The 136,115-nt window shown below is 41.8% G+C and overlaps 2 protein-coding genes across 5 annotated transcripts; both read left to right on the top strand.

The window, feature by feature from the left end:
• The first annotated feature begins 23,519 nt into the window (after positions 1–23,519).
• On the top strand, positions 23,520–81,587 carry LOC106113003 (deubiquitinase DESI2-like). 3 transcript variants are annotated; one of them, XM_027777336.2, is made up of 6 exons: positions 23,520–25,048; positions 39,903–40,002; positions 61,037–61,109; positions 62,409–62,502; positions 63,519–63,660; positions 80,668–81,587. In XM_027777336.2, exons 1-6 carry the CDS (start codon positions 25,041–25,043, stop codon positions 80,908–80,910), a joined length of 660 nt encoding a protein of 219 aa, XP_027633137.1. In that variant the 5' UTR covers positions 23,520–25,040; the 3' UTR covers positions 80,911–81,587. The 3 variants fall into 3 exon arrangements, with proteins under 3 accessions (XP_027633137.1, XP_027633139.1, XP_027633138.1); XM_027777337.1 differs by lacking the exon at positions 23,520–25,048 and adding an exon at positions 39,256–39,312; XM_027777338.2 differs by lacking the exon at positions 39,903–40,002.
• Positions 81,588–85,932: 4,345 nt separating this feature from the next.
• On the top strand, positions 85,933–135,277 carry LOC106113002 (cytochrome c oxidase assembly protein COX16 homolog, mitochondrial). Of its 2 annotated transcripts, XM_055793811.1 has the most exons (5): positions 85,933–86,036; positions 98,644–98,721; positions 120,635–120,697; positions 134,532–134,574; positions 134,895–135,277. In XM_055793811.1, the coding sequence occupies exons 1-5, from the start codon at positions 85,977–85,979 to the stop codon at positions 134,909–134,911; spliced, it is 261 nt and encodes an 86-aa protein (XP_055649786.1). In that variant the 5' UTR covers positions 85,933–85,976; the 3' UTR covers positions 134,912–135,277. The 2 variants fall into 2 exon arrangements, with proteins under 2 accessions (XP_055649786.1, XP_055649785.1); XM_055793810.1 differs by lacking the exon at positions 134,532–134,574.
• The last annotated feature ends 838 nt before the right edge of the window (positions 135,278–136,115 follow it).

Genomic DNA, 136,115 nt, shown 5'->3' with positions numbered 1-136,115 from the left:
TGCATAAACCAAGCTCCTTGGCCCCTTTGTCCAAGTCCCTGCAACAGTGTGGGGCTTCTGAGTCCCAGCTGAGCTGTCACTCGCCACGTGGCTGAGTTGCAGCAAGAGTGCCACAAAAAGCCAGTTTGTCAGGCAGCCCAGCACTTGCAGATTGTAGTTCTGCAAAGACATTTCAGTCCTGAGTCCTTTTCTTAAATTGCTTGAATTTTTTCCCTAGCAGTGGTATCAGCTTTGCCAGTTAACTATAAACCACAAAGGAAGTGTTGGGTGGACATTGTCAAGGAATCTGATCACACTGTTAACTTTCTTCTGTGGTAATTAAAAGGGAGTGTTTGAATCTGTACTGAAATTACACAGCACAGTGGTTAATGGGCTCCACTGCATTTTGCTCAGATGTTGAAACAGGACTTCAGATGTTCTTGTGTGAACATTTAGATGTGCTGGGATGGGGAGGGAAAAGCCTTCGCTCTGTATTCAAGTTCTCCCTGCTTGGCAAGTTTTAATTAATCTTTCCTTGAACTTCCAGTATGTTCCATTTTGGCTACTGAATTTGTTTATAGTGTTTAAATATTTAAAAAATCCTGAACGGAAGATGTAAGAGCACTGATCAGCTGAATGAGAACATGAGGTTCTGAAGCTGTGGTGTGAAGCTGTAAAATAAAATCAAACAATCCAGCACAAGCACATGGACCTCAGTGGCTGTGGTTAAAAAAAAAAAAAAGTGTAGTCAAAACGCTGCTTCAAGGAAACTATTTTACCCTGCTACTGCCATCTCTTAAGTGCTGTTTTGAATGCTGGCATCACAACATGGGTGGTGTTGTACAAAGCGAACACAGTAGTATGGAGATGTGTGCTGGGTGTGAAAGGCACTGATATAAAAGGTTGATTGGCTGGAGAGGGAGAAAGGTTTGGATAACCCCGAGGACTCAACAGTTGTTGCTAAAGGACGAGGTTTGGGCCGTCTTGTGGCACTGTTGGCATGTGTCTTGGTCAATGTCCCCTATCTGTGCAGATTCTTTGAGAAGCAGGACCTACTTTCCCAAAATGCAGATTTACTTTTTGCATAAAGCCAACATGCCCTTGATTTTGAAGTGGTTAAAGGGATTTGCTCTTAACGGCTTCAGCTGACTGAAATGGGTTCTGACAGTTGTGATATTTAACATTTTAGAGGTGAGATTGTAGGCTGCCCTTTAATAGGGGCAACGATTTCTGATTCAGGGCTTTAACAACAGGGGGTAGAGAGGATGAATGTCTTGCACTGAGGAAAGAAAAGCAATGTCAGGCTGATGTTCCTGCCACACTTCTCCTGGCAGCCAGGGCAGGTGGAAGGAGGAGGAGGATGGCAAGAGAGTTGTCTCTCATGCTTGTCAAATGCTGATCTATTTTAGGAGCACCAAACTGGAAATTGTTCTCTAGAACTTTGCTTCTAGTGGTTTTTTTCAATGCCTGAAATATATTGCTTATTTTCTGGGCTGCCAGAAAACATACGTGACCTTTCTCAGCCTAATTCTGGAAGTTTTCTACCTGTTACCAGCTCCTCCATGCACTGGAGGGACACAAGAACTTTTTCAAGCCTGAAATAGAAACCATGAAGTTGAAACTAAATACAGGCTGATGCATTTTCTCCGAGTTTAACTTTATTGTGTTGCTTGGACAACTTGAGAGAGAAAGTGTTTTTTTCCTGCAGAGAAGAGATCTGTTTGCCTTTACTAAAAGGCAGAGGGGTGATTATAACTTGTGGAGCAGGGATGGATTAGCAGGAGGGAAATCCTAGTGTACCCCAAAGCTGTCTTCTGGAGATTCTGATTCAGAGATAAATTCAAATTGTTTGATTTGCCTTTTAAAGGTATTCTATACATCTTCTGTATGAATTAAATCTAAAGTGTTGAAAATAGGATGCTTGTTTTGTGAAACCACTGGTAATGGCATGTTTCTTATCATTTAACAATTGTCCTGGTAAATTCTTTCTGATGCATAGTATTTGTGTGGTTTAACCCCTATATTTTTCATGAAGGCACCTGATATACTTTCTCTATCTGAACATATTTTTAAGTGTATAATAGAGTAGGGATTAAAAAAAAAAAAAAGTAATACTGTGTATACACAGAAATGACCCATCTGTACAATCACTGCCTGTTCAAGATACAATCACTGAGCATTAGTGATTCATTATCAATTCTCAGTTCATTGGTTCCCAAGGTGGCAGTATCAAATCAGTGCGGTGTTCTTCATTATGGTCGGTGTCTCATCTACATAGATGTGTTGATGGTTGTTGTTTTATGAGGAAGGGTCAGACAAATGTTCCTGCAAGTTGGGAAGTATGAATGCTAAGAAGAATGTGGAGCAAGGAAAATGAGGGATTAATGCAAATAACACGTTGTCACAGATGGTGAAAGAGATGTGTCAGACTTGGATGTGCTAATAGTTGTTATTGATGAATGAACTCTTTCTCAAACAGTTGTTAGTACAGTTTAAGCTTATCATTTGGAGGCCTGTGTGTTTATCCCCAGGCTTTAACAACACAGACTGTTCAAGAGCTGATGCTTATAGCCACTTGTTCACAGCTGCTTGCACACATGGCTGCATGGAGAGGGTCTCCAGCAAGATGATCTATGCCAGAATCAGTGACTAGCTATATTGTTTTCCCTTAGCTAAGAGGATATGTGTTGATTATTGAAATAACCTTAAAAGAGCAGGAAGAGGGCAGAAGAATGGAGAGCTTTAATATTTTACCCAGCACATCTTCAGCTTTGCAAACCAGGACACATGGCATGTTAGAATTCTCTAGTTATACGCACCAGGAGGAAAATCCGCCCATCAGTGGAGTTACCCATGTTGAAGAGAGGAAGCATTCTTGCTTTTCACTTCTTTCACTATCTAAACTGCAGTTCCCCCCTTTCAGAAGAGGCTGCATTGATTGTGCTTATTTCAGGATGATAATAATGAACTTTACCATAGGACAGACAACTCCAAACTAGGGAGCTGGGTCCAAATGTCATACAAATTCAAATACACATAGCTGGACCAAGTGTTTGTTCAGCGTGGAGCTTATCTAAGTGGACAGTGCCAAGCTCTCAAAGCAAAAGACACCAACTGTATTCTAGGACTCTGGTCTTTATCCAGATCCCTGCTGGTTTTTAATTTGCAGTGCTTCTATTGAAGTTCTGCCCTGTCTCTGAATGGAAGGGACATTCACACAGATAACTTTGCCTCTGCTCAGCTGTTGCAAAAGGTGCCTCAGATGTTTACAGAAACTCAGGGAAAGGCACAGCTGCCTTGCAGCATTGAAGATCTGCTTTCAAGGGCAAAGTGATTTGCCTGTGTCCCATAGCATGTGCATTTGGCCTCAAATCCTGCTACAATTGTACCCCTAGAAAACTGAATTAATGGAAGTGTCATCAATATGAAGTATATTCAGGTGCTCTTTTGTCTGTTGGTAGCACAAGCTATAAAAACACACCATGAAGATCTAGAGCTTTTGATGTCTGCTGAAGCTGAATTCTTGTCTACAAGACAAGACAAACTCTATCTTAGTACCACTTTCATGAAACTGCTTTTCTGACTGTAGAGGAGTAAATTTGTATTTTTTTAAATATTTATATACAACTTTAATAAAAAATGTAGTAGTGGAGGCATGTGGATAAAATCATCTTTTTGTAAGGTGATATTTAAAAAGCCTGTGTTAGAAGAAGTCAGTGATGGTATAAGTAGTGTGTATCATGAAAGTAATAGGGATAGAAGGACTGCTGCTCTGGAACAGTTCATAGATCTTTCCAGTTTGAGCCTGATTCTAGTTCCAGTCTCTGTTTAGGACCAGTGTTGGCTGTTTCAGTGGCATATGCAATGGACCACACAGGAGGCGTTGTGAGGGGATGGTTTTTTTTATAAATCTCTGTAATTAGTCATTACTTTATATTTGGAAACATCAAGGTCAAAGTCCCTCTGAAAATTATCCTCGTAACTACTGTTGCTGGTAGTACTGTTATAAACATCATCTACAGATGCAACTATGGCAAGTTTCATGAGGAGGTGTTATTGTTGTTATCCTTTTATTTGATCAGCTAGCAGAATTGGAAACAGACAGGCAGGTCAGAGGAGAGTTAGCATGTGCCTAGGTGCTTGCTGTTTTCTACCACCTGTATCCATTAGTCAAATAAAAGGTATCATCTCCCTGTATAAAATTTGCTTTTCTGTGTAATGGTATCACTTGAAATACTGTGATTGTATTGCTTGTCTTCTCTTCCAGTTCACTAGCATGTATTTTATACAAAATACATCCAAGTTGTTGAAAGTTGATGGATCCTGCTGTTGACCTTCTGTCATTGAGGAAAATTGTTCCCATTTTTCTGCCCTCAATCTTAGATCAGAATGATCAAATTGTATTTCTTGCGGCTCAATAATTATTCATCACTGCACCATGACAAGCTTTGCTAGGTGCCTTCCAAAAATAGCAGCTGGTCACTGCTTCTCTCCTGATGTTTTATTGATACAATCAAAGAATTACAATAGAGGGTGCTTCCCTCCCGCCCCTAATCCTGGGGGGGTATTTTTTAGGATTATGCTTTCTAGGAGCTATTCAGCTGATTTGTGAAGAAGGCAAGCAAGGTCTAACTTGCCCAGATTACTGTCTGAGCGTTTTAAAACAGGTAAACCAAACTTGTTTTCCAGTTGTCTGGAAGAGATGCTGGTCTTAATAAGGCTACATGCTTTTACTGTGTATCTAGTCACTTGAAAGTTGAACATCTAGGCCTCACCTTCTGCTGCTTAGAGTCCAAATCCCTTTGGGTTATTTATACTAAAGAAAATGATGGTAGAATTAGGAGTCTTTGATGTTACTTTCCAATTTACAAAAATATTCAAGGTTCTTTTCTCATTTACTACAGCAGGTAGTACCTGTGCCCTCTCCTTGTCTCTTGCAAGGAGATACCCAGATCTCACCCCAAAACTCTCTTTCTGACTTGTCCTCCAAGCCGTGTTCTGCTTGTCTGTCAGGTATTTTGCTTTCTTCTCCTACTCTATGCTGGTTCCTGTGGTGTTTCTCCTGACTTTTGTTTCGCTCTCCTACAAATGTGTAAGTGCAGCTCTCTATCAAAAGCAATGTACACTTTACCCCCTTTGTTTTATAGTCTCTGGACAGCCCCAGAAACGCCTTTGTTTTGAGCAGTGATGTATGCATTTTGGAGTGGAGGCTGCTAAACTCTTTCTGATAACATCCTAAATAGTAAGTCCTAGTTTTTCTACTAATTTCAGTATGTATTATCTTGATTATGATAGGTTCTTACCTTCATTATCAAGCTTCAAGTCAGCTAAACTTCCACATGGGGAGATATGCTTCAGGATGCTGATGTGGCTGGCAATGTGACATTGAATGCAAAGGTTGTTTCAAAGAGACAGCTCTGGTCCATCCTCTTGCAGGTGAGCTCTAGGTAGAGACTTCTCCATGAACTTCATTTTTTCCTCTTCTCTCGTTGCTCAAATCTACCAGGAGAAAAAGTAAGACTCTTTCTGCCTACAGTTCTCCAGATTCCTCCCAGTGCCTTTTGGAACATCAGACCATGTTTTCTGCACTCCTGTCCTCCAGAACAGAAGCTGATCTTAAAGAGATAGTGTGATTTTGGTTGAGATGCCAAAGGAAAGCTGCTCTGACTCTCTAATGTTTTTGCTGATGTTTGCAGGTCAGAAGAGTGCCAAGCTGAAAGACTGCCTCTGGAAAGCACTGTGTTTCTTTTTAAGGGCTTTTTTTGGGCGGATGTCAGTGCTCAGCTCACCAAAAAGTCACTGACAGGGTTTTTGTGACTCCCACAAGCTCTGAAATTTTATAGCAATCAAAGCCAACCGTTTATAGATGGCAGTACCCAGAAAGATTTGGGAAGGAGTGAACTAATAACACTGCAGTGAAGTAAGTGGAAGAGCTCCCAATAGTGCTTTGTCTTCTGGGACAATTTAATAAAACTGTAACGACCCTGTAGTGTTGGGGGAGTAATACATGCATCCCTTAGAGGTAGTTACCTTATTTCTGTGGACAACCAAGTAATTACTGGTGTTCTAACAGCTTCTTTCTATTTCCACTCTTCTATCTTGTTCAGAATTGGAGATCACTCAAGATTATTAGCAGATAAGGGTCTTCTATCTACAAAATGCCCTCTCCTTTCCTTGTCTTTATCTTTCCCTCTTTCAGACATCAACAGTTACGGCAACAGGAAGGTTGGAGGCAAATAAGCAGCTGGCAGTCTTCCTAACGGGCAGAAACACAGGCTGAGGTCTCTCCTGAATTCAGCAGCACAGTGGCAGAATCACAGTAGCACTGCTGACAGTGGCACAGAGTGCGTTTTGAGCTCGCAGGGTAGCTGGATTTAATGAGGTGAGATATTGCTCATGCTAAACCTTCTACCAGAGCTGAACAACGTGATGCATACAAATGCAGAAAATGTGATCTAAGGTTTTAAAATAGCTTTCCTTATTTATTAATTTATTTATTTTCCAGGGGAAAAAAAAAAGGTAAAATATCTGGATTGCAGAACTAGAACTGAAAGGTTGCTGATTCTGGATTACTTCAAGAAGAAAAAAAAAGAGGGACATTGTGGTTGCCTCTCTTATCTGGCTTTAATGCAATGTCCTTCTTTTAGCCTAGCAAGTTTTCCGCAAATGAGAGGAGAGGAAAAAACCTAGTTTTGACAGCTATGGAGTCAGATGCTAGTGTTCCAGGGTTTGATTTCCAATATACTTGTATCTAATCCCTCCTGCTCTTGGTGTCTTTTGTTGGACCCTCGCTCTGCAGACTGTTTTTCTGACATATCTATGTTATGCTTCAATCCATTATTTTTTTTTGTCTGCGGAGAGTTTCCTTAGCTCATACTGTTCCCAGTCATAGGATAAAAAAAGATATTTTACAATCGATTATGTCAATAAGGTGAAAATGTTTGGTAACTGTTACCTTTATTTGGCCCCAGATTTAAATTGTGCAGTATACCAGGTTTAATGGAACAGATTCATTCTTGATGTGATTGAAAGGCTGAATATGTCCTTAGTTGTGTGTGAATGGAGGTGAGTACTCCAGATTTCAGATCTCAGTCCTACTCTCCTGAACTTTAAAGAAGTTTTGATTGGAGTTTCAATCCAAACTCTGTTGCTTGCTTTTATCTGCCTACTGCTCTAAAATGAATCCAGAGCTGAAAAATGCTCTGTGCTTCAGGGTGGTGCAACTGTGAATTTCAAGGATAGGGACGATCAGGAGGGAGGGAGGAAGGAAGCCAGTGGGATTGCCTAATCACTAGTAATGTTTTAATTAAATAGAATAGAGCTACATGAGTTTGATAATCTGAGTTCGTCTTTAGAATATTGCTGTCTAGTAGGAGATACCTGCACTGGAGCTGGTTCCTTTTCATAGCACCACAGTTGTGTGAGAGCCATTTTATCCTGTCATTTTTAATGAAAATTAAAACAAGAATGATAAAATTTGAAGGCTGTCACTTCTGGCTGACAGCTACTTCATCTCCGTTTTCATGCACTCAGCTTTATGTTTATAAGTGTCCCCTACAAAGGTACAGCTTACAGTACAGGCATGCAGAAGTCCATATATTTATGTGGCCTGCCTACAAAATCCGTTCGAGAACTATTCAAAAGTCAATGTTTAGGTGTGCAAGATAGGAGAGTGTGTGCCCATGTCTGTGTTTGGTGGCAGACTTTGGATTTAATCCCAGTATTCCTCCCAGGATGCAGCTATAAACACAACTGTCGTAAGCAGTAGTGGGTAAGGTGAGCTCAGCTTGTGTCAAGTTATATAGTGGCATGTGTCAGTAAAACTGCTTTTCTACAGACACAACTATTTTTAGTGCTAGGCTTCCCAGAATGCTGCTGCTGCCTGCATTGAGATGCTAAAGGCTTTACTTTGCCCCTGTTAGCTTTTGCTCCTGGGATCTCTTACTCGTCCCCTGTGATGGAGTGGCCATGCAATGCCAGTCCTGCGGATGACACCTAGTGCCCCTGGGTTTTGGTACCCAGCCATCTAGAAGCAGAGCAGGAAGAATCAGAGCCTTTACAACACTCTGGGGTTGGAAGGGCAGAGGAGGTGGAGGCTGGGGCTGTCTGGACCTGCATGCCAGTGAAATTTTACTGAATGGAGTTTCTGCAGTGCTCAGAGCGAGCTGTCACTGCACTCCGGATTTTCAGGACATGAAAAAGAATTACGATCTTTATGAGCTCATCTAAAAAGTGTAGTGCTGCTGACTTAACGGCCTGTGAGTCAAAGCCTCATGGGAAACATGTTTGCACTTTGGGGATCAGTAGAGGCACTTACAGGGATCACCTCTATGTAGCAGTGTGTGCACGGTGATGCAGTATGCGTTGTACCCTGCTGCCCAGGGCCTATTCTGTCCTGCCAACCAGAATCATGGCCACATCCAGCCTTTGCTACTGTCTATAAACAGCATGGTGAGTTCAGCTAGGCTAAGTGGGCATCAGCCAGTGGGCACATGCTGAAAACTGCAAGAAAGCCCAGCAGCAGGGAGAACAGGGGCATTCTTTCTCCTTGTTTGGGGGTAATCATTTGCACATCCTTTTTAACAGCGTTACTTAGGCTTCAGTGACCGGAGGCTCTCAGCACCTTGCAGAATTAGACTGCTCCTCATCACCCATGTTAGACAGGCACATGGGCTCTTCCTTCTTTCCCTACATCTTGCATTGCTCTCCAAGTGTGGTAGGACGCTTCCTCTTTCCCCCATGCCATTGATTCTCAGACCTGTGAAATTGCTGCTGTTTCTTAGCACTAAAATCTGTTCTGCTCTCTGTGTCTTTTGGGTCTGCTTTTGATGCTGAATTCAGTGGGGCTTCTGTCCATAGTTTCAATATATTAGGAGAGGGAAATTGTTATAAAAAGCAAAGCAAACAACATGAATTCTGAGCAGGAAAGCACTTTTCAGGTGTAATTAATTTTGTGGGAAAGTGCTTTTGAGCTGTATATAAAATAAACAAAAATGCTGAAAAAATCTTTCAACTACTCAAAGCAAAACAAACTCGGCACATTAAATAACTTGTTAATAAGCCTCTATAAAACAGGTTATGGTTTCAATCTGATTTATTTTTCAGTGTTGTGGAGACAGCTGATGAATCATACATGATTATGGCACTTGTGAATTGTAAGTCTCCTCACGACTGAAGGTAAATGTCAAAGACACCATGTGTTAGAGCAAGGTATTTTGCTTGGCAGGTATGGCTTATTCAGGAAATAGGTTTCTGTTTTATACACACATACTCTGCACTGCTCAATTGAGTGTATCGGTTCCTTAAACACCCATCTGGTAGCTGTCTTGTGTGGCTGAATACCTCCTCCTCATTTAGGTAAATAGCATTGTCCTTGGTAGTGGAGAAGGAAGAGGGTATGGTCAGTGAATCCTTTCTCTTTGGCTGTCTTCTAGTAAGCAATAAGCAGAACACATCTGTCACCTGTGCGGTTTGGAGGCACAGCGTGAGCTGGGTTAGAACTGAGTTGTCAGAAGGCAAAACATTTGTGGCCATGTCCTCTGCTCTTGCTGACTTTGACTTCCTACCTGAGTGGGAGCAGGTTTCGCCTGTCAGTGCTCAGAGCTCTGGCCTGGCCTTTTTCCAGCAAATAGAAGAGGCTTCAGACATTCCAGCTGAGCAAAGGACATCTGATGCAAAGCTTTTATCTCCTGACCTTCCAGGGCTTCTTCGAGAGGGGTGAAAGCTTTCCTAGAGGACCTGGCTTTGAAGTGGTTCCCTGGAGAGTTTTCACATCTCCTGGTCTCTTTTAGCTTCTCACTGCTATCAATGCAGCTTATTCTGAGGATAAATCCAACAGCCCTGGTGCTGACTTCTAAGAGAGGAGAGAGAAGTGCCTGCCCCGCACCCTACCCCCAACTTTTGGGCGGTGACAGTTGCAGTCTGCAAGCTTTGCTCAAAGCTGAGCGCTGCTCTTTTTGGGCAGTGTCTGCGTGAATGCGAGCTGGTCGGAGGGGAAATGGGAAGACGATGGAAAACAGCATCATGCTTGCAGCACTATTAGTGGAGCTGTATCCACCAGAAACACAGCACAGAATGTTTCCTGCTAAGCCTATGCATTTTCTCCCTTCACCTGAGAAACTAGTGTAACTTAATGAGATTGGGAGACCCCAGGTACACGGACCATAGTACCTCTAAGACCTGCATATTGGTGGTGGTCTACTGACTGTATGAAAGAACAAAATATGCTTAGGGCCAGGCACAAGGGAAGGACAGGATTGGCATGAATGAGAGTGAAGGTACTGGTTTCTTCGTAGCTTGGCCTCAGCAAGTCAGACATTGGGTAGGGTATGACCCTTGTCAAGTCCATCTAAAGATGAGATTACCAAAGCATGCTGACTGTGTAACTGTTTCAGTAGAACACACATCAAGGAAAAGTGGAGCTTTAACATGTGGCAAGCATCTGTACAAAGATGTTTCCCTAGTAGTCCCAAGAGGATGGAGGTGCCATTGGGCACACATGAAACATGCCTCTGGTGGCTGCACTTTGATTCCTGTAAGCTCTGTATTATGTCTTTCTCCTAGGTCCTTGCCTCTTGTCTGTCTGCTCTCCTTAAAGCCATTGATGGCCACTGGTTTGCTACTGTGTACCATAAAAAGTTGTGCTCCTGAGCCTATTTCTCTAACCTTGGGTACTCTGCTGGATGGTGGTTTTGAGCTATCCTACTTCCTTCTTTCTGGATGCTGCCTCCCTCACAGATTCCTACAGCTGTGATAAGGCAACACAGGGCAGTTTGTAGGGAACTATTCAGATTATATTCTGCTGTGGATTCTTTAGTTCCTGTACAAATGGTTGATCCCCTCTTGCATTGTAGTCCCAGGGGAGGTAAGCTCATCTTTGGTCAGTGATGAGTAGTGGAGTAGTACAAAGGAGATGGGGATGTAGCCCTGATGAAGACCTTGTTGGAATAGAAGGCAGGGCTATTCCTGTGCTGTTACACACCCTGTGCATATCTAAAAAGACCTCATATGTGAAAGTCTTCTTACTGCTAGCAGTGAGAGTCAGAGATGGAAAATTCAGGTGTTCTGAGTCGTTACAAGCGTGGCAGAAACATAGCTGAACTGGTGCAAAGGATATTGTTGACTGTCCCTCAGCTGCTGGGGTCAGGATACATTTCCTGGTTGGATGTGTTTAACTAAGTGGCAGGGACAGGAGATGCCACTAAGCAGATTTTAAAAAAATTTCTTTAAGCCAACATTTTCTGGAATCTGGCATCTGAATCTCTCTTCTCATACCATGCAGAAGAGATGTGATTAGCAAAGGGATTTCAAAAGCAATGCAGTTCAGTATAATGAAAAACACCTGACCTGTATCTGATTCCATTTGGGATCTCAGTAACAGCTGCAAATGAGGCCAAGCTGAATTCCCTCAGCCTAGTGAGATCTCAAGAGCCCCTTTGGAGTATGCCCAGAATACAAAATACCACTAACCCCCTTGCCTTTATTAGCATGACAGTTCCTGAGTGAGAGAGGATGTGTATGTGTGTGACTTGGTAGCAAAAGGTGGAGTTGTACTGCTTAAATTTCTAAGGATGAATTCGTTGAGGCCTTGGTGCTTGATGAGGCTGGAATGCTTTTAAGCTGGGGAAGGAGAAAGGTTGAACGCCTGCTGGGATTCCATTTTGCAAGTGGTTGTTTTCTCTATAATGACAAGGATTGTTCTGCTGCAATGTGTTTTTAGTAAAAACTGGCCTTTTCGTCCAAAAGGCTAGGTTTTTTTATCAGGAAACATCGTTTTCCCACTCGGTCTCAGTGGGATTTACCAAAGGAAGCAAACTTCTTTCTTCTCCATTGTCCGTGGAGAGACTCTGGGGAGCAGGTAAAGGGATTTTAGCAAAGTGAGAATAATAATGCACTGAACTCTTGTCAGAAGTTGAGGGTTTTATATGTATGTGAATCTATGTGTACATGTGAATATACACCCATGTGCATATATAATGAAACCGTGAACGCCTTTGTGGAAAAAATCTCCATGCCAATATTTTCAGTTTCATCAGATCATCAGACTTTACTTTTCAATTCTAATAATCCAGGTTCCTTTGGGGCTGGTCAAAATCTGCACCTGTGACTTCACCCTTCAGTTGGCTTCAGTCTCTATGTTGGATCAAACCTGTTCATTGTATAGCCCCCCTCTCCCTTGTTCTCTGATGTGTTGGATCTATAGCCTCTGCATCCTCATGTGATAAGATTGGTACAGCCACTGGCATCCCAGAGGGGTCTCCAGAGCATTACACGTGGTCATTCCAGAGTGGGATGGGGAGGCCCGATGAATTCACATCATGCACCTCTTCTCTATTACCCTCCACCTACCCAGTTCAACACGACAGATCTTCCTGTTGTATCTTTTAAATTTTTTTCCTCTCTTCTATTTTTCTCTTTTCTCTCTTCTCTTTTCTGTCTGTTTAGGCTGTACCCTTGGCTTAGTCACTCCATAGTGCTCTCCATGTCAGGAGCATGCCCTTGTGTTACAGTGGAGCCTTGCATGGCTTAGCTCTGCTGCTTTGGCACTGAGGGAACTCTCTGCTTTTTCACCCAGATAGCAACATTTCACCTTGATACATTAATTGCGTCTTTGTTGGTTCCCACTTCAAGAGTTGCATCCCGGGCACTAGCAGGCTGGTGTGTCTGCAAGCCAGGGCTCTTTGATGGTAGTGCTAAGGTGGCATAGTTCTCATCTGATACTTTGGCACATCTTAGCCAACACAGGGTTTGTGCTGGGCTGTTACTGCCTGACAGCTGTTTTCATCTGTCTTATTTAGTGATGAGCAGGAAATTATATAGGACACACCATTTGGGTCTATGTATCCCCTAAGGCTTTATTTTCATGAAAAATGCAGGTGTTGCTGCTGTGCTTTAACTGAGCTTTTTAGCTGTTGAAATGTACCAGAAGCAGTTGCTATTTCTATGGCTACTTTGATATGTTTTGGTTTCTAGATCAGCAAGGACCACCCATTCAACTCAATTGATTTGCAACGCAATTGATTTATTTTCCCACCATTTTTTTATCACATCTAAAAATAAAAAGAAATTCTATCAGTAGCCAGATCCATTCCCTGCCCTTTATCAAACAATAGATAACAAGATCTAACTGGATTTCTTAGTGGAAGTCAAGAGAGAGGTTGGGAACAGAACAAGAGACAAAAGCTAAGCCTGGTGTCTCCTCACCTCTGAAAATCTGAGGCACAAGTGCGCCAAGGCTGCCATAGGGTGGGTTTAAAAAGGGTCAGTTTTCAGCTCCTGCCTCCTCCCTTTTCCCTTCCCTTCCCCTTTTCCCGTCAGCTTTTCTGTAAATCATCTCCCTTTTCAGGCTGTTCCAGGGTTATAGAAGCAGAGGGGCTGTTGAGATCTGTCCCATGTCAACATGAGCTCCCTGGCCAGGATTTCCGCTTGAGCTCAAAGACAACTTCTATGGCAAGAGGAAACTGGGAAGAAAGATACTGCCTTGGCCTCGTCCTGTTGGTGAGAAAGGGCAGTGGTGCTGGTTTCGGGGTAGAGGTGATACATAGAGGCTATTTCTTCTTGCACACTTCTTATCACAGACTCTGTTACAGACCCTGTGGGAGCCACACCAGCCTGTCTCCTGCTCAGCAAATCCTGCCCAGGGAGAGCGTTTTACTCCTCTCCTTTTCTCCTGCCACGACACTGTCACTTTTTTCTGTCATTCCCCACATCTGGTGAGTGAGAGTTAGAAAGGAAGACAGGTGCTGGTCTGGGGATTCACAGCCCCCTCGCAGGAGAAAGGGAGAGGGCTGAGTAGGGGTTAAGACCCTTCTGCTCCAGTAAATCCTCAGCCGTATGAAGTACACAAGTGCGTTCCAGGTATAACTGGTATCTTTGGAGCCTTATCACAGGGACAGCCACTTTGTCTCCTGAGTTAAGTGTAACAATGCTAAGGTTTTGCTATATATTCTGGAGTGCTCATGTCACTGCAGCAAAAGTGCATGTGAAATGAAGGTAGCAGGTGTGGCATGCTTTAAGGATCCTTTAAGGATAAGGATTATCCTATTGGAGCAGATGAAAGAGCAGATGATGTAATTGAAGCCCCCAGGTTCTTTAGACAAGATCTATTGGAGACTGCAAGGTACAATCCTCACATCGTTGTAAGGCATGTACTAATCTTAGATTTAGCATGTGACAATCAAAATCTAAGTCATAAAGCATGGAAGAAGAATTACACTATACGAGCAGGAGTGTCAAATCTGAGAAGCTGGAGGATTTTGCTGTCTCAGTCTATTGTTGTCCTGTGTGCTGTGTCTTGTGCTTACCCTGCCTCTGTTAGAATACTGCTAAGGGTGTATTTTGCTTTTCAGTAAGGAGTCATTGGCTAAGTAATAATCATGCAGGAACTTTTATTCTAGGCACACCTGTCCTTCAAACTAACATCTTCACCCTAATTCAGAGCTGGAGTTCCTTCCTTGCAGTTATTTTATCCATGAGAATTATTGTTGTTATAGAGGGTGACTGTGATTACTGCTGTGCAAAGATGCAAGAAGGGCAAGGCAGGAACTATGTGTTTTTTCAAGACACACAGAATGATAAATGAAATCTCTTAGTGGAATAAAATAAGCAGAGACAGGAAGAGTGATCAATAGGCACTAGACTGTAAGATGGGGTCTGAGCAAGGCTTAAAGCATGTGATCTGGGAATGTTTGAAAAGAGAACCAAAGATGCATGTGTGTGTGTATGTGGAGGGCTATGAGAGTGAAAATGAAGGTGTCAGGAATGATGCTGAAGGAGCAAGGCACAGAGTTCACTGGGAGGAGCAATCCTGCTATGGGGTTTTGCTTTGTTGGTGGAAATAGAACCTTGTGTATATTTTTGTGAGCCAGCAGGACTGTACCTGCATCACACCTTGACTAATATCATCATTTTTTCCTAATAGGAACATAGATAGGCCTCTGATACTGACATACTGCTTAGACAGAGTAGGCAACACAGGAAGAATTACACTATTTTATTTTGTTTCATTATTTTATTTTTAATTTTATTTCAGGGCTTTAACCAGAAGGAAGCAGATACCACTGTCTCTGTTAGGCTAGGTTATGGCTGTAGGTGGGAATGCGAGTACTTTAGTGTTCATGACACCTGCAGTGAGGAACTGGCAAAACAGGCAAACTGATGTATGTCTGAAGCAGTATTGACATTTTTTACATACTCACTCCATTACTTCAAACAAAGTTATGAGGATGAGCAGTACTTTAGGAAAAGTGGGTGCCTACTGGCTATTCATTCCAGTATTGATCTTGAAAAATCGCATACCTAGGCCTATTGCCTTCAGTTTTTCAGTGACTGAGGGTTGAAGAAGTCTATGTTAGCTGTGGATCTTAAGATCACTAAATTCACTTAATTCCTATAATAATAAGCTAGTCCATTAGCCTGCAGTGCCACCTAGCCTCCTCATCCTTTGGAAAGCAGGAAATAATGGCGTGAGTATTTAGAAGGATAAAAACTACTTGGAAAACATTAATGTAATGATCTTTTTCCCCCTTTCTTTAAAGATAAAATAATTCGATCTCATCAGAAGATTTTCATCAGCAGTTTGAAAATAGTTGCCCTGGTGTTAGCCAGTGGGGGGGAAAGTGGGAGAAATAGGGATTATTTCTCTTCAAAATGTTAGTTCCTTGTTCAATGCAAGTATTACTCATAATTTGTAAGGTCTGAGCTTGGTAAGGAAGCAGCCAAGCTGGTGCATGACTATTAAATATTTTAACAGTCTGATTCATATCAAAGTGATTCAGAGACTATTGATAGTAGTCCTCTCAATAGTTGCCATGTCTGTGGTGAAGTTGGAGGGGTTAGTGACATACCACTAGTACTTCGTGGCATTTCATAGCGTTCCTGAGTTAAAAGTGTGCAGAGAAATGAAGGCAGCAAATGGAGTTCTGCTGAGATGCTGATATTAGCATTTCGGCTACCTGAAGAAGTCATGCAGAATTGGCTTGCATTCATGGCTGGGTCCCCGGGCAGACTGCTGAGGGGGAAAAACAGCCCTGGGAAAGGGGAACCAAGGCTCTGCTGCCTACCCTGCCCATGCATGCCTTGGGGAGCCAGGCCTGCTGCTTTCCCATTCCTCTTTCTTCCCTGATTCTTTATTGGGTGAGAGGAATTTGACGTACTTGGGTTTGGAGAGTAGCTACCACAGAATAGCTGTTTGGCTGTGTTTCATGGGGAGCCGTGGTCCTGAAATTGGAGGAAGAGACTGAGGCATTAGCAAGGATGCAACAGCATCCCAAAATCAGGTTGGACGCAGGAGGTTAGTGAAGGGTAAGAAACACATCCTTATATCCATGAACTCCACCAACTGTCTCTCTACCCTACCTGCCAGTTGAACCTTCTCCATCACTGTTGCAAAACAGAATGTTTTTTCCTTACCCTTTGGGTGGCTGGGTTCACATTTTTTGCTTGCTCTTCAGGTGATGATCTGATTTCTGTGTTACAGGGTTGTTAGTAAGTGATGGGGAAAATAAATTCAAATAATCCATTTCTGACCAGTATATTTCCAAGACATCTGTGATAGCTTCTGCCTTCCTAATTAACAAAGGTATTTAATCTGAAGCTTTGGGTTTTGGTAGCTCTGTAGAAACAAACACACAGCTTTTTGCTTAGGCAGCGTTAACAGAATCTCCCTGCATTTAGACTTGACAAAGTTTAGCACATCAGTCCTTCGCAGAAGACTGCAAAGAGTGACAAAACCTGGAGCTGCTTTCATGGTGTCGACAAAAATAGGCAGACAATGGAACATGTGCACTGCCACAGGCTGCCTTTGTGCAGTGGGCTCTTTCAGTTAGTATGCCATTGCCAAGACCTCAAATTAAGCTCAACAAATGTGGATGGGATGGGACACCACTACTGGTTTCCTTTGGTATGGATTTCAGCTTATGTTATAGCTGTATTCATAAACATTGGTAGCCAGATTATGCCATGTGTACCCCAGCAGGCTTATGAAAATTTGGGGGTGGGAGGAACGAGGGGGGAAAAAATATCTATTGAATTCCATCTCCCATTCCTTCGAGATTTTCTTCTTTAACAGCAGGCATTCTTTCACTGTTTGATGATCTTTTTATATATGAAGAATGTTGTTTGAGAAGGCACTGCAGTGGGTTTTGGCTTGTCTAAATAAGGAATCATCTGAGTAGTATACACGTGTCTAACAGCCTGTTTGCTCTTACAGATTACATGTAAGGGCCTGTTAGAGCCCTCCGGGTATGTCTTATGGAATATATTAGGTTAAACAAAACCCATCACTAAGCCTTGTAAAGCTGTGAAATGCTATCCACATTCAGAGATCTAATGAATCGACTGAGCTGCCCACTCTACCTAACCAAGCAAGAGATGAGGTGCTCCTGGGGAGTTAGTAAGCTGCCATCTTTGCTTAGGCATAGATCAAAATCTCACTCTTTAAAATTAACAGAGGTTTATTAACAGAAGTTTTTAAGTGACAGGTATTAAAACTAGTAACAAAATGAACTAACTAAAGCTGGCATGGTGGTACCTGTGGTGCTGGTCTGTAGAGCATAGCAGTCTTGAACCTATCAGAAGGCACTTGTGGATGAACCTGCCATCAGATGTGGTATTTGATGTGTCACTCTAGAAGCTAAAAGGTTCCTTGTGTTGTCTGGATGCTATCATAGCTCCGGAGAATCACAGCATGCTATTGTATCTGCTGGCTAATCACCCAACATGAATGGCAAGTAAAACAAGAAAAAGGAGTTAAGCTTTAGTATTCTGAAACAAAAACAAACCAACAACCAACCACAGTGATTTGTGAAGAAATTAATACAATCCAAGTAAAGAGAGTGGAGCACTTGTAATTACTAACCACTGGTTAATAAGCTGTAAGACTAGCTTACAAGTTGCATTTTACCCTACTTTGCACATACAATTAAAAAAATCAATGGAAAAGTTAAAAATTAGGACCAGTTTTGAGACACCTTTCAATATTTTTGTGATTTCTTCATTTCCTTTATGTTCAGGTTCTATGAAAGCACTGCAAAGAGAAGCTTAGGTATAGAATAAAGAATACCTGAATTCTGTGAATACGTTGTGATGCACATAAGCATCTCTTTAATCAATGCCCTGTACCACTGGCTTTGGTAGCTTTTCTGCAATGGGTGGAATGCAGCTATGATGCATCTGCAGTATACGATACTCAGCTTGACTGAAAAAGAGACATAATACCTGGGCATCTAATGCCTGGACACGAATCAATAGGCAGCTTGAGGGTGCTGGCACAGTGTAGCTTAGTAGCTAGGGAACATGTCTAGGAGGAGGTGCCAGAGCTCCCATCTCCTTTTCTGCGGATTGTCTTCACTCAACGTTAAATGCATAAATTGCTTTGGGAATGGAGCCCAGGGCTCTTGCATGCTGTGCTGTGTGGTGAGCAAGAAGGATGTAAGGTGCCTACACCTACTCTGTAATCTGAAGGTTTGGGTGCTTTCCTTGATGGGGTGAGCTGTAAAACTGCAGGACTAAGAGAGCCCAGGTTTCCAGTTCCCTGTAATCTAACTAACAGGTGACTATGCAAAAAGCAGTCAGTGGTCTCAGCAGTGTGTTTTTTGAAGGAGATTGGCCTCTTCTTCAGGATTCTGTGTTCCACTGCCAACGTGTGATGGGGGGATCAGAGCACATCAGGCAGACCAAGTTATCTGGGGGTGTTACATACCACCATGCTGATTTTCTGGGTGTCTGTCAGACTGCAACAGCAGTAAGGAACCACAGTGCCTTCATTGGAGTAGTTCTGGTAATGCTCAGCAGGGTAACAAAGATTGTTCTGGTCCAAGAGGGAGACAGCTTAGACACACACAGAGTTAAGCAGCATCTGGCTTTTTGGATTACAGCTTATGTGAGTACCTATCTTCTTCTTTGCAAGTGTGGCATTGCACCTCGCTTCAGTTCTCTTTGATCCCGACTTGAGCAGATTTGCTGTTTGGCTGAAGGCTGGTCACGTTCCTTCCCCCATACCTCTGTGACACAGCATTGATGATGTACCTTCTTTCTTGCCGTTCACCTATACCATCGCTCTAAATTACCACCTTTCATTGAGTAGGTGCAGTTGCCTTGTGTGTGTTCATACAGTGCCCAATAAGAGGACCTGCTCCCCCCTCCAGCTTCTAAACATTATTATAACATAATGCAGCCTCTAAACATTATTGTAACATAATGCAAATAAATAATCTGAAGATGTTGTTGATGGAAGAACCCATTTCATGAAACCTGTTTAGCTCCTCAGATACACAACAAAAAATACTGTTACTTTGAACTGTCCCTTTTAACTGCATGCATTGGCTGCTCTTGAACCATTATTGTTTGTGCTGTGAATTTCTAATCATAATAACAACAACTACTTGCCTAATCCTCAGCATCAGAATGAACATGAATGCTCAGCATTTTCACCCCAGTTTCCAGGTTGAAAGTCTCTATGTACATTGCTTGGCTATCAGTTGACAGTGTTGCTTTAGTAAGCAGAGATGATAAGAGTCCTGTAGTCCTCTGGGGCCTGCCCATGGCCCAGGAGCACCATTTAAGCCCAGCCTGGGGCCATAAGTCTGTGCCCCAGCAGTGCCTGCCCCAGTGGCATAGGTAGGATGCTGGTCTCCAGCTCTGCCCTTCTTGGCCTGACCCAGGGGCTGATGTTTCAGCTTGACTTTAGACCTGCCTTCTCTTTATGAACTTGCCTGATGATCTGGGCTCTTGGCTGAATGTGGTGGCCATCTCCAGGCCTGCCCTGTGCACCTCACTCATGGGTTGTGGGATAGGGCCCTGGGTAGTGATGTCCCTGCCCTGCCAGTCCTGTTGCTGCACTCAGGTGCCTTTCCCTTTAGGAGCTGACAGCCTTCTTTCCCCCCTGACAAACAACTTAATATGAAGAAGCTGGGAAGTGTAGCTGCAATGAGAAGGGAGACAAAATGCAAACCCAGGAGTGACTCAATGAGGCACTGAATGAAAATAACTTTGTTTTCCCCAGCTACTAACATGCAACCAGCTTTCAGCTACAGATTTCCACAATCTTGGATAAAATCTTTTAAATGGTTGGAATCATCCAATTTAACTCTTGTTCTTTCCCTTTGTGGAGCCACCTGCAATTAAATATTTCATATATTTCCTTACATAGGGCAAAGCACAAGCCCTCTGCTATTGCTAGCATCATGTGCTGATTTTCTCTCCCCATTTTTTCCCATATCCCACACTCAAGTCAGACCAGAATCAGTCAGCTGCTTGGTATATGCAAATGTATTGGGTAGAAATGAGATAAACCTCTTTCAACCAAAATACCTCCTCTGACACTCCTGGAATAAGGCTACAAAGCTCCAGCACCTACCCAGGAGGTGATTTATTGTTGTAGGTGGAGGAAGGGCAACGTGACTCTCTTTACATTCTTGAATACCCTTCACAATTCTCAGCGACCTGAAAAAATACTCTCTCTAGTTTGTAAAAGGCCATTTTATACTTACTTCAAAAAGGATAGTCTTGGCTAATATGCTCAGAACGGGATAATAATGACAAGTTGATATGGGCAAAAGCACTATATACAATCCAAAATGACAAGTTGTCAAAAAGTATAACGGACAGCCAGGGGTGGTGTACCTGACGTGATGACAAGAACATTAAATTTCTTGAAGTTTCAACTGGGCAGCCCTGCTGTGAAACATGCTTGAAAGCCCCATTGTGTACTGGGTTGCTAAGGAGCCTTTGAAAGTGCATGAGGGGAAAATAAGGAAATAATTTAAATTAAAATTCCTGAATAGCAGTACAAGTAGACAAACCCTCAGATATGACCATCACCTCTAATACATCTGTTAGTTCTCTCTTGTGCTGCAGTTCTTTTGTTCTTGTCCCCAGTGGAATCTCACAGCAGGGTTTACAGTGGCAAGTCACTTTTGTGTCTGGGACCTGAGGGAGGTGGTGGAAGTTCTTAGTTGCTGCCTTGGTTAATGTACCTCGTAATTACTGAAGGTTGTACCTGGTTCTTTATTTTCTAATCCATGCTAGATGGTGGTATTTTCCTTTTAATCCTTCTCACCTCTTTCTTAATCTAAGAACACGTGTAAGACCACATTGTCTGCTTTAGACAGTGATCCTTGAAGATGCATACTTACTTATGTCATGAATAGTCTGTGAGGATGACCACAGTTAAACTCAAATACATGAATATCTTTGAAGGGAGCACTAGGGATGTGAAGAATTTGAGAAAATCAGGCCTTGCAACAGGCTGCTTAACTGTGAATGAAGGTGTTGTCTAGCTTTAGGCATATGTATGGGAAAAAATCTGTGTTTCTGCTCTGTCCTAAAAGTAGCATAAATGGTTAAAAGAAGAATTCAAAACAGATTCCAAAGCTCCAGTTATTCTAACCAGTAGTAAGAAGAATCTTCCTTTTCCTCTGTATTTGCAATTAATTTAAAATTTAATGTTTTTACAGGGCAAGACTTAGCCCTACTGCCAACAGGCACCAGAGTGTATCTGCAGAATTGTACTCTTGCACCTGAAACAGAACAGTTCAGTTTCTTGACTGGTATCAGCCTGAGCTGTTGATGAAACACTTCAACGCAGCCCAAAGCAAATCAAGCCTTGTGAAGAGTTTATGTGACTCTTAAGCAGCTTATATTAATGTTAGGACATTTGTATTCAGACTGATGCCTTCTATCTGGAGTTGGAATAAGTCACTTAGAATAGCATGGGGTAGAAAAGGGAACTTTCAAAGGGTATCTGAAACACTGATGAGGCTGTCATCATTCGGAACAACTTCTTTCTGTGAAGGGGAAGAAAAGGGAGCCTGGAGCAGCAACATTCTTAACGTAGCTCTGGCAGTTACATTTCGAGTTAGGGGAAGCAAACCCAGGTCTTAATGTGCAAGTGGCATTTACTGTCTCCCCTACAGCAAAAGTCCTTTAAATAACAAATACACATGTAGACTGTCTTTGATCTCTTAAAGCAAGAAAATGAGTTTAAAGACAAATGTTTGGTTTTAATTTTTTTTCCCCTCTTCTGTTTCTAAAATTTAGAAGTGAAATTCTGGTCTTAATTTATAACCCATCACCCTGTGATTATTTTAGAAATGTTTACAGGACAAAACATCTAAGCTTCTGCCTGCCTGTCACCTTTCCCAGATCCTAGTTATTTATAGATATCTGCCTCTGGAATGTGGATCTGGATTAAGTCTCTTAATTTATTTAGTGAACTCTTGTCGCAGCACTCTCCAAACTAGCCAGCTGCAACAAGGTCTCTTACCATCTCATACCAACACACTCTTCATGCCAGTCCCTCTGCTGCCTTCTCCTAGTCTCACCTCACCCAGGGCACACGCTTTCCCTCTTCTCTCTGCTTCTTCCTCCTCTCTCTTCCTTGGCTGCCCAGCCCCTTACCAGAACCAGCCACACCTGCACCTTATCTACATCAGCCAACCCGCCCCTGAAGCCAGCCCACAGTTGTGTATTATCAATGCTGATTAACCCAGCTTCATTCCTCTACAAACTCTGGGCACAGCAGACACTGGAATTAATTTAGCAAGTAAGCATGTGGACAAGTGTGGGAAGAGCTTGAGTGCTGCTTTTCTTTTCCAATTACATCAGTCAGTTTAACATCAGCTATTCCCTCTCCTTTTAAGTCTCCTTAAAACATCACCATCGCCAGAGCAGGACACATACTCAAAAGTGACAACCTCAGAGTATCTTTGACAGTTTAGCCAGAGCCCTGGGGGATTTGGTAGGAGATTTATTTTACAAGTTAGGGCATGCTGATGGTCCCCCTTGCAGAGGGAGGTTTTCGTTGCTTCGTAGTCTTTAAAATGATGATGGGGGTATAGTCTGTCCTCTGGGCAGTATCTGGACTCTGAGATGGTGGGGAGCACCTGTAGAAACTGCTCCTGCAGGTCCAGGCTGCTGAGCCAGATGGTTAATGGCATCTAACAGGGAAGTTGGAGTTGGTGGGTCAGAGGGCCAGGGGTGCTCTTGAGCCCCTGTGCCATGTGTGCGGAATTGCCTAGTCCACCCATGGAATGACTAGCCTGGTTGAAATTAATGTGCTGGAGTCTGTCCAGGCCTGAGGCATGGCTTTGCTCTCTCAAAATGCCAATGCATATCACTAGGGCAAAGCAGTTCTGGGTCTCCTTCGGCGGTGGCTGGAGGGAAAGTTTAACGTTTGACTCCGCTGGGCTGACACTTAGCTGTGCAGGATGTGGACTCACTTTTCTTCGTGCTGCCTGTCTTCACCACAGATCCTCCTGCACAATGTAACAAGTAATTTACAAGGCTGCAGCTCTACGATCTTTTCCTTCTGCTCCTGACAAAGGGAGGTGAGCCTTTTCCAGGACGGGATGATTCCCATCCAGCTGAAGACCGTATAGGGAAGGGCTGGGGCATGCTGGGCTTTGCTGATGTAACGGGCTGCCTGCAATTTTCATTCAGATCTGGTTGGCTGTGAGCTGGCAGAGAGCCTCAGATACGCCTCCATCTCAGATGAGGTCATCCCTGCTTCCCTGCTTTTTTTTTTTTTTTTTATGGGGGGTGCTGCTTCAGAAGAGTCTGCGGTGTCTGAACGTTTAAGGGTCAGCGTGTCAATTGCCTCACCGCTGCAAATCTCGGGGGGCGGGAGCCCCCTCCTCCCCCTCCAGCTGCACCCTTTCCCAGCACCATCGCAGACCCTGCGCTCCCTTTAAAGCAAAGCGAGAGGAGGAGCAAAAGGAAGAGGAATTTACCGCAGTGGATTTTGTAATTGACTCTCGCGTCCAGGTCAGGGGGCACTGTTTGCTGGCGAGGCATGGCAGAGCCGTCCGGGCCTAACACGAGTATAAAGTAGCTCCAGGACGACAGAAACTCCAGACCCCGCCGCTGCTAGAAGTGAAACTACTCGCCCTGCCCAGGCGCCCTGTCCCTTCCCCGCCCTCCCGCGGCGTGCCGTGCAGGGATGCATCCAGCCGGCAGGGGACGGGGTAGGGCCCCCCGGCTGTCAGGCAGTAGGGGCTGCCCGGCTCGGGCCGAGAGCACCCCGCAGTAAGGACTGAGCCCTGCGGACAGCAGAGCAGCATCGCCGGGGGTAGCCGGCCCCGCACCGCGCCTGCGAGGGACCATCGCCCGCTCGGCACCCTCCGAACTCCAGCCCCGGCGCCGGGTCATCCCGCGTTACCTCCCTCGGAGAGCTGCCCGCCAACTTCGGCGCCGACGCCAGCTCTGCCTGCACGGCTGTGGGCAAGATGGGGGTCGCGGCACCCCCCCTCCCCGTCGGGGGCAGCCAGCCCTTTCCTCTTCCTGCCGCCGCCGCCGAGCCCCGCGCCGGAGCCCCTCTGGCACAGCCCCTTCGCCATGTGCTGCCCGGGGCGGGGAGCCCGCCGCGGCGCGCCTGAGCCGGCCGATCAGCACCGCGGACAGCTGCCGGCCGCCCGGGGCAGCTCCCGCCGCGCCAGGGCGCGGGGCCGGCGGCTCTGCCCGCCGAGAGGGCGCCGGTGCGCGGCTCCGGGCCGGCTCCGGGCCTCCGTGCCCCGGCTGCTGGCAGCCCTCCGCCGGCACGCCGCTCCGCCGAGCAGGGCTCCAAGGGGTTCCACACGCCCCCCCAGCCGCCTCTCGCCCGGTGCCAGGAGAGGGCTCGGCTTTGGGCTCGCGGTCTGTCCGTCTTCCGTGGATCGGGGCTTACCAGCCAGGACGGTGCCGGGGTACAGCGCCGTGTGAGCCTGCGGACCCCGAGGTGCGCTACGGAGTTAGAAAGAAATCTCGGATCTGGCGCACTGTGGAGGGGTAACGTAAACCCGATACAACCAGCAAACCCAGCCCAAGCCTTCCTGCCTCCCTGCAACCAACTTTACACCCCCCACCGCCACCCCCACCCACCCCCACAACCACAAGAATTCCCTGCTTTCCTCCTCCCTCCACGCTCCTTCCTTCGGAGACTGTAGGATGAGGCATTTCCTTCTATCTGGCTCAGGGTAAAGGCATACCCTGGGGGCAGCGACACACATCTGGCAGGGACTGAAAGGTTTTAATCCAGCCTCTACTGCAATCAACAATGGCAAATGAACCGGTGATTCTGAACGTTTATGACATGGTGAGTATGAAACAGTACTGATTTGGGGGGGGGGGGGGGGGGCGGGGAGCGACAGTGGGGCTGGGTGGGAGTTTGTGCTTGGAGGCAGGCATTGCATGAAGAGAAGCCAAGCACAGATCCCCAGAGAGGCTGATCCCCACCTGCCCCCCCAAACTCCTCATCATGTTCTAGCTGGCAGAGATGATGCTGACCCTGGCTTTTTCCTTTGAAACGTTTGGCTTTTTGGTTACAGGTAAAACTGTGGCCGATTTTCTGCAGGATCTTTCAGGAGCAGCACTGGGTGAGGGGAGGACTTTTTAATTTCCAGTGTCCCAGTTAAGGAAGGAGATGTGATCACCTCTCTCTTTGTTAGAGATAATTGTCCTTTAATTTTGAGTGAGCAAGCACCGCCATGCTGTGGGGAAGGGGTCAGGATTTCATCCAGGGAGGAGGAACAACTGTAGAATTGCAGCAAGGACAGAGTTTCTAGGCTAATAATTTGGATCAGTCCCTCATATGCATAAGATTGTATGTATGTAACCTCTGAAGATTAATTGCAACAACAGGAGTAAGAAATTGTCTGAACTGGTGAAGTTTCAGCACACGGTGGAGCACAGGGATGTGCTTCTTGGCAATGTTTCCTGAAAGTTCAGTGTAGCAACTGGTTTCCTTGCCCTCCTCTTGCAAGGGGGGATGTGAGTGGGAATTACCTGTGCTAACAAATCAGAAGATCCAAGTCCTAGCCTTGGCACAAGCTCACAAAGAGTAGAAGGCTTGGCACAAACTGTTTGCTTTCTGGTCTGAAAAGAGCTTAGGAGAGGCATGATCAGACAAGGAATACTTTGATGATGATGTACTTCCCCTCTGGTTTTTGTTTATGAACTAATGTTAAAAAAAACCAAAACCAAAAACAACCCCCAAAAGTAGTTTTCCAATCTTCCAAGAATTTAGTGAACTTTTCTGGGGAAAATACAACTTTATGAGGCCCAGGCACTGACTGAGCTCTAAATATCTAGCTCCAGACTTTTAAGATTATGGCATAAATTTGTGTTTTGTCATCAGGGAGTGACAAATTTCAACTGGAAGCCTACAGAATAATGTTGGTTTCCCTGTTGGGGGAATCCAGAGAATAGACACCAAAGAGATTAGGAGTGGGTTGCTGTAAATGCCAAACCTCTTCTTATTACAAAGATTAAGTGATCTTCTTTTGACTTAAAAAGCTGGGTTGTTTTCTGAGAGAAGAGGGAGTGGTAAGGACTATTTTGGTAGGTATCTGTATTGAAGGACAGTCTGAAAAGCACAATTACAGTGGCTTGAAGCTGCCTCTTCCAGAGCTATTATTGGTAAAATTGAGTAAGTTGGTGTAAAATCCTTCCCCTAAACTTTGTTCTTGAGTGTTTAATGGTCAGTTGTGTTGCAGCCCAAACTGTGAACTCCCCCATGCTGTTCTTCTTCCAACAGGTCTTGTAACCCAAGGAAGTGGTAGCTAGTGCTTGGTAACAAGGGACTGGCATTGCAAATGCATACACAAGAGTTTCTTGTTAATACTTCGAGGAAGATAAAGGAACCCCTTTATGTTGCCCTTTTATTATGTCAGCTGTCTTCCTTGCAACTCTTTTAGTTTGTTTTGCAGCTTGCTGTGGTCTGAACTTTCCTCTCTGTCATTAGCCACTGTTGAGCTGTCCCAAATCAGTGAATATTTTGCTACTGAGCTGAAGAGATCCAAATACTGGATGGACATGGCCTTTGCCTTTTTTTCATGTGATTTGCACCAAAGATGAAGTCTAAAGGACTTACAGGAGAAGGGACTTGTTGTTCATAGTCACTGTGTTCTGAGATGGACACCCAGACACAGTGAACTGAATTGAGGTCATCCATGTAATTCAGACTGAGTAATTTTTGCTGCTTAGGAAGCCATGAAAACTTCCATGTGTGAGTACTAACTCCATGGGTTAACCACTCCGTGCATAGAAACCGTTCTATTTTCATATAGCATCTGTTCGACTACCACTGAGTCACCTCTAGTTCGGGTCCTACGTTGTGATTATTGAGGCTACATGCTTTTCCATTGCTGCTATGGTTTTAACACCATGGAGTTTGGAATGTAGCCATGCAAAATTTGCACTTTGTTACACTGTGGTGGGGAATTGCGGGGGAACTGGGAAATGAGCACATTTGCTTGAATGACTGTTGGAAAACTAGCCTCAATGAAAAAAAAAACAACAAACCAACAGCTGGGGATAACAATTAACTGAATGTAAAGTTCTGCTTTCCTGAGAAGGCACATGACCCCTGTATGGCATCTGGAAGCACTTACACTGCAGGAAAACTTACCCCTAGGGCCGAAGTCCAATTATGGGCTTTGTGCAGCTATGAAACACCCACTCTGTGTAGTCTTGTGTATTTAAAGATTATAGCTATTTATCCTTTTACCCATTAGATACGTACCAGGCTTCTTCTGGAAAAAAAGTGCTTCTATTTAATGAAGTGTTTTGCACAAACAGCTGAAGCAGGTATGTCTATTTGTAGACTTATTTTATTCAGCGTAAAAGAATTGAGCAAAAATCACTGGGTATTCAAGTGTTCAGAATATCATCATCAAAAGCAACTTCTCTCACCCTTGGCATGCAGGGTGATTATATCCTGGTTTATCTGTTACTAAAGAGCTTTTACACACTTGTAGACTTGCAAAACAGATAGGGCAGGAAAACTTTGCTGCTCAACCAGGATATTTTAAAGAATGAATATGCAGGATATTAAACTCTGATTTAAGTGTGAACACAGCATAACAATATGGATCAAGGGTTTGATCATGGATGAATCTCTTTCCCAATCTGAATCCAGCTATCGTGGACTTACTCTAAGCTGTTCAGAGACCTGCATGACATAACTGAGCCTATAAAATCTATGACAAGAATTTGCTCTGATCAGTCAGTTATCACTTTGCCTTTAGAGGGATAAATCAAATTCCCCTCCATAACCTGCAGCTCTCTTTCCTCCACTCCACCTTAATAAGCTGTTTATCATGGATCAGATCACAGGGTTACTTCAGCTGTGATATCATCCTTTTTCCTCATGGCTTTAAGTCTTTGTGGCTTGCTTTGGAATAGTTGACTTAATCACTGTACATTAATAAATGTTGCCTACTTAAATCAGACAGAAGAGTAACTGCAATTATTGCTTAGGTTTAAATCTTTAACAAGCAAGCTAAACACATTCCACTAAAAATACTTCACTTGGAGGAGATTCAAGTTGGGAGCTCTCATAGTATTTTCAGCTTATTGCATAGCACATTTATGCTATCAAATTAAAAGCAAAGATATTCATATCACTGATGTCCCTCTTTTATTACAGATATGGTTGTCCTGAGTTTCCACTGTCTTTGCAGCTGATAACATACAAAACTGTCATTTTAATCTACTGGTGGGTTTGCTTACTGTTTATGCTGGGGAAAATGAGCCCCTACGATATGCTGCAGACAAGAATGCAGAGCTCTGGTCAGCAGGGAGCCAAGGAGCAATGGTGTAGGGTCTGTTTGGATGAGAAGGGTGAGCCTCTTAGCCGTGTCCCACTGTTATTCCATTGATGCCAATGACATTACTTGTCACCCTCTCTGGAGTGAATGACAGGGAAATAAGATTCAGGTCACTGTAGACACACTAGCTCTGAGGTTTTTCCCTGTGACTTCCAACTTCAGAGAGGTAGCCCAAATGTTATTATTTATAATGGTTCTCCCATATTCTTTCAGTTTTTTCTATAATTTGCCACCTAAATGGCTGAAAGCAAAGGGTGGCCTGGCAGGTGACTGAGTGAGGTCTCTCTTGCTTCACTGATCGGTGGGTGATGGTGTCATTGGATTGGATGGATTTCTCCATCACATGGAATGGATCATCCAAGTGGCCCTGACAGAAAACCAAATACAATAACATTCTTGTCTCCATGGCAGTGATAAAAGCCCCTGTTTTGCCTTTGTGATATTACAGCAAGAAGCCTGTATTGAAGAAGGGGTGGCATTTTGGGCTGAGGGTGTAAAAGCTTATAGTCATGCATGCAGCTTCTAAGAGTTCCAGTAACATGAATCTCACTCCTGATTGTTATTGGTGTGGTGGAACAGAGCATCCTGTGAGGCTGCATCTGCACAGAGGGCAACATTTCTAGAGAGGGGGAGAAGGAGGAAGAAGGTGTTACAAACCATAAGGGCTTGTGATGAATTTATCTTCCTCCATGGGAGAGAAGCAGTTTCAGTTGTACCACCAAGAAACATTGACCATGGTCTGTGTGGCAAATCACCTTGTGGTCTCCCAGTGGAGGCTGATCAGAGGATGATTACAGCCAGTGAGTGGCTCAGGTGGGGAGAAGAACTCTGATGAAGAGTTTGTTTCCATCTGGCTCTATATGTGTCTGTCATCTTACAATTGCTTTTACATGGATTGGGGCTCAGGGACTGAGGGAATGGTGGGAGGCTGCTGGGTTAAGAAGGAGAACTTGCAAGAGGTAGTCTGGATTTTGTGTCAGTCCCAGGAGAGATGTAGGTGAGATTTTTGGACAAGCAGTTGTGGTGTGGGAACCTGTATGTGGGACTCTTGCATCAGAAACCTGGCATAGGGTGAAAGTTGGGTTTTCTTTATGTACTCTGAGAAAAGGATTGTGAGAGAGTCCCTGTATGAAAAGGACACACCAGCTATCTGTGAGAAAAGGCATAAAGCTAGAGGGTCTGTATGGCCACAGAATAATTACATAACATTTTAGTGCTTTAAGCCAAGTTCTCTGATGCAAAGTAGTATTATGGAGTATTTTTTTGTACTTTTCAGCTTTGTTATATTTAGTATTTTGTTTTAATGTCTTTTGCTCACATGTGATTTGGAGGAGATGACCTGTGTGTAACCATGGAAAACCAACACAGACCCTTCTAGCATCCCTTTTTGGCTTCCTGTGCAAGTGGAAAAGAGAGAGTGAGACTTGGCTACTATAATTAAATGCTTTGGGACTGAAGGAGTAGAGGTGCTTTGTACCTCTAACTTCAGCACATAAGGAGCCTTTGAGTCTATTTTAGTAGCAGCAACAGGATTGCAAGCAGAGCACTTCATTCTATGAAGTGATTATTTTAAGCACTGACTAAATCACAGAATGTTTTATTATCTCTCTGGAGGAAAGAATAAGTCTAGTTACTCAGAAAAATGTCAACATGTTGATGATTACTGTTAGTAGAGGTCTCAGATGCTCTCGGCAAACTTGGAAGAGTGAGAAATCCTATTGCAGGTTGTGGCCCCATCTCTGCACTACTCATTAGTTGGTTTTGTGTTGCTGTGTGTGGAGAAGTGCAGCATCACCTGACTCTTCGGTATTCCAGGAAGCCACAAGGAGAGCAAGGGGACTTTTTTTGTCAAGTAGGTTGATAGCTGTGGAGTTTCTTGCTGTGGTGAGCTGAAGAGATGCTCTAAGTCGATAGAGCAACTTATGGTCTTGAAAGGTTAAGCATATAGAGTCACTAGGATCTCTTATTTCTTTTTCCTCCTTCATATGTTAGCCAAACTGAATGTATTTAATAAATGGAGAACAAAATGCGAAATACTGCCTTTGGGAGATTTTAATTAAATTCTGGCAACTCCTTATATATATTTATATATATATATATATATATATATATATATATGTTGTTCTGAAACAAACCCATCACTTCTTAAAACTAATTAAATGAAATGTTTTGACTTTTCCTTAAAATATTTGCCAATCATCTCTGGCCAAAACTATTTGTCAAATCTGAACCATTTCAGTTCTCCAAAACATGCTATTCACTCAAATTTGCCATGTTGTTGGAAGGGCTTGATAGATGTATCATGTTCTTATTTATTCTGTGGCCACTCTCAGAGCTCATAAGGATTCCCTCTTCAATGAATAAGCCATGGCTAAGGAGGACCTTCTCTGTTTTATCTTCTTCACAGACTTGTTGTGGGGGTAAGGCCAAAGGTAAATCCTTAAATTCCTGAAGGAAAGGGGAAAAATTTGGCCTTAGAATTTTACTCTATCATTTATCCAGAAGTTTATTCATTCTGCTGTCTTCAAACCATATCAAGTACAGTGTACTGGATAACAAAACAGAATGGTGAGATAGCAGGTGCCTGGTGTCTAGTAAAGGGTTCCCCACAGCGCTATAACATGTCCTACATAAATGCTAAACTGTCGAAGTGTAGTTGAACATAGTGCTAGTCACAGGTGGTAGTGTGAGAGATCAGACGGAGCTCAGATGCTTGTTTTCTGTGCCTTCCCAGAGCTTTTAGTTGGCCTTCTGTACTGCTTTTGTTTTTGTTTTGTTTTGTGGGTTGTTTTTTTTTTTTTTTTGGAGGGGAGGGTGTTGGTAGACTGAATTTAGACTGTTAAAGTATGCTTGTGCTGCATAATAGGTCTGGGGTTCATAATCACTCAAGTAAAGTAATGGTCCTACTGCAAAATCTGCAACAGTAATGTCATAATATGATACAAGTTAAATGGGCCCAAAAAATTGCTGGGAAGACTCTTGGTTAGAGGCCAGAGAGACCACTGCTGTGATGAGAAAGGAGGCAGAGAAAGCTGCTTTTGCTGGATGTCAGCAAAATGTTGAGCCCAAGATATGAAAGGGCTATCTAGACTGCTTAACTTTTCTTGGATGTAACATTTTCCAGTGCAAATGCTCTGGACTCTGGAGGGGAAAAAAAAAAGTGTTGTGGCAAATTTGATGGGAGTACATTAGAGTTTTCAATTAAATCGGGCTGAGCAGCCTGGCAGCATGTGCAGGTAAGGAAAATTAGGCTTCGTTTCTGCTTCTCTTTTCCTCCTAGACTGCATCAATTTAATTTGAGTGACAACAGGCTGGCCTCAAGCAGGCCAGGCATAGAGTGGGATTGCTGCCTTGCCCTGCTTGAACTCGGGAGCAGAGGGAAAAGGAAAGCAGTCTGGTGATGCAGAGCACTGTGGTAGTCAGTTCCTGGTTCAAGCCTGTGAGAAAACGAGGAAATGCAAGAGACAAGTGATGTTTAGTTGCATCTTTAGAGAAAGGAAATCAATTGGAGGAAAAAAAGGCAAAAACCCTAATACACTAAGCTGCAGCTGAGTCTATTCCTTCAAGAAGAAGGAATCCAAATATGCCATCTGATCTAAGAAGCTGAAGAGTAAGTGACATGGCCTGGGTTAATAAGTCCAGTGATGAAGTGTGCCCATTTATGCATAATAAATAGATTTTTGTTGTCTTAGCAACAGCTTGGAGATATGTTATCCATCAGGGGAACAGTTTGTTTTGATGTTGTCAGGGTGACAAGCTGGCTACCTGTCCATGCTACTGCTGATCTTCTCTAGCACTGCAGTTCTTTAGCAGACTACTGTATGCTTATGCATGAGATGTTTTAGGAGCTATCTCTTGATGGTACATAGAGCACTGCTGTCTTCAGCTACAGTGTCCACCCCATCAGCAAGCTCATTGAACCGGTGGTCTGTTGCCCAGTGGACTGACTTGAACTGACTCATCCAGGGCAATGTGGGAGTTGTCACTTCTGCTGGTCCTGCATGGTCTAGGAAAGCTGCTCCACAACATGCACTCCTTTATATTGGCGAATATAAAAAACCTGTATGAGCGAGGAGAATCTAGAAAAGCTAGCACAGCATAAAAAAAAGTGTGAATTCTGCTTCTGGAGCAAAGCTTCACAAGTCCTGTCGTTAGCTCAGTTCCCATATCAGTGCTCTTGAGCTGGACCTGCAGGTGACAATCTGACTCTAGTGTCTCTAAAGTACTCATTTCAAGGCAGCCTGAACTCTTGCAGCGTTAGGAGTCTTATGGGCAGGATTTGAGGTGTAAACCCAGGGGTTTAAGGTAAGGTCTGCTGTAACCTAGAGATACAGAAAACTTTTGCTGCTACTGGAAGTTGTCCTTTAACCCCATACACAGGCAAAGCCACAATCCCCTGGCCTGTCTCTGAGCAAGTCTGAGAAATGATTGTTTCCTCTTGAAAGCATATGGAAGCTGGTTTCCAGTGAATTTTCTCTGTTGCTTTTTGGGATTTCCCCAAACAGCCTTTTAGAACATGACACTTCTGTCAGCAAGATTTATCCTCTGGCTCATTAGGTTGTCAAGGTTCCTAATGTCACTTGGCTGTTCTTTAAAACAAACAAACCAACCCCCAAACCAAACAAAATCCTTAGTGCTGATGAAAGCTGATGTGTTGACAATACTGGAGACTGTCGCTCACCTACCAAATAAATTTATATTGGCAGTAACAAAGCAGACCCTTCTGCCTTTTGTGCCTCATCCCTGCTTTATAGGTTGAGCTGCTCTGGTGTGGTGGCTCAGCTGGTCACCCACCTTCCTGCTGAGGCAGCCCACAGGGACCAGTTACATGTGCGGTTGGCGTGTCTGCTGGGGGGAGCTGAGCATTAGTGATAGGAACAGAGCTGCTAAGTTGGAACAGCTGTCAGATCCATTTCTAAGTGTGGTGATGGGCAGGTATATAGTTGTGCATTAGTGCAATGAACTGAATCTAAATGGGTGTCCTAGGGCCGAAAACTATGTTAATGACCTGGGTTGCCCTTATTCTAATTCTCTGTTCCAGTCTCTCTTGTTCCTGTCATTATGCCAAGGTGACGTAGCTGAAGCTGGGGAGGGAGGCAGAGACCAATCAATAAATAAAATCTATATTTCTGCTGGGCAGAAAAGAAGCAAAACTCACAAGTCTGATGATTCTTTCTCTAGCAAATGGACTTAAACTGTTAGTAAACAAAATATTTCATACTATTCCTGGTAAACATTGGATGTTCTTGAGTATGAAGGATCTACAGGAGTGAAAGTAGATACCTCCTTACATCAGAGCTTTATCTAATCGGCACATGAATCTGTGAGACCTCTTATCTTGGAGCAAAATACAAGGCTACGTCCTAAGAGTGAGGAATTGTTTTAATTGGTAACTTAGTTTTTCAGCAATGAATCTCGAGGTGTCCAGAAAAGCAATGATACAGGAAGAAGAAATGCTGTGGGTTACAAATGATCTCTGATAGTTAGGAATGCTTATCTACAGAAGCAAGTGTCAGATGCTAGAAATGCTGAAGGCATTTCAGCCTGTTCAGTAAGTACCTTCATCATGTGGGTCAACAAATGGGTTTAATGCTGTGAGACTACTGATGGATCCACATCTCTGGGAGGTGAAGAACCTGGCACAGCGTAAGCTCTGTTGATAACATGGTTTGCTGAACCTTCAACCATGGATCTATTACTGTGCTTCCCATGTAGTCTTAATTAAACCCACAAGGCACTGTCAACCCTCTTGCTGCTCTCTTCAGTATCTTCTGCCAGTGATTGATTTATACTGGATACTGATGCAAGAAAAAACTTTCCTGGATGCTGATTGCTGCCTTGGGGTTTAGAGTGCATGAAGAGCCTCATGTTGCCTTCTAGAGTGAATTATAGGCTTTGCCATAGGTTAGCTTCCCCTAAATACGTGATGTTCTTCCACACATCTGTTCTTGGATTATCTGTGTGTCTTGCTCTGTTTGGGACTACTTGGAGCAGGAGATTTTATAATTGCCCTGTATTTGTCATGTCCCCCAGTTCTGGATTCTCCTGGTGAATGTGAGAAGTGACAGAAAGAGAGGACCGAGATATTAAGCATGGGACTAATCTGATAAATCACTGCCTCTGTCATTAACCTGCACTCCTGGGGCAAGAGCCTCAGCAGGCTTCCACGAGTTGCATGAGAGGCAGCCCAGGTCGTGGGTATTTCCAGGCAGGGCTGAGGGGCTTTCTCAGCAAATCACTTATTTAGATAATGGAAGGCTTCATTCAGCTGCCTAAGCACAGACATGGGGGGCCATTTTAGGATATCTGTCTGACCTCTGGCTTCCTCTCGGGAAAGGTCCCAGGTCTCTTCCCTCATGGATCCTCTTTCATAGCTATCAACTTTGTAAAGATGTCTTGAATATTTTAGGGCATTTCAGATGGCATGACATGCCCAGAGGTTCTGACTTAAGTGCTACTTTTGTGCTGGGGGAGGATCAGTAGTAGTTTTGCATTTGACTTCCACTGTCTAGTGTGCTGATGCATCTGGAGTGACAGAGACCTGGTCAAAATCCCTGAGGGACTTGAACAGAACTGCCCCTTCATGCAGGTCTACCATAGAAGCAGACAGCAGGAAACTCTGGATTTGGTTGTTCTGGGTCTCTTGTGTCAAAACATTTAGGTTTTATTTGAAATACTAATCAGAAGAGTGGATGTTTCCAGTGGATCCTAGCTGTTCCAGGAGGGTGTTCAGGCTGGAGCCAGGCTATACCGTTACTCACACATGTTCAGTGGGCCAGAGGACATGTATGTTACATGAAAGGAATCTTTTCTTTACTTTATATGAAAGAAAACCGCTTCATCATGAAGGACTGAGATGGCCTGAGTGACCAGGCTGCTTCCCTGTGAGGCAGCTGGAGGGCTAAATCCTATCTGGAGGATGAGGTGGTTAGAAAGTTGGTCTGTACCCACCTGGACAAATGTCTGAACAGAAAGCACTTGCTCCTCCTGGTAAGCAGAGGCCAACCTTGCTCTTCACTCCTCTTGTTGCTTTGCTTCCGTTCATGGTATTTTTAGCCAGATGTCAGGCTTTGCTGCCCTGACAGGATCTCTTCTGCCCTTTCCTCATTAACTGGCTACCTAACCTGGACAGTCAATTACTTGTGCAGCCTTTTTTCTGTCCCAGCACTAAGCATACACAGGCTAGTACATCTATAGAGTACCACTGTGATGGAGGCATTGTGGTAAGGTGGGAAGGCAGTGCTGGAGGTTTCCAAATCTGTGGAGGCCAGAGCTAATGATGCATGTCCTGAGCTGAAATCCACCCATCATCTGTCTCCAGTTCTAACATTCACTGTTCCTGATTGCAGTGCCTTTTGCCATGCCCTTGTTCACTCTTAATTTTTATAGCTGCTCATTACCCAAGACAACTGACTATCTTCTCTTTGGCAGTTCCTTGGGATGTGGAACAGACATATTTTCTGCTGCTGGAGCACTGTGCCTTGTGTGCTTGCTGCTGCAAGGATATTGGGGGCCAGTGCATTGAGGAATAGGTTGTACTGAAATGAAACAGAACAGATTAATTCCAGCATAAGCCAATAAGAAACAGGGACAAGCTAAATGGGTTTGTTTCAAGCTCACGTATTCTTGGGACCAGAAGAAAGGAAGTATTACAAATCCCTTTTTTTCCCTTATGGGTCTCATAATACAAGCAAAAAAGCTGTGACTTCTGCAGAGCAGAAGCCTCCTGAAGGATAAACAAATGCAAACCACACGGATCCATGAAAATTTCAGTTGTTTTTATTGTCTAGATCAAATTCTATCTGCTCCCATGGGCAGAGTGCTGCTGGCAGGGGACATTGCAGCATGGTAGCCAGAGGCCTTGCCAAAGCCAGGCAAGCAGGCAGGACGCCCTGGGGGGTAAGGGAGGACAGAAAGGTGTTCATCCCAGCACCCCGTTAATTGGATTGGTCATACATCCCCCTGACTGCTGAGCTACTCTTCTGACCCTTGTATTCTGGCAGAGCTATTGGGAGGGAACACTTCATCTGAGAGCTGGATCAGGGGCAAGAGAAAAAGGGGGATGGGGAGGGAGAGACTCCTTGTACTTCTCTCACAGTCTTCAGCCCCACAGGATCAACCAGAACTTGAACTTCTTCAACACTCTTTAAAACACCCTCTACTTCTCAGAGAAAGGCAAGGAATTGGGCAGCACGCTGGAGTAAAAATGTCATTCTATCTTTCAAATCCACCTCTGCAGTAAAGTTATGCTAGGAGGCTCACACGTCCATCTGTGGCTTTTTAGGCACTGTTTGTAATATGGCATGTTATTGAAATGCTTCAAGGATTCCCTTTGTAATGTGTAATTACTCTGAGAGACACAGTTCAGCGCCTATTGCAGCTGCTGTTTTGGATAATTTTGATACAGTTAAAGCTGTTGCTGGATCAAATGAATTTATGCAGGTGGAGATTTTAAAGTTAGCATAAAGAACAATTTAATAGTCTAACATCAGGTGCTTAAAAATCCTGTACTTGGTACCTCTGAACTTGAATTCTACTTTGCATACCCACAGGACTTTGAAGCATTTTTCCAGCTGTCTGTTACCTCTCCTGAGGTCTCAGAGGTGTCTCATTAAAGCTGATGTTAAAGCCTATTGAATACATGAACATACCTTCTAATGATGCCTCTCATTTAGGTGAGTTGTCACCAGGAATTGGCAGGGATTGCTGCTGCTCTGGTCCCCTGGTGGTTAATATGGTGAAAGCCACCTGGAGAAGTGCAGGATGATACCTTCTGTGCTGGGAGACAAAAGGCAAACTGTCTTGAAAAGGCTGCTGTCTTCCAGGGGCACACCAACCTTGTCACCTTCTCGCCCTTACCAGCTCCCCTCCTTCTGTCCTGCAAAATGCAGCCTCAGCTCCCAGAGCTTGCAGATGGGAGGCATCTGTCCTTGGGCTCTCAGTGTTTCCAGCCAGTTAATTATTAATCATCACAATATCCCTTATGTCAAGCATCTGAACTGCCCGTGAAGCATGGAGAACTGCTCTATCACTAGAGTCAGAAAGCTTTTAGTGCCCTGCCACTCATTATTTGTAAAGTTGTTGTTCTGTCAAAGACCTTAAGCATCCAGAAGTGATAGTTACTTCATCTGAGCCCCACACCAGATGAGCTGGTGCTAGCAGGGGCAATAAGAATGTGGACTGGGAAACCAGAAGAGAAAGTTAAGCTTGTATCATGGATCCTGCAACAGAACTGGTGCTGTACCATTGGATATGTTTAGAAGCATAATGCTACTGCAATATAGGTATATTGCCCTAATGAACACCTACTAGGAAAAACACCTAAGTATTTAGCTCCCTTGAAAGCCACCTGGGGGGGCTCTTAAATCCCGGAGGGCATAATAAATTTTCTGTGACTGTTGGCTGGCTAGCTGTTTTGCCTCTTTGGGATGCTGCTGCTAACCATTACTCTAGAAACAGACATACACATGAGTCTCTGTGGGGCTCTAGGGCTTGCCTGCTCTCTGTATTCAACTTGTATGCTACTCCAAAAGAGCGAGACTGAGCAGAGACAGACCAGAGACTAGGAATGAAAGAAGAAAATCACTCGGCTTGTATCAAGGCACAACTTTCTTTTGGGAGTATTCAGGCATGAGAACCTGACCCCCGGCTCCTTCTAGCTGGGACTAGTCTAGTGGAAATGGAATGGCACTGACACTTTATTTCTGGCTTATTTTTGATAACGTACATTGAAGCAGATATGAAGCTAAACCAAAATCCTGGCTACTTTCCATTCAACTGTAGGGCAGTTTTCACAAGGAATAAATTTTTCTTCTATCTGCAGAAGAAGCATTTTAAATAATGTCATAATCTTAGGATCACCCAAATAAAAAGAGAGGTCCTGAAGTCTCTCTTAGTAATGTGGCACAAGATCCCCTCGCTGAACAATCTCACAAAGCCTACAGCTGGCACTTGTCACAGTGGTAGCTCTCACTAAACACTGCCAGCCTCTGTGCCCTTTGCAAAAGTTTTCTGGAGTACTCCAAAGGCTCTCTTCAGTGGGAGCATGTTGCTAATAAGTTGTTGAATCTGACAACTGGAGGCAGTATTACGCTTTCCTGCCGCTGTTTAAAATACTACTACTGGAAGCCTTAGGTGATGCAGGTAAGTGAACCCATTAAAACAGGATCATACACATGGCTTAAACTGTGTTCTCTAGGGTCCCTGTGACATAGTTAGGCCCTCAGGTACTTCTGTGTTCTCATCTACCCTTCCTCCTATCCCAGGATGCCTTCATGCATTCATGCAGAGTGAAAGAAATGCTGGTGGGTCTCACAGGATGCTTTTTTGTGTCAGCAAATTGATGATAGATTGTCACTAATTAGCACAGCTAGGGTCAAGCTCGCTCTTATTTCATTCTCTACTAAGATAGCATGATTGAGACAAACTCTTATTTACATGTAATAATAGACGGGAGATGGGGTTTTTTCTTCCTTTCAGCTCAAACATAACATCGTGTTCAATGATACCACAATGTTTTGTGAAAAGTACAAGTGCTTTGAACATGTGGGAATCAAAAAGCTCTAAACAGATTGTGTAATGCTGCCAACAAAGCATGTCCTTGGACCCCAGCCGAGAACAACCAAACCTTCATTTTGAGCAAAGCACTGGATGTTGAGAAAGACAAATACCAAAGCTTTAGTCCTAGTTGCCATCCCAAGTGCACTTCTAGCAATTCATGTAAATCTCTTTGCCTTGGGCTGTCCCCCCTGTAAGAAGGGAAAGAGTGTTCTTGTTGGGGTGGGAGGAGATGTTTGTGGGATGCTTGGGAGGTTAAAACCCTAACCGCTTTTTGGCATCTGAGGTGTAACTGCCTGGGTTGATGTGACTCCCATAGGCATTTGAGGCAGCAGCAGGGTTTCTGGGCGCTGGGCTGAGGGGTGTCCTGCTGGCAGCACCTGCCTGACCTGTGCCCGGGGTGAGCACATGTCCCATTGCAGCCTCACCCCTTCTGCCTCAGCTGTCCCTGGCTTTCCTGTCAGTCAGGAGGTGGTGGACCCCCTCCTTTCTCCACCAGAGCCTGCCTGGGGAGGGTGCGATGGTTCTGCAAACAGCCCCCACACCTGCTCCTGGCCTCGGCTTTTGCTGCCCTTTGACCGCATGTAGCAGATGAAGTATTTAAAGCAGCTGCTATTTCTGTCACTAGCACCCAGACTTCCTAGGAGAAAACTGCTGGCTTTGTGACAGCTGAAATCTGATTCAGAGGAAGCTTTTACTGCAGCATGTACAAAAGCAAGGGGAGAGTGAAGAAAGGGGGAGGGGAAAACAGCACTCAATTTGCTATTCATTTAATTCTGTCAGGAAGGCCCAAGCAACTCGAGATGACGGCGTGCAAATTGCAGACATGCATGTTGCAGCGTGGTGGATATTGTTCAAGGGATTGAGGATGCAGAAACAGTGGGTAAGAAAACAACGCGGCACGAGGGGGCTGTGTGCTGTGCTTCTTGCCAGGCTACGTTAGCTTCCACCGAGCAGTTCTGTGCTCTGGAGCCGGCTGATGGTACTTGCCAGTTTAATGCAGAGGTGACTATCTCAATGTTGTGCTGCCATGGCAGGTGCTGGAACAGGAGGGTGCCCAAAAGGTCTGCTTAGCCTTTTCCACTCCAGCGCATGATCCTTTCTCAGCCTTCACTAGGATTTCTCTGGAGAAGGAAAAGGCTGTTTGTTGTTCCCACTGTGCAGCTGAGGCTGCATGCTGGCATGCAGAGAGGCTGGCTCATCTGATTCTAGGACACAAGGAAATGTAATGAAGCTGTGTCAGGGGAAGTTCAGATTGGACATTAGGAAAAAGTTCTTCACTGAGAGGGTGGTTGGTCACTGGAACAGGCTCCCCAGGGAAGTGGTCATGGCCTGTCGGAGTTCGAGTGTCTGAACAATGCTCTTAGTCATTATGGTTTAATTTTAGGTAGTCCTGTGAGCAGCAGGCAGTTGGGCTTGATGATCCTTATAGGTCCCTCCCAAATACTGATATTGAGATATTCTATGACTAGGTGCCTTGTTGCTGTGCTGTCTCTTAGGTTTTGATGTGGAGTTATGTTTGTTATTCCTCTTCTCCAGCTGTGGCTGCTGAAAATGCTCTGATTTCTTTTTAAGGACTGTGGTATCTTTTTCAAAGCAAAGAGTTTTATTGAGGCTTCCCAATTTACCTGTGCTCCCCTTTGATGGAGTTCATATAGCTTCCAGCACTGGAGGGAACTGTGGGTCAGAAGAACTCTTTCAGTGCTCGGTCTTTTTAAAGTCCAGGTGCAGGCTTTCTGTTGCTATCACGATTTCCAATCTGAAAGAAAGCTCCTAGGATTTCTTGTCATATTGTGGCGCCAACAGGATCAGAGATGGTTCTTCCCAAACCAATTAATTTACAGAGCAGCTTTGGTAATATAGTTCAAAAGGCTTTCTGCAAAGATGTCACTTAGTAAACAGGGGTAGATGACCTAGAGCATGGAAGATTAATACCCCTCATGTTTCCCATGACCTAGTACGAGCCTTGGACTGAGGTGGGAAGAGGTAAGGAGAAACAGTCCTAGTTCTGCTCAGTGACTTGACGACAGGATTGCATGTATGTTAATCTACCAGAATTTATCCTCCGCTTTAGAAATTAAAATGATTGCTCTGGACTAGCCTGAAAGCTTTATTCTAGCTAGTTTACTTAGGTTCTGGTTTAATTTGATGGCCAGTAGATTTGAAAATCTTCTTGTGTTTTACTTGGGACTTGTCAAAATAAAGTGCTACCTAAGATTTTGGGGGGATAGGAACACCGTTACGTTACACACTAGGGTTACAGGAGGTGATGTGGTTAAACACAGCATGCACATATGTGCTCTGGGGACAGCTTGACAGACTGCAGGCTTTTGGAAAGAACCAGTCTAGCAAAGGAGGGGGGGAAGCATCTGTCAGTAAATAGATGGATAAAGATGCTCTGTGCTGCTTTTAAGAAGCACCAATCATCTTTATAACTTTGACAGGTGGTAGTAGGGCAGGAGGGGAGGAAGAGAATTGTGTGGGTGGTAAAGAAATTAATCCTAATGAATTGGAAGAGTAAATCCACAGCAGGCAGAAAGCTTCAGATTTCTGCCCTGCTGGATATGGATAAATGCAAGAGAATCCCTTTTGCACGCAAGAGCTAATTGGGTAATTACAATGGAATCTCAAAACCTTTGCTTAAACTGTATCCTGACTATCAAAGCGTGAAGCAGATTCTCTTCCAGTGGTTTGAAAGGCTTGCCCAGCATCTTTCAAGTGGGTGTTTGAAATAGCTTCCCTTTTTATTTTGCTGCCTTTTCTGGGAAATAAAACCTCTGTTACTTTATTATTACTTTTTTTTCAAATCACTGTGCTATAATGGGAGAACTAATTTCCAAGGCTTCCTTTCAATGTTTTCATTCGTCACACAGAAGAACACACAAACATAAGAATGGCCAAACTGGCTCAGACCAAGGGTCCAAGTCCAACAGTCCAATATCTCATCCCATATTATTATTCTTTTCTCAATGCCTGTTTGTGGCCACTATGGGAGATGGAGCACCATGAACATGTATGACACTTCCCTCTAACACTTCCACAGCTTCCAAACAGTTTCAGCTCTGGAGCTTCTCTGGGCTTGACCTCTCTTTGCTAATCCTCAATGTCCCATTCTTTTATTCAGTTCTAAACCAATGTAACCTTTTGTATCAACATCCCTTGCCAGGGAGTTTGCAGGTCTACTACCTAGTGGTGAAAAGCCAAGGGGTTTTTTTCCTCTCCTTTTTTTTATTTTTTTATAGGTTTTCTATCGGACAGAATAGAATCATAGAATCATTTAGGTTGGAAAAGACCTTTAAGATCATCAAGTCCAACCGTTTACCCAGGACTGCCAAGTGCACCACTAAACCATGTCCCTAAGCACCAATAGTCAATTCCTACCTACTCTTCTCATACCACCTGAAGAACCCCACCATATCTCTTTGTTTTGTGACTAGTTGCATCTTTAAAGACATTTTCTGAAGTATGTAATCAAAAACATTTTTTGAATGTTAACTATGCCAATGAGATCACCAATTTCTCCAAAGAATACCAAGAAATGGGTGTCACAGGACCTCACAGAAGTCATGTTGACCCTTGCCCAAAAGATCATATTTATTGTCCGTTAATGCTATGTTTTGTTATTGCTTCTCCTGATTAACCTAGTCTAGATGCCAGGCTTGAAGACTTGTAATTCCTTGGCCCACGTGTGGACCTCAGTTTGGAGATCAGCATCACAGTTGCTACCTTCTGGCGCTCAGGTCCCAGAGACTTTTTACGTGAGAGGCCTGCCCAAGATTATTAGTAATTTAGCTATTCTGTCCCTGTGATTCCTCTGTTACTCTTGGGTAAGTGTTGTTCTGCCCCTGGGATCCTCCAGGGCCAATTCTGTCTGTCTGTATCCTACAGTCATCCACGTCAACTTCAAATGGAGCCTCTTCTGATTTCCTCATTCTTCCTACTCCTTCTACAAAAATAAAAGTGGGAAGTTCAGGCAGGGGAATCTCGCCAGTTTTCTTTTGGTGGAAACAGGAAAGCTCTGATGCAAAGATTTAATTTATTTTCTCTGAAACAGCTTTGCTATCACTTGGCCCTACAGACTTTTCTTTTCTGACATGTTGGAGGAAGGATTGAAGAAATAGCTAAACATTACTGGAAAGGCTATCATTTTTTTTAGGTCTATCTAGAAGCTAAAAGTAACAGTGTTTTCATCCGGTTTTGAAAGCACAGGGTCCTGAGACAATTTGGGTGAGGAATGATTAGTAACAGTGCTCTCTTCTGGATACCTTGGGGTCTTCCCACCCCTAATTGGTGGGTTCGTGTTGTCTAAATCTTTTATACGACTTTGCTTGAACTAAGGCTAGAGTGCTACAACGCCGAACAGTTCTACACTCTGAAGAAAACAGAGCATCTGGGTGCTTCCAAAAGCCTGGGTGTTCTTAAGGCTTTACAACCCAAGACTGATTCCTGTTTACTTCAACCATCTTCCAAAGGCTTACTTGTGACACGAAGCATGTTATTCTCCATCCCGTCTTTCTGCTGAAAGTAGTTGGTATTCCTTCTCTTGGAGGGAGTGTTTTTCTTTAGAACTGGCATCAACACAACGATTCAGCATCAAGCTGGTCTTGCTCACATCCGTTGTGTATTGCCATCTGATCAAACAGATGAAAAAGAGCCTGTGCCTTGCTAGGACTGAGTTGGAAGGGAAAGCAAAGAAGGTATTTATGAGCATGGATGCACAAACCCCATTGGTATTAGTGTTCAAGTGAGGTAGAAACCATGGCTACATCATTACACAAAATAGAAGCAAAGCTCATGTCACAGTGTGTGGGGGTTTTAATGGAGAAAGGAAAAAGATGCATTGGTGGCTAGTACTTATCCAACACTGGTTTCATGTTTGGTTACCTGGAAGGTGCTGCTGCTGAAGGGTATCAAACCAAGTTGTGTATTTACTGTCATTGTTCACAGTGTACAAATGCCCCTTGGAGAATAAAGTAAGCTGGGAGAGAGTTAAAAAGTTGGCATCTTCTGTAATTTACTTTCTGAAGGAGGCTGTCCTCTGAACAGGCTAACTATTGTCACAGAAAGCATAGGCATTTCTAGAGATTCAGTAGCATCCCTTTGCAAGTGGCAATGTTCTGGAAAAGGATGGTTAGAGAAAATTGTTCCCATAAGGAGACTTGCTAAGGATGTATCTATAGTGCTGAACCTTTGGTGCAATACTGGGCTTGCTTCTGGGCTCGATTACTAAAATGGCATATGTGAAAGGTGACTGATGGTCAGTCTATCCATGGCTGGCTTCGTACACACTCTTGGGTACATTTGCTTATTGCTAGCAGCACACCTCATGTAAACCAGAATGTTAAAATGCTGCTGTTCTCTAAGACTTCATTGTATACATACAGACTGTATTTATGTTTGCACATGTGGCGCATGAGCAAATATATCCTATTTGCTTGTGGAAGTTTTATCTATGTTCTGTGGAATGAGGTAATGCTTTCCTGCTTACAGCATGCTGGTGTTTGCCTTGTTCTGCTGTTAATGAATTATTTGTGGTACCAACTATGAGCCTCAGCTGTGAACTGGGATTCCACCATATTTCATGAAGACACGGTATAAATGGCAACAAGAGAGAGAGTCCTGGCTCCACAGAGATGACGAGTTACTTTTCATCTGGATCTGATAAGATGCATGCACACAGCGGTTGGTTTATTAACTCCATCTGGCAAACCTAACCCCTTCCAAGATGAAATCTCCCACTGATGAGACATTCCTTTAGTCAAAATGCCCAGTCAAATACAAATTTGTTCCCTCTATGAATTTTTATACTGACTAATTTTTTTTAATCCCTTTCTGTTGTTTTCCAGTAAGAGAGTCTGAGCGAGATTTTTGAGGTGTTAAAGGGAAGCACAGTACAATGAATTATATAAATGCTACTGAACTTGTACTTCATAGAGCAAACAAAAGTTTCACATTAAGATGAAATATATCAAGCTGGGCTGCTGATCTTAGCTGTTCGATTAATCTGTTTACCTCTTGCATGCATCCATCTAACTTGGGAGAAGGCAGATATATCGAGTGGGAGCTGAATGGTCTCAGACCTCTGCATTCATCACTTGCATGACTTTCATTGGTGGAGTGTTGAGATACTTTCCTGTTATATAGGAACAGAAATCTTTCTTTTATCTTGGTCTGCAGGATAATTAGCTTAATTTATAGGTTTATGACCATTTGTATTCCCTAGTTTGCATGAATGAACTTAAAGATACACAGCTCAGGAAAACTGAGATCCACATCTGTTGTACAACACCTTTCATGTGTTGTGGGAGTTGTGTCTGTATCTAAGCTGAGCCCAATTGTATGGAGTTCTGGTTTTGTTCTCCTTCCCTGCAGATCAGCCTGGAGAGAATGTGGTCACTTTCTCTGGGATGCATTTTTGGGTGAATATGGAATATGACTTATCTGTGTAGTGTCCCATTAAGAGTACAGGCTCTTATTTTTGGTACTAATCAAAGTGAGGGTGTGGTTGGAGTGTTCTTCTTCAGCCCTAGAAACAAGTTACAACCTGCTTTTGAGAAAGGTGGTGGGCCATTGCCAGCTAGGGCTGAATGAGGCCTTGGTTTCCTACAATAGCTATCTGCGTACCTAGAACGTTCTTGCAAGGGCCAGACTAGGAGGATAGTTTAATCTGAGAGCAGATGTCTTTGATATTAGAGGATGTTGTGAGCCAGGTGAGATATTTACAGTGCTTACTACTTTCTCCTACATTCACCTGGCCACAGTTCAGGTTAGATGTCTATTCTGTGTGCAGGAGATTTTTTTGGCGGGTCTCTGAGGGATCTGGCAGACAATACCATTTGCATGCCATGGTACAAATATACAACCATTTATCTTTCCACTAAAATAGATAGGAGCCAGGATATAGTTGCAGTATCTAACAGATTATGTTTTTATACAAATAAATACAAATGGTGGGGATGAAGGCGAAGGAATATTGCCAGTGAAACCTGCTACATAAGGCAAATTCTCCTCCTTGATCTTACTGAAGTATTTCCTTATCTTCCCTCTTCCCCTTCAATCCCTGATCTCACTGGGTATGTTTCAGATGTGGAGATACCATTAAGATGCATGTCCATGAAGAAACCAGTTGGCTGAATCACTAGGGTCATTTCAGGTCTGTCTCTAGACGTATGCAACACACAGTGGACTAGCACAGAAGATTTGCTTTAGCACAGGTGTAAAATTATTACTGTGCTCCGCAGAAGGGAAATATTTAGGGCAGCCCGAATGCTAGTCCGACACATGCTGTGCTGTTTAGGAGGTGGAGGCAGGGAGAAGAAAGAAAGAATAACTTAAGTGTTTTCCAAAGAAGCTGTACTGGCATGTCTGTGCCTCTCCCTGTGCAAGGGGGTGTGTGACTCTTGAGAGAAGCAAGCACGGAGGCTGTCCCTTTGAAGGAACAAACACCCACATTTTAATCTGAAATGTTTTTCACCCAAAACAGTATCTTCATAGTACTGAATGCTGATGATTTGTTGCCAGGCACTGCTGCTAACCGTCATCTCTGTCTTTCAGCAAGGAATGGCTATTAAATGGTGTTGCTGAGCTGCATGTCCAATGCTGCTCATTAAATAAAGGCAGTGGGAATCCTTGCGGGGGTGGGGAGGAGAAAAATAATCTCCTGTAACCCCCCGAAAATCCAGAACAGAGCACATGACATCAGAGTCATTAGGATACTCCTACAGCTTTTTATTTTTTTCCCCAGCCGTCATGGCATGCTGTACATATTAATCATTCTGTTATATCTTCATATGGGGGGGCAAAAGTACCCTTAAAGCAGTTTGTCAGCATCCACTAGCTAAATGCCAGCAATCAGAAATGATTACTCATTTCCAAAACTGAGTGGTTAGTGTCTTTGGTCACTTTAAACAGTGCTAAAATCACTCAGCATAGAAGCCCTTGGGCCATGAGTTATAAACAAACTTCTATCTGAGCTTCCCTAGTCACTGTTTGTATATCAGTTTTGTGCTTTGTAGAAGATAATTATCCAGCAACCCTGTTTGGCATTGGGCTAGGTTGTACACAGTTCCCTAGTTCCCTTCTCAAGGAAATATTCCTTGCTCTACTAATTTTTTTTTCTTCATTTTTTTTCCCTTCAGACCAGCAGAAACAGGGTTTTGGGGGTAATGTGTATTTGAATCTCATTGGTACAACAGCATTTTATCATTGTTATGTTCAGGTTCCTTGCTTTCTTTTTAATCCCTTAAATTCTAATCGGGAGACATCACTGCAATGCGATTCTTTGGTAATTGTGCTGGAACAGCAGAGACAGAGTGTATGACTATGGCAAAAAGGCACCTATATCCTTTTTCTTGTAGGAAAAAATAATGCAGAGTGATGAGACGCTGTATGAAATTGGCACTGTATTTGAAGAGTTTTGTTCAAGACAAGACAAAGCACTCTAGGGAAACAGGACAAGTCACTAGCTGTAGGAATCCATATTTCCCAGTATTTTTCTAAGCTAAGCTGGTTAGGCACACTGCCAGTCAGGCATGACCCCTGGAACCTCTCCAGGCAAAAAAAAAAAAAAAATCTCAGCTCACATTGTGAAAGGGTTTTCCCCATCCATGCTGGTGAAGAGATTCCCTTCTCAGAAGCGTAGAGATAAATATTGATTTTTAATTTGTTTTTTCTTTTTTCAATAGCAAACTAATGTTAATGGCACACAGTCAACTGTCACGGGTACCATGAGGTATTTTTGAACATGTGCCACCAAAGCCAGCATGAAATATAGATTCCTTAGGTGCAAACAGCCCCCACTCTGCTCTTTTCTGATGCTGCTGTTGTTGGCTCACAGGACCAGCACAACTGTTTTTGGCAAGTGAGTGGGAATGAAATGGTGTGAGAATTTACATGCCTGTATGATGTGTCAGTGCTGGACTGGATTTTGGCCTTACGTAGCACTTGCACAGAGAGGAGATCCGGGGAGTGTTACTTTCTTTTTTTGTTTCCTGTGGGGATTTGCTTGTGGGGAGGTGTAACTCCTGGTTATGAGGTGCTATTGCTGCCATTGGGAACCCCAGGGTGAGGTCTATGTCTGTAGACTTCTAGCAGCGAACAATCAAGTGTTGGAAAGGAGAGCAGGCGTCCCCATCTCTGCTGGGGACTGTCACTATCCAAGCATGGAGCCCACCTGTTTTAGCTATAGTGGGGTGCGAAGGTCTTCCTTTTAGCTTACTGATGTTGATGGTGTTAAACACTTCAGCAGAAACAGGAATTTGAAGAAGAATTTGGAGAACCACAGTTTTGAGTTTGAATGTAGTATCATGCTGTTGAAACTTTAGTTTTGACCTGGTCTGAAGTAAAACTGTAGTATGTCCATAGCAGAGCAGGAAATGGGAACCTCTCAAGTCCTTGTTTGACATCCTAGCTATGGGACTATCCTTCATTCGTTTGTCTATGGATGTTTGAATATGCTTCCACCTCCTGTTTAAACCTAAGATTTTTTCTCTGCTTTCTTTTGGGCAGTAATTTTCTTTAAGATCTGTGTGCTTCTCATTTTTTGGGGTGTTTTTTTTCCCCTACTGAAGATGTCAGCTTTTGTCTGACAAATGTGAGCCTACTAGCCTGCAGATTACTTTGAAGTAGTTTGGTGTCTCCCTTGGGTCTCTGCACAACAGGTTGAAAACAATATGTTATTGTGCTCTGCATTAATGGGATGGAACAAAAGGAACTATTTATTGTATTGCCTGTGGTGTTCTTGGTCTTTGTGTGATATCATAAAGGGTCTTCTTACCTCTTTGTGATGGCTGTAATTACAATGACTTTGTTGTTACCTCAGTCTTCTCCAAGTAGTTATCCATGTAGGAACCAGGCAGAAGTCAAAAGTTGTTTTAACTAGTTTCTTATATTTTGTTGGTATAAAGAGAGTAGATGTCCCTGCCTTGTGTATCTAGCAGGCTATTGTCCTTGGTGAAAACATTAATGAATTGGGTTACAATGCAAATATGAGTACAGCATTGCCAATAAGTGGTTTGACTTTTATGGATAGAACTCCTCAGGAACAGTTCAAGCTGAAAAAACTCACAGCTGAAATTTTGAAAAACCTCCTCCATATTTTTCTTCTCTAATTGTGTTTGTCAAACAGGATGCTAGTTTTTCAGTAGGTTGTAGTGTCTTTGGCAAAGTAAGCCACTGTGATATCCACTTTCAGAAAAGGAGCTGTGATGGATCAGCCTCACTACTTCCCACTTCAACAAACCTCATGATAGTCCTATAGGTCACTTCTTTTTGGTGGGCAATATGGAAGTGTTGTTGGATTGTTGACCTTTGAGCCAGGATGTTGAGCTCATCTCTGCTTCCCGTGTCTTCATAGACATAGCACAAGCTACATGCTGGTAGTTTCTTTCCCTACATTTGAAATGAAGTATGTCTTCCTGCTTAACACAAATGTTTTGAGGCTTAGCAATTTAATGCTTGTAAAGTATTTTGAAATCCTAGGAAAACTGCAAAGTGGAGCAGAGTATCAGAATCACCTGACCCAAGACCATAAAAAAACCAAATCCAAACAACCTTTCAGTATATCTTTAAATTTATAGAAGGTATATACCTCAATAGTTGCCTCTTCTGCCATGCACAGGAACAATCATCAGCCTCATGATTTCTAGGGTAGCAATTCCTGAGGTTTACTTCTCCAGGGACAGGCAAAGAGCCAGATGCTGCTGCTGATGAACCTGCTCTCTCTCTCCCCACTTGCTTTATTTCTTTTTGTTGTTTTGTTGGTTATTTTTTTAATCCTTTCATCTTTACAGAAATTTCTAGCTTTGAGTCAAGCTTGATTCCTAATTCCTTCCACTTGGTAACCATCTCTGAATTTTTCTCCCCATTCCTGTTCTACCTCAGCACAGTATGCCTTCAGGTGGCATCACTTATGAATGTTCCAGCCAAAAAAAAGATGAAAGCAGCCTGCATGCAGCCAATCAAAATTTTCAAGGTCATGTGCCTGACAATAGGGGCTTTATTGTTAGTCTATTACATCCCATTCCTCGGGATGGTCACAGCCTGGCATTTTGGAGGTGATTCTCCCTTGCCCAATGTTGTGGTTTAACCCCAGCCAGCAACCACATAGCTGCTGCTCACTTACTCCCCCTACCCCCGTAGTGGGATGGGGAGGAGAACCAGGAAAAAGGGTAGAACTCATGGGTTGAGATAAAAAAACATTTAGTAATTGAAATAAAATAAAATAATAATGATACTAATAACAAATGTAATGAAAAGGAGAGAGAGGCAGAGAGGAATAAAATCCAAAGGGAAAAAACCCTGAGTGATGCACAATACAATTGCTCACCATCCGCTGACCGACGCCCAGTCCTGAGCAGCAATCTGCCCACCCTGGCCAACCACTCCTAGTTTATATACTCAGCATGATGTTCTATGGCATAGAATATCCTTTTGCCTCATCTGGGTGAGCTGTCCTGGTGGCGTCCCCTCCCAATTTCTTGTGCCCCTCCAGCCCTCTCATTGGCAGGGTCTAAACAATTGGAAAGACCTTGACTTGTATAAACATCACTCAGCAACAACTGGAAACATCAGTGTGCTGTCAACATTATTCTCATACTAAACCTAAAACGCAGCATTGTACCAGCTACTGAGAAGAAAATTAACTGTATCCGGGCCAAAACTAGGACCACTGACTAGATGTGGTTTGGAGAAAAGACAGACTGACCTTGGCAGATAAGCAAGCCTTGTGGATCACCTGGAAGGTCTGAGTAACTGTCAGAGGATAACTGAGAGAAACACTGTTCAGGGAGAAGAGCAGACACTCCACCCCCTGTTAACAGGATGAGCACAGACTTTTTGTCTTTTTGTCATAAATATTATTTTTCTCTCCCAAAGGCCTTGACAGCTGTGCCTATGAACTGGATCCTGCTGAGCAATACTTTGTTCCTCAATTACTTACGAATGGAGATAGCATAGTGGAGGGTGTTTCACACTACTGTGTTTTGAGCTATGCTATAGCTTGAAAGACATTAGTGTTTTGGATGTTTTCATTAGAAACCCAAGAAGAGTTCCCAAGAAATCTGCCTTAGTGGTCGGGCATTGAGTGTTGGTCCATCTGACCTAGCCAAAAAAGTCTGTATTGGTGTTTGGCCAGGCAGAAACACTCCAAGAGAGAGCAAACCAATAAGGAAGAATCAGTGTCATATTAGCATTTTGCTACTATGGGAGAGAAATTCAGGAACCTGAGCAAGGATCTAGATGAGCTCTTGGTAGAAAAGTCTTAACTGCCAATGTATCTGATGGCATGGATCTCCCAGTCTCTTCTGCTGAAGCTGTTTGGTTGTCCATACATCACTTTAATGGAGAAGATACACTTGGCAATTAGGGTGTCCATCTTAGATTTGAAAGGCTGAAGTTCAGATCCCTGCTACCAATCTGCCAAAGCAGAGAGACGAACTGTGCTTTTCAGCACTCTGGGGCATGCTACAGCTGTTGGGCAATGAGCCATTCTGTGAGGGCTTGGGGTGCCTGTTGTCTGCAGCCTGGTTTTCTGAACTAAGGCAGTTGCTTTGGCCTGGGCAAGACTGATTTGCAGACTGGAGTGCATTTTCAAAGGATGCGCTAAGTGTCTGTTTTCCCTCTGCAATGCTGGACGTTGGGATAGGGCTGGTCTCTTCTTTGGAGAAAAAGACCTGTAGAGTCCCACAGTAGACGACAAGGATCCTTACCAAGGAGAAGGAGGTGTTAATGTTTCTTGGTCTGAGCAGGGCCTAGCCACAGCATTGCTCCACATCTGAGAAATCATTTAACAGCCCTATTTACCATTACAGTTCTAAGTTACATCTTTCCTGCAAGATGAAGGACAGAGATCCCTGAGGCCATATTGTTGACCCTGCCAGGCATATCTGGGCCAAGCTAGTTCCAGAGCCAAAGCATCTGCTATCTGCTTCAGATACCTTACACACCAGTTCACCAGGAGGTATTTATCTCCCTGCATTTTTTTTTCAAGTCACCTGAATCCTTTTTGGCAGGAAGCCTGCTTCCTGACATGCCCTGAAGACTGGGCTGAGGGCTCACAATGCAGGTGGGTGTGCAGGGACTGAAATGTGCTCCACTGAGGATGTTTACAGCCTCCTAGACATGAGGAAAACATTTTGGACCATTGAACATTTGTCCTACACAGGCACACTAAGGCCTTCTTGATATTTGGCTTTCAGTAACACAAATGTTTTCTTGTGCTTTCTTACTGCCAGGGAAGTTCTAAACACTTAGCCAAAGTCTCCCTTTTTTTTTTAAGCTGAGTATGTTACTCTTCCTTCAATCCTTTTGTATCGTTCTTAAAAATTCTCCCATAATTCATGTCAGCCCTTCAAATGTTTGCAAATTTGTCATCTTTAGTCATTGCTTTGCCAAGCTATTAACTCTTCTGAATTAATTCAAAGTCAGTCTCGCCATTTCCCTGATCATTTTGCTGCTGTTCTTTTTGAATATCTCTCAATTTGTCATTATGAATGCATCTAAGGCAAAGGCGTTATCGCTTTACTGAGTTCATAACACACCCAAGTTTCTCAGGCACGTCCCTGAGAAAATACACTTCAGTGTAATCCTGCAAAGGGATGCTTTTTTTTCTGGCTTCATGTACTTGAGATTAAGATTGTGCATGACAGTTGTCAAAACTAAGGAGATACAGCATGAGAAGTGGTATGTAACAGCACAGATAGTCCTTCTGCAGGGCTGCTTATGGGACCATTGTCTGGGACAGGCTTGTGGTGCTGGCACGTGCTGCACCCACCTCCAGCAACTCCCCCTCAGTGATTTCTGTTTGGTGTCCCTAGTCCCACCCTGGCCCCTTCAGCTGACTCCTTCAGGCATGGTCAGGACGGAGATTAAGGGAAGCAGGTGGAAGCTGGAAAAATGGCATATTGCTTCTCATATGGCACACACAATCTACTACAAACACCATGTTGTGTACACAGGCACCCAAGCTGGGCCCTTAGTGTCATGACTGGTGTGACAGACCCTTGGGCTGGTGGATTAACTTCTGCTGGCTTCTGTGTGAACTTGCAAGTATAAGAGAAAGGGATGTTCATTCTGCAGGGACAGAAAGTAGTTGTTCAATTTAGGCAGCTAGTTGCCCTGTCTTTCCATTGGTAAGGCATATTCCCACTCAAGCTCTGAACCACAGGTCGGATGAGATTCACTGTCCCCGGAAGAGTCAATTGTATTTAATGCAGAGCGTGCTGGACCAGCTGTAGATAGCAGTCTACAAATGTGTATGGCTTGGGGCAAAAGATAACATAGTGGTAAACTTCCTCCCAGATGTGGCTGCAGGAAGGAAGCTCTGCTCAGGGCAGTGCCTGTCATCAGTGCAACCGGGTAGAAAGTAGAACAGTAATGGAGAAAGCAGAAAATTATAAGAGTGTTCAAGTAATACCAGTACATTGAGCCAGGACTTGTAGGATGAAGCTGTAAGTGGAAACACTGAAAGTATCCCATTCTCGCAGCTAAACTTGTTTATGATTTTTAATTAAGAATATCCTGAATACACCCAAAAGTTAACTGCTGAAACGCATAGTTTCCTTTCTGCAGTATGATTAGTATTTTTTCTGGCCTGCTATTCTTCCATTAAAATCACATTGCGTCACAACATTGAAGCATAAGTAGATTTCAAACTCTCCCTCAGCATCATCATCAGTTTTTAATTCACACACAGCATTTTAGAAGCCACTGAAATAAGCTCTTTATGCTTCATGATTGCAAAGATTTTAGTGTTGGCTTATGCATCAGGCAATTTAGAAGCATATTATAATGTCTGAAAAGCCATGACAACCTCCAAAGGAATTTATCCTGAAGAGACAGCTAAGGAATGTATTTAGCACAACCTGAGAGGAGAATATTCTTTGCAGAGCAGAACCTGGCTGAAATGTAAGAGCTGCTGAGACAGAGTTGGCGGTTGCTGTCCTACAGGGGCTTGGCCTGCTGTTCCTCTGAAGGACGCAGTTGATCATCTTGCCATGTGTCTCTTCTCTTAGCATTTGTGGGTTTGCATGAGGGAATGAGGAAATATGTTTAGCAGTATGAATTGTAAATTTCAGGTGGTCATTTTCCAGGAAATTCCTGGTCTATTAGAGTATATTAACCTGAAGGGTGAGGAACTGTCCTCTGTAGAAGCTCCTTCCATTCAAAACGCCCCAGAGCAGAGTCAGTTGTATGCCAAGAGGTCATTGTCTCTTTCTTTTTTTCTGGAATGTGACTGCTTCTCAAGATGCTTGTTCTTTGAGCCAGTTGTCCTGTCCCAGTTCAAATCTGAAGTGTCCTAGTCTGGTTCTGAATTGGGGTCCTTGTAGGCCCTGTATCCCTGATTTGTTAGAGCTACGTCAAGCCTTCTGGCTGCACTGAGGCAAGCTGCAGGTTTCTCAGTACTTGGATGCTCTCCTGGAAGAAAACCTGCAGTTCCTCAAGCTTTGATCAGTTCTGCCAGTTGGGTGGTTTGCAAATAGGCCAACGCCCACACTCTGGGAACTGTTTTTCTTGAAAGTTGCAAGTTATTGCCTATTGGAACTGGAGGCTGAGCCTGTTTGTAAACAGAGACTACTTACTGCAGTATTTTGTTTCCTTAACACTATCTGGCAATTTAAGTGAAAGTTAGCCAAAAGCCCCTGCTTTAGTCAGGTATGCTAATTGGATTTGGAGTGACTTGATGGGCTTTCACACCCTGGTCCAGTACTTGCAGATCGATAGCTTTTGCCAACAGTGAAGAAGACCTGACATAGGAGATGTTACTCCAGCCAGGAAGAGTCACATTCCCCATGTGCTGGAGTAAGGACCTACCCAGATAGCTTTTCCCAGGCATGAAGTACCAAAGACAGGTCTGTGTTATCACTCCTCAATACTCTTAAGCTGCTTTTTTTAGTTGCGGGTCTGCCCACGTGCATTTAAATCCTTTCCTGCTTAATCTGTATTCACCGTATATTAGGAAAATAGCATTTTAGGCTTGGTGAATATACAAGCCTTGGACCTCTGGAGAACTGAGTGCAAGAGACAGGTCACATCTAAATGAGCTTGGGTCTCACCCAGTTGCTAAAGAAAACTTGCTAATAGCAGCTGTGCTCTATAATTTCATGTCATCCCACATGATAGTGAGTTTTTATTACTAGAGCTCCAGGCCAGAAGGGGTGAACAGCATAAGGACTGAGACATGTTGGCAGGACTGTGTGTGTACCTCGGGCTGTGGAGCGTAAGTGAGCGCTGCTGCAGCATGACTGACACACGGGAAGCCCCCTGTCCCGCATGTCTGTAGTTGAGGTAAGGCTTCCTTCACTCCTGCAAGTATTACTCGGGGAATAAAGTCTGTGATCTGTTTTGAGCTGTATCTCTCCACCTCTGTCACCCCAAGAGTCTGAATCGCCATTTAGAAAAATGTACTGGGTGGAACTGAAACTCCTCTGAAGTTGCTGACTGTATAGCGCTGGGATTTTACTCGCTGGTTTCCTAAAGTGATGTTTTCTAGCTTTCCCCTCTAGTTTTGTCTTTTGTGCTCTCATATTTCACATCTGGATCAACACATCTCCGAAAATGCTGAGCTATTACTTTGATGTTCCCTGGCTGCTCTTCTGCATCAATCTGATGTTGCCTTTTGTGTTGAACTTTAACTTCGCAGAGGATTGTCCTGGTGTTTGAAATATGACCGATCAGTGCATTTATTAGTACGCACACTCTTCTGCATGTTTTCATGAGGCTGCCTAAGTAAGTTGACCACAGGGGCCAAGCACTGCTAAGCCCAGGACAAAGCCTCTGGGAAAGACTTTACATAGTCTGTAAAGTCAGAGGTGTGAATAAATGCTCCTTGCCAGTCTGACTGCTTTCATGAAGCACACTAGTTAGCAGCTGGAGCCCTGGGTCCTCAAATCCACTTGGATTTGTTGAGCCAAGGGTCTCTTCTGCAGTAAACCAGCTCCTCCATCCTACAGAGAGGAGAATTCTCCGCAAAGGAGAGCTTGCTGTTACAGTGTGTGGCTTGGCCCTCAAAGAGGAAAGGATTAAAACCAAGCCCAAGCCCAAGTGGTAGGGCAGACAGTCTGTTATTGGACTTGTGTTGGCAGCAGAGTTCCATGAAGACAAGCAGAGGGTGAGGTGATTTGGCCATTTCCTTCAGTCCCTTAAGGTGTTCCTTGCTCACCAGCAGTGTCAGAGTATCACCTGTAACTCTCATCCTCCTTTACTTTTTTTTTTCCTTCATCCTAGAATCAAAGCTTTGCCAGTGGATTCACAGGGAAAAGGAAGTAATCTTACTGAATTATAAGCAGATGTGCTTTGAGAGGAGATATGGTTAAGTTAGTTACTGGTTTATCATCTGCACCAATTCTTGGTAAAGGTGTCTTGTTTAAGTAGTGTGTCTTCATACATGGACACCCGAGCAACCACGCTAGGTCAGAGCAAAGCTCTGTCTAGCCTGGTATCCTGGCTCAGATGACAATTTTGTATGATACCTAGTGAAGAGTAGGAGAGCATGGCAAGGATCTATGACACTGAGTACTCAGAGTTTGCAACTCTTTGCTGAAACCAGATTTATTTAGCAACTCCTGGTGGACTTCTTTTCTGTATGTTCACATAGATCATAAGGAAGGATGGAGTAGTGTCTGTTCAGTAGTGGATGGATCTTGTGGAGTGGAATATCCAGTCTGTACTGGGCTGATAAATGGAATATTGCTTAATGTGTTGGCTGCTCAGAGAAGGCAGTATCTGAGATACTCACAGAGGTGGTCTTGTCTCCAGCCTCTAGGGAGCTGGTTAGTTAAGCTGCTCAGCACAGCGATGCAGGAAAGGTTTTTGTGACATGCCATGGAAAATAATGGTCTGAAGTAGGGAGGTAAAAAGAAAGTGACAGAAATGTCTGTGTTATAGTATGATATTAATTGATGGTAGAAGTTAGTGGTTACACAGATGGGCCTCTTCTGTCTGGAAACCCATGTTTCTGGTAGGAGTTCTCAAAGTCCCAGGATGATATAATTTGCTAGTATCATGCCATCTGCTTCTCCATTCTGGACCTACCGAAAGCCTATCAATGTAATGAAGCTTTTTAGTTTCTTTCCTTTCTGGGATGTTGGAGCATTTTTCACTGTCCCAGTACAACTTTCACTTCTGCTGATTAACACAACTGACTCAAGAGTATCTCCCAGAATCTAAACTATCTTGCCAGATATTCTCTCTCTGAGCCAAAACAACCAGAAAATCAGGGAAGACTTGAACAAAACCTGGAAAATTTCAAATCCTACTTCATCAGGGACCTTCATTAAAAGCTCTTAACTGGTACACTACAAACTGTAAAAGCAAAGAGATTCTTCTCTGGGTTTGAATCTTGAGTCCTGGGCTACCTGCTGCTTTTGCGAAGCAGCTACAGTCTGGCTAGCTTTCCTCCCTGCCTCTCTTCACTTCTGAGTTATTCTGTCTGTGTTGAAGATGGAAATGAGACAGAATGCTCCAAGTCCTTCTGTGTAGGGTTTACAGCACGATTTTGCACGCAGCATGTAATGTAAGCATGAATCACAACTCCCTTTAAGATACTGCTGTATTCTATTCCCTGGCTTTTTCATCTCACTCAGAACAGGCTGCAGATTTTTGTTTTCAATCTAAGCAATATCCAATTTACTCTAGAGATGGGTATTTGCTGACTGTTTCTGCTGTTCAGAATTGCAACCTCCTTGGAAAACAAGGCCAGTTTGTGCATGTGTGTACAAACCTGGTTTCAAATCTGGCTTGGATTCTCTCTTCCAACTTAGCGAGTGACTGACATGTTCACTTTAGCATAGCTGCCTCCTGAGACAAGCCATGGGCTGTGCCAAAGTGCCGTGAGGCGTTCACTGCATGTTCAGTCACATACCCGAGGCAGATTCTGCAGCACCCTGGAGACAGGGGTGAGATGAGGACAGTAGCAGCCATGATTCAGAGCTGCTTTGCTTTTTGGTCTTGATAATACATCATATCAACATCGTATCAGTAGAACCAAGATGCAGATAACACCCTTGTGTTATTGAAGTTATCTGAAAGAAAGTACTAAGCCAGTACAGCTGCTGTTCATTTCAAATTCAGGTATGGCTGAGGTTGTTGCAGCTCAGTCCATAATAGTTCATTAAAGGAATCCATACTGAAAAATACACCATTTAAATACAGAAATCTCCACGTGATGGTCATAATCCTACAACACGTGGTATCAGCCAGAGAAACACCTTTGCTTCTCTCTCCTTTCTCTTTGGTGGAGTCTCCTCATCACCTGTGTTTTCAGAGCTGTCCTGCAGCCTGGCTCCTGGCGTTGGGCAGGGTGGGTTTTGGGGGCTGTGGCTCCGTGCTGGGAACAAGAGTGGTTGGTGGACAGGGAAGGCTCGTGAACTGACAGCGCTCTGCATATATGAGGTGATCAGGTCTCAGTGCCTTACTTTTAACGTGTTAATCAAGGAGAAGGTTTTGGTTTTTCCTGCTTGTTTGTTTATTTGTTGTCTGGATCCAACATAAACTTTAAAATGGAAGAAAAAGCCATAGCTGCAAGCAGCTTTCAGTTTACTGTCATGTTTGAAATACAAAGCCTGATGCAGACCCGCCTCTGCAGATAGCCCTAACTTTGATAACTGGAAAGAGCATTTCTAATTTAAAAAGTCTCCTTTCTCTATCTGCTAGTTACTCCTCCAAGCAAAGCAGCTGGCATGACCTGGGCATCTTGTGCTTGTATTGTTGCTGTGAGACAATAGCTCAGCCTAAGGGAAGAAGACAACCTACTTACCATATCCTCTGGGAGTTGTTACAATGGGTCTCTGCAAACCAGCGTTCCTGTGAAGCTTACTGAGACTGAGGAGTTAACCCATGAGATCTGGGAGATCAAGAACTGAACTGAGGGCTGTGTGTCTATGGGAGACAGGCTTCATTCTCCTTAGCAGATGTGACTGGTGTCATATGGGCTTCTGTATGCAGCCTCCACCTCTGTATCCTCTTCCCCAGTCAGAGCAGGGATGTTCCTGCCGCAGAGGACAGGGCAACAGAGAACTGTGGAGAGGGGCAGCAGAAGGCAAAGGCACATTGTGTCCCTAAATACCAGGCATGGTGTTCAGCAGAGGGTTCACTGCTAATGTGCTGTCTCAGCTGGCAGAGGTTCAGAGCTACCTGACCTAGCTCCAGTTCAGTGCTCTGACGTATCCTAAAAACAAGAGTTTGCATAATTCAAGTGAAGAGTTAAATGGAGGTTATACAAGGTCTGAAGAGAGCAGTGGGCAGGGGTCCAGCTGAGGTCAAGTGGTTTGCTGCCCTCCTGCAGTAATACATTATTTGTGATAACAAACCTCACAAAGAACAAGAAGCATCGCAGCATTTTCTGGAGGGAAAGGGAACTGCTGTACTGCCAGAGGCGAGCATTTCTGGGGATATGGTTTGAGGTATTAAGACTGGCCATACATTAAGTCAGGATCGGGACTGCACTTTTTGTATCAAAGCTATTGTGTTTTTCCACAGTAGCACTGGTCTTACGGAAAGCATTTCCAGGTAATTTACAGAGCTACTGCAGTCATCAAAAATACATAAGCAAGCAGTGCGAGGAAAGTAGATGGATTATGCCAGACCTCTGGTTACCTGACAGCAGAGCCGTTCTTACACCATGGCAGCACAGCGATGCCAGACACCAGGGAAGGTGCAGCTTATTCTGGCTCCGCCAGAACCAGCTACCAGACCCAAAAGAGAAATTTAGCTGAATGAAGCTACCATGTCCTTGTTCAGGGACAAGGGAACAATGCTCGGTTTCCTTGCAGTGCTTGATTAAAATGCGAGTTTAGTTGCTCTGAGTTATTAGAGCTGCATCTTTACTGCACAGTAGCTGTAGGCAAACTGTAAATATACCAGGCATGGGCAGTTTCCACTCAGTGCCTGAAAGCATCATTTCTGTAGCAGCACAGCTCCGCAGCTAACCTAATAAATACTGGTGCTGAGCAGGGCTAATTATCTCCAGTGCAGTGCTGCCCTAGCATGGCTGTACGGCTTCCCGCTCCAGAATTAGCTTAGCTGGGGCTTGTTTGGGTGTCTGCACTGCCCTTCACGGTATGGTGGAAACAGGCCCTGAGCAGCGCTTGGTGGAGGAACATTGCATGCATGCACCAGACTGCAGTATTACTCTGCTCTTAATGTAATTGGGGAAGTGCTGGACTCCAGAGCAATGAAGTCACTTAATAGCTCTTCTTGAAAATTTGGTTTTGACTTTGGTGAAGTTGTGATCGCCTTGGACCTGATTTTGGAGCAGCAAGCCCTTGTCTCTTCTGAGAACAGTGCTTTATAGTATATGGTGCCTCTGAGAAAAATATTGACTTGCATGCACTGTGTTTCTTTTGTTTTTTTCCCTATAAAGCAGTTACCAGTGTCGTACAGATAATTACCAATCATGCTTGTCTGACCTACAGAGGGAACGGACCTCTGTGTCTATGATCTCATTGCCTAAAACCAGCTTAATAAAAGGTAGATGGGAGGTGATGTAAAAAGGTGTGTGGAAAATGTTTGGGGATTCTCTAACTCAAGATTTTGAAGATCAGATAAGACAAGTGAATTGGTAAAACTGGCTCAGTGTCAGCTATTTAAGTGAAAGGATAGATAATCACACATCCTGTAGCAGCTGGGTTTATGCAGGTTCAGGTCCAGTTACGTCTTTATACACGTTTTAATGCCTTACGTGGAAAGGATCAGATGAGCATTTTTTGGAGACTTAATCCCAGCCAGCCATAATAAACACAGTGCCCACTTCTGTTGATCTGTAAGGAGTCTTGATTTGTTTGTTTCAAAATAATTTCAAAATCACTCTTCTCTTTAAGAGAAGTAGCCCTGAGAATGGAAGATGGGGGATATACCCCAGACCAAGATCGTGTATTTCTTTTCCACTAATGCTTCCAACTGTGGCTTTTCTCTTACTGTAGTATTGGATAAATGAATACACCTCCACCTTGGGGATTGGTGTCTTCCACTCTGGCATCGAGATCTACGGCAGAGGTATGAAGTATTTCCTTTTCACTACCTGCAGAACATGAGGACAACTGTATGGCTAGTTTGACACAGAAAAGCACCTCATACTTACAGCTTTTGGCAAAGAATATTTTGAGGAATGAAAAACTCATCCAGTTCTTTTTCCATAGTCCATTGTGGAGTCCATCAGGAGCTTGTGCAGTTCTGTCATGAATCATGTATTTTCAGCCTGTAACTGCAGGCTCTATAGCTTGTGCATGTGTGTGGCAGGAATGGCACACAGGAGGGACCAAGCGATGCTGGAAAGCCATTCTGCAGTGAAGAAGGGGGGGAGAACATGGGAGAAATGGCAGAGGGGGAAGAGAGGCAGATCAGTGGTTGTTTTGAGACCTGCATATGCACCTGCTAATTCCCTGTCAGGGTAAATCTGTTTTGCAGTAAAATGTCTATGCTCTGGAAGTCTTCAAATCTGGATTTCCAGATCTTGGAAACTGTTCTTTTGAAACAGCAGAGTTACAAGGAAAAGAAAATGTCATGTAAGACTTCTGAAATGGTCTGAATGGGGTTCAAGCTGATTAGAGCACCCATTGCGAAAGTTGCAGTCAAGGGATCTAGGAACAACAGCTGTAGCACAGTGAAGGACAGACTAGCATCACAGACTTCCCATTTCCTTCTTCAGCATTAAATGGGAATGACTCAAGCTATTCACTCATGGTATTTTTAGCCAGTGCCATGCAGTACAAAACACCTGAGGTGCCATGTTCCACCTTGAGCACAGAAGCTTTCACAGGCTGTGCGAGATGGCCTCTATGTCACTGTGAGGTCCATGGGCTGTGTGACATGGAGGGACCTCCTGGCTGGACCTGCGAGCTGAGGCAGCGGAGTTCAATCAGCTCAGCTCTCTGCAAAGAATTCCCATTCGCTGCCTGTAAATCCCTCTGGAAGAAGATTTGATTTCTCCCTACTCTAGAAAGGACTTTTTCCAGCTCAGTACCACCACTGACAGCCTCTCATAATTTATCTAGATGCCTCCACCACAGAATTTTCCACTGAGAGGAAGCCACCTGGATGGGCACAAAGACAGACTCAAGAGTTTTCCTGGTGCTGTGGGAAAGCAGTAGTGTTAGCATGGAGGGAAATTGCGAGGGCATCCTCAGGCTGATAGGTAACTGGACAGAGAAAACAGCTTTCAGCATCTGGCTGAAACAGATTTTGGCAATAGCCCAGCCCCTGGTGCTGATGCTGAGCCATGCAGACAGCTGCCATGGACTTCTTCCTGACATTGCATTCATTCGATTACTCACAGTCTGTTTCTTTCCTTGTCAGAGTTTGCCTATGGAGGGCATCCCTACCCTTTCAGTGGCATTTTCGAGATCACACCTGGCAGTGCAGTAGAACTTGGAGAGACCTTTAAATTCAAGTAAGGGCACTTTTCTATATGTTCCCCTCTGCCCCAGGTAGCCATCGGTGCAGGGGGAGCAAGGAAACAAAAGTCCCCTGGTCCCCCTTTCCCTCTCCTCATAAGAACCTGCCCTGCAGCCTTTAGATGATCCCAGTTCAAAGGTAGCCCTGCAGGGATTTTAGAGCTGGGTAAAACAGCGTGTATACCTAACAGGGAACAGTGCTGAACTGTGTTTGGCAGGGCTTAAAAGCATGCTTACAAATGAGTGCAGTTCTCTTTTCCCATCCTCTTTGTTTTCTGTGCTCCTAGTTCCACCTGTCAGCAAGAATGGGAGTAACTGTGTGTTGCACAGAGGGAAAAATAAAACCAAGTCTTCTGATGAGTATCACCTACTTGTGAATACTGCACAGGGTACCAGAAGTAGTCTCCTGTGTTTATCGCTACGCTGCCACAGGGCACAGACCAGCCGTTAAAGGAGTCTGAGCGGATGCTGCATTAATGTGGTGTTCAAGGTGCTTAGACTGTGGGGCTGTGGGTCAAGGAACTGCCCATGGCAGGTGGGGCTCGACCTCCCCAGGCTGCCAGTTTATGTTGAAGGTTGTTGGAGACCTTTAGAAGAATGAGTGCTGCTGAGTTAAGACTGGGAGAAGTAATAGGCTTCTGCATAAAGTTTTCTGTCTGCTCCTTCCTGGCCCACACCATGGAAACCCTCTCAATCATGAAAAAAAAAATCTCTGTCCTACTGGAAATTTCTGTCATGGGATGATGGGCAGAGTGAGAGCAGAGAATTCCCTGGTGGTGAGCAGGAAGCTCTTGGGGCTGTTGCCAGTGCTGTAACATGCTTTGTGGATAAGCTCTGGAGATATTACTGTGTCATTTTGTTAGGAGAGTTTCTGATAGCCCCAGATATGCATGTCCATATTTTAAGTGTGTCCTTCTTGCCAATGTCTGATCATTTCCTTCTCCCTGGGTATGTATCACTCTCTTCACTGTATCTTTCCATGTTTCCTGTTCTGTGTTTTGCTTTTAACTAGAGAATCCATTGCCTTGGGCACCACAGACTTCACGGAAGAGGACGTGGATAAGATTATGGAAGAACTGGGCAAGGAGTACAAAGGAAATGCGTACCACCTGATGCACAAGAATTGTAATCACTTCTCTGCTGCTCTGGCTGAGGTGGGCACAGCTACCTTTTTATTTTTTAATTTTTCTTCTGCTTCTAATCTGTAGTAGCACTCACAGAAAGGGAACTGGGGTCAGCACAGCCTGCCTGTCCAAAGCCCATAGTCAAATCTCCTGTCTCTGCCCTTGCTGTTTTTGGAAGCCCTTTGCCGTTGAAAGGGATGGGATCAGGAGGTGGAGATGCAGCAGGTTTATCGCACATTTGGTCTAAACTGTGTGGGAAATTAGGAGTGCCTGCATTTTGGTTCACTGAATAGGCACTGAGCAGGAATTGGAAGGACAGACCTGGCTAGCATGCAAATGTGCATCATTTTAAAAATAACAAACACAAATAACCTCACATGATCTGCAAAGGAATAAAAATGGCTTACCAGTGTTTTGCAAACAAAAATTTGCAGTATTTGTGAAGTGGGTGCCCCGTTTCCTTATTTAATGTGCACCATCCAAAACCCATTAAAAAAAAGTATTGATTTTCTCATAGATATATTTGGTTCTTATTAATTTTCATGTTCACAAACCCACTGTGAATTGTAACAGAGCTGTTATTTATCTTCAGAAGGAACTGAAGCACAGAGAAGTGCACACATTTATTCCAACTATCTGCTAATTTGGGATATTTGGTTTTTGATTCCTGAATACCTGATTATTTCTGGGGGAAGCTTCCTGCCTCCTCACTCCTCAGACAAGATGTTTAAAGTGTGTTTTGGTTAAGGTGGGATTATTCAGCCCCTGTGTAAATCTGAATTCTGTAAATCTGATCTTGACCCAGTGCCAGAAAAAGACAAGAAAAGCACAAAATGGAAGTGACCGATAAAAAGTTTCTGTGCTTTCCATAGGTGTTTTATGGCAAACATGAGGAGACAATATAATTCTTCACAATAGAGTTCAACTGCTTTAACATTAGACTTTCTCTTTCTGGAGTCCTCATCCTCATTCATTACACATCTCTCACCTTTCTTCTTCACGTGGGGCAAGAGTCCTACGCCAATAACCTTTTTTACCACAAGTATCCATTTATCCCCCAAAAGGCCCATCACAGATCCTGAGTGAGATGAGATTCTGCAGAAAAAATACTGTATGATTTTGTAAGAAAATCCCCAGTGAATCCAAGATCCAGCAATTCATTTACAAGGGACCTGCTTAGGCTCTTAGCAAAACCAGTTCTCTCTTGGTTTTATCCTTGCTAATTATAGAAAGAGAAAATGACTGAGTTCTTTCTGTAAATGTTGGCAAACAAGGAAAGGAATTGTATTGGTACAAACAGAGAATGAAGTTTCAAACAGTACAGTGATCAAATCAATGTTAGCCATACTACTGTTCTGGAGTCAAATAATCAAACTTCTACAACAGAAAACGGGAACTTTAAAAGTTATGAAGGAAACCAAGGAGAAAGCTGTGTGATCATTAGCAAAAGCTAAAAAAACCCAAACCCCCTTTACCTGCAGCAGTGAAATAAGGCCATTGCTTATTTATTATGTACTTTGATATGTAAAATTTGTCTCATGTCCAAGACAAGCTCAAAGCCATCCTTCCTTGATTCTGCTGCTACACATTAGTGAACCTCTCACTGCCCCTTCCTTGTCCAACCTGCCAAACACAAGTCAAATAAGAGATCTTAATAAACTAGATCATTTTAAATTTTGCGTTCAACATGCCTTCAGTGAACATCTTTACCAGAGTGGAATTTAGGTTTAAGTTTTCCAGCAAGAACTTTCTTGGTGGATTCTGTGTGCTCATTCACTGCCCCATAACCTGTCCTGATAATAAAACAAAAGCCTAAATGGCTAGTTCTGACACTTCTGCTCCCAGGAGCAGAATTTATGCAGGATTTAGGTCAGTCTAAGTAAATCCTTCGTAGGCAAGCAGCTCTTCACACGTGCCTGGGTTTATCACCCCTCTCTAAATTATTACAAATGCATCACCAGAGGATGTGGTGCTTCAGCCCAAGGAGCAGAAGGCCCTGGATGGTCTCTAGCATCAAGTTACAGCAAATGGGAGCTGAAATTCATAAAGAAATAGCTGATGACACTAAGCAAAAGTCCTAGCGATTCAACATACCTCAGTCAGCAACATAAGAAATGCACGTGGCTGCCTTATGACAGATTTCTCCATCCTTTCAGGTAAACAGAGTAATTTGGCAATCACTGTGTTTCAGAGCTGGGTGAGAAGTAGCACAGTTTATCTTGGGACACTTCTAACCTCTTGGAGGAAAGACTAATTGAAATCTGCTGAGACAAAACCTGCTTGAACTGAAAGCAATGAAAGGTTCTATTCTCATTTCCGAACATCTGAATGCTTGCTTAACTTTACAGCCTTAGTGGTTTTTGTTTTTCCTTTCCTGCTGTAGTTCCCATTAAAACAAGACAAACCAAACATCACCACATTAGGAAGCTCCAGGCCTTACCATATAGAGCTATAAGATGCAGCCTTATAGTGTGCAGAACGTGTGGGCTACGTGATGAGTGGCTCTCAAGACTGTGTAGGTATGGCTCACCGTAAAGGGCAGAAAACAGAACTGATATTTGTGCCCTAAACCCAATTCTGAGATGAGTCAGTTTAGTGTTTGTATTGCCCTTTCCTTCAGACTCTTCATCTGTGAAGCAGCAATAATAATAATTAACATCTATTTATGCATAGCTGTGTTATTTGGCAGTTAAAGTCAGGAAACTGAATAAAGTATTCAAAGAATTAGAAGAAAAGATGTAGACATTTTCTTTAACAGAATGAAACTGCTTACTGGAACTGGGATTTAACTCCAGCCACGCAAAAAGCAGCCAAGGATTTTGAGTGAGTATAAATTCTCCATCTCTGTTGCTGTAGCCCAGCTGAAAGGTGATGCTATCAGTACCACAATGCCTTTTCACCGCAGAGGGGCATCAGGGTGGAGCGTAATTTTTAGCATGAAAGATGGAATGCCCAGCTTTGCTCCCTACAGCCCTTTAGACCTTTCTGCTTATGGGCATAAGCAGTTGTGGTGAGTTCAGGAGATGGTTGTTCTGAGCCTCCTGGGTAGAGCCAGGCAAGCTCTGTGCCTAAGTATCCACTTTTGTGTGCCGAGTTATTTGCTTCCTTCAAAAAGGGTTCTGAAATCTTATAGTGACAGCTTTTTTTATCTGCCAAGGCTAATTAGCTGATTTATGTCTTGTATTGTTTCTGTATCAGCAAGCTAGAGCTCTATAGCTCTGTGGCAATGTACAAGTTAATGTGTCTACACAAGTCTGTCTGGCAGGCCTTGAAATCTGGCTGTACAGCCATGTGTAGCTGCATTTGACTGCCTTAATTTCTTCATCTGGCTGTGGGCTTGCTAATTAGTATCCATACAGATGTTGCCCTGGTGGCTGGGCCATGGGTTGGGAGGATACCATCTGGTCATACAGACTGAGGGCAGATGCAGCCACGTGTCCTGCTGGCTGAGGTCGTGATTCTGCAGAGGGAATGGGAAGGAGGTACAATGGCTGGTTCTCCCTCCCAGGTCAGCTTTCTCAGGATCACACTGTGAGATGACGGCTGCATGTCCATTGCTAGGACCTGTAAGCCACATTTCCCATCCACAGAAGTTCTGCTGAAGCCACAGGAGTCGGGCTGTATCTTCAAATTTTTGTTTTCTTGCCCTTTACTAGTGTTTTCTCAGCAAATAGAATGTCCATTCTGAAATCTTCTGTCTACATCCGTTTACGAATGATTTTTCTGTCAGATTCCTGTTTAATACTATGATGCCTCAGGTCCCACCATGGTAAATGGTAACTTACCTTTAACAGTTCTATGCAGGCTGGCTGCTAATGGTTAGGGGCACACCCAGCCCCTACGTTCATGACTCTGCTATTTGGCCATGCATCTTGAAAAATCTTTAGACTGTAGCAAGTCCGGTACAGGCAGATAAGTTCTACTTAACCACCTATCTACTTAACAATCTATCTACCTCTAGAAAAACTCACTTTGCAGTGCGATTGCAGCCTAATTGCTTGCTGCTGTGGCATTGACCCTCTCCCTACAATGCCATGCATCTCTTCTGAGCCTTGTGATCTTCCTGCCCACATTCACTTGTAAGCTGCAAGGGGCTTTGTTACTCCCTCATTGGCACTTAGATCTCAATTTTCCTTACTCCACACTGCAGACTGCCAAGCATATTCATACTTGCTCGAGACTTAGATCTCTCCCCGCTTTGCTAGTTCCCTCTGGACTTCTAATGAGCAGCTACTGGATCAAAGAGGCATGGCTGTGTCTACTCACAAAGCAGCTCCTGTGGAAAGAAAACAGATAATGCCCCGGTTTCAGCAGCAGCGGTTCAGACTTTATCTTCTCCAATGCCATTTCATGGCAGCCTTCTCAGTAAGTGATTCAGTGAACATGCTGCATGATCAGGAGTCTCTTCCTGTGGATTTCCTGAGAAATTCTTCTTCAGCAGGGAACTTTGGGTTATTTAAGAAGTGAAGAACTACCAGAGAGCAAAAGTCTCTGCCTAATAAGTGCCGCATACCATCTTAATTAGTTTTGAAGGAAGTTCTGATGTGAAGCTGGGCAGAATTTCCTAGTGGAGAGTCATGACAAAGAAATCAGATGCACTCCCTGTGCATGTGCCCAGCTTCAATTTAAGGTTGCTGGTACACACACCACTTCTTAATACCCCTTTGCCTTTACCCTCACCATCTATGTTGGTGTGGGAAGGTGAGGGAGCTTGCTCTAAGCAGTGAAAATCTAGTTAGGGTTGCCTCAGCAACTCTGAATCCTGCAACGTGGTCCCACAACATCTGCATTTACAAACCACTTAAGCAAATTTTTTCTGGGTTAAAATGAAGAAGTTCATCAAACTGGGATTAGCAATTTGCCTACCAGAAGCTTATTCCTTTCATGTTGCTTTTGTTGACAGTCCCCCAAATCAAGGAGTATCAGGACCATGCTCTCTGAATAAACTGTCCAGGAGGATGTGCAATCCTTTTGGGGGACTTATGCCTGCAATTTCTGCAAAGAAAAATCAGTCAGGCCATCAGCAGCAGATCCCAAACTTCCCATCCTGTTCTGAGCTTATGTGCCTTTCTGTGTGTCGGTACTCCAGGTGGGTAATGCTGCTGGCAAACAGCAGGGATTCTAGCATTCCAATGAGATTATGCATGCATGGGGAATTCAGTTAGGACCATGTCAATATTGGGTAAAGCCCTTCTGTTTGATCATCTGTTGTTAAGTCACTATGTTCCTAACAATCCCCCATGTATACTTACAGCAATACGTTCAAATGGCCCTTCAAGGAATTGCAAAATATTTATGTTCTTTATGAGTTGTCCTGGCTGATAAAAGAGGCTGTTTAAACTCTGCCAGATGGAAAAAATACTGGCTTTTGAATATTAGAAAAACCTTTTAAAACAAAAAGAAAAGCTAAAATAATTAATCCTTTCCATAATGCCATTTATCGAATTTCCTGGTTTTTCAGAACAATGAGAAGTGAAATAGCAAAAGGACAAAAGTTACAAACTGCTGTAAAGCAGACACAAAGGAAGAGCAATACATTTCTGGTTCCAGGAAAAAGCCAAACTTAAAGTCATTCCTGGGCTCTAAGTTCTCCTACAAGGACCCGCAGGTTTGAGGTCCCAATGATGCCACTGCTTTGCAGGAGCACTCGTCACTGCAGCAGCGGGCCACAAGGAAATGTGCCATGAGATGCCAAGAAAGACATGCAGTTACATGCTTCACTGCCAAGACTGTTCTTTGGACATAGATAAAGGTAGCTGAATGTAGATACAGGGAATTGTGAAACTGCTGTCACAGGGCTTTTTTCAATGCAAGAGCACAGCTCATGGTTGCCCTGCAAGTCTGCAATACAATTTGGACTTGTGGAAGGCAGATAATAGGCAAGGCAAAAGCATACTTGGCACAGCTTGTACCCCTAAATACACATGAAGGTGAAATATTGACTGCCAGGGCTTCAAGTACAGGCATATAAGAATATGAGCCCTAAGGATGGTGAGGTGTATGGTGAGTGTACAGCATCTGAGGACAGCTTCTTTAGAGAAGATAGCGATAGCTAGAGGATCAGAAGGACAATAAAGGTTTTCTGCTTCAAGGTTCTTCTCCAATCTGGTGATATTCCTGTGTTGAGTGTAAGGACCAAACTATGTCGCTGCAGCTTAAAGACACTGAAAAAGCTTTTTCTGCTTAGCCCATTCACAAACAGAAGATGACTCACTCCACTTCCCACCAGCAATTTTCCATGCTTCTGAAGTTTCCTGTCTAAGATAAGCTATGGAGCTCTGTTCTTACCAGAGTGATGACAGTTGCTACAGTATGTCTCAGGAAAGGGCAAACCAGCATGGGAAGAGAGAAAAACACCTTTGAATCAGCACCAGAAGTGGAAGATAAGTGGAATGACTCAAGGAAATCATTCCTTCTCCTTTCGTTAATGTGATTACTGCCAAGCAACTGGAATGATCCCTATTTAAGGAAACTCTTCAGCACCTTGCTATAGGGCATATGACACATAATTATCAAAGAGGTGTGGCTTCTGAGCACCAGGGAAGATCTTTTATTCCCCAGTAGCCTTACCAGTGGTGGAATCGCAGTAAAGTTAGTGGGTCTTACGGGCCCTTTTGTTAAGATATGAAGTTGATGCTCATCATAATTAGGAAATTAATTGAGAAGCATTGATCTGATTAACCTTAAAAATTGTTGATGTTGGAACTTTACCTGAGGACAGCTGTGACAGAAGATTTTATTTTTTTATCATGTATTTCCTCCCTCCTCTTGAAAGGGAAATGATTTCTTTCTGATTTGTATGTGTAATTTAATGCCAGAAAAGATCAAACCCCTCTATATTTCATAGCAGTTTCTCAGCCTGGAGTTATTTATCTGTCTTGCTGTAAAACTACCCTAGGGTGTTTTTTTTGTTGGTTGTTTTTTTTGTTTTGGTTTTTTTTTTTTTTTGTTAAAAAGAAGGATGCAGGAGAAGGCTGAGTGTGTGTTAGCAGGACCTATTTGTATCTTTAAGAGTATGGTCCGAGAATCAGCAGTAGTTCCTGGGACAAATCTGGCTTAGAAACACCTGAATGGTCTGTTACGAATTCCCCCGGAGTCAAGGAAAGCAGAATTTAGCCACATGACTGAGGGATGATGAAGCACAGTTAAACATCCCTGTTTGCCCAAATTATCACGTCTTTCCCTTATACCCAGAGAAATCTATTAAAAAAGACTAGAATCAACCGTGAATTCAGTGTGCATGGTTCACATCCACACGTGATCATTCTTCAGAAAGCTCTTCCAGGGTCATTTGGATCTAAGGAATTAAAAAAGCTTCAGGGAAACAGACTGGTATCCCTTTATCCAGCTTCTTTTTGTACCCATTGATCCTTTTTGCCTCTTTATATTCCTTTAAATATTAAGGAATCTGTTTCCTTATTGCTCAGCATTTCTTGTTGCAAAGGATTGGATCCAGGGGACAGTGCTCAGGGATGCCATCTGAGTAAATGGCTAAAATTTGAACTAATTATTGGAGTTGAACTAGGATTTTCCTAGTTGACCTAGGATTTTCGGAGTAAAACATGTCATCAAAAGCAGAGCCTTTTAGAGGGATCTGATAGTTTTATTAAAACTTCTGCTAGGATATTTTGTGGGTTCAAACAGAACCTCTGGCTGGTGAGACATACTCATCTGCAAGTAACTGAGAACATCCTGGATAAAGAGAAGCTTGCTGAAGTGTGGGAGAGCAAGCTGGACTAAAGATTTATTTACCTTTTCTGCTATATTTAGCAAAAATTCTCCTGAAGATCAGCCACAAGACATTCTTAGGCAGGGACTCCCTCATCCTCTCCTGTGGAAACAGTCCTACTTTAAATATTTACATAAACAGGGAAATAACACAATTCAGCTGAAGAGAGAATTTGTGTGCTTGTGGTTTCAAAAGCTCATTTTGAAGTTTTAAAATTTGCAGAAGTTTCCAGAGAGAGAAAATTATTTTGGGGAGCTGGGGGTCTTGTTCTTGGGCTGAAGGGGCCTTGGAAAATACACCTGAGGTTAATGAGGTGAGCTTGGCCTATTGTTTGTTGACATGGGAGGAGAAGAGAGTCTCCTAAGCATCTGAGGTGGCTTAGGTCAGCCTTGCAAAATTCTTTAGCATCCTAGATGAGGCTGGCTCCTACAAAGCAGAGGTAATGGACTCTGTCACAACTGAATGCTGTGTAGTCAGTCTTACAGCTGCAGAGCTGCAGTGCTCAACCTGGGAGGTAAATAGCTCCCAGTCTCCTGAAGTCAGGAAGACTCTCTCAAGTCAGCCTAAAAGGATGGTCTCCAATAGGAAATACCTTGAAGATTAACAGATGGAGTCTGCACAGTGAATCCTGCAACCTGATGGTTTCAGAGGACTGCAGTAGGCATTGATGCTGACACCACCGTGATATTACTAAACCTGCATGCTAGATGGAATGGAAATGCTTGGTGAAGCCACATAGCCTGAATCTCCCTGGGAGGCAGGGGATGATCTTGGTGCAGTTAGGCTTGCTTGCCTGTGGATTACATCTAGGTGGGATGCTAGGGCTTCTCGTCCCTTTCCTTCGTAATATTGCTAAAGATCCGTCCCACTGATAGTAGCAGGGGGAGGCTTTGTCATTGCATAACAGTGTGACTAGCAGGAAATACCCACCTCTCCTGACTGAAGTACGGTGTAAGATATTTCTGTGACTGGCTTTGGAGCTTTGTCTGATGTATACTTCCCTGATGGCATGGCTGTCTTGGTTGTCCTTTGCCAATGTGGCTGGAGCTTTGGTAGAACAGAGGCATCTTACTTTAATGGTACAGGGTATGGAGCTGTGCTGAAGTGACAGGAGATAATAGTGCATATTCTTTTATCTCTGTCTGTTCAGCTGTCCTTTTTCAGCCAAGGCAAAGCTGACAGCATATAAGAAACTTGCATCAGAACCCTGCTTTTCTTAGAGGAGCTTGACTTTTAGCAAATTCTTTGAAAAAGGCAGATTTGCTGAATCATGGACCAAATGAGAGCAGTTTTTTAAGCACCAGTGAATAATTCAAGCTTGAAGCTTTTCAGGTCCATCCCCAGCCACATATGAGTTCTCACTATGACGTTATTAAAAAATAGGAAGCTTTCCTTAGCCTGAAAGCTATCGGAGAGAAAGGATTAAACACCAGAGAAGGGAGCTTCAGGTGGCATTTGAGTTGCAGTCAGAAGCGGCAGAAGCTTTTATAAACCAGTCTTCAGCAGATCCTAAGTAGACAAGTAAAACTCAGGTTTGCCTTAGTCAACGGTTGCTTTTCAGTTGCCTCTGTTGTAGAGGACGAGATCGCCGTTTCGTTGTGTAAAAGCCTACCTGTGATTCTGATAATGGCAGGGGACACAATGCTCCCAACAGACAGAAAAGAGAGAAGGAAACGAACAAACAAACAAACAAAAAATCCCCAACAACCACGGGACATGAAAGAACATTAGGAAAGCTTTATTTTCTGGCACCTGAGCTAGTCCTCACTGAAGACTGTGGAAAGACTTGCTTCACTGCAGCAGCCTTTGAACGTTTAGCTCTATGGAGAACAGGCTGTGTTTGTTTTCTCATTTCTAACCAACCATGTATGTTTAGAAGAAGTTTATTAGTAAAGATGTCCTGCACCCATAAATTTATCCTTATGGTTTCAGATGAATGCTTTTTTTTCTTTTGTTTCTGCCCAAATGTATGCACAATTTTGACTGCATGCAGTTAATAAATATTGCATTGCAGATGTGGCTTCTCTGCAGTGGTAAAATGAGATTTCTAGGTGTAGATTGTGTAGTTGTTTAAATTTATAAAGTATTTGCGAAGTCAATAGAATGAAGGCTGCTTTAAAAGTATAAACTTTTTTTTCTGTTGTTAACCCTTCTAGCCTTGCTATCCTGCATGAGTCCTGTAGTCCAACAAAAAGGATTAGTGGGTAACTCTTACATGCACCTTTCAGGTCTCAGTCCATCTTCTTTTCCTTATCTATCTATTTTGCGGAGGAATAGTATGAGATGCCAAGTAAAAGATTAAATGTGATGATATTATCAAGAGTAAATTCGAAAAAAAAAATATCTTAAGATGTCTGGGGCTGGTGTAAGTGTGGGTGTTTTGAACCATCTATTTTATTTTATATGCTTTTTGCATCTGTCTTACCAAACCCGTTTTCCTTATCTGTTATAAATAAGCATAATACCTTGGAGTTAAGTTAGTTCATATTATCTGGGGACTTCATCTCTAGTCACACCGTCATGGAGCCCTTGAGTCTTTGTGTGTGCAAATGCCTGAGAACAGATGCCTCCTTTTCACAAATGAACACGGCAAAGAAAATCCCTGTCCTTTTCACCACTGCCTGTTGATAAATGAGAAGTGTCAGGAGTGTAAATGAAATAAGTGTGTTGATAGGATTTTAAGACCAGAACCTTTTGCTTAGGAGTCCTGCCAACACTGCCAGACAGAAGGGCTTTCCCTGTTCCTATGAATTCTTGTATTCTCTCTTCTCATTTTATCTCTATCCACAATAACCTGCTGCTCACTAGGCTTGAGACTGAAACGGAGGATTTTCTTGGTTAGCTATTCAGTAAAAAATAGATGCTCTTGATGTCCACCCCTCTATGTATATGGGTTGGCCTGGTCATGTTCAGCCTGTCCATAACACTTGAAAGAATGACTGTGTTAGGCAACAGCTGTTCTCAGCCACTGGTCTTGAAATGGCACCTGCGAGGAGAAGGCAGTTCTTCACATCATCATGGTAATATGAATGAATTACAGTTGTTCATTCATTTGGTGGGAGATTCATTGTTTTAAATGCCACCAGCAAGCCCAGACTTAATTATACTCTGCATTCCCGAAATGGTCATTTGTTATGACGCCACTTGCTGCCTACATCGTCACCCTGCAGCTGCTGGCTGTACTTATAAGCGCTGGTTACAAGGACCTTCATGCTCAAAGAGGATACTGCTATGCTCCAGTGTTGGTACATAACTAATCAGCGATGCTGCTCAGAATTCAGCCCTGAACGCGGTTCATCAAGATGTCACATTTGCAGCCACCGTGCCTCTCCACTGGTAGCCTGGCCAGTGAGGCTGAAACAGTGCTGAGGTGCTGTAAGCCAGCTGTCTTGTTTGACCCAGAGCTATCTACTCCATTGTCTCTGCTTTTGGCATCTCTCTGCATGCAGACGTGCATAGAGTCAACTCTGTCCTTCCACCACAGCACCACAGAGGTGACTGACATGTCCTAACTAGCATCATAAGGGGCGCAAGACTGTGGGTATTAGTCCCTCCTTTCAGTGCTTTCCTTTTTCCTCACTCCTGCCTAGTCTCAGGCAGATGGTGCAGATGCTTCTGCTTTACATGGGAGAAACACCTGCACTCCTGGAGAGGGCATAGGAGCGTCAACGTCCTGCCTGATGTGGATCAAAAAGAGATAGCATAGGAGAATGGGGGGCATTTTAGACAGTGGCTTAAATTCATTTAAAAGGCTTTTCCCTTCCTCCCTTTGATTCAGGTTGCTACCTCCCAGAACACAGCGTCATTGCTGAGCTCATTCATACTCATCTACAGTTTCTTAGCTGTACGCTTTCCTCTGCAAGACGCAGGCCATGCCAGCTTCTGCTGAATGTGGGCTTCATGCAGCTTCACAGCCCAGTGCCACCTCATCTATTCTGTTGATCCCCACAGGCTAGTTACATTCCCTAGAGTAGAAATTGTCATTTTTACACAGTAACTATACAATAAATGTGTTTCAAGCAATTGATCCTAGCATGCCAACTCTGCCAAAGTGAGACTGTGCTTTCAGGTATGTTGCAAAGGCTGTATGTCCATTGTCTTTGAGGAATGTTGTTTTCAGGATATACACCATGTAGAGCAGCTGATTAGGAGTGCAGAGCTAGAGGTATATTCCTCATTGATGCACTCAAACTCCCTTCGTTCTGCCAGGACTGGACAGTTATACTACCAGTTTAGTTTTTGCAAGGTGGCAAAAAAGATGTCCCTGCGCGTTGAGTTAGTGGTTTATTCCAGATGTGTTTAAGTACTAGGTTCATCACATGGCCATGCTTCCTTTTTCTGTATGGTTTTTGGCTGCCCTAGCACAGCCTGCAAGGTTTGCCTGGGCAGGTGTGCTGGTTTGTATCTAATGGCCTTATTCTGAAATACTGATAAGCATCATCTGTGCTATATTGTCTAGGCCTTGTAGGAGCCAGCTTGTGCAAGCACTGTAAAGATTCCCCTTGGGCTCTAAAGCCTTTGCTCTTAAAGTGCTCTGGGGTGTGTTAGACTCTTCAGGTGCCAATAAAAGCCCTTTGCATTCTCTAAGACACACCAAGGGGAATACTGTACAGTAGCTCAGATGGATACGTGCCCCATGTGGACGCCACTTCATTTTTAGCAAGGCTGCTAAATGGAAGTGGCAGTGGGTGGTTCAGCAGATGTTCAGTGCTGAACTCCCCAAGCCGCAGTTTGAAGACAAGAATTGAAGTAATTAGCCTGTATTGTTTGAGGACTGTAATGTTGCCTCTGCTTATCTTGATTTTCATGGATCAGAGCACTACACGGTGCCTTTGGGAGGGCTCACTTCAAAAATATTCCCAAGGGCCTGGAGTTACACTTCTGTACGTGGCCTGAATTGCTCCAATTGCATCACCCAGCAGAACCTATTGCATTTGAGAGCTTTCTCTTAGGATCTACAACTAATCAGCCCTTCACTTTGTTTTGAAAGGGGTTCAGCCTGTTAGACTATCTCAAATAATGTCTAGCATACGCCCATAGACCCAAAGCCCTCAGAAAATGCAGCACATTGATGGCATTGTCCTCTAGAAGGCAGGAGACTTAGCTTCTTCCATTGCTGGCTGGCATCTAAACGGGTGCTTCCCATCTGCTAGGCTGTTCCCCTGCCCACAGTAAAGCTTTAGAGGGAAGTGTTAAGGCCTTGCTGAGCTGTGGCACCTAGTTCTTAGGGCAGGGAAGAGTAATGGGGTGCAGTCCTTACTCCCAGGGCAGTCTATACATTTTAATCAGTGACTGTTTAGTACAAAATGACACAGCTTAAGGTGCTCTAAGGATCCTTTTGTATCCCAAATTAGTTGTTTCTTGATGAGTTGAAATCCTGGTGTGGATTTGACAGTTGCCCAGAAATAGCACCCAAACTGTCAGGTCCAATTTCTCCCACCCATTTGGCTTCAGCCACGGATGTCTGAACCGCTGTTTCCACTTGACTCTGCAGATGCCATCTGGGTCATCTGCAGTTCTTACATAGAGCCCCCAGAAGAAGCGGCAGCTGTGGGAGACTTGGCTTTCTATCACCAGGTGCCACTCAGTGGAAGCTGCAAGTACACGCAGCCTTCACTGAAGGCTGCCTGAAATGGGGGACTGGTCCCTCGGTGGGCAGTCAGAAGCTGCGTGCTATCCCAAGCACTGGATTTCCGCCTGGGACTGGGATTGGCTGCCTCTGCGGGCTGAGAATAACTCGCACCTTCAAGGACCTGACAGTGAGAAGAAGACAAGGAAGCACCACGCTCGGCAATGATAGCCAGACACTGTTCACAGGAGCTTTGCAAAACTTAGGGAGGTCCCACAGGGGCTGAGGTGTTCCAGGCATTGCTGCCAGTAGTCCAGCCTGTCATGTACTCCACAGGGTTTCCCATCACACTTTCCTACCTCAGACAAGCTATAACTGGCCCCTGAGCTTACATCTCAGGCTTGTATCTCACATAGGCTTAGCCCTCCTGTGACTGTTTGAAGTTCCTTCTCCGGTCAGCTACATATAAAAAGGCTCAGCTGCTTTCTTGTCCAGTGCCAAGCTCAGGCTCCACTACAGGTATGTTACCTTTCCTGAAGGGATGGTAGCAGGAAAATTTTGTATGATGGTGAGAACTAGCAATTTCTGACCCGTAACAGTTTATTATTTATTTACCAACTCTGACCGGACAGGTACGTGACCCATCACAGAGATGTTTACCCCCTTCAAAAGGGAAAACCCCACTCGCTTGGCAAGGAAGAAAAAAAACCTCTGTAAAATCCTAAACTCTAAAAACATCTAAAAAATAATTCTGCTGGTGGAAACAACGGATGGTAATAGGCTTCTGTGAGTTTATTTTTCCAGTGTGTGGTTTTCAGTTGAGAATTGCCCTGAAGAGCTGCAGTAGGTGGATTTTTCTGTGGCTTCATACACAATTGGAAAACACCCACTTTATCTTGCTTGTGCTGTTTTATTTAAACTCGGGTGTCTTAATCCCATTGCAGTCAGGTTTATTTGATGTTTCACCATTAGTTAAGCACTACTGGATGCTCCAGCACAATATGTTTTATGGAAAGGAGTGAAAAACACAGAGAAGGCTGTAGTGTTAGTGGCATTCCCTGCTGTTGCCTTTTTGCTCCTGTTGAAAGTTGTGTTTTGGTGTGGAATAGTAACAAGGCTTCACTGACAAGAGGTGAGGACAAGTGTAACTGAGGAAAGGAAAACCACTTTGACTTCAACATTTTCCTTAAGCTCCAAAAACTGCCCTTTGATGATTGATGGCCTGATGCCCACATATCTCTGTTCTTTTTCTGGTTCTTCCTTGACTTACTGATTCATTCTGGGTGAGAAGCTTCCATAAACAAAAGGCAAATATCTCAGCACTGCTTCCACATTGGGAACTGCTATTTCAGTTGCTAGGGGACCTGCTTAGAAAAGAAAAAAAACCAGTATTTCCATCTCAGCCAGTTTTACCTTGTGCTTCTCTGTTGTTTCAGCTGATTTTCCCAAAGAATCACACCCTTTTTTTTTTTCCTATTTTTTTTGTTTTCCTATTAATATCTTGGGGAAGTCCTTATTAATACTTACGACTGCTTAAGAACTAAACTGACATGCATGCATACATAGCAAGGACCCTAAACTGAGTTACCTTCTACACTGGCAATACGTTGCCTAAGTTCCCAGAGAGAAAAAAAGACAAGTGCTAAAAAATCTAGAAGCAATTGTGCTGAAGTTTTGGGCTTTGGCTCAGGTTCAGTGTTTGAGTAGGACATATTGAATACAATTTTAAAAATTCAGCAGTATTCTTGTGAAAATGGTCAGATATGTCTGGTGCGAAAATCAAATAGATCAGCAAATTTTCTGTGAATGAGTCTTAAACATAGGTGGAGAGGTCATCTGCTCACAGGATCAGGCGATAGCTGTAGCAATGGAAACTAGGGATCTGGGTGGAGATGAATAATTGCTAATAAAGTAACTGTCCCCAGATTAAAATTTTCAAAAATACAGATTCATATAGCCGTATCTGAAGTTAGGTAGAATGCAGCATCAGTAAGAACTGAAATAAAAGTTCTTGGGGGGTGTATTAGGTAAAGAACAGTCTATATTTTTTTTGCAAATTATTTTATTTATTTATTATATATATATTATTTATTATAAAATTATTGCAAATAATTTTAACAGCTAAATGGCTGTGTTCATTCTGATACCCAATGATAATGTCTTCAGTTTCACACGTTGATTTTTAAACAATGCATATCAAAATAAAGTGAGTTCCATGGTCAAATTAGTACAGTCACAGGTTTGCCACCTTCTCCACACCTCACTGGAAACTCCATGCTGTTGGAGCAAGTCAGTCCCCTTATCCTCAAGGTGACTGTTGGAGGGGGGCTTAGATCGTCCTGCCTGGGCTGTACACATGGAGGACCTGCTTGTTCATCAGCCATAACAACTAGAATGCAGCACAGCCCATCCTCTAGCAACTGCTCCATTCGTGCTCCCTGAAAATCTCTTGAAACCTCTAAGCACTGCATTTCACTTGTCGATGACATACATCTCGCCAAATAACGTCCTTAGTGGATTACAAACACCCTCTTAATTTTTGGAGTAAGTAGTATTAAATTAAGTGTAGTTTTAGCTGGGAAGAGTGTTGGAGGAGAGCAGAGGGATTTAGCATTGGCAGAAGGTACAGCACGGACAACCCTGGAACCACTGATCCACACGAATCGTGTGACTGTGGGGTGCAGTTTCCCCCCCGCCTGTCTTGCTCCATGGGAGACATCTCTGGGAGGCAAGGAGAATTCGGCTGTTATGACTACTGTACCTGCCACAGGCTTCAGGCTCTAGTATCCTGGTGCAGGGCCGCAGAGGCAGTATATTTACAAAAGGCAGGCTCTTGAGGCACCCCACCCGATCAGTTCCACCTGCCTCTTCTGTGTCTGGTAAGGGGAATGGTAAAACATAAAGGGAAATTTCCCTTACGTGGTCAAAGCCAGACACAGCTACTAAAATCTGGCACCTGTATGTATGTGTGGTCAAATGCTACAGAAGAGAAGGTCAGCTGTATGCAGCAAGTTGTTTCATTATGCTGAATGTGGTATGACCTTGGAAAACAGCATCTGTGCTAGCCAGAGTGTAACTCAAATCAGTGCCAGGAGCATCTATGATAAAACACAGGCCTAGTGAGAAGCTAGTATTTTTCTGTTTGTTGCTTTCTTTCCCACATTTAGGAAATACCATATGAGGATAAATTACAGGGTGATGTGCTAGGATAGGAAAAGGACCCCCAGATACTATAGCTTGACTGATCCAGCCGAGGAAGAAAAGTAAGCAGCAAGAATAGCTTCTCAGGCATCTCCATCCACCTAGGCAGGCTCAGTTTCTGGGCTCCTCAAGGTCCAGACAGCAACAGCCTAAATATTTTTCCAAAATTTTTGAGTTACTTGGAAAATGAGTGTCATTGTCTTGGTTAGAAGCACCAGCAGGCCTGTCCTTTTACTCATGGACTGCCTGGAGAACAGTGGCCAGAGCTGTTGAGGACCATGATGCCTTGGTCTCTGTTATGATGCTCACAAGGGCTATGGCTGGCAGGGCTTTCTGTGCATGTCAAGCAGTTGTGTAGTCATTTGCATTTATAGCTATTTCTGACTGCAGAAGATGCTTGCTACATTTCAAACAGCTCTCTTCTGAGCAACAGGGAACTCACTCTGCTGAGGTGATGATGCGGATGGGGATGACATTGCCGCTATGCCTGTGGTTTTTTTGTACTATTAACCATGCTCCTTTTTGGTTTGCTCCACAGATACTATGTGGGAAAGAGATCCCACGCTGGGTGAACCGCCTGGCCTACTTCAGCTCATGCATCCCCTTCCTCCAGAGCTGCCTCCCCAAGGAGTGGCTGACCCCAGCAGCCCTGCAGAGCCACATCAGCCTCGGCCTCCACAAGGAGGAGCAGGGGGACACAACAGATGAGGAGTCCCCCTCCACCTCCACAGCCCCTTCAGCCTCAGGCACATCACGAACCTGTAGACATACTCGGGTCTAAACTGTGCCCAGTATGCCCTCAAATAACATACCCCTCTCTCTTGTACTATTTCTTTCTCTCACCCTTTCACACACCTTGGTTTCTCTCTTCCTCAATGGACAGCACAGGGGAGGGAAGACCCTTTCTACTAAGGAGGTGAAGCTTCAGTCCCTTTTCTGAGGGCTGCCACTACAGTTGCTTGGCAAAATGACTGTGAACCCCAATGCTGAACTGAGGAGTATAGTGACTGAACTGGACTCTCCTCCCAGGGCCCCCATGCTCCTTGACCCATGGAGAAATGCTGACTCTCTCAGGCTTGAGAGCATGTGTACAGGCAGGGGGGCACCATACTGTGATGTTCCTTCTCTGGAACTGTTTTATCTTTTTATCTCTTCCCCCACCCATGTGAGCCCAGCAGCCTCCTCTCTATTTTGACTGGGTTTGTCACTCCCCTATGACAAATCTCCTGTCCACACCCAGTGAAGGAAGCAGAGCCAGAACTCAACCTTCTCATCTCTTAGACCAGCAACAAGCTCTACTCAGCCCCATCCCTTTTGTAACTATCACATTTTGAACTCAAGTGAAGGATGAATGAAAGGTGCTGCTGTTCTACAACCACTAGTTTTCAGTACTCAAATTTAAGAGCTCGAATTACTGTCCTGCTCTTGAAAACAGTAACAAAGAACATAGAAAATGAATGTGCTACCGTGGCTTTTCTTTGGGGTCAAAAAGAGGATGGGGCTAGTGCTTAGAGGCAGCTACTAAGTAGGTGCAGAGATGACTGTTGACCATATTGGTGCTTTTTGGCACAGACCCCTCTCAGTTCCCCTACTTCTAGGCAATGTTCCTGGTTTGCTTTTTTCCCCCAGATTCCCTGGGGAATCTCTCTCCGAGCTGACATTTGCTGGCTGTCTTTGGGGGAATGGCCCTCCTGAGCACAAGAAGTAGGAGAGAGAATCTGTTGGGAAGGTCGGGATTTCCTTCAGATTTTCCTCCTGCACTCACAGACCTAAAATGTGGCTCCAGAGCCATTCTTCCCCAGCCTATTTTCGAGCCGAGAAGGTGAAAAATCAGTGGTGAATCCAAAGAATGTCAACCTGTTTCCTTCTCCTCCCTTTTTGGAGGTGGAGGGGGAAACTTAGGGCCACATCTGGAAAGCATGGATGACCCTTCCAATGCATGGGCCACCATGGTGCCTTCCATTGTGTGCACTGTTTCAGTGGCACAAAAAATGGGCACAACTGGCTCGCTGGCCTCTCCAAGCTGGCTCTTGACAAAAATGTGGTCCTTGCATGTATTTATGCTCATGCTGACAGCTAATGAGAAAACAGAGGAGGAGGAAAGGAAAAGTAAACCAACTCTTCCACTCTATTACCTCACTAGGAGTTCTAGTCAGAAGATGTAGGAGAGAATCAAAGGGAAAATCCAGGCCCCCTATCTCTCTTGCAACTCCTCTTGGCTACACAAGGGAGGATGAAAAAGGAACAGACACAGTGTTGAGAGGGGTTTGCAATTTTAGAAATGCTGTTCTCAACAGCTACTACCAAGTCAGGACTTCCACCCTCCAACCAGAAAGAACTACAAGCCCTTAAGATGGGTGGTTGTTTCCTTTTATTGGTCGCAATAGCATGCTAAGTCCAACCAGCTGTTTCTTTAGCTCAGGTATACAGAAGTGTGTGCTTTCAGGGCTGAAGGTCTTGACTATGATGTACATCATGTCTGCGCAGACAGCACTTAATGATTTGTTACATGTGCATGCTCCTAGTGGAGCAGGAGGCTTTGGAGAGATCTACTGGATGGAAATATAACTCACAGAATAGCCTCACTCCACCGCCTCCTGAAGTGATGCATGTTTGGGCAACAAAACCTTTATAACATGCCTCTCATTTTCATCCTCTGAACAAATTGCTGCAGGTTCTGTACTGAACTGATGTTCCTTATCAACCTTGGCTACTTAGAGTCAATACTGCATTGTGAGCAATTCTGCAGCTCTCCTGGTATCCTGTCCAGCACCGATCTTGATTACCCTGGCTTGTTCAGGGATGTTTAATAAGATTTCCATCCTATTCTCCATCCCATTGCCCACAAACCATGTTACACAATGTACTGTTGCACTCTATTCCCCTGCAGTCATGGTCATTGCAGCCCAAACCAGCAGTGCAAAACTTCATTTGTCTGAAGTGCCCAGGGTGCCTGCCAATAGCCAGCAGCACATTATGTGCACAGAATTTAAAATCTCTTTTTAGGTCCTTCTCTGGAGGAAAGTGAGAAGAGGCTTTCCCAGAGCTTTTGTCAAGGCCGGGGAAACTGCAGTTGGAAACACCTAGTTCCTAATGTGACAAAAGCCAGCCAGCCATCACCCTTGTGTTTCTGTTCTGCACCTGAGCTCCAGATACACCATGTATACATCTAGAAGAGAACTAGGGCTCCAGAGGCACGTTTCACGTGGAAAACCCTCTCTCAGTATTTGACAAAGTAAAAAATGCTAAACTGGCTGTATGGTAACCTGGACAAGAAAGCTACATTCGGCCTCCTTAGGGACATGCACATGTGCTTGAAGTATTGGGAACAACACTTGGGGCAAGATGTCAATGTCACAAAACCCAGATGTTTGTTTATCTACTTTTATGTTTGTCCATCTGTTTATGACAGTAGTGGTCACATCAAGGAGGCATCAAACCTCTGTTGTAAATCAAAACTGGAATTTATTTAAATCTTCAAAATCTTTTCTCCCCACCCCCCTCTGTTAAGGTGACCAACCAACGAGAAGAACAAAGGGACACTGTGGAAATAAAATATATATTGTTGATAGCTTTACCTCTGTAATTTAACAGCATTTTCAAATATTAAACATGAAGACATTTTAAAAGCCTAATTTACTGTTAATCTCTGGCAAAGCATGTTTGTTTTAGGCACTTTTCTTATCCTTCCAATTATTACAAAATTATTGTTGTTGTTATGCAATTACATCATGTATGTATTTGGTTACACATTTCCTTTCTCTTGCTGTTTCAAAGCATAATACCACAGGAAAATTTTAGATACCGATAGTTATCAATGAAAACAAAAGAGCAGCTTATGAATCTCAACAAGAGCACCCCATGACACAAGCACAAACTCTTAACCCTTGTTCTTGCTGCCAGGACTTTTGGTGCCCTTTTAAAAGCTGAAATGAGAGGGAACCAACTGCACATGGGCACCTGTGGGTCACGTCTCTAGCAGAGACCTCATAGTACTCAGGTGGGTCAGTAAGACTGAAAATAAGGTTAGCGTAATGCTGGAATATTAGTTACAATACAAATGTTCCTAGGGGAAGTTAGGGTGAGAGGAAAGAGGTAAGTAATAACCTCTCTTCTCAGCACATCTGTCTGTATCTGTAATAGCAACTCTCATAATTTCAAGAGATTATTCTTACTGATTTTTTTTTTTTTTGTCAGTTGGCTTCTTTTTCCCGAGCTTGTGATTTGAGCCCCTTATCTCTCCAACTCTTAATGAAGTTTTAAAAGGGACAGTTGTGCTTTCAAAGGCCCTGGGTGAGAGTCTGTGCTCTGTGATGAGTTCATCCCAGTCTCGGCACAGTGCAGGGATAGCCACAGACCTGATCTCTCTCTCATTGCTCCCAGCTGAGAGTTTGCATTTCTGGAATTCAGACCGATGTTGCCTTCATGTTACTGAGTTACTCAAGAAGCATCATGTTCCCTGCTACATTTTTTTTTTTTTGCTATTCTGCCCTGTTTATTTGCCTCTAGGCTGGAGAGGCTCTCAGAACAAGTTAGTGGCCACTGGATGGCAATAATGTTAGTTTCGTCTTATTTATTCATGTTTGATTTTCTTCTGATTTGAGTTTGTATGTATATGGTGGCTTATTGACACGTTCAGAAAACTTAAGTACCTCCACCAATTCCTTGATGTGATTAATGGAGAAGACCAAAGGAAGTAATCATCAATATTTTGTTTTCAAATAGTTTTAAATTGCTCTGTGAGCGGAGGCAGCAGATGCCCTGTTCCACTTTGTCACCACTGTGCTCTCTCCATCAGGCAATGATTTGGGTTGTGGAAAGGCTGTGCCATGACTCAGGAGGTATTTAAAAGACGAGCTTTCATTCTCCCAGCTCCGCTCTGCTATTGCCACTGGCTACCAGAACATGGCAGAGCCTTTGGCTGCAGTGATATGTGAACACATCGCAGCCTGTGCCTGGAGAGTATGTCTTCTGATCTCTAATGTAATCAACAGCAAGAACAAAAGCATAACGTGCAGCAGCCCTAATCCAAAAATGAGAATGTCCCCGTGCCAGGTGCTGTACAAACACCTAACAGAAGTAGTGCGTTGCATAAAAAAGCTGGAATGATGGGTGGGAAGCTCTCCTTCCACGTGCCATAGATGGCAGATGAAAAACACCGGGCCCGAAATCTCCAAGGGGCTCGGGCCAGCCCAGGTTTGGCAGCCGCGGCGCCAGACCACTGTAAGCCCCCTTTCCCCTCTCAGCACAGACACGCTGTTACCGGCACCCTCGGCCTTCAGGCCCGGCCGCACGCAGGTGCAGGTGGCAGCACGGCTGCAGCCCCGGCCCTTTCACCCCGCACACAGCGGAAGCCACGCAACCCCCAGCAGCGCGGCCACCGCCGGCGCGGCCCCAGCGCGCCCTCCCAGGCGAGGCCATCCGCCGGCCAGCCCGGTGCCCGCCGCCCCGCTCTGTGTGTTCAGGAAACGCCCGTTACTTCAAAGGGCTTTTGACACACGCCCGTAACGGCGGAGCGCCCCGGCCGCGCCAGCTCACGGGGTTATTTCAGCAAGGCAGCAGCTGCCTCTGCAGACGCGGGGCTGAGAGCTCCCCAGGGCCGGCCCCGCAGCGCAGGCGCCGGCTGGCTGAGTGCCGTGCTCCGCGTCGCCACAGCCAACCCCTTCAGCGCAACGCCCGGCGGGCAGCGGCGGACGCGCGCACCACAGCGGAACCCAGTTTCCCCGGGCGCGTTGCCGCGGCGGAGGGGGCCGCTGTGGCGATGGGACCCGCGTCCCGCCGGAAGCGCTGCGGCCGGGCCGGAGGCGCTGCGGCCGGGCCGGAGGCGGGAGGGCGCCCCCGGGGCCTATGGAGAGGCTGCGGAAGCTGTGCAGGGGCCGCACCATGACCTTCGGGGTCCCTCTGTTGGTGAGCGCCGCGGGGGGGCGGGCACCGGCGGGGAGGCGCGGCCTGGGGGCGGGCCGGTGCGGGGCCAGGCCCCGCCGCGGCGGCACCCTGCGGGGGCGAGCAGGCTGCGGGATGCCGCGGTGCCACCGCCTGAGGGACGGGGGCCGGGTCCCCTGAGGGGAAGGCCCGGGGCCTCTGCGCCTGCGGGGGCCGTGCGCTGCGGGGCCGGCACGCCGCGGAGAGGCCTGGTGCCGTCCCCTCCAGGGACAACGGTGGATGACTTTATGCTAGCAGAGTGTGTCGGTCAGTCAGTCAGTCAGTCAGTCAAGTCAGTTAGTGTCTCTGTGTCCCGCGGCTTCCCGGACCCGCAGGGAAGCGGAGTGTTGACCGGGGAGGCGAAGGGGGGCCGTTTGCTGAGGAAAATGCGTATTGGTCTTTTCTCTTTAAAACACTCCTTGTGTGTTTCTCAAACTTTCTTCAGCTTTTCAGTGGATTTTAAAGTGTGGCAGCAGTGTTGGTCTGATAATTTGTGCATCTAAAAAAGGTAGAATTTGAGTTAAATGGGGTGATAGGTTATAGTTACAGTTGTGCTGAAAGCAATAGGCGACACCTAGCTATTTAGAATAGTTGAAGATGGAAAAGATCAATAAGGTCAAAGGAATAAACCAAAACTGTCAGGTGGGCAGTGTAACAGATTGCACTGGCCTGGCCTGGGTACCTGTGTGCAGTAGAGGAAAAATTCAACAGCTTGGATGCACTTAACGGGTAAAAACTCAGGAAGTCAAAAGCAGTAGCCAGGACACTGGTTTCCGTTTATGCAATTTGTGCCTCATTTCCTCTGTATACAATTAATTTAGAAAAAGTAAGCAAATTCCAATGTGGATAAAGAATAGGGCAAAGGATAATTCCAATGTTTTTATACTACTACTAGAAAAATTAGTGTCATCCTCTTCAAATGTTCAGAAGCATGCCTCAGAGAAATGGAGTGGTCCAAAGAAGGACAGTGGCACTTTAGTTAGAGTTAATAAAGTTTAAGGCTATTTATTTTAATGTGATACTACAGAGGTTCTAGGGCAAGGAGTTCAAGTGGAAATATTCATGCAGTTGAATGCGCTGGAGTATCTTTTCTCAAAATATTGATGAAGATACTTGTAAGAAATAAAAATATTTAAAACCTCACACACAAACCAACAAACCAGTGTCATAATTCCACAACTGTATGAATAATTTGTATCAACAACTCCACTCACTGATATTGCAGACAACTTCTTCATATCATAACTTTTGTAAGGTGATCAAGCATAGCATTACAGCTGTTTAGTTATCCTGCTGTGTGCATGTATATCTAAAAGGCTGTCCAGAACGTTACTGCTTTCATGCTTAGACTGAATTCATTTTGCTTTCTAATTTTTCATGTAATGTTTTGAGTGTTCTGATATAATTCTTTAGTTTAAAAACACCTTTCTTAGATGTTTAAGGCTGATTATAATTTTAGGTCACAGTCCTGTTGTTTATGTAATTATTTGAGGTTTGCTACTCCTCTTTCAAAATGAGGGGAAACCAGGCAGTTTAGTACTCACCAGCTCAATTTTAACTCCGAAAAAGTTTTTTGGAAAATACTAACACGATTAAATTATATACAGATACTTAGTGATACAGACCTGGTGGAGAAAAATGTCACCATTGCTTTTCAATAATAAATATATCAGATTTGATGTTTGATACGTCAACTGGTATAGTAGGCGAGGAGATGCAACTGGTACACAAGATCTTGACTTGCTTTCTGTATTACCTTCCATGTGAGAATTCACTTAAGAGGAAAGTATGGCAAAGATACGCTTCATCATTTGTGTTCTCAAAGGATTGAAGAAATATAAAATGTAGTTATCAGGTGCCTTCTAAGCAGAATGGTGTCTTAGGTGGGGTGGGTCCTGCAGAAATAATGTGGGCTGTAATATTGTGAAAAACCAGAAATGTCATTGTAAGACACAGAAACTTTTTAAAAGTACAGTAAAACATGGAACAGGACTCTTCCTCTATTCAAAGTCCTCAGCTGGAGTAATTTTCTAGCTTTATGGTCTCATGGTAGACTTGATGAAGACAAACTGTTAAGTCTAGAGGAGGGCAACATAAAAGATAGAGCAGACATTCCACCTTGAAGGAATGCTTGAAGGAATTGTTTTAGTTGATTTTAGAGAAGTCTGAGAAGTTCTGTACATCATATATTGAGAGTGGTGATTGCTTTTTCTAGCTTGTGAAATAACTATCACAATAAATGAGCTTTAGATTAGATGTTAGGAAAATACTACTCTTTGTTAGGAAGGAGCCCTTGTGAGATACACTTAAGGTTTTTAAGAAGTTGAACAACCATTTGGCAGCAGTGGACTAGATTTTCTCAGTTCTGCTTCAGTGCTGGAGCTATCACTTCTGTTTCCCAGGCCAAGGTAGACCCGTTTTTGTTTTTTTTTTTCTTGTGGCCCTTCTAGTGTTTTTGCATGATTTGTCATAGCTCGTAGCAGAAATTTTTGAGACTGTGTTTTCTTTGACTTTGTGCTGCCTAATTTCATTCCGTTTCTGTTACCACAGAGCTCTCTCCTCCAGAGACAATATTCTATAGAGAAATATTCTATTATATTTCTTTTCAGGGTTTCATGTCTCCCTGTCTTAAAGTTATTCTCCCCTGTGAGTACTTCAGAACATTTCTGTGGGGCTGCTCAAAGGCTTCCCATGGAGCAAGAAAAAGGAAAATTCATGCAATTCTTGTCAGTTCCCCAGCTGTCTATTGAACTCTGAAAGCATCTCTGAAGCTGAACAGAATTGTGCTAAAAGATCAATTACAGCAAAAAAGACAGTGAATCCATGCACACAATCACAAGGAGCATGCTTTTGTAACCCTTTAATTCTGCTGAATTTGTGATAACACTGAACCAAAGGTTTCTGTATAGATTCTTGCATCCTGTAAATAATTTTTTTTCACTAGACAGGTACTGTGTTCTTCAGTACTGCTGGACTTTTCATCAGTACCGTATCTGCTTTTTTTTTTTTAAAAAAATCAAACGGCTTTCATATCTTCCCTTCTTATACTGTGTATTTGAGTGAAAAATCCCTGTGCCACTTTTTCTAAAGGCTCCAAGGTTAAAGAGATCATAATTCAAAGGCAGATGAGCGTCTCATTGTACACACACACATATATATATAAAATTTTTTTCTTGCATTTTAGTGTAAATTCTCTTGATCCTTTTTTCTTTGTTCTTTTGGGTCAGGGGCTGTTAGAATATTTCACTGCAAAAGGAATTTTCTTGGTTGATCTTTAAACCTCAAACTGACAACAGCTTTCAGAGTAAGATGTGTAAATCACAGTTTTCAGTCATACTTTCTCAGAAGATAAGAGTGTTTCTTTGTGAGCACCAACAACACTGTAGGGGGTAGGAATTAAACCTGCAGGAAACCTTGATGTGTGAATGTTTCCTTTAACTCTGTAAACTTCGCAGATGAGATATCTCTGCATGGCATAAAACAGTAAGCATTCAGGAGAGTGTGATGTAACATGGCATGGAAAATCTTAACAGCTTGAGTGCTACAGGGTGAGTAGTCCTAAAGGGCTGGTAAAGATGGTAACATCTGTGTAGATGTTGGGATGGACTCTAGTAACCTTACAGATGTATCTGTAAAATTTGCTGTTGTGATGGAGGGCTGTGCCACCTCTGTGGTAACTTGTCTTTGTCAGCTATATTGACATCTCCATTTCCTATTATAGAAACTCTTAGCACATGAAGCTTAACTTACAAGTCTTCAGGATACCTGGTTCTGTTATAGAAGAAGAGCTTCAGTCTCTGCTGCTTTATATTCCGCAGTCACCTCCACCTGATGAAAAGGGATGTGCCTTTCAATGTCCTATTGCTGCTGTGATGCTTCTGTAAGATCTTGAGAGAAGGCAGCTCTTTGGTATTACAGCTAGTGGATCCAGTGGCATGCTTTTCTTATGAGGCACTAAACATGTAAGGTTACTTTTCTAGTGCAGTTAGAATGTTTGAAGGTTGCTGGAAGTTACTTTTTTTTTCAGATAAGTATAAATGGTGGTTCTAGATCTCTGAGGAAACACATTTGAATTTCAAAATTGCAAAGCAGTAACAGCTCTAAAACACGTTAAAAAACCCCACTTCATACACTCGCACCACTTTACAAAAGGTGTGTTTGTGGTTCTGTCTCATTCTAGGCAAGGATCTTTCATACTCTCTAAGTTGCAAAAAGGATGTATAGATGCAGTTCCAGTTCTGCTGTCAACACGCTACAAGGGGAAAAAAAATTCTGAGGATCTAAAGTGGCATCGCAGCAGATAGAATATATAGTCTTTGGCTCATTTGGTGATTTTCATTGTACACCTGAAATAAGTATTGCACTATATATGTAGTGCAGCAAGTTTCAAATCTGTGAGTGTTGTAGCGGCATTCTCTGTACCTATAGCTGTAGATTTTGACTTCATTTTTCTGGATTTTTTTTTTTTCTCATCCTCTAATGACTGTACTTTTACAAGTACTTTGCTTCTCCTTCTGGATCTTGTTATGTGCTGTGTCTAGTATTGCCAAAAGAGAACATGGGAGTAGCTTGGAACAGTTAAAAGATTTTTCTGTGAATAAATAGTTTCTAAAATCTATTTCCATCAGTGTTTATACACACAGACTGTACTACAATGCCATCTATGTTGCTGCCTTGAACAGTGCAAGTTTACTTTGATAAACACTTAGTCAAGACATGCCAAGAATGCATGCTGTGTACAGGACAAGAAAAAAGGTCAGATTAGAAAGAGACCCTAACAATGCTGCAGCAATGTGGGTGGTGCTTCCAGGCACCATTAGAGAAGGTCAGTGGCATCTCAGGCCCTTTTTAATGAAACAATTTAATGTAATCATCTCAGGCCCAATTTAATGTCAACGTTTGTGACAAACAAAACACCTTTCCCAGAACGCAGCATGTGAAAGTATATGTCTGTGGATTGGTTTTGTTCAGTGGTAAAGTCAGAGTCATCTGGAAGCCATGACTGATGCTCAGTAATATTTTGCAAATACTGTGAAATGGTATTTTATTGTGCTGTAAGTCACTGAAAGTGAAAGTTTTATGGAGTTAATGGGTAGGAAAACTGTGTTTTTATAATTTAAATGTATTTAAATAACAAGTTTCCAAAGACTTATTTAAAAACAACATTCCTAATTCATTTCATAAGAAGCTGCTGAATTCCGAGTCCTGGGATCTGCTGAATACAAGGTGCGCTTTTTCCCGCTAGTTCTGGAGGATCTGCCTGTAAAAGATTGTATGAACACTAAGAAATATAGAAAATTCTTCTTGGGGGTAGTCACGTTTCTGAGAGCTGTTGTTGCCATCAGCATCTATGTATAGAAACTGTTGTTACATATATCTTCTGATATTGTTTGAAAAACAATTCCTACAATTGGCATTTTTCGCTTTAGGTATGTCAGTATTATTGTTAACATCATTCAAATTATCACCTTAAAAAATTCATTTGAATGGCAGGACTTTTATTAATATCTATTACTTATGTAACTGTACAATAAAATTTAACATACGCAGAACGTTTGATTTAAATGTTAATATGCTTTTGAGAGATGAATGGAAGTTAACATTTACTCATGATAAGAGAATTCTGACTTTTAGTATTTGTAGATAAATTGTGATTGCCTGTAAAAGTTACAAGTATTACATTTGTAGCCTTAAAAGATCAATAAATATGAAACTTTTTCTAGAATTTTAAAATGGTCGCTCCCAATCAATAAAATCACAAGAGTGCTGCTTTTATTTTTCAATGACTTATATTATAAATATTGGGTCTCTAAGCTTATGATGAGATATGTCTTCAACTTCTGCTTTGCATCTTGTGTTCATCTGTGTGTGTTTGAATCTACAGTGGAGTGTGGAGCTATTCCAGACAAAACAGCCCCCTGGAGCCGTTTGTGCTGGAGTGGAAGCCAGTGTGTTCAAGCTGAATGGGCTTCTGTGGACTCCAGTTTGTGCAGTCTGAATTAGCTGACTTCCATCTTTCTGTTGACTGTCAGGGTCTAAAATTACTGAGTTCATCTTTTGAATCAATGCCTCAAACTTCTGATTCTTGCTCTTTGAGTACTACTTTCCAGATAAGTGTTAGACAAATAGTCACTCTGTAGGTACTCTGAATTCCCCCCCTCTGTTTCATTTGAAAACATGAAGAGTGTAATTGCATTGTTGAATGCTGTTAGAATGGATTAATCTGGCACTCGGGATTGTGTTAAGCCTCAGAAATGGAACGTAAGTACAGTTTTGCCAGTTTTCATTTCCTGTGTTTAGTTCTGGTCTAAGTCTCCACCTTCTTCAAGGGGTGGTGAAGGTAAAGATATTAAGGTTAATATTTACTTCATAGTGCATTTCATCTTCATCCCCTGTGCAGCGTTGTCCATAGGGAAGTATTACTTGACAAGTAGTGATTTCTTTTTATGTTCTTTAGTGCAGGTTTCAGTTTATTGCTGTTTTGAGCTGGGCCTAACACATCACAAGAACACCAGGTTGCGGTGAACAGTTTCTCATTGTAGCGCCTTGGCTAGATTTGAACCTGTAACTAATGGGAATGATGATTTTAATAAAGAATCAACATTTTGGCTTTTAGAAGCTTATGGAGAAAGAGAAGGTGGCAGCTTGACCACCACCGCAGACTTGGTTTTCAAACAGCAGCAGCTGCTGAGTTAAATTCCTTTGTCATCTGACCAGCCCAATCAATGTGTGTAATGCAAAATGACAATGCTGTGGCTGAAAATGACCTTTGTTGTTAATGCTTATACCAAGGAACATATGGGTTTCTGTCTTTTCTGCTGTGTTCTTAGGTTGTTTCTATTAAATGCATTTTCTGTGTTTTCCAACCTGCTATGAAGTGGACATTTTAATAAACAAAGGTTTTGTTTTCTTCCTAAGACGCTGAATGACAGAATTGAAAGGATACAGACAGTTTTTGTTGTACTCTGGCCTGTAGCCATTCATATTTGCAATCTTGAAAATCATTGCTTTGATATACTCTATACTCAGTCAATTAACCTGATACCTTAGGTCAAGTTTAATGTTTTGCACATAGTTCCCCATGCTGTGCAAACTATACTCTTCTGCTTTACCCAGTGAGTTACAATTGTCTCCAGTTTATACCATCTGCTGTCCTGGGTTGCCAGCATGGTATCCATGTGGTCATCTCCTGGCATATTTCATCCATTTTTGACTGTAATGCAGTTCAGTCTTTCTACAATTTGTGAATTCCAATATATGCATTGAGTCAGTGCATTCTCTGTTGTGCTTTTGAGTGAAGTAACTACTAAGGGATGTATAGCTTTTATTTCTGTTTTCCCCCAAGGAGGCCATATGATCTGAATTAAAAATTATTTCCATTTGTTGCAGATAAGAAGAAAAGGTAGATCCTCTTCTGCTCCCATCGAGGGTGGGGAGAGGATTTAGTAAGTTTCTGAAAAGGTTGCACTGGTTTTCTCTCAGCAGTTTCAGTGTTACGAATGGCTGTGGGAAATACTCTTGAGAGTTAGAGCTGGCAGAGGGGGGCGCTTCAGGTTAAGGTGACTTGCCTGGGTCTTTTCTGGGACTGGCAGTTTGTCCTGCTACTTTTGTTTAGAGAACAAAAAAGAGACTTCAGTCTTCTGGGCTGACAAATTGCTGTCTTTCGCCGGTCTTGCACTGCACATATGACAGTTCTTTAAAAAGGAAACCCCAAACCCCTTTTTACTGTGTTCACTGCAATCACTGCAAACTAAAATAAAATAATTCACGTGACTGTTTAGTTTTGAAGTTCCTGATGAATAGCTGGAGGGTTTTGCAGCAGCAGTCTGGAAGAGGTTAGAAAATGATCATGTTCCTTCTCCAGTGATATGTATCGTAATGATTTCCCCACTGCATAATCTGCTTCCAGCAGTAAGTATTGTGATTTGGTTAATTTAGGGATTTATGACAAATTTAATTTTGTAATCTGGCTTTCAGAATTGGTGCTATAGCAGGAGTGGCTTTCTGTCACAACAGGGATGCCTGTAATATGGGAGATTGCTGGTGCTGCCAGTGAAATAGTTTCTTGTTATGTTGTTGACCTAAGGAACTGAAGGTGACCGCTTTAGATTATGCGGGAAACTAAAAAGTGGGGATCTGCTGTAAGTCCCAAGTTCTTCTGTGGTTGAGTCCTCAGTGACCATCTCACTGTGGTTGGTGACAAATGCAAATATTTCCCATCCTAAGATGCAGGTCAAGGGATCACTCTGATGCTGTCCATAACGGATTGCATAATATACTTCCTAATGGAGAAGTGAACAAATAGAATTTTTAGAAGAATGTTGTTAAAGAGAATTTTATATTTTTTTTAATTTATTTATTTATTTATTTTTTACATAAAACATTTACTGAGGTTGCTGAATGTATGTGACAGATGGTGCTCTTATGTCACATCCTATCTTTCATTTTGTTTTGGAACATGCAAGTCATCCATGCATGCATAATTGCATTACAACATTGTAGGGTTGGAGTTTTTTGTATACTCACTGGAACATAAAGGAATAAACCATTGTGAGATCTTTAAGGGGAGGTTGTGCTAGCAGTGCTGTTAAGCTGTTTGCTTTGGTGTTATGTGCTGGCTAATTAGTGTGTTTTATGGTTGTTGCCTTCTTAAGGTAAATTTCAGGTGTAAAGGAGAAAGTGAGAAGTTGTTACCATTTCATCCATCTGCTGAATGCATTCAAGTATCTAGACAGATTGTTTGCTACATAGTGTTTTTTGCTGCAGGTTCTGGAGCATATAAACTGAATAGTTCCTTTACAATGAAAGAATGCAGGTGTTTGAACTTTCCAGCTTGAGTACTGTTGTTCACATGCCAATGCCTTAACGTTTTATGATGTAAGTTAACTATCTGTACGATTCTAAAATCGGAATGAAGAAAAAATGTATCTTAATTTTCATTGTATGTGGCATTACTTTTCCTCTCTCAGTTAACTGGAGAGGAAGCATGAGTCTGACTTCCATTAGAATGTGGGCAACCTAACTGTTTTATTTGTATGGTGTCCTGAATGGTTTCTCCTGTCTCTTTTGTGTCTGGACTAGTGGATGGAACATACTGGACTTTGCTGTTGCCCTTGGCTTACATTGAGCAAATTTGCCCATTGTGGTGCTTTTTTAACTGAAGAGTGTTTTGCAAAGAATCATAGAATCATAGAATTGTTTAGGTTGGAAAAGACCTTGAAGGTCATTGAGTCCAACCACTAGCCTAGCACTGCCAAGTCTACCACTAAGCCATGTCCTTAAGTGCCACATCTACACGTCTTTTAAATACCTCCAGGGATGGTGACTCAGCCACTCCCCTGGGCAGTCTGTTCCTATGCTTGACCACACTTTCAGTGAAGAAATTTTTTCTAATATTCAACCCAAACTTCTCCTGGCACAACTTGAGGCCATTTCCTCTCATCCTATCACTTGTTACTTGGGAGAAGACGCTGACACCCACCTTGCTACAACCTGTAGAGAGCCATAAGTTCTTCTCTGAGGCAGCTTTTCTCCAGGTTAAATAACCCCACGTCCCTCATCTGCTTCTCATAAGAGTTGTTCTCTAGACCCTTCAGGTATGTGTTCATGAATGTAGACTAGAAATGTGTTCAAGATGTACAGAATGTGCAAAGCCAACAAGCTGATGATATTGCTGGAATTTTTAACTTGAGTCTCATTCCACTTGTAATTATTTTGACTGGTGACTCTTGATGCTTCAGTGTTTGTATGCATTCTTCCCTTTAAATACAGTTAACTTAAGTGAAGGTAGTGAGGACATCTTCCCTCATGCAAAAAAGAAAAGGGAAACACTTAAACCAAGACTAACGTTTCCACTTGGTGCATAGTCAGTCACAGAGTCCTTTACTACCTTTAATACCATTATAGCTGCATAAATTAATTTATACTTTCTTTTATTGGCTTTTTGCCACAATTTTCAAAAATCTGATTGACTGAAGAGCTGACTATTGCTGCTCTGGCTTGTGTAGATCAAGGCAATTCATGCTCAGGGCTGTCAGCTAACTGCATTGATGTGCTATTGGTTGATTAAATAAGTGCTGAATATGACTGATTCTGGTCAGGTTTTGCAGTGAAGTCTTAGACATCGTGTTTGGTTTATTAGAACATTGGTCAAGTAAACTTGTAAACATATGTGTGTATTCTGTGTTTTTGAAAATTGTTGATCTTCAGCCTAGCCTTCCAGCATTACACTGTGTAATATTTCAGTGGCGTTTTTAATTTCTTATACCATCAGTGTGCTTTGACTCTCATGCAGCCTAACTGATGTTTCACTGTAAGATAAATCAACCATTGCAGTACTGGAAGTGTAAAGGCAGTGTACTGGTAATGCCCGATAAGTGAAGTGTGCCAGCTTGCCAGGCTAGTTATGCTGCTTATGCTGTATGAAGAGCAAAAGTACATCAGAAACTAAGTGCTTTTTTCCCCTTCAGGAGTATAACAGTGATGGAAGTAAAATTACAGTGTCAGGCCAAAACCTGTCTAAAGGAACTGAGATGTGTGTGTATCAGCTTCTTTATCATGTGTATAGCTGCAAAAGGAAAATGCCCTATGTAATAGATGGTTGCTGTCAAACAAGTGATAGGATGTGATGAGACAAAACGACTTATTTTGCAACAACCTTCTACTTGATTTCCCTTAGTTACAGTGTACATTACACAGTTTTAAGTGATCAAAGCTAAGGAATGTAATGTTTCTTTTTTAGCTTGGAGCCTGGCTCTGTAAGCCACAGCATACCTTTTCATTGTGATAAATAATATCTGGGTTATGAGGAGCAGGCCAATTGAAGGTCTTCCACTTGTTCATGTTGCATCTCATAATGGCACATACTTTATGCAAGTTTGTTGTTAGGCAAACTAATTTTTAATTCATGTTGCAAGTAACTGCTACTTTCTGCCTAGTTTAACAACTGTGTACTGAACCATTTCTCATGCAGTTGCTTTTGCCCTGCCATAGCCACTCTTTGACAACATACTAATATACACAAAGGCAGTAAGCTATGGTCTGTAACAGCCATAAACTTGTCTATAGCACTTCTGATTTCTATTCATTAGGACCTGAAGTTTAAGTTAACTCATTGGCTGTTAATTAACATAATACTTGTTAGGAGTTGAATAAGATCAGCTAATGAAATTTTATGCTGACGTGTCAACCATATTAAAATTCAATTATAGTTTGATCCTTGAGACTTTCAGCATTATGTGTTACTGTATCTTCAGCTGACATATCTGCTTTGATTAAATAAACCTTGAATAATGTTCAGGTTCTTTTTAACAATTTTGAATACTTTCTTTTCTGTTTCTTGTTGTTCTTTCTTACCAAAATACTGACACATGAGGAAGACTTCCCCCCCCCCCCCCCTTATACAAATACTTTTTTTTCTATTGTGTGTTTTGATGATTCAGTATTTGCAAGAGCATCATTAATTCATTGAACAGTTATGATATAGGTATGGTGCTGTCCAGTTTTTGGGAGGTCAGATTTCTAGTCACTGAAAGTGACATGGTTATTTTCTGATTGGCTTTCTGAAATCGGTTCTGTGGCTTAGCAGCTAGATGTTCATACCACAAAATTTTTGATGTATTTGTTCCTAATTATCAGATTATTGAAAGGGCTAGACCAGAAAGAGACTGGAGCCTTCAACTCCTGCTTATTGGTGAAAGGTTCCCTGTTCTGTGAACATAGTACATTAGTTCCTGGGTAGCACTCTGTAACTTACCAGCACCTGAGCACGCATGGGGCTGAGCTCACATGGTTGAAAACTGAGCTCACATGGTTGTGAGCTAATTTTCAAGTCCTTAATGGTGTTTGTTAACAATACTTGATCTTTTGGTTGGTTTGTCTGTTTTTAATGGTAAGAATACATAGACAGTCTTATGATATCCCTCTCATAAGAAAGAATTATTTAACAATTCCTTTATGTGGGTATGAAGGTTACACCCCAACCCCCACCCCCTCCCTGTTTCTGCCTTTATTATTCTTATTCATAAGCTTCACAGGTGTGGACAGAATTGCAATACAACTAAGGAGGCAATAATAAAAGTGCTGGATATGACTTCTTAGCCTATATGATAATGTATCATTGAATCACAGCTCCGGTCAGCTGGTCTGTTCAGAAGCTTAATTAGATTTCTTACCCACAGACATCAGAGTAGGTCAATGTGGCATTGTTACTTCCCCATAGAGTTTGAAAATGATGAGAATAAATCCTGTGGTGTTGAGGTAAAGGTTCCTTTGCAGTTTTGTCAGGAAGCCATATGGGGAGGGAAAAGAAGGGGTAAGAGCAGAGGAAGTCCCTAGAAAATGTGCATCATGAAGCAGCTGTCTTTGTATGGAGGAAATCTGTGAAATCCAGGTCCAGAGGATGCAAGAAGGCTCTGACTTTACATATACTCCCTCTTGTCCTATACGTATCTTCTAATTGATTATTTTATTCAGTTCCTGGTGTTTCTGTTGGAAGAATAGTAGGGTCCCTGGTAAATGAATTGGGTCAACATGCAGTGTTCTTTTTTGTAATAGTCCTGACATGTCTTGTTTTCATTTTGTTGTTTTTCAGCTGTATCTTATTGGAGGATCTTTTGGACTCCGTGAATTTGCTCAAATAAGATACGATGTCCACAGACTACATGGCAAGGTAGTTGAAATGGTTTTCTTTACTTTTCATTTAATTTTGTATATGTATTGTCTTCTAAAGGATTGTTAAGACTAGCAGGCTTGCTATTGGGGATTTGCCTTTCACTGCTGGGCCCAGGCTACAGCTGAGGCTCTTAGGCAGTGAGTAGCGCAGGTAACAATAAAGGGGTTGACATGATGATGAATCCTTTTACTGTCCGTGAAACAGATCAACATAAATAATAGAAAAAAATAGTTTATTTTGTTGAAAATAAGTGGCAATTCTGAATCCCAAGAAGTGTAGCACATCTAGAAGGAGTTTATTACAAAGGTATGGTGTCTGATTTAGATGAAGAAAACTGGTATTTTAAAATGCTCTGATTTCAAGCAATCCTTGGCATTTAGTATATAATATTAGACGGTTTTCAGGGCTTGTCTTTTTGTTGGCTGAGATAAGCAGATACCTTTAACATTGTGCTGCATCTTGTTTAAGCTCTGCATAAGAAACAGGAGCTAGTCTTTACTCGGTATTTCAGAATGAATTATATGGAAGAAGCCTTTCTTTAAATGAACGGGAAGCTTTCTGAACGAGGGAAATAGCTTGCTCACTAGTGCTACTTACGCCTCCAGGTGTAACAGTAGTTCCAAGTCGTATATGAAATTATTTGAAAGGAGCATAGTCAGTTCCGCAGAATGTAATATTGTCTAACTTTGTGATATGCAGGTCTGCCGTTGCAGTGCAGAGAGGCTTTCTGGTCTCAGTGCTGACTTGCAGGTCACATGAAGTGCTTTTAAAGACTATATGGCACTTTATAGTAAAAAAAAAAATTGTGTATAACTCTGGACGCTGTGGCTTTCTGTTGCGGTCAAATCTTTGAGATCTGAGCTGCTGAGGGTTTGGAGACTCACTCGTTTTGTCTTAGACTCCTGTTATGGGCCATCTAAATTACTTCAATCATTTCTCATTGTTCCGTGTGTTGCATACGTAGTTGTGGCCTTTTGAAGCAACATGTGGCCCACTCCTGGTCAGTCCCATGGGGACAGGGGAGAATAATCTTAGAAATCTTTTCTCCAGTGCTGTCTTCTGGGTAGCTATTTTCTATGAGTCCTGGGCTTTTAGGACCAGTTGGAGCCTTTTAAGTTTTTCTCCAACCAGATGGGAATCACAACAGGGGCAAGAATTTGCCTGTTGTGTTTCTGTCATTTTTTTGGTCAAATTCATAGGTGGTGAATTACATTTGACCTCCATGATCTGCACTGTGACTGCAGCCCAGGAAAAAAAACAGGTAATAGTTGCACTCATTCAGATCTATGAGGCGCTTTGTCCCAGCATTTATAATCAAGGGGAGCATCATTGAATTAGACAGTAGTACATGAAAGCTCTGAGGGGAAGCTACTACACCCTGGAGTTCTTAAGCTCTGAAGAGCTAAAAGAGGACATCTGGATTCTGCTCTAACTGGTATTACTTAAGGCTGCAGCATCTCTTCTGTGTTCTGTTTTTCTTTTCATTACTACTTTATTTAGGAATAGATGAAATTTAAATAACAATGCAGTATTGGCTGAGAACTAGCAACACCAACTTTGGGCTAGAGTATAGACAGACAAATCAAAGCAATGTGTTCTGTTAATTTCTGGGTTTATGTCCATAGAAACAAGAGTTAAGAACCATTCTAATGCATTCAATAAGACAGCAAAAAAGATTAGAATGTATTTTAACTGATAAAGAGAAACAAACCTAGTTTAAAAGGTACGTGAAACTCAGGAAATGAACACAAATCTAAGTAATTTTAAAAGGCTATTAAAAATCCTGATAGTCATAACATCTGCTTAATTTGTCACTGATTAAAATGTTTTTGTGTTGGAGTAGAATACCCTTTTCTTATACGACACTTCGACTAGCATAAGTCCTTATCAGATCAGGGAGAAGTGCTCCTTTTGGTGGGGTGGGCAGTTATATGCAAATTGCAATAGGCAATAAAATAAATAGGATTATTTTGTTTCAGTTGCTCCTTTCTAAAAATAATAATGTTTAATTAAATAACACTTTTCATACAAGGAGCTCAAAAGACTTTCACAGAATTTAAATGAATTAAGTTTTATAGTCTTACTGTCAAAAGAGGCAGGATTATTATTTCCATTTTATTGCTGAAAAATTGAAGGCTGAAGGAAGTTAAACAACCCATCCAAACGTAGGCTAGGATTTGTAATACCTGAGTGCCTGTCTTTTTTATGTCTTAAGGATGTGCCTTATATGTGCCTATAGTATGCATCCTTTGTAAGCATGACTCTAAACTTGTTTTCTTGCTAATTCAACTGCTAGACAGAATTTAGACAATCCTTTTGTGGTATATCTCTACTACATTTTGAATGCTAAACTATGATCCCTTCCCTTCAAAAGTATTTGTTTTTTTCCCTTTTCAGTCTTACCATTCTCATTGTGCTGAGAGGGAAACCACATTAGCAGGCAAGCTCTCAGCTGACGATCTTTCGAAGGAAGCATTATAGTACAACTGGTATTTGTGTTTTGGTGACTAAGGGGTTAACTGCCACTTTCTCTTTGTATTCTTGTGGCTTAATGAGCAAAAGGTTCATTAGTCATAATGTCTATGTTATTAATGTCAAACTGGCTTTTGAAGAACATTCCTTGATAAAGGAATTAAAATTTAAGAGAAAATGGTGGTTTGGACTTTTGAAGGTTTGTGGTGATGCATAAGGCAGGGGCTAGGATTAGGGCTGGGAGGGAGACAGAGCCTAGAGCTGGAGCTGGAATGGGGTGGGGAAGGGGCTGCAAAAGGAATTCTGTCTTCTTGGGCATTTGGTCTATGGCTAGGGATCTTGGGCTGAGGGTCAGCCGGTGTGTAGGATGGAGAGTCAGAGCCTAGAGCTGCAGCTGAAGAGGGACTATTAGCATCTCAAAAATGGATATTTTATCCATTTAGTATAGCAACATTGGATAGCAGGGCTTTGTATATGCCCATCTCTAGCAAAAGCAAAAAAACCCCCGTTTTGGGTACACCTTCATTTACTCAAGATACCCAGGTCAGTCATACTGCCTCAGCACACTATATGTTCTGCATTTAAAGTGAACTTACACTGAGACTCTTACTGATGTAAATGCCTATTTACACTAGTCAGGATTCTGAAACTAATCAAGGATTTCTCCATTATCTATTGTTGCCAAAATGTCCATTAATGGAGAAATCATTAGGTTAGGTAACTGTTCTTTTCTGGGAAGAATTTATGCAAATCATTATTGGTTATAGAAAAGCAGGTATGCTTACGGGAAAATTGTGGAATTAATGGAGAAGAAATGAGTATGTTTGTATAGGCATTGTTCCAAACACCTTTATTCTCAAACGCAAAACTAGGGCCTTTCTTTGTCTATCTTCTCACTGTGTATGTAATTGAATAGAGATGCTTATTTAAGGAGGTTTTTTTCTCTAGAAAACGTGACTCCTGTTAAATATACTGAAAATGTTTCATTTCAACTATATAATAATAAATAAGTTAACTGTGTGCCCATTGTTGTCATTCAAGGCATGGTAGAGACTTGCTGATTCAGGTCTAATTTTGGGTATAAGAATCTTGGACATGTGGAATGGCGTGTACTGTTGGCTGATAGTTACTGTAGAGGGTTGAAGAGAAGCAACATACTAACTGCCTGGGAAAATCTAGGCTTTCAGCCCATCAGCAAACTGTTTAGACTAATAAAATAGAGTTTTTAAGCTCCAAAACTGCGTTGTTGAAACAGTATTATTGCGAGGCAGGTTCTCAGAGTATGGGGAGGGATAGAACTGAGCATGTTCCTCCAGGGTAACATGCAGCAGAAGCACTTCTAGAAAAGCTAGATGTCTAGGTCATTCTGTCAGGAAACAAAACATCAGTTAGCCTTTGAAGTCTCCAAATTCTTCTGTGAATTATTTATAACAGTGTTACTATACCGACCCCTTTAGTGTTTACAAACTATGTAGATCCTATTCACTTTTCCTTTGTCCTATGCAAAGTGAGTGCACCCCAAAACCAGAACGCTAAAAAATGAGATTAATAACATTTTCTGTCTTACTAATGCAGAAAGTAGAGGCAGTGAAGAGTCAAAATGACAGAAGTTCAGCCTTTTCTCCTATGTGAGTTTCACTCCTTAATCTGCTGTTGGGTTTTAAAATATATATGTATAACCATTGTGTGGCACTTCAGGATTTGAAATGCAATTGAAAATGAAAACACTTGACCTGTTCTTTCAGAACGCCATCCTCTACAAGCATAAAACTGTAAACCCAGAAAGACTATAAAAGGAGTGATGGTGGTGGTGTGAAGCATACTCATTAGTAAGCATGCTAGGTGCATCAAGCTTTCTTTCTGCAGACTGAGAATTTGCCTTTAAAATTTCTGTTAAGGGAATGCCAGTGTTTTGAGGTCCTTGGATAATTTTTTTGACCAATTGACTGGCATGTAATTACCCATGAGACACTGCTTATAGACATCTACAAGGAGTTAGTGTTACCATTGTCAATTCTCATTTATTACGTTTACTTGGTGTCTTGAAGTCCTAACTCATGAAATGATATAACTGTGAGGATCTCAGCTTTCATTTTATAATCCTAGACCTTGGAGTTGGGAAGAAGATCACATACGGTACATAGAAGATTATCCTGAAAGCCTTATTGTCCTTTGAAAAAGAAAATGATGAGGAGTGGAAGAGGCTAATACAAGCACAACACTGACATTTTACTGGTTTATAGCTGTTCTTTTAATTGGGCTTGATAGTGATTTCGGTGTGTTGACTGTCTGGTTGTACGCAGTTTTACAGTTTTAGAATATTGTTGGTGGGTCCCTCGTGCTGTCCTTTAACATTGTATTCTGAAGCTCACAAATGGCTGTCAGGGGACCCATAGCAGCGTGCAATTTAAATAACTTCCAGTGATCTCATTGGAAATCATACATCCATCTTCTTCAGGTTCTTGCTTCAGTTCCCTCCTCTACCACAGAGCTCCCCTCTGCCTACGAGCAAGTCATTGAATTTTAGTGAGTCTCACTTTCTCAGTCTGTAGAAGGGAGATAATTAATGCTGCTCTATTTTATGTAGGGAACAGGAAAGTTAATTAATTCAAATAGAAAGAATTATTTAAATTCATACGAGTATTTTAAAAAGTATTTCCTCAGGTGAGATCCATTAATTCACATCTTTTGGGTCGGGGTGAAATAGTTTAGGAGGGAACAGGAGCAGAGAGAAGACCAGTTTCCATGAAGCCTTTATATCAGGGGAGAACATAACTGACATTTCCTTAGGAAGGTCCAGGAAATCAGTCCATCGTTTTCTGATTATTATAAGCGGGTAGTTGAGACTTAAGTGGTATCTGCCAGTTATGCTTTTGTGTTGTCTGGTTCACAGACATACTGCAGTTTGTTTAAACCACTGAGCTGAGATGGTGACAACTGCAACAGCACAGTGTTTAAATGAGGTTGCAACATCCACCCAAGAAGGGCAAAAAATCTGCAAGTGACTGGACAAGACTGGAACACCCATATTGCTGTCATTATGTGAACTAGCTCACGTATAACTACAGGAGTTGCACATAGAGGCATGCCCTGAGGTATACAACTAAAATTGTCTGTTGGTTATCGCTTCTATTTTACCTGCCTATAAACTGCACTTGGATAGGATTTCTGTGTTCCAGAAGTTTGTTTTGTTTTGTTGTTTTGTTTTGTTTTGTTTTTTTTCAAAGAAAGAAGCAGTACAGAATTAAATGTAATTTGAAAGGTTATTGTAAAGTTAGTATGGTTTCTGAACAATCTGTCGTGTTTCTATATGTCACATAATTTTCTTCCTTAAAATAATGTATTTCATATGAGGTGAAGACTTTGAATCAAAATCACCTAAACTTCTGAGTATGTCTGTAGCATTTAAAATTACACAAGTAATGCTATTTTTGACTTACAGTTGTGGAATATCAGCAGATTGTCCCCATCATTAAACATATTGTGAGCTAGTAGTGTTAGACAGAGTTGCTTTACTGCAAGCTGTCTTATCTTATTTGAGGACCTGCATCTGTGTTAGAAAACAGTATTTGCTCTTTGGCAAAGCTATCAGAGATAACAAGAATTTAACTGAGATAGCAAACAGTATTGCAGCAGGATGTAAAGGTATGGCTTTCACTTTCTTCCCCCAAATTGTTCAATTGACTGAAAATTGCAAGGTGTTCGTGTTGCAGTTCTTAATGGATAAGCATCCATGCTTGAAACTGTATTGTACCTTGGGGTTCCCAAAGACCATAAGTCTGACCAAAACTTGACTTACTTGACTATTTCAAGGCGTAAACCGGATAGGCCGGGTCATTGTGATTGGACTGGACTGGTAAAGCCTGTGCTGGTGTAGTTTGTATTAATGACAACTGATGGATTTAACACTATTGATGCCAGCCCAGGTCATTCCATGCACTAGTTTTCTTCTGTATTCTGCAGGCTTTGTGCTTGATTTTGTTCAAAATGGATTTAGACTCATCCTCTAGATTTCCTGGTGTGCCAACACCCCGTAGCAATGCTAAGGTCAATTTAGATTAACGGTTAATACTTAAAATACTCTTAAGTGGGTTATCTTTATTATTAGAGTTAGGAAGTGAAAATTAAATACTCACTATCTGCTCATCTAAATCTAAATGTATGTTTGTGGTGCTGTGCACTAAGTCAGGGATTCATCTTGTTTGTGTTTCCGTTGTCTTAAATGAAATGCCTCGTTTGAGGTAGATATCCAGGCAGCCCATATAGATGGTTTGAGAGAGAAACGCCCCCATAATATGCTTCATTCAATTTTAAAATAGATGCTTGAGAGCTATGTTGTTCTCCTTTGACTGATGGAAAAGTAGAGAGATTGAGCTCAACACTTTATTCATCTCACTGAAATTTTGTAATGATACCATCCTTAGTGTAAGAATATATTTATTGTTAATTTGACCAATAAATGGTAAGTGAAATAAACCTCTGCCTAACTTCAGTTGCAGACAAGTTAGGGTTTTAGACACATATCTTAAAGTGAGATTTATTTTCTTTAGAAATGCCCGTCTCTATATTCAGCTGACTGTAGGAGGAGCCTAAACAGAAACTTCATGCTTCAAGTCAAAAGTTTAGTTGCATAAAATTAGGTGAGATGAAGCCTGCCCTAAATATTCTTTCCCTGGAGCTTCATTGGCAAACTAACAGTTGGCTTGAAGGTAGAGAAAGTCTTGTTTAATCTGTTGTTTATGTCTGTTCTGTGATTCTGGAGAGTTTCCTCCATGATTTCATAGGAGGTTGTATTTAAAACATTGTGTTTGATTTGAGTGTGAATGAAATCAGAGTGTCTTTAATTGATGTCTGGTGGCATTTTCTGGATGGGAAAGGTATCCTTTCTAAACTTGTCAGCAAGGGAACATGGAATCATTTTAGTGTCTGTCACTGAACTTGGAAGAATAATTAAGTCTTCTCATCTAGCATTTTAGCATTTATTTATAAATGCATCTTCATGCATTTAATTGGTTTCAGTAAGCTAATTACTCAAGCACAGTGTGGCAAGGGATTGATGTTGGTGATTATTGTTTGCGTCCTTTTTTTCCTTAAGCAGGTCAGGTTGGCTTCAGTCTCAAGTCTAATGAAGACAAACTTCAGCTAATTTCCTTAAGTAGGTTTAGTGGATTTTCAAAGACTAAATTCATTAATGAACTTGGCCATAGGTCCTCCAAAAATTAAGAAAATAATACACTGAAATGTTGTCTGGTGCTTTAGAGAACGTGAGAGGCATACATTTATGATTGCTTATAGGAGGAAAAAAGAAGATCTTTGTCAATCATTTATCTTTATGTAATGAAGCGCATTTTACTAAATTAAAGCAGACCTTGCTTTCAAGCACAGCCTGCTTAGTGGAGGGTTTTAGAATTAGATGGAATTGAGGCAGCCTGGCTTCTGATTGATGGCTAAGCAGGTGCCCTTATAGTGTCTTTTTTTTTCTGTTGGCAGGGGGAATTTGGCACTTGTTACATCTTTTGACCACGGTTCAGAATCATTCAAGGCAGTAATTTCAGTCCTGCAATGTGGCACAGAAATGAAAGGGTAGCAGAGCTTTTCATACTCTGTATTGTGGTAGCACCAGATGTTCAGGCATCAGTTTTCTTTCTTGTCTTGGATCAGTCCAGAGGGATTGTATGGAAATGAGCTCTTTGTCCATGATATTCTTGAAGATTTTTGAGGTTCAGCTGCTAGTGTTAGATTCATGATTTTGCACTGGTGTCAGTCTTTGTCTCTAAACACATTGTCTCTAAACAGCTGATTACTGAATTTGTTATGATACCAGCCAGAGGTGTATGTTTTAATTTTTCAGGCATCCTTTCAGTTTAGTATATTAACCACCTTTTTGTCTGTAAAAGGCAGAGATGGAGTCAGTCAGAGATTCAGTAAGACTTTGTTGCCCCATTCTGAGGCTGACACTGTGTATATGCTTTTAAATGGTTTCTATTGATTGGATACACCTAGACCCACTGCTTATTGTCACCACAAACAGCTTAAAGCAGTGTAGGACAACCTGGAGATAAGATTTTGCCCATACCTGCCCTTTCCTACCATCTTGTATGAGGTTGAAAAAAATGAGACCAAGGCCATCTAGACTATTCTGATGAAACCAAGAGACCTGTCAAGACCAGAAGACTTCTATTAATAACCTGAAACAGGTATGGGCTCTCAGAATTACAATATGGTTGTTGAAAATTGAGACAGTCGCATTAAATCTGGATGTGATGATGATAGTAACAACAATACAGAGATTTTGATAATATGTGTGTTCACTGATTTAAAAATTAGTGCAGCTTTGATTTTTCACTTTGAAATATCTGGAGTTTTAGTGAATCTTTAGTTTCAATCTTATAATGTGCCAGCACTATTTTTTGGCAATGAATATTCAAATATATTGTTAATGATACTGAGTTTGGCCAGAGACCCTAAATAATAATATTCAGTATTTGCATGGTAAAGTGTTTCACTGAATCCTTGTCAAGCTTTTTAAGTAAGTTTTTTTAAATTAAGAAAAGCCTTACCTATCAGTTTCCATGTATGCAGTGGTTACTATTACTGTAGAAATTGCAGGGAGCTTCTGCCATGCATGCTAAGATGTCATGCTATATCCTGTGTGTAAGGATACATTAATATGCCAATTTTGATTAAATTATGTTTATCTGAATGGCAGAAAGGTCTTGTGCCTTTTATAAAGATTGGGAAAATGTGCTTAAAATTTCAGGGGCTTAATATCTGTCCAGATGTAGAGGTTTGATTCTTGAAACTTCCATTTTGTGGCTGCCTGGATGTATATTGCTTTTGGACTGAAGGTCCTTCACATACCTAAATTCTGCTTTTGGCCAGGCGCTCTAGTACTGTATTATTCATGGTGCTGCAAAGCTTGGCGTCTGCTAGATACGTAGCAAATCTTTCAGGCTCTATTAAATAGGTGTTCCTCAGTCTGTGCTAGCTGAAGATGTGCGTGCTGTTACGTGAGTTGTTGAGTACAACTTGTGAGGCTTCACACAAAGCGGCTGTAAAAGTAGGGATGCCTCCTGTGACCTGCTGGTTCAGCCAGAGGGCAGGTACCCAGGATGTGGATGAGAGTTTCAAGGCACATCTCCTTTCTCTGGGAAACATGCAGTAACTGTAAATTTGTAGATTGCCTGGAACTGCAGGCATTATCAGCTTTCCTTTTTAAAACTCATCTCTGCATGGAATAGTTAAGAACGAGGAAGAAAATGTGATTGTGACTTAGTATTTAGATTATATATGTGAAGTAGGGGAAACCTGGGTTTTAATTTCTATGACATTTAGAATTTCTGTGTTTTTATCAAATGAGTATTTGATACTAAACGTCTTGAAGCTGGGCCCCCTTTGTCAGGGCAATGCTCTTTCTTTGAAATGAGGGATTTGTTCTTTTAATTTAAAACAAGCAGACAAACAGAACCTGGTCAGCCTCACCCTGAGATGGATAATGACTGAATCCTAACTGGAGTGAGGTATCTTCTTAAATCTTAGGAAAACTTGTCTAGTACTTATAAACTCTTCTGCAGCCTTTCATCTTACCTGTCTGTAGTTACTGCTGCTCTAATTGCTACCCAGTACGTATCCCCTTCTTAAGCATCTGAATCATCTCTTAGGTTTGGGGTTTTTTTCTTTTTTTTTTTTTTTTTTTAATTCCAGAAATCTACTTCAGGCTGTAGATTTTGCTATGCAGCCAAGTGCTAGGTCCCCGTAAATTTAGTTATGAATCTTCACATGTGTATACCAACAAATATGTGCACATTGCTGTTTACCTATCTTGAGCTAGTAAATACCTTGGTGACCCTACGCATGCTTCTGACTTTCTCATATGTGTATGCAAGTTGTGGATGCACTTAGAAGATTGCCTTAGAGTATTTTTGTCCATGAAATTCAGAAGAGAATTTGGATCCTATCTGGCATGTCTTTCTTGGAAGTACTCAGTAAAGGAAGCATGCTAGGTACATTCTGCACACAAGGCAACTCTTTTTTCAGATGTACAAAAGTTCTGGTGGATATATATTGTCCAGGATTTCCATGGATCAAGCAGCTATATTAGAGGTACCACCTGACTATGCTGCCCAGCATCTGGAAATTCCAGGCAAATGGCCAAATTTGTCTTTTTTTGCTAGGACAGAATTTCTGTGTGGAAAAACAGGGCTGTGTCTGGAGGAACCTGGACATCTGGCAGCTTTACCTCAGATTATTGAGCTTCTCTGTGATGAAACACAAAATAGAGTACAAGTATTAAGAGTTTCTTGTTTTAAACAGAAGACATTTTTCTATTTCATAATTCTGTTGTCAAGATTAGATTCAGATGAAGAGAAGGTTATTAACTGAAGAAACTCATTCTGATGCCATTGCAAGTGGAACTAATTTCAGTACGTAAAATGTTGATAGCTTTCAGATTTTTACATTTTATATACTACTGAGAATTCTGTTCAGTTGCTTTAAATCCTGTCACATTGCCACAATTAATTACTGGTATTTTTGCCTTGCAATTGAAGTGATTACAAGTGTGTAATTTAGCTTCAGGCAGCTTTTAGCCAAAACATAATTTAATATCCAGCTGTTTTTCCCCTCATCTCCCTCAAGCACCAGAAAACATCTAGCTTTCCAGACTCATCTTGGGAAGCCAATAGCCATGGTGTCAGCAGATTGAAGCTCAAACAGAAGTACTGGAGTCCCAGTCCCCTAGATCAGGATTTTCTGTACTGCTAGACTTGTAGATCACTGCAGTTTTTACCAAGAAAGTGTTGAAAACCCTCTGCCATGGATTGTTTCCATTTTAAGTGTGATCTCTGTCTAAATGGACCTTCCCTTTCTTCCCCTTTGTGTTTTGAGGCTAGGAAGGCTGAAGTCAATTGGTTCTGTTGCAAACTACAGCTATGCATCAGTCTGAAAAAGTAGAGCCCAAACTGCTAATGAGAGGGGAAAATGCATAATCTGTCTGTCTTCAAATATCTGCCACCCCAGAAAGCATTTATAGGTTTGCTTGTGATTCAATAGGTGATACATTTTCCCCAGAGTCAGCACTGAACTTCCTGTATCTTCTGTCAGGCGCTGCTTAACTACCTTTTTTTGATGAGGCATAGAAGTGAGACTTTGCCCTCAGAACCTTAATGAGTGTTGAAATTAACATTGTAGCTGGCGCAACATCATGTCTTGCCTCCCTGGAGCACAGGTCAAGGAGGGTAAGAAGATGCCTGAGGTTGTACGTTCTCCCTGCACAAGTAGATGGGCAGCTGTGGGGTCAAGAAATTCATAAGCTTTCCCTGACAGTCCCTCCAATTCTGCACCCTCAAAGACTGCGTGTGCTTTTCATAAAGCCTACCAAGCATAAGCTGTGGGATGATTCAGAACAGGAGACTAATTTAGGTATTCCCAGAGGAACCTCTGGGAACGTTCATTGGTGACAGAGAGAATGTAGGAATACAAGCTTTCAGGGTACTGCATGGAGAAGAGACGTGACTTGTCTTATTAATATCTAAAATCTATGAATTAAAATCTTTTGCATTCATAATTCCCACTGAATTTAGTAGAATTGATAATGTTGGATGTGTAGGCCTTGTATCTGGCATAATAGGAAAACAGTAACTCTGCTACTCATGTTTTAAATTTGATTACATCAGGCCTTATCGTTATAACTTTCTCTAATGTACCCGTCAGAATGTCTGAGCCTTTGACAGGTAAATTTGTTATTTATTAAAAATAGGGGCAAAACATCTTTCCAAAGAAGATAGTACATGATATACAAATGTGTTGCAAATTCTAGTAATCTAAACTAAAGGTAATTTGGAAGATGAATAGCTTTCTGTAAGTGCAAAGAATTAGAATAGGCTTTTGCTTACTGTAAAACTTCACTAGATGTCAGTGTGGAAAATATTTTTACTTAAATGCTATGTGACCTGTAGAATGAGAAGTGTTAATTCCTTTAACACATGCAGATTTAGGATGACAGTTATTAGAATTTTGTAATTTGGGGGTTTCTCAATACATAATTTATTTGTAGAAAGGCAGTTTCAGAACAATGAAGGCAATTTTTGTAAGATCACACTCAATTCTGAAAATTGTTTCTGTTCAAATATACATAAAGTCAAAATTTGAGTACTTACAGAAGATTTTGAGATTTGTATTGTAAATCAGAATGACATTTTAAAACATAAATGAAATCAATTTTTAGGGTTAAAACAGCAGACTTTTTGTTTTATATTGTTGATTATTTTGAGTCAGCAAAAATTTTAATGTTTATTTTCTTGCTGGTTGTTTGTGAAAACAGGACTTGTTTGTGAGGGTAGCAAGTATATTTTCACATGGCTCAGGACAGATCTTAGTCACAAATTTACACATTTAGAAAAGAAAAAAATGCATATATATTTATAGGTGTTGATTAAGGAAAGCATTCCTAATCTGTAAGTGTGCTTGTGCATTCTTTTAACTGTATTAGGTGTTTATGTGACATTTGAAGAATCAGACTCTCTCTGTTCCTACACGAGAAGGTTGGTTGGTTGGGTTTTTTGGATGAGGTGTTTTTTTATTGTTTTATTGAAGCTTCAGTGCTTTTATTGAAGCTTTAAGGTTTGGTCTCCTATGAGATAGACTTTTCCCTTGAAATGGATTCCTTTGTGTTTCTGAACTGATACACCAAGTGAAAGATAGCAGTTTAAATATTGTATGGTGCCTTTGGTTTTGCTATACTGTTAAAGCAAGCTGCTACCAAGACTAGTTTACCAGAAGGAACCTAATTGGACAGTCGGTGAACACCTGAACACAGGTATTTCTGCTAAGTACAGAACTCCTCGTTAGGCACCCTCTCCAACCCTACCTATTCTGTCTGCTAATACAGCAATGGAAAATTAAGGTGAGAGGAGCACAGACTGCTTGCACGCGGGCTTCAACTGCAAATTCATGATTTCTCTCTTGAAGTTACTTGCTTTTTAACAGAAACTTAAGTAACCTTTCTGTTTTTCAGAATTAGCACAAAGAGGTTGATTCTGTCCAGAGTTAGGATATGGCTAAGGGAGCAATAAGGAAAAGCTTAAACTATATTTGCACTGGTTTTCCAGCTTTAACTTGCATAGTAGGTACATAGCCATTAAAAAGGAATCTTTTTAAAATATGATAAAAAATGTTGATTCTGTAGGAGTTGCATCAAAAAATATTTTGTCTTTATTATTTCTAGCTATCAAGTATCTTCCATTTAGAGGCAAAAAGGTGGGTTTTTTTTCCTAAATACTGGCATCACAGCCTCACATTGTGTGAGTCCTTACATACACATTAGGTGTGCTTTCAGTAATATGTCTATTAGTCTCAGAAAGTTGGAGTAGATGGAACCAATTAACCCTGTAATCTGGGTCAAATAAATCTTTAGTAAATATTCAAGATATTTTATTGAAGTTCCTTTTGTATTTGTGCACCTTTTATTCAAAGTAAAAGCTTTTGCTTTTGCCAATAAAGATTACATGATTCTGAATGAAGGAGTTTTTTAAATTAAGGAAATATTTTTCATATTAGTACCGGACTTCCCTTTGGCATACATTGGTTTAATGCTGTACTAATAGTGACTACATAACATGGTGATGGGTTAACTGAAATCTACAGAAAATGCATTTGAAAATGTAAATGTCAAATATATATATTAACAGCAGACCCATTATCAGGAATTTTGAGAGGTTTGTTAAAACATTGCAAAGAGCTCACGTGTAAGTTAAGGTGTGATGAAACTGATATTTAAGAACTTAAAATATTTTAGTAAATTTCATTAATTTTTCTTAAACTATACCCACCTGTTAAGGAGAATAAAAGGCATTTGTAAAGTATGGCTTTATATAACATTTCCTTTTTCTGAACTGATACCTTAAGGGTGTTTAGTTTGTCTTGTACTTCAGGAAGTTTAAGTGGCTGTAGCAGGACAGGTATAGCATACTAAAGAGACTTTACAAAGGCACCTTGAGAAATTGTCTTTTAATGTTTCTAAAATAGGCGACTTCCTCCTCTTGCTGTTTTCTCTGTCAATGTTTTGTGATGACTGTCTTGGCAAGTACTGCAACTCTTGTTCCAAGGCTAAGAATCTTACTTTTGTGACCAGTGATCCACATTTTGGCTCACGGGAAAGAATGTGCTATAGCCTTACTTTTCACTCTTTTCTGTGATGATAAATAAATGCACTATATCCTCTGGTAGTAAATTGGTCTGAACCACTCTTGCCTCTCTTGCGTTATTTATACCATGGATCTTCAGCATGTTCTATCTGTTTTACCTGGAGAGCTTACACTTTTTTTTTTCTTGTTTGGAAGAAAGTAAAAAGGAAATTTGGGAAAAACTGCACAGAATACTTAGCAAGTTCCTCCTTTTGTACTGTTGGGTTGCAAGGGAAACCAAGACGTAGCAAAGCTCAGAAATGTCAGCTTTGAGATCTTTGTTGGAGAGCTTTACCATCCTGACTGTAAGGTGAGAGCTATGGTTGGATCTATGCTTCGAACTGGTTCATCTTTATGTATGCAGCAAAATTTGCTTTTCCTTGGGGGACCTTTCAAAACCACCAAGGATCTTGCTGTTAGTTCTGGCCTTATGGGTTCTTTCCTCTATTGGAATATTTTATTTTATACTAGAAGCAACAGTTCTTGCACTGAATTTTCCTGTGAAATGAAATTTATGCTAGTGTACTCAGAGCCAAGGTTTAAAGCACTAAGTTATGTTTTATAGATCAAATAAATAAATATGAACCTGCAGATCCAGCTGGATGCAAAAGCATCCAATTCATTGAGTAAATGCCTGAGTACTACTCAGAACTGAAAGCTATGATGATCTTATATATGAGAAATCTAGATGTGCTTAAGTGCTTGCTGAATGGGATAGTTTGGTCATCATGTTAGCCTTTAACTTAATTGCATTTCCCATGGCATTATCATGTAAAAATGTACAGTCCAGAGTTTGGGATTTTAGGTGTTTTTTTGATCCATCTGGAAGCAAGTAGAAGCTTTGGATTTCAAGATATCACTGGTGCACCATGTACTGTAAGTCTGAGAACTGCTGCTGTAATAAGATTTTATATTGCTCCTTTGGAAATTTCTGCATTGATTTCTGTCAGAGGATGGATGAATTTTATTTTTTTTTTTTAACTTACTATTCTATGCACATCTTAGGCAACAGTCAAAGGACACAAAGCCAGGTTTTGCATCTAGTCTCAGATGTCTCCCCAGTGTTCAGAAGTATTCCTATCCACATGTATGCAGTACAGAATCATAGAATGGTTTGGGTTGGAAGGAACCTTGGAACTCATCTAGTTCCAGCCCCTCTGCCATGGGCAGGGACACTTTTCACTAGACCAGGTTGCCCAAAACCACATCCAGCCTGGCCTTGAACACTTCCAGGGATGGGGCACCCACAGCTTCTCTGGGCAGCCTGTTCCAGTGTCTCACCACACTTGCAGTGAAGAAAGTAGCCTTATCTAAGTGTTTTTTCATGTATTAAATATTATTTATAATGTAGTTAAAGGATGTTGTGAATGAAGTTGCATGAATTGATATGTTTTGCCTTGCCTTTCTCTGTTACCAAAGACTGTATGCCAAAGAGTTTGGCATAATTACAAGCTTTGTTGTACTTTACAACCTTTACAAGCTTTGTTCTGTTAATTCCTTAAGTAGAATGGCAGTCAGCTTGGCTGTAGTTTACACTGCACTTCCTGAGTCCTGGGATTTATCCTCTCTTGTCTGCAGCTTATCACTGTGCTCATAAACCACAATTTGGAATATTTATGACACAGGCTTTTGTAACAATTTATGGGAGTCTTCTCAAGAAGATTAAAATGGACTGATCCACGCAAGATCGCTGATTTTCCATTTAGAGGAGTTAGGGATATGATAAATGTTTTCAAAAAAGATACTCTATTGGGAGAGCCAGAACTGGGGGTTCTGGTTTACTCTAAATTTAAAAAATGGGTGGGGTGAACAAAATGACAGATTTCATATAAACAGTCATTTTGTGGACTCTGTGTTGTGGATACTGTAGGAGAATTGTCCTATCTATTTATGCTGGTATGAGCAGATGAAAAACAAAAAAAAAACAACCAAAAAAAAGAAAAGCTTAATTCAAGTTCATGACATTCAAGCCATTGTCCTTCCTCATTTCCGAAGTAAAAGCTGAAATCATTCTCAGTGGGAGGATAGGGCTGGAAAGGATACTCATGTTTTAGTAAAAATAACTACCTAGTTTCAGAGTAGAAACACCTTCTGCCACCTTCTGGAAATGCTTGCTAGAGGGAAAGTTTTGTTAGACTTTGGCATACAAATATTTGGCCAGTATGTGCCAGTCTCTGGACACAAGTATACAACTTACTGCACTGACTTATGTGAGAGGAGACTGTTAAAAGCACAGCTCTCTTCTCATGACATGGTTATCTCCTGACAGTTCCTTGTGTAGTAATTGAACCCTTAGTTTGAAAAGATGTAATATATTTTACACTTGGTTTGCACTAAAACCCATGGCCACAAATAGTAAGTGGACGAATAAATAATAGTGGTTATAGCTGAGAGACGGCTTGTGTGGGCTATTTGAATTGCAGATCTGGGCATACATATGTTGTGGACTGCTGAGATGCTACCCTGAGAATCTGAAGAGGAATCAACTTGCTCCTGTCTGAATGCTGAACAGGAGTGACACTGTTAATCTGCTTTGTATTCCTGTGTTTCATAGAACCATACAACAGTTCAGGTTGGAAGGAACGTTTAAAGGTCATTAGTCCAATCCCCCTGCAACAGCCAGGGACATTTTCAACTAGACCAGGTTGCTCAGAGCCCCATCCAACCTGACCTTGAATGTTTCCAGGGATGGCGCATCCACAACTTCTTTCGGCAACTTGTTCCAGTGTTTCACCACCTTCATTGTAAAACATTCCTTTTATCTAGTCTAAATCTACCTTCTTTTAGTTTAAAACCATTACCTCTTGTCTTATCACAGCAGGCCCTACTGAGAAGTTTGTCTCCATTTTCCTTACAAGCTGCCTTTAAGTATTGAAAGTTTGTGGTCAAGTCTCCCTGGAGCCTTCTCTTCTCCAGGCTTGACAACCACAACTCTCTCAGCCTTTCCTCACAAGAGAGCTGTTGCATTCCTCTGACCATCAAAAGGGGATGGTGATGGTGTTCTTTGGGTTCCTTTGTAGAAGTACTATCCTTTGCATATCCTGGAGGTAGTGACATTCACAAATTTCACAGTCGCTCTCTGTCTGTATTATTTGCTTCTGAACTGAAATGAACTGTGGTCACTGAGGATCAATGCAAAATTGTTAGCTAGAGATTTTTTTTTAGTAGCAGCACAGTTAGGTTTATAACTGTACCAGAAATATTTGTGTCACAAGGAAAAATTTCCCTTTACTGATGCGGGTATAGAGAGGCCAACAATCTATCACAGTGCACTGAGGAATTGCTGGTTTGGTAGGGGCTGCGAGCACCAGGTATTCCCGTTTGCTTCTGAAGTGATGGATGCCCCTTGTCTGCATCCCGAGGTGCACCTTTTTTCCCACCTAGAAATTCTTTCCGGGTGCTAATTGAAAAAACGAAATGTCAGCCTTCCGATGAGAGCGGCAGCCACATTTTAAAAGGTTTTTAGGTACTTGGAGCCTCAAGTAGCTGGCTACTAAGGTTTATAAGAATATTTTTGTGCTTAACTCCTATTACTTTTAGCCATCTTAAGATTTTTTTTTTTTAAGTCTGTATCTTTGGGAACCTTTTGAAGTTAAATAAGGGTATATCTGCAGGAACAGTGGAATGTGAAATGTGACAAAATTCTAATTTGAAAACTTCGTTCTCAAACCTTTTTTTGAGATTTGCCTATGTACCTGCCTTTGCACTTCCGATTGCTGTTAATATGAAATAAGCCTACATAGTGCAAAATACTCTGAGAATGTTTCATTTTTGCTGCAAGTGCCACACAGGAGAAAAAACCCACCAACCCAATACCTCGCACCCAGAAAAAAAATAGTAAACCCTTGAAAAATATTATTTACAGTATTGGTTTCAAAGCCTTGCAAATGGCATCTCATGAAAACTGTCTGGATATTTGCATCAAGTGTTTCAGTAGTTTTGGAGTAAGAATTTAATGTGGAGTTATGCTGAAATTGTAAGTTCACTCATCTTTAAATTCCGTCTTTAGAGACTAAGCTTGACTTTAAATGGATCTTAAAGGAGCGTCTGAGAATTTACCTGAGAAGGAATCCTCTAGTGTAATGAGATACTGTTTTCTGTTTCTTCCTGTCTCCTAAATAATGGTACAGAGGACACTGCCAGGCTGTTGCAGCATTTGGGCTTTGTCTGCTGCCTCCATCATACTTACTAAGAGAGATTTGTATTCATAATTTAGCTGATTATTCATTTCCAGTACATAGCTGAATACTTTTAGCTCATTTGGCTGTATTTGTATTGGCATAGCAGTCATCATGGAAGCAAAATGTATGTGTTTGTATTTGGATCTTGTGGCAGATATGTAATACAAAGGAGCTACCACTTCAGCACGGGCATTTTCCTGTCTCTGCCCCATTTTAAGTGTTCCTTGGTTATGATCTGTGATCATGGCTCCTATTGATGTTTATCTGCCTTTTCAGAATGAAAATAGCACTGTTCTGTTTTCCTTTCCTTGTTCTTGTGATATTGCAAAGATAGCGCAGCATCGTATCAACGCTGTGGAAACAGAACTTTATAATACTCTTTTTTTCTAAACTGCCATATTGGTTCTGAAAACAATTTGTAACCTGCCTGTGTCCATTTGGCAACTGAAAAGCAGGAGTTTGTAATCAAGGCTTTAGAATGTGCAGATGACTTGATTTCTGTGCAGTCAAGTATGTTTAAATTATTTTATGTGGGCAAGTATGTAGGGAGCAAAAAAGATAAAGATAAGAGGGAATATATACTTGCCCCCCCCCCCCCCTTTTTTTTTTTTTGTGGAACTTCAGGCAAAATAATGTGTTTTGCAGAGTGGACCTAAGTCTTTCACGTGCCTGTATGTTAAATATTAAGAGCTTACTAAGATGTGTTAAACCCTCGAAACAGTGTTTAACTACTCTTTCTTGGTAAGTTAATTTGCAGACTGAAATTCCTGCTTCTAAAGAAGAAGCAATTTCCCTTTCTTTCTTATTTACAGGATAACTTTTTCCTGAGAAATTTCAGCTAGCCTCCTTCATTTCTGCATTTTTGTCAATATCAAAGCTACAGCATCAAACAGTTATGAGTACAGGGATTCTGTGTCTCTGTGTTGGCTAGTTTTTTCCCTTTGTGCAGGCAGGGAGGAATGAAGATATGAGGAAATCTGCGGGCAGAAGGGCCTGGAAGAGGGGAGAAGCAGCAGTAACTTCACTGCCTGTTTCCCTTTACCTTATACAAATGTGGTCATGCAAATACCACACATTAAATAAACACACTAAAAAATGCAGAAATAAAACTTGATAATGGACTATTGAGCTGTCTTTTTAAGGTAAATTCTAGCTGTGGTTAATTAAGTAAAAATGCTGCTCCAGCCGTGTTATCTTGGGTGCCTTATTATTAAATGCAGGGAAAACATAGGAGGAAATAAAACTCTTGATTCTTTACTTGCTGGAACATTTATTTCCCCTTGTCCATATGCGTATTGCGAGAACACCAAGCGTAACAAATACTGTTTGCATTTAGTTCTGGATACAGCGAGGTCCACGATCACTCTTATCTCTGTGAAAACAAGCTCCAAAGCCTGTCTGGCTGCCCAAAGAGTTTGCATTTCTGCACATGTGATGGATGGGTTCATTGTTCTAATGAAGCATGGCTGTTGGTGGAGGTCTTGGTCACATAAGAGAGGTAATCCATCTTTAATGAGGGGCAGTTCTATGGAGGCCTTGAATTCCAAGGCAGAGAGATGTAGCATTTCATTTTTTAATTTGATGTAGAGGGCCAGTGCAGACAGTGCCTTGTTTTACAAGGGTTTGTTTTTTTTTTTTATTACAGAGAAGGTGGGAGCTGTATCCTATACAAATTTTAACCATTTTAGATGTTTTGGCTTAGTTTCCAAGTGTAATGAGTCTGGAGATTGCAAATGCCTGTATTTCTATGGCCAGATCTCTGATCAGATACGGAAATCAAACCTCTGGCCATGCACAGATGGTATTAGACTTGCCTGTCTGAGCATCCTTAGGAACTGAGGCTGCATACTAACTAGCAGGCAGTATCTGTAATCAAGAGGAACATTATGGCCTGGGGACATTCTTCAAGCAATTCCCATCAATACAGATAGTAGGTGTGTATTTTAAGTACCTCTGAGGATCAGGAGCTTGCATTGGGGCAGAATCTGAAGGTGGATCTTTTCATCAACCAGGCATGCTCTATGTCTTCCCTCATTTTTCTGTTCTAGACTGTTCATAGACATTTGAGCTTGGTTGTGATGAGGATAAGTGAGCCTTTTTCATTCAGGTCAAGAAGAAGCAAATTAAGAATTAACAACTTTTCTTCACTGAACTAGTGATAATTGGACTAGTGTACCAGGGATGTGGAGTTAAACACATCACCAGTCTCCTTAAAAATCTGGTTTCTTTAACACTTGTATTTAAGGTCTGAAATGAGAATGTTTCCTTGTGGTAGATTTATTTAATATTTTGATTAGCCTAAAGGCTATGTCTGAATACTGCTTACATGGCTGTCTGTTTGAGGAGAAATAAAATGCTTTCTCTTAAGCATGAAGAATGCTAATTATCTTTTTCTCCTTTGCTTCTACTCTTAGGCCTGTGGGAGACAGATGTTAACTTAGCAAAGAGGAGGGATAATGTAACTTTTTCTGGGCTCAGAAGTTAAAACATGGAACACATTGCTGTGGTTCACTGACACGTCTGTTCTTAGATTTGTACTTTGAACAAACTTCTCTGAAAGGTGGCAGGAATCACTGGCATTGTCGGTACAGAATCAAATTTAGGAAAGAGTTGTGTGTTCACCAGCAAATTGGAAGTTTGACTCATGCTTAGACTTTGGAAAACATATTGTATACCCATTCACTGAACACAACATTCAGGAGTGAAATATGTAATGTGATCACAGTTTTCTCTTTCTTGGTTGGTCTTGTTTCATTTGTTTAAGGCTTCATTTAGTTCAACAGTTTCAAACTGAACGGTTACAGATACAGGTATCTAAGGTAATGCAAGTGCAGGGCTAGTTACAAATGTACTTCCTTTTTTATTCTAAAAGTTTGGCTATTGACTGTCTCTTTTCTGCCCAATTCTTGTACTGTGTTCATCATCCTGGTATCTGAACAAACAGCACATAAACTTATTTAGAGGAGAGGAAAATTTATATGTACCAATATTTAGTCTATTTGAGGTTAAGATTTCTTAAAAAAGAATAAATTCTTAAAAGTAAACATTTTTCCTGTATATTTTTTTGTCTTGCAGGTTGATCCAACTTTGAAAGAAAAATTAAAACAGAACACTGTGACACTGGAATCTGAATATGAGGTAAAATAAATTCGTTGCTTGGGGCTCATAACCTTGGCTACCCTTGATTACCCTGGCCGCTGGTGGGTTGTATCTGTCCCTAACTAAAATTAGATCAGCCATCTGCCTTTGACTCACTGATGTCCAATAAAAACAAGGTTTTATGTAAAGAAAGGTTTTGAACATGCAGTGCTTCTTTCTGAACACAGCTTTACTTTGATGTCCAGGTGCCAAGTACAGTGGTACAAATAAGCTCTGCTGTTTCTGTGGTTAACCTAGTCTATAAATATAGAGCTGATGTTGGCCTTAGACAGAATATGTATACATATGTCTGCACCTCTATTGCATGAGTTTTTATGACCTTTAGACCAAATTACAGAACAGTGTGCTTGATGTGCTTTCTGTTATTTCTTGCTTCTGCAACTTGAGTGTACCTTTTAAACAACTGCCATTCCTTTTCACTATTTCAGAAAATTTTATAGAGAAATATTTCACTCTTTCCTCAACAATCCATTTTCTTCAAACATTACTGAGCTCCAAAATGGCTGGTTTAGCCAGTTCAATATCCAGAGTTTCATAAATCTTCAGGCCTGCAAAAACCCATGTTAGGAAAACTGGACAAAGCTTCCCTGTATCCAGAAACAAAGAATAAAGCTATTTAAGATAATTTTTAATGTTTTAAAATTAAATTTGGATTTAAAATTTAAAATTTGGATCAAATGTCTAGCTAACACTTTATCTATCTTTGTGGTCTTTATGTTTAACACAGGTTTTCTTTTTGTTCCTGTATCACATTTCTGTCACAAGGCTTTGAAGAGCTTGATTGCACCTATAGCTCTCATACTTAGGTATCCAAACAGCAGTACATGGCCTTGCTAATAAAACCTTTCTATTATATTACTCTTTGGTGATTTGTCTGAAAAAAAGCCCCAACAACCTACCTTTTGTATTTTCATATGCCTAATTTCTCACATCTGCCTACCTGCCAAGTTTGTGATAGTCTTTTGCAATTACTGCAGACAGTTTTGGGCTGTCCTCCTTCTACAAAGGACTGTGGTTTGTGCTGTTGGGAATAAAAAGATTTGATCCCAGAGTACATATGGAAGGCCTCAGTGGAAACTCAAAACGTATGAATCCATTAAGTTCTGATTGTCTCTGGGATTATTGTGTCTCACTTTCCGTAGAATATACTGTAAGGCTGTTCTGATTTATGTGAAAGAACCACAAGCAGTAAAATGACCCACATCTCTCTGCTTAACTCACTAACCTCAAAATCAACTGATCTGTATTCAGATATGCCTTGCTTTCACTCCAGAAAATAAGTAAATAGTTGAAGGATAATATTTAGATGGCCATAATTGCATTAGCTTTATGGATAAATCAATGGTAATAAAATACAACTGGCATAAGAACATATTACAAGCCTACTTGGATAATGAGGTTCCTTCCTGATGGACAGAAATGACAGAAGCAATCTTTTTTTTTTTTTTCTTAAGCTAAACTGCAGAGAGTTCCCAGGCCAAAATTATTCCAAAGTGGTGGGTTTTGTGTGTTTGGGTGTTACAGATGGCAGACCACTTCAACAAAACAAATGGATTTGCATTTCCACATAATTAAAATAATTCAGATTATTGTTTTGAACTCTAATCTCAATGTGTTCTTTGCTATGGGCACCAACTTGCAAGCATTAGGCATATTAATTTCTTGCTTCAGTGAAACTTGTGGAACTACCAGCAGTCATGCAGGTACTGTACAGGCTCCACACTGAGTTTGTGACAATTTTAGTCAGTGTTACCTCTGTATTCTGGTGAACAAAATCTAAGCAATCTCTGAGTTACAGCTGACTTTTAGGAGAGTAGTTTTCTGTGGACCCCATGTGTTCCAGGCTAGGAGGTTTGAGGTGGGGTTCCCCCCCCCCCCCCCCTTTTTTTTTTCCACTTGTCTAAAATACAGCTCTTAAGACCATCTTCTCATTCTATATATAGGTCACATTGGAGGATTACACTGGTGGCTGTTACTAAATATGGTATCATAAGAGATCAAGGGCAGTTAAAAAAAGGTTGCTGTTTTGATATGTAAAGCCTTATTTTACAATGTTATTAGCATTATATCTGCAGCTGTTACTGAGGATACCAAGCCAGCTCTTTTGAAGCATGGTTGCCTGATGCATGCAAATGTCCATTGGCCCTCCCTAAGACTTTTAAAAATACCTTATTGTCATTACTGAAGTGTACATAGAATACATACTGAATTCTTCTAGAATGTCATCGTTTCTGCTATACACGATGCTATAGCTATAAACATAAACCTTTTATAGGCATGTTCCAAAACAAAAAGGCATTTCTGAGATTTCAGGTATGTTAAGTCTGCATTTTGTCCCCATTGTTGTGGTGGTGATGAAAAAAGTTGTAATCACAGATATAATCTATTTGCTGTGAGGAAATTAACATAAAGACATTTTTTTGTCTTCTGATCTACTAAGTTATATCTTCTCAAACTATGCAAAATTTACTTGAGTTCATATAGGAGTATGACAGGCCAGGATACTATTTTGAGGAAGAAAGAACTCACATGTGTAATTTATACTGCATTTCTTATATCTCAAATCTGTTAATAATGCCATTTATCTTGTGCCTTGGGACATGCCAGAGGAGCAAGCTACCTTTGCATGCATTTTCTCTTTTGCATTCCTCTCACACACTTAGGTGTCCTCATATGGCCAATTAGTCCTTGCTGCTCCCCTTTGCCTAATAAATCATGGCTCTGTCCACTAGTGACACTGGTACTAATGTGAATGTAGTTCTTCTGCTGAACTGGGCCTTGTAGAGCACACTGTAAAAAATGTCAAGTGTTTGACCTGTGCCAAAAGCCTAGAGTATTTTATGAGAAAGCACAAAAATATTGTTTGAAAGAGGGGAATAAAATAATTGATTGATGAGTGAAAGACATTCTCGTGGATGTTTAACAATCACAGTACATTCCTTTTCATGGGTTTAAATGCAATCTCAAAATAACATTCCTTATTCTAGCATTTCCTTTCTGTACTTCTGTGAAATTAATGGTCTAGTACACACTAAAAAAATCCAGCCTTAGTAACATCAGACCCCCAAATAAAGCCTTGTTCTTTAGGGTTTTTCAAGCAATTAAAAACATCTTTAAGAAGAATTTATTAAAAATTTTACAGTGGAAAAATCAGTTAAGTTTGAATCAAATGTGTGATATCCAATGGGAACCGATGGCAATTGAAGGCACAGGAAAAAAATATCACAATAGATAAGAAATGTGAAGGATTGCTATGGAAACAGTAAATGAGAAGTTACAAAGCAGAGAAGATTGATAAAAGACAGTAAGGACATCAGAGAGTTGTCTGATAAGTAAGCTGACAAGGATCTGGGTAAGAGGATGGTGTTGCACCAAACTAAGAATAAAATAATGAGGATGTAAGATCATGAGTTTGCATTTGCTACATTTGCAAAGTAGCACCATTTAAAAAAATATATTTTTATTTTCAGAGAAAACAGTCCTTTGTATTCAAATCAGAAGAGACAAGGGATGTACTTCCAAACTTCTTAATAACCAAACAAGATGTTATTTAATATCTATTAGGCTCTGGTGGTTTATATCTGAATTCCAGGAAAATGCTTGGAAGACTTCTGTGGCTGCTGAAAATCTCAGTCTGGGAATGAGGGTTCTCTGGACATCATCACTGGGCAGGAAGGTGGTATTTTTAAGTGTTCTGTGAGATTTGGGATATATCTGGGCAATATCAAGTACTTTTTTTCAGGGGTATGGAAGAAATTGTGTAATTATTACTGATGTGTAAGTGATGTGAAAGTATTGAAATAGTAAAAGTATAGCAAGGCAGGGGCAGAGCGCTGTTTGTGTTACTTGGTAAGCTGGGCCCATTAAATGAGCAAATACCTTTTAAAGTAACCCAAGATATTTTTTAAAAAAACTGGAAATGCAGGCCAGAGTGGATTGCATTGTGGAAAGCAGCAACTCTGGAAAAGATTGAGGAGACAGTGAATAAATAATTCAGATTGATCTCCTACTGTGATGCGGTGGCACAAAGAGCTCATTCAGTCTTTTTGGGTATAAACAGGAATGTTAGATGGTAGGAACAGGTGAATTTACGTCTGAGTGGAGCACTGATGAGGCTAGTTCTGAAATACTGGATCTAATGCTGGTGTCTACATTTTGAACAGGGCTTTAGAAATGGGGTAGGTTGCAGAAGAGGCTGAATACATTAACTTTGGTCTCAAGAAAATGCTTTAAAAGAAATGTAAAGATTTAGATCTTTTTAAAGGTACCAAAAAGAATCTTAGTTGTATATAAATACCTTCATAAGAAGAAAGTGCTAGCAATTTAAGACTTTTTTTATTGCAGCAAAGATACAAAAATTAGAAGTAAGTTCCATTATTAGTACATGGGAACATCATTTGAACACAACAACAAGACAAATGGGTCCTCTGTCTTTCAGAACATCAACTATAAAGGTTTTTAAAGCTTTCCTTCAGCTGGTTGCAAGCTGTTGGACTCAGAATGGCATAAGTGAGGGAATATACTTGTCAGTGAGTAGTCTGGAGAATGCTGCTTTCTTGACTTAAAGTGTATGAATATTGAGCAGTTTTTATTTCTTGTCATTTGATGAATCATAGGTCAACATTAGCTGTGGACAAAAGTTGTGCAACTGTCTGTCCTGAGAGTTACAGCAAAACTATTGTAATTACAGTATTAAAATGTTTATTGAGGTCAGTTAAAAAAATAAAAGAAGGTAAAGAGGAGGGTTGCTTGGGAGTATAACCTGTATATTTACCGTCTTAAAAGTAAAAGAAGGTTTGAATAAGCTATTCTAAAAAAAGATTCAAGGCACTTTAACGCTCATTTGACTTAACTTTGGGGATTTTAGCGCCAGCAGAATGGACAAAACATTTTTTTCAGGAAGGGACAGTATAGTAACATAGTAATTTATAGTATTAAATAGATGGATCAAAGTGTGTGGACATGAGGACTGCTCTAGAAGGAAGGTAATTCCTGAATGCTATTAGTTGAAATCTGCAAGTATCTTGTTGCTGCCACGATCAGTACCAGAGGATTACCAATTTTGTTGTTTAAGAACTAACAGATTAGTGTATTGAATTTATTTATTTCACTGTCTGTGAAGATACTAGTGGCTAAATAACTTGAGCTGTTTAAGAGATGACAAAGATGTTGGGGAAAAAAATCCCTCCTTGGTGACTGTTGTGACACTAAACGAGGTTGAGGTATTGTTCTTTCCCCATTTAATGACTCTATCCCCTCTGTGCTCTCCTGTTTGTCAGTGTGTTGTCCACCCTAGCCATTAAATTCCAACTGTCTGCCAGGTTGTGTCTGGAATGAGTGAACTTTTTTGCATTTCAGTTTATTCACATGTAAAATGGTCTTGAGAGTAAATTCTTTCTTGGTCATGTTTATAACATACCTGTTTGCACAGGATTTTTCTTAACTGCGAGCTGTTTGTTTCATGTGTGTGGCATTTGAACTTTTCTTATCCCATAAGAAGATACTGATTTCTCGTAGATGTAAAACAAAGTGAGGCAGTGAACAGTGCAGTCTAACAGCAAACGTGGTCAGGACATACAAATGCCTGTTACAAACAATCTCTTCGCCCTTTGTCCTCTCTCCAAAATAGAATCCTTTGTACCTGCTTGCTCTCCCTGTGTGAATTTTTTATAATCTGAGAGGAACCAACCAACTCCTACCGTGTTAGGGCCAACACTGTGTGTCGTCTCAGTCACAGAAAAAAAGTTTCAGCAGGGAAGTGGCATCCATACAGCGTGGCTGAATTCTTTCATTTATTGTCCTAAGAGATGCTGCTAGCTTCTACCAGGCGGTATTGGGAACATTTTCTTATGCAGCTGACTAGTGGAAATGTTAAGCACTTGTGTCATATTAATGGGCCCCCAGTGGGGAATTGCTAGATCTTTGGTATGAAATACCTCTGAGGTAACTTCAGGATAATGTATGGGAATTTAGCTACACAGCTGAGGCTGTATACATTCCTCTCATTGACTGCCTCTGAAGAGGATACAGCAAACCAGATAGTTTTAAAGGAAGCTCTTGTCTCAGCAACCAGGCAAAGTGGCTGCTTTTTGGCAAGAATATCCTCCATTTGTTTTGCCTAGCTTTTTTCTTTTTTTTTTTTTTTTTTTTGGCCAATTTTATAAACACTATCTGGAACATTCTGTGACTGCCAGTGTACTTATAGGTGATGCCCACATGGACATGCAGGCTGTTTGAAATACTTTAAAAGTTTGTTACACGATTTTCGCATGTTCTTTGCTTTTCAAATTATTGTTGCTCCTCTTTATTTAATGCTCAAACTGTTGTGTACAAATGTACTCTGCAGTAGCAAGTTACTGTCAGAGAGTGGGTCACTGCCCTAAGAAGCTTCCTGATGAAAAGGAAAAATGAGGTGCAGGATGATGATGGATGCTCACTGTGGAGTTTGCACACTTTTAACTAAATAATAAAACTTTAAAAAATTTTATAGGAAAACTCCTGTTTCAACCCCTGACTTAATCGCATATCTGGTACAACTTGAGTTTTGCCTGAGTATAGCTTGGAGATATCACTGAGAAGTTCAGAAGCTGAGGGAAATATGTTGGCAATTCAGTGTGTAATACTTCATCTTGTTCATACCATCTTCCCAGCAAGTCATTGGAAAGCCAGTGTCCTGCTCTGCCATCTTACAGCTCTAATGTGAAAATCAGTGATTTTCTAAAAGTCTTTTTTTTTTTTTTTTAGACCCTAAAGAAAGTCTTTAAGCACGATGCACTTCAAAACTAAAATACCCTCCCCCTCCAACCAGAGAAAGACCCCAGACCTTACCTTCTAAAACTTCCTTTTTGTTCTTGTAAAATTTAGATATATGTCTTGGTCCTTCTCAAATAGAAGTCTTTCTGATTTGATTTCAAAGACCTATTGGTTCTGACAGAATGAAAGTAGATTTATTTGCAAGTTATTTGGGTACTTTGCATTCAGCAGTATTGCTTTACTGTCGCTGGCAATATAGTGGGGGACTAACTCTCATATTATTGTCCTCATCAAATAGACAGGGGTTGTTAGCTCCAGAGAAGAAACAGGAGGATTTTTTTTTCTATGAGAAATCTGTGCAACAGCACAAATCAAACAGTAGCCATTGATGTCACTGAAAAAACTATTAATGGCTGAAAGGATTGACATTGCTCGGTTAACCTTCAGCCAAAACCATAGTTTCTACACAGGGAAAAGCATTCTGTTTCAGCATATAAATTGACAAGCAAGTTCTGGAAAGAGATGAGTGGAAAATCATCAGGAAAGTGTAGATCAGAAACAAAAGTCCTAAACTACGCTAACTCTGTGAATGTTACCTGAACTAACTGAGGCCAGGATAGAGGAGCAGCATGTGAGAGGCAGAAGGTTTAACTCACCAGTTCAAAAGGGTCGACTACTTAATAAGGTTGACTGATGATTTGAAGGAGAGTGGTTACTTTAAGGTATTTATTTAATGGCCTGGATTTAATTTTGATTTGACATTATTGTGATAAACATTCTCTAGGTTTTTTTCTTTTCTTATGCCCACACACTTCTGTTTGTAGTTTTATAGTGGCAACTGATCATTTCTTGTTCTGGTAATCTCTTAGCCCTTCACTGTGATATTCATCACAGCTTTTTCCTCTCATATAAGAATGCTGTAAAAGCTTATTTTTCAGATCTCTTCAGAAGGAAAAACACCATGTGTGACTCATGGGTCTAATATATTTTGGTCCTTGTTCACCTCTTTCTTTTCTTATTATAGTATCTTTTTATCATTACTAGAAGGACATACTGTGCCAGATTTTATATGTGCAAAGTAAAAAAAAATTGTCAACATTTCCAGGAAGTCACCGTCCTAGCAAGATGTTTGAAATAAACCTTCTCTGTGGTGTCAGGAGGTTTTTGTGGGCTCCAGACAGGGACATGCTGTGGAAATCCATGTGCTGCTCTTACCAGCCGCAGAACTGTCTTTTTTGCTCTTACAGCACTCCTGCACTGTAAAAGATCACATATTCCCTTAAGCCAAGCTTACCTTTATGTAGTTGAAAAAGGTCCTGCAAACATCTCAACAGTCTGTCCCTGGCTGCGCTTCTTCTAGAGGGTTCTGTTGCAGTAAGTAGGACATACTGTTATACAGTTTGTTAGGATACGAAGTTGGCAAGATGGAGCTCTCAAAGTTGGGAAACTCCTTGGTCATATTAACTTGGCTAGGTCTCTCAAGCTGTAAATTCAGAGATAAACCTTAATAAGCAGCATTCCTCTTTCTGGGACACTTTAACTATAGCTTCATAAAACTTCCTTATACAAGGGAAATGAAAACTATCCTAAATATACTTCATTGCTTAATTAAAAGTGGCAGTTGCTGAATTTTGGGTGTTTGATGTTGGTGTGTTCTTGTACTCATGCTATTCTTTATCTTAGATCTTTCAGAGTTTTGTTTTTGCTCAAGAAAAGAAGATAAGCTGAAAGTAAATGGCCCATGCATGAGTTTTCTTGACTTTACCCATAGTGCTTGTGAATCCTTTGGAACGAGAAGTCCATCTTGGATGATCTGCACGTGTAATGCATAAATGGCACTGGCTTATCATCTTAGTTTTAATGTGTTTTTTAAGACATTCTTCATTTTAAGAAGGGGAACTGCTTGTCAGTTGAGAGGAAATCATGGCAAACCCTGATTCCTAGATGGCAGTCTATCTGCCTAATGTTATTTTCTGTTATTTTAAAAATTTGAAGCTGTAGAACCATGTAGTTTTAACTGGGTGCTGTAATTGTGTGGTCTACTGAGTAATTTTTATCACTATAGTGTCTTCACACAAAACTATGAGAGCACTCCACGAACGTCAGTTAAACTCTATGACACCTCTGAGATGGAAACAAGTCCTGTTCTCATTCTTCAAATTGGGAAAATGATGTACAGACAAATTGGTGGTGCAGTTCCTTGATACACATCGTTTACAACATAGCCACTTGAAGATGTTTCTGTTCTCTCCACCCAATGATTCCTTCAGCTGTGCCAGTTCAAGTGTTTCCATAGTCTTATGCTTAAATAGCATTCATTTGTAAACAGCATCTATTTGTTTTCCTAATCTGTTTCATTTTTCTGATTGGGGCACAGCCCCACATAGTGTTAAATTGGCATAATTAAAGGGAAAATAAACTATGGGAAAAGTGTCTTAAACCAGTTCTCCACAGATGAATGGTATTTGATCCCACTGAAGTAAGCAACAAAACCTCTGTTGGTTTCATCACTGCGTTTTTTTCCAGTCCTCGGCAAAGCCAAAAAGAGAAGCAGCTCTCTGGATGCTTATAAGCAAAAAAACCCCACCACTAAACCCCATTTCTTCCCTTAATTAACAAACCCCCCTTATTCTAGACATAGCATGCTGCTTGCTGACTTGCTTATATACTAATAACATAAAACTAAACTTTCTGTAGTTGTAAAAAATACTTTTTAATCTGAGGATTAAATCACTAATTGCGGGCTATTAAATCACAGATCATTAAATTACTAATCTCAGCTATTAAATTATGTCACATCCTAAACAAAATGAGTAGCACAAAGTTTATATTAAGGAAATGAGATGTCAAAAAGGTGGCTCTGGGAAAGAGTTTTTGAAAAAAACCTGTAAGGCCATATTAGTTACAGTAATAGTAACTAATAGTTAAGTTACTAATAGTAAAGTTACAATTTTCAGTCATGCACAAGACATCAGATTCAATGTTAGCCTTAATTTGGCACCTCTGCTTCTATACATCATCACAGAGTTCCTCAATGTATCTTTTATAGTCTTCAGGCTGTTTTGACATCCTTACAAAACCAGACTGGTTTAACGCATTTCCTTGACTGCATCTTTCAGCTGTGAGGATATTCTTCCCTGGCTCATCTTTTATCCGCAAATGGGTTTTCTTTCTATAATGGTGGGAAATAATTGTCTCTCTGAATTTCAGCAATATCTTTCAGTGGTGCTCATCAAGAATATATTGCGTCAAGCTGTAAAGTAAACAGGATTTTCTTATCCCTCCTTTCACATGTGGAAAACAGAGACTAAAGCCACACATTTTTTGCAAGTGACCACCTTGAATTAACTCAGCCTGAGAACCGGTAGCTTTAAATGAATTTGCAGATTTCAGTTTGTTTATTGTGGCATGAAGACTGTTCTGCAACAGTAGAATTCAAACTCTTTTAAATTGTATGTTATTTTAAGGCTGACAGAGTATTATGGCTTTTATTTTTATATCGAACCAGGCATCTGAGCCAGCAATTAAGAAGTGGAGATCTCTTTACATCCTTATTAGTACCTTTGCACTAGGCAAGCTGTTTAACAAAAATCTTAAAAGTCAAGTGTATGGCAAACAGTTGGAACTTTTTTTTTATTGTTCACTGTCCCTGTCTGCATAGCTGAATTTTTTTTCTTGAATTTACAACTTCTGTCAGTCCTGTACTTTTAAGAGACAGTTTAGCTGATTTAGGAAGTGAATCGGTAGATTTAATGGACTACACTGATATTACTTTAAACAGCTAATTTTCAATATCCTTTGGGCTATTTGAGACAAGCAGGAAAAGTAGTGTTGGTCTGATCTGATTACATTTCATTGTAGTCTCCGATGATTGACTATTTAGTACATTTGAATTGGGAGAAAAAGATTTTGGGTTTATAGACAGCCAGTTCATACGGATTTCAATTTACTATAAACTGGAAGTAGTTTACCGTCTGTATGTGATCTTCTCGTGAAGTTAGGTGGCCAGGATCCAGGTAGCTAAAATGAAAAAAGGAATAAGAAATTAAAAAGACCCAGCCAGACAGAATGAAAGAGGTTGACTTCATCTGAGATCAGAACTATCTGCTTGCCTGATTCTCACTGCACAGTTCAGGCAGTGTGAAGGAGCTTTGTGACTTTGCAGCTTGTGCGGTTCTAATTGATAGGACTGTAAGTTTGGTCTTATTCTCAACAGTAAGGTTACTTTAAAATGTAGCTACGTGTGCGTCTTTGGCCTACATTTAATGTAGCCATTTATTCTGAGGTGATCCTGTTGTAAGAATTTTCATGTCAGTGACCAAGCAAAAAGGTTAAGTTTTGTATAGTTGTATGTGAGGCTGTTGTGGTTTAACCCCAGCTGGCAACGGCCCCACACAGCTGCTCACTCACTCCCCCGGGTGGGATGGGGGACAGAATCAGAAGGGCAGAAGCGAGAAAACTTGTAGGTTGAGATAAAGACAGTGTAACAGGTAAAGCAAAAGCTGCACACGCAAGCAAAGCAAAACAAGGAATTAGTTCACCGCTTCCCATGGGCAGGCAGGTGTTCAGCCGCTTCCAGGAAAGCCGGGCTCCATCATGCGTAATGTCTACTTGAGAAGACAAACACCGTCACTCTGAATGTCATTCCTGTCTTCCTTCTTCTTCCCCCATCCTTATATGCTGGGCATGACACCATATGGTATGGAATATCCCTCTGGTCAGCTGGGGCCAGCTGTCCCGGCTGTGCCCCCTCCCAGGTCCTTGTGCCCCCCAAGCCCACTCGCTGGTGGGGTGAGGAGAGGAGCAGAAAAGGCCTTGGCTCTGCGTAAGCACTGCTCAGCAGTAACTAAAACATCCCTGTACTATCAACACTGTTTTCAGCACAAACCTAAAACATAGCCCATACGAACTACTATGAAGAAAATTAACTGTATCAGCACAGGTAGATACATATAAAAATAGCTAAGCAGTAGGAGAGCATTGAAGAACAGATTTTTGGGTCCCCTTTCACTGGTGATGTTCCTTATCCACGTGCAATAGGAGTACTCTGTTCTTTCAAAACTTGCTAACATCAGTTTAGAAAACTGTATGGTGTAATCATGCTGCCTTGTGATGACTGAAAAGATACCTGTCCTGTAAACTACTAATTTTAGCAAATACTGTCATGTGCCAGTAGGGAAGGTGCTATCTTCCAGAATTGCAGCAAGGCATCAAACACTATCTTTATATGTGACACAAAATATTAATGATCTCTATAAATATAATGAGAATTGCAAAATAAAAATACAGTGTCTCTGTGTATTCATTAGAATCTTTAACTCTTTATATTTTAATTGACAAAAATTAACTCAATACGTCTCATCTGTTCTGCAGTTTGAGGCGATGCCATTCATTGTACATAGCCCTTGGTTGTTTTATTCTGTCAGTAAATCACAGTGTGTTTTCCAGGTACCTTTATGATTTCTGTTAGAAACTGTCAAAATAGTTTCTTGTACTGGTTTGTTTAGATGGTATAGTTTTAAAATATTTCCTGTTTTGGACAAGCCTCCTCTCTGAAAAGCCTTTGTGAAGTTCCAGAGGCAGATTAATAGGAACTTTTGGTGAAGATCTCTAGTATGCCTGTGTCTTTTGATATACTTCTTTATATAGCCTATCTTTAGTTACTACAAGTTTTGTTGTATAAATTTCAGAAGTTGGTTCTTTTTCAGAATTTGGGAGCTGAGCACCTTTGGAAGTAGTTTAGATCCTCACAGCTGTGTGATACCTTTGTGTTTAATAAAATCAGCATGCTTCCCTTCTGTTAAAGCACAAGGTTATTTTCAGTGTAGTTTCCTTGAAGTTTCTATTAGAATCGGATGTTATATTCTTAATTTGCAACCAGAGTAGATAGTCACTGCTGCATAGGATGATGGTTACCTTCTCTCCTTCTCCCTCTTTCTATGTCAGCTCAGATCCCTTCCAGTTAAAATGAAGTGCCAGCTAATCATAAGATGTATGAAGTAGTGAAGACAGTTCTTCAGAGACCCATGCCAACTCTACTGCATAAAAAAAAAATCATTTGCCTCTACGTTGTGAAAGTCTGTTGTGTTTGTGCATGTGTTCTCCTGTATCTTCTGTTGAATGTTGCCTAGTTTCTTTTGATACCTGACTAACCTCGAGGCAATTTCCTCAACTGTAGAAGTGGCAGAAAACTTGTACATAACATGAACTAATAGCAGAAGGTCTATTTTGTTAAGCTGTTGAATCATTCTGCGACTATTACTCAAGTCCCTTGGTGTTTGCCATTTATTTGGATGATTGATAGTAGGCAAATTAGACCACAGGCTGAGGGCAGGATTAATTATTTTCTGACGTATTTTTACAGCATTTGCTGAGATGAGGCCCTGATCATAAATCAGAGGTTTAGATCCCACTGCAGTACATATCATTAACAGTATGTGGTATCACCCTGTTTAGTACCACGTAGAGCAGCCCTGGTTATGGTAGTGGTGCAGACCCCCTCCTCAGTCTTCTGTTGGCAGAGCCCCAGTGTGTTCGATGTACTGTTCCACAGGCTGATACTTGAGTCTTGAGGTCTGTGTCTGCTGGGAAGAGACCTGTATGTTTCTGCTAGTAGTACTATGAAGATGCGGCCTATGTTTGTGTTCTTCAACAGCAGCACTTGGTAGGTGAGGTCAGCAAGGTGCCTGTTCCTCATTTTTGTACACTTCTAAGGCTAGATAAATACTGCAATTGTTGGTACTTCTGAGTGGAGATGATAGGAATAGGCAAGGAGTTAATTAAAATCTAGATAGTTTTTAAGTATCTGACAGTTTGGTCATTTAGCATATCTCATGCATGAATCAGTGAGTGGGTGCCATAGGAAACTAGGCAGCAGAAATCATCGCACACCTTGTCTCAAGTTAAAACCACATGGACTGAAGTGGATTGCACTGTTACTGTCTCTCTTTGTGGTGGATAATTCATCTTTTCTGGTATGCTTTTTATTTGTACTGACAGGATGCTAATTACTGATCTTCTGTTTGAACTTTACCAATGCTTATCACTCCTACCACTTCAGTATTTGGCAGGCTTGCAGTTGAAGAACAGATCTGGAAAACAAGGTGAGAGAAGAAAGAAGTGAATACAAGATATCTTTGGTCTCGTTCAGATGCTGTAATGCTTCCTGTCCTTACATGTTATTTATCTGTTCATAAGCAGATGCAGTAATGCCCACCCTAGTCATTTATGTAGCTATATGGATAACTCCTGTTATATTTTTTTTTCCTTGATGTTGAACTTCTTTTGCAGGATATGTGAAAGTTCTTCAACCCAATAGTGATACTGAGTTTCCTGTGCAAAAAGAAAAAAAATTCAGAATAATACATACTTTAAATCATGGAGTTGTCAAAGTGACACTGATATTTTTGCTGTTTGTGTGCAGAAGCTGGAGAAGTCTGACTTGGATAACTGGGAGAACATCAGAGGACCCCGTCTGTGGGAAGATTCCAGGGCTGTTCAGAAGCAACGGCGGGAGGCTGCCCGTCTCAAGACAGAGTGACTGAGCAAGCCTGCTTTGGTGCCTCTGGGGAAAAAAAAAAAGTCTCAGGCTGGACTGTCTTAATTTATTTTTTGATCCAGTGTCAGGAACAGACATGGGAGAGGGAGATTGCGCTGGGCAATTTATGCCAGCATATATATAAGTAACTTTAAGATCAATCCAAAAGGCACTGTATTATGTGAAGCTCTTTGCATCCTTTTGCAGAGTTCCACAGGCTGTATATATGAAATCTCCATTAAAAAACCAGCTGATTATTCTGCTGAGAATATTCATTGTTTTTCAATCCCTGTGATTCAAAACTGAGATGCTTCAGCAAAGAATAACATGTCAGGAGTCACTTGTCAGTACCACAAGTTGTCATCCTAATGAGAACAACAGTGCTGTCATCTGGATGTGTGTGACCAGATAAATGCTCCTTCAGGGAGCCCCTGCATGACTTCAGACTCTTAGGCTTGGAAGGGGCTCCACAGGCATATGAACAATTTGGAACAGTGAGTCCATTTTTGGCTAAATAATATTCTTGTGTTTCATTTCTAGAAACGTGACCGTACAGAGGCATGCACAAGAGTGTCAGCTGGGAATTGGTCAAATAACATTTGCTTAGCTGCAGTTAGATTTTTGTGATTAGTTTATTGATAACTTCATGCAGGCAGGACGTTTGCACTGGAACTTCTCAGTTTAAGTTGGAAAGATTCTTCCTCACTAAGAAATGTGCCGTTTCTCTCTTCTTGAACCACTATATAGTGGCAAAGCTTATCTTGTATGTATTACTACATGTATATTTGTGCATATGCACAGAATTTTTTCATCTTTTGATGAATTAATTTTGAAATGTGTGTCTTTCCATATTTGTCTTTGTGTGCTGAACATTTGCTGTTAGAGAAGACCATGCTAAGATTAAGGACCCTTCAGCTGAGACAATTCAATGAAGAAGCATCTAGTCAATTTTTCAAGAGAAATGAAGCTTTTGATAAGGTGTTACAACAGACTAGTAAAATTCCTTTTCAGAGGAATGGAGTAGTAGAGCAGAGATTAACAGTAGATTCTAGTTTCAAAGCATTCAGTGACCCCTATAAATCCATTTGGAACTGTCTTTTGAAGAGG

The sequence above is a fragment of the Falco peregrinus genome, chromosome 1 (genome assembly GCF_023634155.1).
Source record: "Falco peregrinus isolate bFalPer1 chromosome 1, bFalPer1.pri, whole genome shotgun sequence".
Lineage (NCBI taxonomy): Eukaryota > Metazoa > Chordata > Aves > Falconiformes > Falconidae > Falco > Falco peregrinus.
The sequence above is the reverse complement of the archived record's forward strand: the minus strand, read 5'-3'. Positions and strand labels throughout refer to the sequence as shown.

Coding starts and splice junctions, on each gene's coding strand:
- LOC106113003 (XM_027777336.2), top strand. Junction 61,110..62,408: donor CATCGAGATCTACGGCAGAG/GTATGAAGTATT, acceptor TTTCCTTGTCAG/AGTTTGCCTATGGAGGGCAT. Junction 63,661..80,667: donor TCTCTGCTGCTCTGGCTGAG/GTGGGCACAGCT, acceptor TTTGCTCCACAG/ATACTATGTGGGAAAGAGAT.
- LOC106113002 (XM_055793810.1), top strand. CDS start 85,977: ATGGAGAGGCTGCGGAAGCTGTGCAGGGGCCGCACCATGACCTTCGGG. Junction 86,037..98,643: donor CCTTCGGGGTCCCTCTGTTG/GTGAGCGCCGCG, acceptor GTTGTTTTTCAG/CTGTATCTTATTGGAGGATC. Junction 98,722..120,634: donor TCCACAGACTACATGGCAAG/GTAGTTGAAATG, acceptor TTTGTCTTGCAG/GTTGATCCAACTTTGAAAGA.